The sequence below is a fragment of the Lynx rufus genome, unplaced genomic scaffold, assembly GCF_022079265.1.
Source record: "Lynx rufus isolate CCGP_SWC_20201006 ecotype Redwood Valley unplaced genomic scaffold, mLynRuf1.p SCAF_48, whole genome shotgun sequence".
Taxonomy (NCBI): domain Eukaryota; kingdom Metazoa; phylum Chordata; class Mammalia; order Carnivora; family Felidae; genus Lynx; species Lynx rufus.
Genome location: NW_025814865.1, coordinates 925305 through 1069483, shown reverse-complemented (window position 1 = coordinate 1069483; position 144179 = coordinate 925305). Strand labels below are relative to the sequence as shown.

General features: G+C 46.0%; 2 protein-coding genes, 1 non-coding gene and 1 pseudogene across 3 annotated transcripts; 2 read left to right on the top strand and 2 right to left on the bottom strand.

Annotated features, from left to right (window-relative positions):
* Nucleotides 1-2177: 2177 nt before the first annotated feature.
* Nucleotides 2178-3218, bottom strand: LOC124525766 (myosin-1-like). Its single transcript, XM_047098348.1, has 2 exons — nucleotides 3111-3218; nucleotides 2178-2900 (listed from the first exon to the last, which is right to left on the bottom strand). The coding sequence occupies exons 1-2, from the start codon at nucleotides 3216-3218 to the stop codon at nucleotides 2274-2276; spliced, it is 735 nt and encodes a 244-aa protein (XP_046954304.1). The 3' UTR covers nucleotides 2178-2273.
* A 73874-nt stretch (nucleotides 3219-77092) lies between these two features.
* On the bottom strand, nucleotides 77093-130866 carry LOC124525803 (G-protein coupled receptor 143-like). The gene is made up of 9 exons (XM_047098384.1): nucleotides 130599-130866; nucleotides 125345-125454; nucleotides 123961-124055; nucleotides 117442-117534; nucleotides 114253-114362; nucleotides 111673-111781; nucleotides 109750-109867; nucleotides 107602-107845; nucleotides 77093-77187 (listed from the first exon to the last, which is right to left on the bottom strand). Exons 1-9 carry the CDS (start codon nucleotides 130864-130866, stop codon nucleotides 77093-77095), a joined length of 1242 nt encoding a protein of 413 aa, XP_046954340.1.
* On the top strand, nucleotides 109374-109582 carry LOC124525813 (uncharacterized; annotated as a pseudogene).
* Nucleotides 130867-143867: 13001 nt separating the features above from the next.
* On the top strand, nucleotides 143868-143952 carry TRNAQ-UUG (transfer RNA glutamine (anticodon UUG)). The gene has a single exon. It is a non-coding gene; the product is annotated as a tRNA-Gln (tRNA).
* Nucleotides 143953-144179: the final 227 nt, after the last annotated feature.

The window sequence follows — 144179 nt, the reverse complement described above, 5'->3', positions numbered from 1 at the left end:
TGGCATTGTGCGTTTGTCAAGACTCACCAAACTGCACACCACAGTGAATGCTAAGGTAAACTTCGGACTTTAGTTAATATAGTTTTCATATGGGCTCATCCGTTGTAACAAATGCACTACACTGATACAAGACGTTTACCATAGGGAAAACTATGTTTTGGGGGGTAGGGGGGAGAACAGAGGAACTCTGCACTTTCCAGTCTTTTTCTGTAAACAGCTTCTTAAAAGCTGTTTTAGAAAATAAACTCCCTTAATGAAAGGGAGGCAGAGAGACAGAAGAGGAGGGAAGGAAAAAGGGAGAAAGGGAGCTACTTAAAAGTCATGGAGGAAAGTTAAGTGTGGATTACTAAGTGAAGGGATCCAATACGAAAAAGCCATTTGCTTTACATTTCCAACTATGATAACGTTCTGGAAAAACAAAACAAAAGAAAACAAAACAACGACACCTCAACAACAACAACAACGACAACCAAACACCTTCGGAGACAGTAAAAAGACCAGTGGCTATTAGGGTTTAGGGGGAGAGAGGAAGTGGTAATAGGCGGAGCACAGGGCACTTTAGGGTGGTGTAACTATTCTGTATGATACTGCAATAGTAGATACATATCATTATACATTTCTCAAAACTTATGAATCTATATAACACAAAATAAACCCTAACTGTTAGTTAATGATAATGTGTCTAATGATAATGTGTCAACAAGAATGGCTCATCCACCACTTAGAATTAATGTATCCACATTAGTGCAAGGTACTATAGAAACTACAGGGGGTGAGGAACCTGTATTTTCTGTGCAATTTGTCTCTAAATCTAAAATTGTCCTTAAAAAATGGTCTGTTTAAAAAAACCCTGATTTAAAAAAAAAGAAAAAAGAAACCAAAAGAAAGTGTTGCCTCTGGGGAAGAGGTGTTCATGGGGGAAACAAAGCTTTTGATTTTTTATTGCAAGTCCTGATCTGCAATTCGCATGTTGTGGGTTTTTTTTTTAACTATTTGTATTCAATACTTGGATTGATATTTCTCAAAAAAAAAAATCTGTACACCTGCCTGAATAGATAACATGAAAAAGACCATATTAGCAAGTGTTGGCAAGGCTATCAAGTATTCAGAGCTCACAGGCACTACACAGGCACTGCTATAGAAAGAAGTTTGTGTAAATCGGTATAACCATTTTGGAAACAGTTTGGAGGAATCTTGCCAAAGCTGATAAGTTGGATGACATGTGACCCAGCAAATTCTCTCCTAGATAAATAAATACTATTGTAAAAAATGTTCACCAAATGACGTGTCCTATAATGTTCACTGAAGCTTTATTCAAAATTACCCTAAGCCAGAACCTACCTAAATGTCCACCAAGAGTTGCAGAAATATTGTAAACTATTCATGGAATGAAATTCTATACACCAATGAGCAGAAAGGATCTATACATACAATAACATGAATATCACTAATATAAGTTTGAGTGAAGGAAGCTAGGTGTAGGACACATAATTCCATTTCTATATAGTCCCAAAACAAGCAAAAGTTGTATATTCTGTAAGAAGTCAGAATAATTGCCGTCCCAAGGAGTGATAGACCGTGACTGAAAGAGGCACAGGTGGTCCCTTGGGGTCCTGGTACCTTTTTTTAATGAGCGCTGTTTCCACAAGTATATTGAACTTAATTGCATCAAGCTGTGCTCAGAATACTTCTAATAATATATGTTCTTTTTTGCGTGCCTAGGTGGCTAGCCACTTAAGTGTCCAACTTTGGCTCAGGTCAAGATCTCATGGTTTGTGAGTTGGAGCCCCGCATCAGGTTCTGTGCTGACAGCTCAGAGCCTGGAGCCTGCTTCGATCCTGTGGCTCCCTATCTGGCCCTCCCCTGCTCCCACGGTGTCTCTCTCTCAAAAATAAACAAACATGAAAACAATAATATATGTCCTTTTGAATGTGTACTACACTTCAGTAATCTTATTTTAATCTGAGTGCAGACCCCTAAGTCACACTCTTTTTTCTCTACTGTCTCTTCTAAACATTTAAAGAATATGTACTTTAAAACATCCTAGAAGATATATACATATACACACACACAAAGAAAGAAAGAAATTGGCGGGAGGAGCCGGGAGGTGGGTGAACAGCAAAGAAACTCCAGCTTTATTACACAGGCATGGAACCAAATTCCTTTGGAGAGGGTGGGGGTGGAATGGCTTCTTCTGACGACTTCAGACCAATGAGGGAACAAGAGAGAACACGGATCTGCCCCTACAGTCCTGGAGACCTCTCAATCTGGGCTTAGGAAGCAAGGGGACCTCCCTTGCGGTCCAGGGGTCTCCTCCCTCCGCAGACCCGGTGCTGGGAGGCAGCAGAGGGCACAGCTGCCCCGGAGTCCCAGAAGGCGGCGCCGCATCCCGGGGGCGCGGGCCGGGACCGTCTGGTGCTTCTTCGCCCGTAAAGTGCACTAGGGGACGCGGGCCCGGCTCTCACTGGTTCATCCCTCCAGGCACAACCCGTCCCGGGGCTGAGAGGTCGCGCGGCGGTGGCCCGCATCTCAAGCCCAGGCACTGGGAAGCGGCAGAGTCTCACCACGGGTGCCAGGTTCACTCCCAGGACTTGGCGCGCTTGGCGCCGCGCTTCTGCCAGGCTGCTCTCGACCCACACGTCGCCGACTACGCGGATGGTGGGCAAGGTGGTCAGCGTCGGGGTGGCCGCCCTCCCACTCTCCTCCAGGGTGCGGCCCCCGGAGCAGGGCCCGGGGGCCGCGGGCTTGCGGGGGCTGCTGTGCTCGCGGGACGGCGGCGGCGGGGGCGGCACCTTCCTCTGGCCGACCGCGACCGTCCGGGCTCGGTGGCGCCTCCTCCTGGCAGCTGGCCGGCGCGTCTGGAGGCGGGCCTCGGGGGGCTGGTGCCGGGGGTCCGGGACCTGGGCCAGGAGGGAGGAGTAGCCGTAGACGTCCTTGCTGCGCAGGATGTGGGGGGAGAACTGGTGCTTGAGGCTGCAGAGGTAGCTCCAGAGCTCCGCGTCTGAGCTCATGAACTCCGTGCTGCGGGGCACGAATAGCTTGAAAGCGTCGATCAGCGCCTTGCTGCTGTTGGCCAGCGACAGTTGCGACGGTTGCCACCGCGTGTACACCACCTTCTCCTCAGGCGCCTCCAGCGCGGCCCCTCCTGCAGCGCTAGAGGCTCCTCCCCGGGCGGCCGGGGCCAGGGCCTCCCGGGGCCTGCGCCGCCGCCTCTTCATGCGGCTCAGGATGTGAGGCCGCTAGGGGCCGCCCGCGCTTGCCAGGTCTCGCCGCCGCCGCCGCCGGGCCCTGATGAATTTCCTACCGCGAAGCCAAACCGGGCGGCAGGCTGTGAGAGTTACACCGCGGTTGCTAGGAGACCAGGCGCTTTGTGAGGTCACAACGTCTGCCTATCTTATCACTGCCGGCTGCCCCAAGCTGCCTTAGGTTGGGCTGTGTTTAAGATTGTGCCCTCCAGAAAGACCTGCACGTAATCTTTCCTGAGAAGGCCCATAGTCCTTGACGAGTTCAAGAGGGTTGTCCTCGACGTGAATGCACTGGTGCCTCAGCCTCCATTAATTCCATCTAACATGAGATGACACTTAGCGGTGGAGGGTACACACAACTTGCAATCAAACATGACGCTAAGAGGGTTTTAGCTAATTAAATGCCTTGTCATGCAACGCACCGAAAGCCAAATTGAAGTAACTACTCTACTCTTTCAAAGAATACAGATATACTGTGCCTTGCTTAGGGTCCCGTATGTGTGTTGCTATAGCTCACAGTTCAGGAAGCTGTTCTTCACAGCAGCAGCAAACCGTTTGCCTAGTTAGTATCCATGCTCACGTTCACGCAGCTTAGGGAAGACCGAGTCATTGTGTGCTTGAGAGCAAAGCGTCAACGAATTCTGCGTGAGTGGCCATTAGGGCATCCAGTGCCACTAAAACCTATTCGGTACCTACCAATTCGTGATATCTCAGGGAAGTCATACACAAGGTAGTAAAAGACCGTATGGGATTCCAAGGGTAGAACACGTGTTACACCGTCCGTGTAAGTGCTTTTGAAAGCAACCAGCATGGTCCAGCCATCATCACCACATACACAAATGATTCACAAAATATTACAAGGACCACCTACCGTGATCAATTGAAATCCACTTCCTCATGAAAGGATGACACCAAACTATGTGAATCAATAAAAGTGATAAGTCATGGTAACAATCAGAAGAGACACGTGCCAAGGTCAACGTGATACATGTGAGAGGCCTCTGTCTTTACTCAACTCCTTTTCTTAAACACACAAACCAAACTTTCATCTACGCAGCTTAGGCCAGTACGACCTCACGTTCATAAAGTGCTGAAAATGGAACGCTATCCTCATATTCAGTAAGAGCAGCCCCTGGATTTCCTTTTTCATTAAATGTACTTTATTTTCAAATTGGTTTCCACACAACACCCAGTGTTCATCCCAACAGGTGCCCTCCTCAATGCCCGTCACCCACTTTCCCCTCTCCCCAACCCCACGTCAACCCTCAGTCTGTTATCAGTACTTAAGAGTCTCTTACGGTTTGCCTCCCTCCCTGTCTATAACTTTTTCCCCCCATCACCTCCCCCCGTGGTCTTCTGCTAAGTTTCTCAGGATCCACACATGGATGAAAACATATGGTATCTGTCTTTCTCCGCCTGACGTCTTTCACGTAGCATAATACCCCCCAGTGCCATCCACGTTGCTACAAATGGCCAGATTTCATTCTTTCTCATTGCCAAGTAGTATTCCATGGTATACATAAACCACAACTTCTTTATCCACTTGTCAGTTGATGGACAGCTAGGCTCTTTCCATAGTTTGGCAGTTGTTGAAAGTAGTGCTATAAACATTGGGGTATATGCGCCCCTATGTCTCAGCACTCCTGTACCCCTTGGGTAAATTCCTAGCAGTGCTATTGCTGGGTCTTCGGGTAGATCTATTTTGAATGATTTGAGGAGCCTCCACACTGTTTTCCAGGGCGGCTGCACCAGGTTGCATGCCCACCAACAGTGCAAGAGGGTTCCTGTGTCTCCACATCCTCACCAGCATCTATAGTCTTCTAATTTGCTCAGTGTAGCCACTCTGACTGGCATGAGGTGGTATCTCAGTGCGGTTTTGATTTGGATTTCCCTGATGAGGAGTGCTGTTGAGCATCTTTTCATGTGTCTCTTGACAACCTGGATGTCTTTTATAGAACAGTGTCTGTTCAAGTCTTCTGCCCGTTTCTTCACTGGTTTATTTGATTTCCGGGTGTGGAGTTGGTGAGTCCTTTTTACGGGTTTTGGATACTAGCCAATTATCCAGTATGACTTTTGCACACATCTTTTCCCATTCGGTCAGTTGCCTTTTAGTGTTGTTGATTGTTTCCTTCATTGTGGAGAAGATTCTTATTTTGATGAGATGCCAATAGTTCATTTTGCTTTTAATTCCCTTGCCTTTGGAGATGTGTCAGCTAAGAACTTGCTGACGCTGAGGACAAAGAGGGTTTTTCCTGCTTTCTCCTCCAGGGTTTGATGGTTTCCTGTCTCACATTCACGTCCTTCATCCATTGTGAGTTTATCTTTGTGAGTGGTGTAGAAACTGTTCTAGTGTCATTCTTCTGCATGTTGATGTCCACTTCTCTTAGCACCATTTGTTAAAGAGACTGTCTTTTTTTCCATTGGATATTCTTTCCTGCTTTGTCAAAGATTAGTTGGCCATACGTATGTGGGTCCAATTCTGGGGTCTCTATTCTATGCCATTAAGCCTATGTATTTGTTTCTGTGCCAATACCATGCTGTCTTGATGGTTATAGCTTTGTGGTAGAGGCGAAAGTCTGGCATTGTGGTGCCTCTCACTTTGGTTTTCTTCTTCAGTATTACTTTGGCTATTCAGGGTCTTTTGTGTTTCCATACACATTTTATGATTGCTTGTTCCAGCTTGGAGAAGAGTGCTGGTGCAATGTGATTGGTGCTGCATATCATGTGAGGACTGCGTTGGGTCGTATTGACATTTCGCCAATATTTATTCTTCCAATCCACGAGCATGGAATGTGTTTTGCTTTCTCTGTATCTTCTTCAATTTCCTTCACAAGCCTTCTATAGTGTTCAGCATACAGATCTTTTACCTCTTCGGTTAGGTTTATTCCTACGTAGTTTATGACTCTTGGTGCATTGTAAATGGGATCCGTTTCTTTATTTCTCTTTCTGTTGCTTCATTATTGGTGTATAAAACGCAACCAATTTCTTCTGTACATTGATTTTGTACCCTGCAACATTGCTAAATTCATGTATCAGTGCTAGCGGACTTTTGATGGAGTCTGTCGGAAATTCCATGTATAGTGTCATGCCATCTGCAAAAAGTGGAAGTTTGACTTCACCGTTGCAAATGATGATACCTTTAATTTCATTTACTGTCTGATTACTGATGCTAAGACTTCCAACACTGTGTTCAACAACCCGGGTGAGAGTGGACATCTCTGTCCTGTTCCTGATCTCAGTTTTTCCCCATTGAGGACGATATTTACTGTGGGCTTCTGATAAATGGCTTTTATGATGTTTAAAGTAGTTTCCTTCTATCCCAACTTTCTTGAGGGTTTGTATTAGGTAAGGATCCGGTATTTTCTCAAATACATTTTTCTGCATCTATTGACAGTGTACTAGGGTTCTTATCTTTTCTTTTATTAATGTGATGTAGCACAATGATTGATTTGTGAATATGGCACTAGCCCTGCAGGCCAGGAATGAATCCCACTTGATCATGTTGAATAATACTTTCTATATGCTATTGAATGTGATTTGCTAGTATCTTGTTGAGATATCATCAGGGATATTGGCCTGTAATTCTCCTTTTTTTCTGTGTCTCTGTCTGGTTTGGGAATCACCGTAATGCTGGCTTCATAAAATGAGTCTGGAAGTTTTCCTTTCATTTCCACTTTTTGGAACAGCTTGGGAAGGATAGCTGTTATCTCTGCTTTAAATGTCTGCTAGAAATCGCCAGGGAAGCCACCTGGACCAGGACTCTTATTTATTGGGAGATTTTTGATAACTGATTCAATTTCCTCACTAGTTATGGGTCCGTTCACATTTTCTATTTCTTCCCGTTTGAGCTTTGGAAGTGTGTGGGTATGGAGGCATTTGTCCATTTCTTCCAGGTTGTCCAATTTGTTGGCATAGAAGATTTTATAGTGTTTCCTGATGAATGCTTGAATTGCTGAGGGATTCTTTGTAATAATTCCATTTTCATTCGTGATTTGACCTATTTGGGTCCCCTCTCTTTTCTTTTTGAGAAGCCAGGCTAGACGTTTATCCATTTTGTGTATTTTCTCAAAAACACCACTCTTGGTTTCATTGATGTGCTCTACTGTTTTCCTTTAGACTCCATATTGTTTATTTCTGCTCTGATCTTTATTATTTTTCTTCTTCTGCTCGCTTTGGGGTGTCTTTCCTGTCCTGCTTCTAGTTCCTTTAGGTGTGCTGTTAGTTTTTGTATTGGGGATTTTACTTGTTTCTTGAGATATGCCTGGATAGCAATGTTTGTTGTTGTTGTTGTTGTTGTTGTTGTTGTTGTGGATGTTGTTGTTGTTGTTGTTCTTGTTGTTGTGTTGTGTTTTTGTTGTTTTTGTTGTTCCCTGTCAGGACTGCCCTTGCTGCATCCCGAAGGGTTTGCATTGTTGTATTTCATTTTCATTTGTTTCCTTATATCTTTTAATTTCTTCTCAAATTGCCTGGTTGACCCATGTATTCGTCAGTGGGATGTTTTTTAACCTCCATGCTTTTGGAGATGTTCCATCTTTTTTTCTGTGTTTAATTTAATGTCCCCTGCAATTACCACATTCGTATCAACAAGGTTCTGTATGTTTTTAATTAATTGTTTTATATATTTGTGTGTCTCCGAATTTGGTGTGTAGACATTTAAAATTTTTAGCTCTTCCTGATGGAGAGACCCTGAAATTAATATAGAAAGCCCTTCGTCATCTCTTGTTACAGCCTTTCATTTCAACTCTACTTTGTATGATATGAGTTGGCTACTCCAGGTTTCTTTTGACCTCCAGTAGCATGATAGATAGTTCTCCATCCCCTCACTTTCAATCTGAAGGTGTCCTCATGTCTAAAATCAGTCTCTTGTAGACAGCAAATAGATGGGTCTTGTTCTGTTTTTTGTTTTTGTTTTTTCTATCCATTCTGATACGCTATGTTTTTAGGTTGGAGCATTTAGTCCATTGAAATTCCGTGGTATGATGGAAAGATATGCGATTAGAGTCATTGTGATGTCTGTAGGTTTCATGCTTGCAGTGGTGCAGCAGTTTCCTTTCCCACCAACAGTGAGAGAGGGTTCCTCTTTCTCCATATCCTCACCAGCATCTGTGGTTCCCTAAGTTGCTCAGTTTAGCCACACTGACTAGTGTCAGGTGGTATCTCAGTGTGGCTTTGATTTGTATTTTCCTGATGATGAGTGATGTTGAGCATCCTTTCATGTGTCTGTGGGCCATCTGGATGTCTCCTTTGGAAAAGTGTCTATTGATGTCTTCTGCCCATTGTTTCACTGTAGTACATTTTCCAGGTGTGACTTGGGTAAGTTCTTTATACATTTTGTATAGTAACCCTTTGTCCAATATGTCATTCGCAAATATCTTCACTCCTTCCATCGGTTGCCTTTTAATTTTGCTGATTGTTTCCTTTGCAGTGCCGAAGATTTTTACCCTGACCAGGTCCTGATCATTCATTTTTGCTTTTCATTCCCCTGTCTTTTGAGACATGCCAAGGAAGAAATTGCTGCAGTTGAGGTCACAGGGTTTTTTTCCTCTTTTCTCCTCTAGTGTTTTGATGGTTTCCTGTGTCACATTTAAGTCTTTCATCCATTTGGCATTTATTTTTGTGCACGTTGTAAGAGAGTCATCTAGTTTATTCCTCATCACGTTGCTGTTCAGTTCTCCCAGCACCCTTTGTAAAGAGACTGTCTTCTGGGGCGCCTGGGTGGCGCAGTCGGTTAAGCGTCCGACTTCAGCCAGGTCACGATCTCGCGGTCCGTGAGTTCGAGCCCCGCGTCGGGCTCTGGGCTGATGGCTCAGAGCCTGGAGCCTGTTTCCGATTCTGTGTCTCCCTCTCTCTCTGCCCCTCCCCCGTTCATGCTCTGTCTCTCTCTGTCCCAAAAATAAATAAACGTTGAAAAAAAAAAAATTTAAAAAAAAAAAAAAAGAGACTGTCTTCTATCCATTGGATTGTCTTTCCAGTTTTGTCAAAGATTAGTTCACCATACATTTGTGGGGCCCCTTCTGGGTTCGCTATGCTGTTTCATTTGTTCATGGGCCTGTTTTTGTGCCAATGTCATACTATCTTGATGATTACAGCTTCGTAGGAGAGGCGAAAGTCTGGGCTGCCTCCCACTTTGGCTTTCTTTTTTCCACATAACTTTGACTACTCAGGTTCTTTGGTTGTTCCGTGCAAATTTTCAGATTGCTTGCTCTAGTCTGGAGAAGAATGTTGGTACAATTTTGATTGGTATGGCATTAAATGTGTAGATTGCTTTCGGTAGTATTGACATTTTAACAGTATTCATTCTTCCACTCTATAGGCATGGATTGTTTTGTTTTGTTTTTGTTTTCTGATTTTGTTGTGTCTTCATCATTTTCTTTGATACATTTTCTATACTTTTCACTGTACAGATCTTTTACATCTTTGGTTAGGTTGCTTGCTAGGGATTTTACGGTTCTTGGTGAAATTGTAACTGGTATTGATTTCTTGACTTCTCTTTCTGTTGCTTCCTTATTGGTGTATAGAAATGCAACCAGTTTCTTTACACTGATTTTGTATCCTGTGAGTTTGGTCAATGCATGTATCAGATCTAGTAGCGTTTTCATGGAGTCTTTTGGGTTCTCCGCGTTCAGTCCATGTCATCTTTGAAAGGCCAAAGTTTGACTTTCAATGATATATGTTCAGTTAAGTGTAGTTAAAAAAGAATTTACCCTTTGGGCTCTATGTTAACTTCATAATTGCACAATAAGTGACAAATAAGCAAGAACTGTGCATGTTATCCCACATTAGAATTGGTAACTGGAATCTAACTCTTTAAAACATATTGAATCCCTCATGATATGGATAGAAGTATGAAACATCTAACTTCACCCGGTGCACACGTGTGTACTTGTAAACACATATGCTAAACAGCAAAATTGTAATACTAGTGAGGTGTGCCAAATTTTACATGTTCACAGTACAGATACTATTGTTTTACCGTCTTTATGGTAGCAGCCCAAATAAGACATTTGGAATCAAGGAGAGACTCCAGAACCTACAGGGTACATTCTCCATGCTCTATTCTGGCTTTCAAATAAAGGAACAAATGGAATTAAAAAAATAGATTGCACTGGTAATCATGTTTATTGCAATTGTGCAATAACTTTTTATGGACTCTAGCCATAATAAGAGTGCACGTGAATAGGTGTTGGAAATAACACACTTTATTTGACATGACCAAACTCACTAGAAACATATACTTTCAAAAACTTTTTAATATTCATTTTTTCAGACATTCTATAAGGCCTAATAACTTATTACTCCACATTTAGAAGAGCAAAGGTCGACATGGTGAACTTTGCACGTGTTACAATGGCTATCACATAATATTATTTGATATCCTAGAATTTTAAACAACTATACAGCTGCACGGCTCATGCTAGGTATTTAAACCTTGACATATTTTAGCTCTCTGTTTTTCATTATTTAATCGGGGTTTTTTTAGAATAAGCTTTTGCTACAATCGCATAACTACTAACTTGGGTAATGGACATCCAAGGTTCCAGCTTATCTGTTTTAGTATCAGTGATGAAAATCAATCTCTATGTCATTGCCTTTTCAATGAACCATGGCTATGTTTTAGTTCTTTTATCACTGCAATAATAAATTCTCTGTTGTCTTCTATGCCTTTTTTGAAGCCCAGTGATTCATCTTATGACTATGATGCTACATTCTTGTTGCATCTTTTATGTATTCTTTTATCTATTTTGATCAATTCTTTAACAGTCACTTCTTCCTGGAATTTCGTCTGAGGGGAATTCTTCCGTTTCATCATTTTGGATAGTTTTCTATCCCTTGTGTGTTGTAACGTTGTTGTTGTTGTTTTGTTTTGTTTTGTTTTGTTTTGTTTTGTTTTATGTGCTCTGCACCTGAGAGCACTGCTACATTAAAGTGGGCTCATACCCTCTCCATGGCCTGGCCCTTCAGGAGGTGTGTTTTGGAAAGTGTTACTTGCTTCGTGTTGCTATGACTTTTGTTGTTTGATTTCTCATCTCAGCGTGATTTTTGAAAATCCCACGAGGTGTGCTTTGATGTGTTCCTTGAAGTACCAAATGAAGTAATTGGAGGTTTGCACTATCTTGACAGGGGTTAAAACACCTTAAGTGGCCATGGATGGGTGTTCTTGCCCTTCCCAACAATGGGGGTTACTCCTGGTAGTGAGATCCTGGAGATGTGATGGCGCCAAAGCCCCGGCACCACACAGACAGCTCCTCTGAAAAGCTCTAGGCAGCTGCACTTATGAAAGCCGCTCATTTTCTGATTTCCCAGAGGTTACCTTGGGCAAAATTGTGGATTTTTTAAATTCCCTGGCCCCATCTCTTTCTTCTACCAGCCAGATCTTAGATTGTAGGCAAATGATACCTCCGAGGTTGCTTTTCCAATTTGTAAAGGGGAAGTATAACGCCTATATCCAGTATAGTGGTGAGATTATAGGTAATGCCTGTAAAACGTGTGGAAAAACTCCTGGCACATTACACTCCATTAACACTGTATTTTGTTGTGATTTCCTCATAGTTGTCACTGCATCCATACAAACTGTATCTCCAGGGTGGGGTCTTTTGTAGGTCAAAATGTAAGCTACACCATAGAAGCTATCAACGAGGCAAAATGTTTCTCTTATGCTTGAGGACGTGACCCTTCCCTTTTTTGTATATGTATACTAAATTTGGTGGTAGAGATTATTGAAGACTTGAATGTATATTGCAGTCTAGCACACCGGGAGATAGTTAAAAATCCCCTATTTCAGGCATCGTGGATACACATATTGAACACCTTAGATGTCAGCTGCTATTAGGTTCAAGTACACAGTGATAATCCAACATGCACGCTCCATATATTCAGGATGTTTCAAACCTTAGCTACAAAAGGTACACGTGTAATTACAACTTGTGGCAAATGCTGTTAAATAAAAGACTAAATGTTATGAGAAGGAATGGCACAGGGCACAAAGTGTAGATTAGAGCATTGGCCAACAAAGGTTTGTTGGAGAGAAAAGTCCTTTATTCAAACTTGGACCCGTACCAAGAATTGGTAAGGAAACTAGCGAACACAAAATGCATTCTAAGCGGAACCTACGTGGGTCTAATTGGAGCAACCAGGAGAAGAGACCGTCCCGGTCACCTAATGAAAGGAGAATGAGGAAAGATGGCATTAGAGCAGTGACAAGGCAGGACTGCCAACGTCGGGTGTCACGTTACAGATTCTATGTGTCATTTTGAGTACAGTGGAGATTAGAGGGTTGTCTTAAGCAGAGGAATGAACTGCTCAGATTCAGGATTTTTGGATTGCATTCCGGATGCAGTGAAAAGAATGAACTGGGGTTTTGGTGGGAAGGGAAAGGCAGCATAGGGCCAAGAACGAAAATGGAGAGTAGGCAGAAGGTGGTGAGGAACTAGCTGGCTTGGCATACGTTGGAGGTGGAGTTGAGAGCCCCTGCTGCTGAGTGGATCACAGGAAAGACGTTGAGGAGGGGAGGACTGACAATGCTTCTCTTTCCCTCTTGAGCAAATGAAGACAATGCCCCATTAACAGAGAAACACAAGAGGGGTCTTAGGTTGGTCATACATTTCAATTGATTGTTGATTGGGTGTTAATTCATATGCTTAGAGAATTTTGCTTAGAATTTTATCTTTTCATTGTTTTGTTTCTACAAATTGCTTCGTTATTACCATCTTGAGGTTCTAACTGATGGTCTCCAATTCTTCGCTATCACCAAGACCTTCTTACATAAGAGTATGGACACGATGGGTTATGTAGGTACATCATCTTCTACCCAGTCTTTGTCATCGTCACAAATGCTTAATGGCCCCTGTTGTAGACGAACCTCAAGCTCCAACAGGGTTGTTCTCACTGTTCTCGGAATGCCTGCCCCTCCTTTATTCCCGCACATTTGCTTTTGTCTCCTTTGTCCTCCGCCTTTCTGCCTGCCAACTAGAAATGTGGTCATCCTTTAAGATTCTTTGTGCTATGCCTCTGAGACGCCTTTCCTGATCAACTCGGCTCAGTGGACTTCTCCTGATACATGAAACTTGACCTTGAAGTCTCACTGTGCTTTGTATGGTGTTTGGGTTTTTTCTACCCTCAAATATTGAAAGTTTCTTGAAGGCAAGGATGAGGTCTTGCATGCTTTCAGAAACTTTTATAAACACTCAAACATGGTCAAAGTTTAGAAATCTTTCTTGGTGAAGTGGTTGGGTCAACGTCAAATCCGGTGGGAGGGGAGTCTGCTGAAGGAATCACACTGGACTGTTTGAAACTATCCTTGATATGTTGAATGGACCTAATAAATTTATGAATTGACACATTTTATTTATTTATCTGTTACTAGACTAAATCATTTATTTGAAATGTTACTTTATGATTATGGCGGTCTTAAAGTTTATTGCAGAAAATTTAGAAAATAAACAAGAAAGAAAGAAAAATGGTCATAAGTCAAACACCTGGAGATAAGCATATCTAAACACCTTTTTTATGTTTATGTATTTTTGGCAGAGAGTGAGAACAAGAGAGAGATGAGCAAGAGTGGGGGATGGGAGGAGAGAGAGAGATAGAGAGAATCATAAGCAGGCTCCACGCTGTCAGTGCAGAGCTCAATGTGGAGCTTGATCCCACACTCTGTGGAATCATAACTGAGCTGGAATCAAGAGCCAGATGCTTAACCGAGTGAGCCATTCAGGTGCCCCTGGTGGTAAGCACCTCTACCACTGTGGTATAATCGTCAGGGAAGAGGTATATGTACATGCATTAACCAAAATTAGCTATGTAGCTGTGAATCCCATTTTTGGTCCTCTAGTGATAGGAGTGTTTCACTAGGACATAAACGTTCTGCAGGGCTATGAATTGTAAAGGCCACATAGCATGCCATAACTTATTTAAAAAAATTTTTTTTAATGTTTATTTATTTTTGAGACAGAGAGAAGCAGAACATGAACGGGGGAGGGTCAGAGAGAGAGGGAGACACAGAATCCGAAGCAGGCTCCAGGCTCTGAGCTGTCAGCACAGAGCCCGACATGGGCTCAAAGTCACGGACCATGAGATCATGACCCAAGCCAAAGTCGGACGCCCAACCGACTGAGCCACCCAGGCGCCCCATGCCATAACTTATTTAAATACGGCTATTCATCATTTAGGATGTTCCATTTTCTTGCTTCAATTAGTTGCTACAAGTAGAATTAGCTTTTCATGGTGTAGACATAGTTTAGTAAATGTCAATTAAAAAATAAAAAGAACTGCAGCCGGTAATGTGAAGCGGAGGAACAGGTATGGCCAGATTTCGCTTCACCTTGTCTATTGCTGGCAGTCTTTACACCCTTCTCTCCCTCATCCTCTTTTTCTCCTCCTTGACCCAAAACCTCCACCTCTTTATTCCTCCTGCTTCTCATCCTCGTTTCTCTGTCTATGCTGGCCTCCTTGCTTCCCATCAGTACACACGTTCACACTCCTGCCTTGGGGAATTTGTGGGCCCTTCTGCCTCGATCACCTTCCTGTCAGCAGGTAGTTCTCTCATTTCCGTGAGGTATTTATTCAACTGACACCTTTTTCAGTAGGGCCCTCTGTGTCAAGTATTTCACCCTGTCTAGTATTTCACACACCCTCTCCCAATGCTTATATCCTCTCCAAGATGTATTTACTTTTTTTCCCCCATTCATTATTCTCTACCATAGTTTCTAGTTCCATTATCTTTGTCAATCTCCCCCATTGGACTATTAAGCACCAAGAGCACAGTGATCCTTGCTCCTTTGGTTCACTAGTGGATTCTCAGGGCATAGACTGTGTGGTCTCATTCTAAATGCTCCAAAAGTATTTATTGAATGATTCAATGAATCAACATCACTCCTTCTTTCTTAAGAATGTTTTATAATTTTGTACTTTACACTTACATCTATGATCCACTTGAGTGAATGTTTGCATAAGTGATGAATTTAGGTCAAGGCTTCTATTAATTAATTAAATAAATAATTAATTAATTAATTAATCAATGAACCGATTGATTAAACAATTAATTACTTAGTTAATTGATTACTATTGCATACGAACACTTTATTGTTCCAGTAACACTCGTGAAAGACTATATCCCTTTTTCTGTTGGGTTGGCTATATGTCATTATCAGAAGCTTGGTGAGGATGCTTGTGTATGGGGTCAGTTTCTGGATTCTCTGTTCTATCTCTTGATCTGTGTGCCCATCTTTCTTCAATATCACACTGCCTTGATTACTGGATGTTGGTATTAAGTCTTAAAATTGTGCAACATGAGTTCTCCAACTTGGTTATTTTTCAGAGCTGTTTGGCTGTTCTCGTTCCTTTGTCTTTTCACACACATAGTTTAGAATCAGCTTGCTGATATCCACAAAAAAAATCCTGGGATTTCGACTGGGATTATGTTGAATCTCTAGATAAAGTTGATAATTGGCATCTTACTAGCGTGGCTTCCATGGATAGATATGGCATATCTCTCCATTTATTTATATCATCCTTGATTTACCCAATCAGCCTTCTGTGGCTTTTCGCGTACAGATCCTGTGCATGGTTGTTAGATTTAAATGTAAGTATTTCAATGTTTGGTGTGATTTTAAATGGTTCTTTAAAAAAAAGTTCATATTCTAATGGTTCATTGCTTATGTATGAAAATGAAACTGAGTTTTATATATTGACCGTGTATTCTGGGGCTTATTTAATTATGTTTGAGTTCTAGAAAACTGATGTATGCTCCTTAGAATTTGTTTCATGTTGATAATCACATGATTTAAGAGTTGAGGCAGTTTTCAGGGCACCTTGATGGCTCCGTCAGTTGACTACCAGACTGCTCTGTTCAGCAGCTCAGGTAATGGTCCTATGGTCAGGGGATTGAGCCCCGTTTGGGGCTCTGTGCTAAGCATGGAGCCTGCTTAAGCTTCTCTCTCTGTCTTTCTCTGTCTCTTTCTCTCCCCGTCTCTGCTCATTCTCTCTTTCCAAAATATGAATTGAAAAATAAATAAATAAAAGAATCGAGATACTTTTTATTTTTACTTTTTCCAATCCGAAGGCCTTTTCAATGCCTTTTGCTGTACATGCCACGCTTGTAATCAGGGGAGGTACTGGTGTTTATGTCGATTTGTACACAGAACTGGCAGATTCCCTGCTTTTATTGTCTCCTTCCTTGGATTTCTCCCAAACTTCCCCCAACCAGAATAGGATTCAGAGGGACCCTATTCTCGTTTCAGTTCAAGATGGCTGTGTAGGAAGGCCTTGAACTCAACTCCTCCAAGGTGAAAGAAGGTTTCAACTACCTCCACATTGACCTTAAACGTTCTAATTGATTCACTTGTTCTTTCCAGCTTCTCTCTTTATGTTTATTTATTTTTGAGACAGAGGGAGACTGAGCGTAAGTGGGGGACGGGCAGAGAGAGAGGAAGACATAGAATCTGAAACAGACTCGAGGCTCTGAGCTGTCAGCACAGAGCCCAATGTGGGGCACGAACCCAGGAGCCCTGAGATCATGACCTGAATTGAAGTCGGATGCTTAATCAGCTGAGCCACCCAGGCGCCCCCTCCCCACTCTCAGCTTATCTCTTAATTCAGGATCCTGAAAACAAAGTATCACCTCATGGGAACTGAAACTACCCCTCTAGCAATAAGGACTCCCTGAGCCAATAAGTCTCCACCCTCAAGCCCAAGACGATGACCAACCTGACCTTAGTGACCTACCTTTTTTGGTCCCACATTTTCCTTACATAAACCTGGAGGTCTTCTCAGCACTTTACAGAGAGTCTTTGATGTGAGTCTGCTGTATGTCTGGTGTTGGCCTCTGGATAAGTTCCCCCATTTGTTTCACCTCCACTAGTTCCTTTGAATTGAGATTTTGTCAGTAATGAGTAGCCAAACCTCACCTTTTTTGGGTCCCTGGAGCGAGGTGCTCTTGTGCCTGAACTCCCTGACTACATTTTCTGGTGAACCAGCCAGAAGGTGTACTTCCAATTTGTCCAGCTCCCTGGGGATTGCACCTATTGATATAACAATTTTTCCTGAGGAGCTGAGGACTGACTGCACAGATGGTGCCTAACAAAACATAGAAAATCAAAAGACAACAGCAAGACAGTGAGACAGTAACAAAGGAAACACTCACCCCTAACGTTGCCAAGGGCAGTTGGGGAAGGACCAGAAACAGACTCCTCTGTCCTTGGGCAGAAAACAGAAAGACAAAAAAAAAAATGCACTGCAGTTTGAAAAGAACAACTGTCATATAAAAGAGAGCAGTAGAACTCTGTCAACGTCAGAAGAGCCACAGGAGTTCTCTCTGGGTCATAGAGACGGGAGAGTGGCAGGGTGACAATTTACATCCACATTTTTTCTTGTTTACTTATTTTTGAGAAGCAGAGAATACAAGCAGAGCAGGGGCAGAAAGAGGGGGACAGAAGATTCAGGGAAGGCTCTACACTGACAGCATCCAGCCCAATGTGGTTCTCAAATTCATGAGCTGTGAAATCATGACCTGAGCTGATGTCAGATACTCGATCCACTGAGCCACCCAGCTGCCCCACATTGTCCATCCACCTTAAATGCATAGACCAGAGCAGGGTCCAGTTGCTGTAGCTGGCCTGCTGCCTCAGTAAGTTCCAGGCCCACAATACACACGAGCCCCAATTGCACTGGACACACACACACACACACACACACACACACACACACACACACACACACACGACATGCTTTTTCCCCCCTTCATCAATGCAGTTTAAAGAGCAACTAGCATATAGAAAGAGCCATTCCTGGACTGTAACCCACCTCAGCTCCCACGGCCCCTTCAGGGCACCCTCTCCGTGGAAAGTCCTGGTACACACTAGTTTATATCCACTTCAGCTTCAACTATATTGGCAAGGTATCCTCTGCATGTACAGCCCCAGGTGCGTTCAGCTTGTACGCACTTTAGCTTCACCTATCTTGCCCAGGAATCGTCTGCATAGAGAGATCAAGGACATCCTAACCCCCAGACTGCTTATGTTCTAGCCACCCTGTACAGGGTACCTGTACACAGCACCCCAGCATGCCTCAACTTGCATTCATTTCAGCTTCAGCCATCCTGCCAGGGTACCCTCAACACACAGAATCCTGGGACACCCCAGTCTGCGTTCACTTCAGCTTTAACTATCCTGAGAGGGCGCCTGCTATGTAGAAAGCCCCAGGATCCCCTGTCCATGCAAGCCACGGCCTCAGCCAGTCAGCAAATGTCACCAACTTGCACACAGAGTCTACCCAGGGGGACAATCATGGATAAGACAATTCCTTCAAGTGTAGGAGAAGTAGCTGCTCTGCCTGATCTATAGAAACAAATGCAGAAAGAGAAGCAAAATGGAGAGACAGGGAAATATGCTCCAAAAGAAAGAACAATAAAAAACCCAGAAAAGAGCTGAAATGGAGGTAAGCATTTTGCCTCGATTAAATAAAGAATATGAACTAATGATGGTCAAGATGCTCGCCGGGCTGCAGAGAAAAGACAAGAACGAAGTGAGACCCTTAATTAAGAGATAGCAAACACACACAAAATCAGAGTTCAAGAAGATAATAGCAGGGAAAAAAAAGAACACTAGAGGGAATCAACAGTAGAAGACGGCATGAGGAAGGACATATCAGTGGATATGGAAGACAGATTAAGGGAAAGCACCCAAAACAAACAGCAGAAAGATTTTTTTTTCTAATGAGGATAAGTTAAGGGATACTTTGGAAATATCAAGTGAGCAAAAATCCACATAATAGGGATTCCACAAGAAGGAAAAGGGGTACAAAAAGTATCTGAAGAAAAGATAACTGAAGACTTTCCAAAACTAGGGAAGAAAACAGACATCTAGGACAAGAAGCACAGAGTTCCAAACATGATGAAACCAAGGAGCCCCACACTATGACACATAATAATTAAAATGTCAAAGTGTAAAGATTAATAAAGAATTTCAAAAGTTGTAAGAGAGAAGCAAAAGTTACCTATGATTTGAGAAACAGATCTCAAAATCTGAGCTCGAAATTGCACACTTAACTGACCGAGCCACCCAGTTGCCCCAAAGGTTAGTCTTCTTAAATTTCTCGAATGTGTTTATATTCAAGTGACCACCAAATTAACATAGACTGTTGTTTCCTTGGGATGTTATATGTAAGCCTTGTGATAACAAACTCAAAACAAAAACACATGAAAAATAAGGAAAAAGAAAGCCAAGAAAAGCACAACACAAATTCATCTATGAGAAAGAAATAGAGTACGGGGGAAAAAAAAGAAACAGAGAACTACAAAAGCAACCGGAAAACAAAGAACAAAATTACAATTAGTACATAACGGTCAACAATTACTTTAAATATAAACGGCTGAAGTACTCCAGTCAAAATACATAGGGTAACAGCATGGATAAAAAACAACACTCATCCATATGCTGCCTAGCCCAGACTCACTTCAGACCTAGACACATACAGACTGAAAGTGAAGGGATGGAGATACATTTCCCATGCAAATGAAAGCAAACAACAACAAGGACAACAAAAATAACATCAAACAACAACAACACCTCAGAACCAGGTAGCAACACCTATATCAAACCAAATAGACTTTAAAATCCTCAGTAAAATATTATCAAACTCCACTCAACAACACACTAAAATGAGTCCGTGGCTCTTATTCCAGGAAAACAAAGATGGCTCATCAAGTCAATCAACATAATATCCCACCTCAAGAAAACGGAGGGTAAACATCATATGATTATACCAATAAATGCGGAAAAAGCATATGACAAAATTTAACATGTATTCATGGTAAAAGTTCTCAACAAAGTCGGGGGGGGCGGACATGCCTCAACACATGAAAATATTATTTTGTATATTGTTTATATTAAAAAGTTCACACCTAACATCTTAATGGTGAAAACCTGAGAGCTTTCCCTCTAAGATCAAGAACAAGATAAATATGTCTACTTTTGCCACTCTTGTTTCATATAACACTAGAAGTCCTAGCCACAGGAATCAGATAAGAAAAAAGAAATTAAAGTCCTCTACGTTTGTAAACAAGCTAAACTCTCACTATCCGCAGATGACATAAGAATACGCATAGAAAACCCTGACACTTTCCCCCCAAAACTACTAGAAGTAATAAACGAATTCAGGAAAGTTGCAGATATGGAACTGATACACAGAAATTGGTAGCGTTTCTATATAATAATAATGAAGTCAGAGAAAGAGAAATTAAGAAAACAACACCGTTCATAATTGCACCAAAAAAAGAGAGAGAGTAAAATAGCTCCGACTCAACTTATCCAAAGAAGTGAAAGTCCTGCAGTGTGAAAACCATAAGTCAATGATGAAATTGAAGATGACACAAACAAATGGAAAGATATCCCATGATCATGGACTGGAAGAATTAATATCATTACAATGTCCATATTACTCATAACTCTCTACAGTTTCAATGCAATCCCTATCAAGATACCAAAGGCACTTTTCACAGAACTGAAACAACTAATACTAAAATTTGTATGCGACCGCAAAAGACCCTGAATAGTGAAACTAATCTTGAGAGACAAAAACAGACCTGGAGGTATCAAAATCCCAGATTTCAAGATGTACTACAAAGCTTCAAGTAAACCAATTAGTATGGGTAGTGACACAAAAACAGACACATAGGTCGATGGGACAGAATAGAAAGCCCAGAAATAAGCCCATGCTTATGTGGTAAATTAACCTATAACAAAGGAGGCAAGAGTAAACAATGGGGGAAAGACAGTCTCTTCAACAAATGGTATTGGGAAACCAGGAAATCTACATGCAGGTAGCTAGGACCTAACCCTAACGATGGCCTGGGCTCTGGCCCTAAAGGCACCTAGCATGGACGTCTAAAAGAAATAACGGATTGGGGCCAATTACCATTGGGGAAAATCCTGTGTGGAAGTCACACTCTCTCCATGACATTTCCACGGCCGTGATGGAGATGGAGGAGGAGATCCTGAGACAGTTTCAGTCTGGCCCACCCATATGTTTGGCTCCGCCCTTCCAACGCTAGCCCTGACCCATAATTGCACATGGGCCCTCATTTCAGTCCTGCAGGGAAATCACATCACTGTGGGTGGTTGGACCAAAGGCACTTCCAGGGAACCAACCCTACCCCTACCCAGTGCTCTGCCTCTAAGCACGATCACCTTCTAAGGCTGAGAAAAGAAGCGGTGGGACATGGATTCTTCCTTTTTCTACCCTGTGTTCTCATCGGGACCTCAGGAGATTGAATGCTGCCCACACTCACTGGGGACGATAGTGCTTTACTGAGTCCACCAAATCAAACGCTAATCTCACCCAGAAACATCCTACAAATATCCCGAGAAAAAATGTTTAGTCTTGGGCACCCCACGGCCAACTCAAGTAGACACGTAATAATAACCATCACAGGGTCATTCTTGTTTTGCTTCCCTTCCCTCATTCACCTCCTATTGCTAACTTTCAAGTTCTGAAGTCGTTGCTTTTTATATTCTCACCAGTGTATAGCGTTAAGAGAAATTCGAGGAAAGTTGTCTTGTGCAGGGACTAGTGTTTCAGTTAATATGAAAATGTTTTCGGTAAGGTAAGAGAAAAAGATCTTAGCTAGGGCACCAACATGATCCATGTTACTTTATCGGGGGTGGCCCTTAGCTTTCCAAACCCTTAACATGCTCATTGGAAGGCAGTGTAACATGGGCGAGAGCATGCATGTTGGCATAGGAGCAGAGTTGGTGCCCATCCCAGCCACACCACTCGTGTTTGTGTTATCTTGGACCAATTACTTAACGCATCTGAAACTCAGTTGCCTAATTCATAAAATGGAAACATAAGAAAGGGTCAAAAAGATTAAATGACAGTATTGGCAAGGTGCTTAATCCAACACCTGACAACACGGAACAAGTGCTCCACAGATGATAGCCATCATTATCCTCATTTGAACAGCTAAGACAGGCTAATATTCTGTCTGGGGTCAGATACCTACGGGGGAATCTCAGGTCTTCTGACACTGATTCTTCAATTTGGAGGGAGCCCAGGGCCAGGATGGCTGAAAGAGTAAAAGGAGGTAGACCAGTAAGCCAGTCCTCTATCCACCTCTTATTTGATAGTCCAGTTGTATATTCATCTCTTTCCTTCCACTGAAAAAAAATGCAAATCCCTATTCTATGACTCAGCCAAATCTACTCTCAAATATTTTCCCTAGGGGGATCAAAGTATACGATCAAAAAAAAAAAAAAAGACAGAAAGAAAGAAAAGAGAAGAAAAGAAATGAAAAGAAAAGAAACGAAAAGAAAAGAAAAGAAAAAAATGAATGTTTATAATAGCTTTGTTTTCAATAGCCTAAGGAGCACCTGGGGCCACAGTTGGTCGATTTCTTGATTTCTGCTTGGGTCATTATCCCAGGGTCATGATATTGAGACTCACATTGAGCTCCACACTAAGCATGGAGGCTGCTTAAGATTCTTTTTCTCTTTCCCTCTGCTCTGTCTTTCTCTTTCTCTCTCCCTCCCCCTCTGCCTCTCCCTCTCTATCTCCCTCTCCCTCTCCATCTCCCTTTCCCTATCTCTCCCCCAACTCTCCTTCCACCCTCCCCTCTCCTTCTCACTCCCTCTCTCTCACTCTCTCTCTCTCATAAAAAGAAATAAATACGCCAAATGTGGAAATAATACAAATGTCCACTGACATGTGAACGGATAAACAAAGTAGTAACAGACTATTGATACACACAACACTATGGATAATATTCCAAATACTAAGTGAAAGAAGTAAACTCCCCACTCCTAAATACTAAGGAGTATGTCTTATATGATTTTATTTGTATAGTATTCTAGAAAATGCAAGGTAATATGTAGGGACAGAAAACAGACCAGAGATTGCCTAGGAATGGGAACCGGGAAGACGTGGGGGACGGAGGGATATCTAAGGGATACAAGGACATTTTTAGTGGTGACAGACATATTCTTTTCCTTGTTATGTATGCATTGGTGGATATGTGACCAAAATTTACCAAATTATGTAATTGTATTTATTAGTATTAATTATTAATTATTAATTAAGTAATTTATTTATTAGGGCTTTTTTTTTCAGAGACAGAGATGAAGCGTTCATAACTGGGGGAGAGAGGCAAGGGAGAAAGAATCTTAAGCAGACTCCATGCTTAGCATGGAGCCCAATAAAGGGCTTAATTGAACCTGGGATCATGACCTGAGCCAAAATCAAGAGTCTGATGCTCAAGTGACAGCCATCCAGGTGCTCCACCAATTACGTACTTTAAATATGTACAGTTTGTGTATATCAGTTAAACATTAATGAAGTTGTTTAAAAAAAACACATGATTGGATATTGTGTCTTTTGACCTCTGGGGCTGCTATTTCAAACCTGGTCCACCAGCATCTATTGATTCTCGGAATCCCCAGGATCTTTCATTAACTCACATAAGTTCTTCAAAATAAATGTAACTTGGGAAAAGGGGAAATACCCTGGCAGTTATCACGTGTATCAATTATAAATGTCACAACACTTAGAACTATGATCCATACATGAGATGGGTGATATAGCATATGTTTGCTGTCGACAACTTGGAGCTGGTTGAGTCCCAGCACCTCATTACCCTTGTACACTTGTTAATTACTTGTTTACCAGTTAATGGTCCTCTGCCTCCTTATACTGTATAGGAAGGGACTTGGTCTGTCTTGCTCACTTCTGTGTTTATAATGTTACAGAACCAGGCTGGAACGCTGGCGGAAAAACCAAGTGGCGCTTGGAGATCTTCTTTGGATTGCAGATCTTGGTGGAACGGCGGGCTCAGAGGACCCTGTTTCTCCAAACGTCTGAGCGCTGAATGCAAGTGGGGCAGGAAATTTACAGTCATCCGCTGCCATATCGGTGGGGGTTTTCCTGCACACAGAAAACAAAGGAAGAAGAACCAGGAGGTGGGGTCTCTAAGATAGAGACCAGAGTTCGTTTTAGTCCCACCGGCCATCTTTGGTGCAGTATTTTATTCACTTCTCCAACATTATCCCATTTTATGCCTTTTAAGAAACCTTTTTAGTAGGTATCACCTTTCAGTTTTTTAGGTTGGTACCCTCAGAAGGCTAAGATGCCTGCAGTAGTTTGGCGAGCAACAGTGTTTTCAATAAAATGTATTATGGTATTCAGTATACAGGGGCCAATGGGTACAAGTAAAATTATGGAGAAGAGGGGCCCTGCCAGGGCAGGAAGCCAGGATCCCAATCCATGAGATCTCATTTGTTCCATTGATTGGTACTTTCCTGTTGTCTATGTGGAATTATTATTATTATTATTATTATTATTATTATTATTATTATTATTATTATTACTATTATTATTGTTATTATTGTTATTATTGTTATTTTTCTTTTTTAGTTCCTTAACCTTAGTTGTAAGTATTTCTGACTGGTTTAAAAAATAGCAACATTCCTCCACCGAAAAGATGCAAGTCCCTCCATTTTCTGAAGTGAGGAGGTCGGGGGCCTGTCTATTTTGGGGGGTTCCTGCCACCAGAGAGTTCATTTGGTTTTGTAAGGTTACCCAAGAATCGGCCACCCGTTCCATGTCTTCATTTAGCTCTTGAGATAGTCTATGGTACAGTCCTATGCATAAACCTATGCCCCCTTATCCAGTTCCTATTCCTGTCACAATTTCTGAGCCTATCAGAACAGGTAGCAGGACTGCCCGTTTAGCCTGAGACTTGGGGCTAAAGGTTGTTAGGAACTGATCTTCAGTGTATACAAATATCTCTGGGGTCCGGTAGATGGAATAATATTTCTGAGTCCAGTTGGCCTCTAAGCATCGATAGGCCGAATTACAACACAGATAGAACACCCCAAGGGTGCAACATAGGGTTGTAGTCCTCATTAAGGTTATATCTCTTCCTCACAGACAGGGAATTCAGGGACTGTACGGATGAGATTGTCGGCATTGGGAGATGGACCCTAGTGCCAGGGGTCCAATTAAGACAGAGGTGTTGGTTTTGAGGTTTTCAGGAGCTTCCCAGGTCAAACGGATCGGAGTAGCTAAGTAAGTCCTCTGGCTGAGGGGCAAGCACATCCAGCAGGTTTGCATGTGATTATCTATCTTATGGAGGACTAGTAGAGCAGTGTCGGCCCAATGCTGGAGTGGGGAATTGGTAGGCATCTGATTGACGGCTGAAGTTTCAAACGTTGGTAGGCTGCTGGCAGAGTGGTCGCCTTTATGGCTTGTATTACCCTATCCTGGGTATGCTTTATAACTTTTTGAAGGGCCCTGTAGTGCAGCCCTTCCCTGTTCGAGATTCCCCCTTGAGGAAGGTAAGTGTAGCAAGCTCGCTTCCCTCTCTGGAGGCCCTTGTTGTGACATGGGTTCCTGATAGTTTTGGTTATATCCTCGGTCCAATACTTAGCACTTGGGGCACCAGGTGACCGACAGAGAGTGGGTGTTTTTCCCATGTAGCAATCTTTGTGGAGGGAGGGAAAGATGCTGAACCCCCTGGACCCCCTTATTGTCCTATGACAATGGTGGGGGCAAAGTGGATAAGCGGCAGTTGTGAGGGTGAGAGTGGTTATCATAATATACAGGCAATACTTGGTAACCCTCCCATCCAGAGGAGGTATGTGAGGCCCAGGATGCATCTTTTGCACCATGTCCAGCTTGTTGGCGCAGTCTCTATCAGCCCAACAGTAAGAAGTAAGACCAGGCTTATGACACCAGGAAGGGGCAAGGGTTGGCAGAGTTGCATTCAAACCTCTGGGCGTGGTTCACGCATTGATTCCTCAAGCTTCTGCTGTGTGCAGGCCATCCATCTCCCTTGGTGTGGCTGGAGCAGGGCTGGACACCTCAGGGGTCAGTTCCCTTTTGAGGGTAGGTTTAAGCGGGATGACTGGATCTGGATCACTTCGCCAGGTTGTGGGTCCTTCTGAGTTGGACTTCTTAACTGTGGAGTGATGGACCCACGGGGTGATACCTGAAGTTTTGGGGGCTGTGGGAGTTGTTAGAATAACAGTGTGAGGCCCAGTCCACCATGGTATAAGAGGTTCCTTCTTCCAATCTTTGACCCACACAGAGTCTCCTGGTGCCCAATCTCCCATAGAAGAGCTTTGGCCACCTCCTGACCTCATTCCATTCTGGTCAGGAATGCTTGGACGCATCGCAAATTGGTGCAGATTATGACAAGGAGGTACCTAAACCCTTTATTTGGTTGTACGTTGGTAAAGTCCACCCCTAAGTTCATCCTTTGTGAGCCAGGCAGGGGCCGTGGGGCCGAGCAAGCATTGTTTTTGGCACACGTTACACATTATTCACTGACAGCCTGGCATAATGCCAGCAGCTGGCTGATATCGTGGTTCTTTTTGAAGAGGACCTCTAGAGCAGTTTTCCCTAAGAGGGTGAGTTAGTTATCTTCCTTCACTAGGTGCTTTCACATAGATGATGGGACAAGACTCACCATCCATCTTTGCTTAGTGTGCCCACTTCTGTCGAGGCCCAACTTCTTTCTTCACTTGTGTACATGGGTGGGGAGGCTTCCTTCTGGGGCGCAAGAGTCAGAGTGTAGGTAGGAGCTTCACCTGGGTCACCTCAGGCAGCCACTCTGGCTGTTTAGTCGGCCAGGTGATTTCCTTGAGTTATGGGGTCATCTCATTTCTGAGGTCCCTTACCATGTAGGATAGCTACTTTGTCTGGTAGCCATATGGTCTCAAGAAGCTTTAGTATTTCTTCCTCGTTTTTGATAGTTTTCTCTGAAGTGGTAAGGAGGCCTTTTTCTTTATAGATGGCCCCATGTACATGCACAGTAGTGAAGCCATACGGGGAATCGATGTAGATGTTAACTCATTTACCTTTGCTAAGAATGATGGCTCAGGTTAAGGCATACTGAGTCCAGCCCATTGTGCCGACCATCCTTCCGACAAGGCCTTGGCTTCCCGAACTTCCGTGGCTGTGATGACCGCATACCCTGCTCTTTGGCTGCACTCCTCTAAATAGCTGCTCCCATCGCCGAACAGGGTGATCCCTGAGCTTGTTATACCCTGGTATTGGATGTCTGGGAAGCTGGCGTAGACTTCATCCACTACTCCAGAACAGTCATGGTCGGGTTCTCCCTCCTCTGTGGGAAGGAAAGTATCCAGGTTTAGTGTTCTTTTTTTTTTTTATATGAATTTTATTGACGAATTGGTTTCCATACAACACCCAGTGCTCATCCCAAAAGGTGCCCTCCTCAATACCCATCACCCACTCTCCCCTCCCTCCCACCCCCCATCAACCCTCAGTTTGTTCTCAGTTTTCAACAGTCTCTTATGCTTTGGCTCTCTCCCACTCTAACGTCCTTTTTTTTTTTTCCTTCCCCTCCCCCATGGGTTCCTGTTAAGTTTCTCAGGATCCACATAAGAGTGAAACCATATGGTATCTGTCTTTCTCTGTATGGCTTATTTCACTTAGCATCACACTCTCCAGTTCCATCCACTTTGCTACAAAAGGCCATATTTCATTTTTTCTCATTGCCACGTAGTATTCCATTGTGTATATATACCACAATTTCTTTATCCATTCATCAGTTGATGGACATTTAGGCTCTTTCCATAATTTGGCTATTGTTGAGAGTGCTGCTATGAACATTGGGGTACAAGTGCCCCTATGCATCAGTACTCCTGTATCCCTTGGGTAGATTCCTAGCAGTGCTATTGCTGGGTCATAGGGTAGGTCTATTTTTAATTTTCTGAGGAACCTCCACACTGCTTTCCAGAGCGGCTGCACCAATTTGCATTCCCACCAACAGTGCAGGAGGGTTCCCGTTTCTCCACATCCTCTCCAGCATCTATAGTCTCCTGATTTGTTCATTTTGGCCACTCTGACTGGCGTGAGGTGATACCTGAGTGTGGTTTTGATTTGTATTTCCCTGATAAGGAGCGACGCTGAACATCTTTTCATGTGCCTGGGTTGGCCATCTGGATGTCTTCTTTAGAGAAGTGTCTATTCATGTTTTCTGGGCATTTCTTCACTGGGTTATTTGTTTTTCGGGTGTGGAGTTTGGTGAGCTCTTTATAGATTTTAGATACTAGCCCTTTGTCCGATATGTCATTTGCAAATATCTTTTCCCATTCCGTTGGTTGCCTTTTAGTTTTGTTGGTTGTTTCCTTGGCTGTGCAGAAGCTTTTTATCTTCATAAGGTCCCAGTAATTCACTTTTGCTTTTAATTCCCTTGCCTTTGGGGATGTGTCGAGTAAGAGATTGCTACGGCTGAGGTCAGAGAGGTCTTTTCCTGCTTTCTCCTCTAAGGTTTTGATGGTTTCCTGTCTCACATTTAGGTCCTTTATCCATTTTGAGTTTATTTTTGTAAATGGTGTGAGAAAGTGGTCTAGTTTCAACCTTCTGCATGTTGCTGTCCAGTTCTCCCAGCACCATTTGTTAAAGAGGCTGTCTTTTTTCCATTGGATGTTCTTCCCTGCTTTGTCAAAGATGAGTTGGCCATACGTTTGTGGGTCTAGTTCTGGGGTTTCTATTCTATTCCATTGGTCTGTGTGTGTGTTTTTGTGCCAATACCATGCTGTCTTGATGATGACAGCTTTGTAGTAGAGGCTAAAGTCTGGGATTGTGATGCCTCCTGCTTTGGTCTTCTTCTTCAAAATTCCTTTGGCTATTCGGGGCCTTTTGTGGTTCCATATGAATTTTAGGATTGCTTGTTCTAGTTTCAAGAAGAATGCTGGTGCAATTTTGATTGGGATTGCATTGAATGTGTAGATAGCTTTGGGTAGTATTGACATTTTGACAATATTTATTTTTCCAATCCATGAGCAGGGAATGTCTTTCCATTTCTTTAAATCTTCTTCAATTACCTTCATAAGCTTTCTATAGTTTTCAGCATACAGATCCTTTACATCTTTGGTTAGATTTATTCCTAGGTATTTTATGCTTCTTGGTGCAATTGTGAATGGGATCAGTTTCTTTATTTGTCTTTCTGTTGCTTCGTTGTTAGTGTATAAGAATGCAACTGATTTCTGTACATTGATTTTGTATCCTGCAACTTTGCTGAATTCATGTATCAGTTCTAGCAGACTTTTGGTGGAGTCTATCGGATTTTCCATGTATAATATCATGTCATCTGCAAAAAGCGAAAGCTTGACTTCATCTTTGCCAATTTGGATGCCTTTGATTTCCTTTTGTTGTCTGATTGCTGATGCTAGCACTTCCAGCACTATGTTAAACAACAACGGTGAGAGTGGGCATCCCTGTCGTGTTCCTGATCTCAGGGAAAAAGCTCTCAGTTTTTCCCCGTTGAGGCTGATGTTAGCTGTGGGCTTTTCAACGTTTATTTATTTTTGGGACAGAGAGAGACAGAGCATGAACAGGGGAGGGGCAGAGAGAGAGGGAGACACAGAATTGGAAACAGGCTCCAGGCTCTGAGCCATCAGCCCAGAGCCTGATGCGGGGCTCGAACTCACGGACCGCGAGATCGTGACCTGGCTGAAGTCGGACGCTTAACCGACTGCGCCACCCAGGCGCCCCAACTGTGGGCTTTTCATAAATGGCTTTGATGATCTTTAAGTATGTTCCTTCTATCCCGACTTTCTCAAGGGTTTTTATTAAGAAAGGGTGCTGGATTTTGTCAAAGGCCTTTTCTGCATCGATTGACAGGATCATATGGTTCTTCTCTTTTTTTTGTTAATGTGATGTATCACGTTGATTGATTTGCGAATGTTGAACCAGCCCTGCATCCCAGGAATGAATCCCACTTGATCATGGTGAATAATTCTTTTTATATGCTGTTGAATTCGATTTGCTAGTATCTTATTGAGAATTTTGGCATCCATATTCATCAGGGATATTGGCCTGTAGTTCTCTTTTTTTACTGGGTCTCTGTCTGGTTTAGGAATCAAAGTAATACTGGCTTCATAGAATGAGTCTGGAAGTTTTCCTTCCCTTTCTATTTCTTGGAATAGCTTGAGAAGGATAGGTATTATCTCTGCTTTAAACGTCTGGTAGAACTCCCCTGGGAAGCCATCTGGTCCTGGACTCTTATTTGTTGGGAGATTTTTGATAACCGATTCAATTTCTTCGCTGGTTATGGGTCTGTTCAGGCTTTCTATTTCCTCCTGATTGAGTTTTGGAAGAGTGTGGGTGTTCAGGAATTTGTCCATTTCTTCCAGGTTCTCCAATTTGTTGGCATATAATTTTTCATAGTATTCCCTGATAATTGTTTGTATCTCTGAGGGATTGGTTGTAATAATTCCATTTTCATTCATGATTTTATCTATTTGGGTCATCTCCCTTTTCTTTTTGAGAAGCCTGGCTAGAGGCTTGTCAATTTTGTTTATTTTTTCAAAAAACCAACTCTTGGTTTCGTTGATCTGCTCTGCAGTTTTTTTTAGATTCTATATTGTTTATTTCTGCTCTGATCTTTATTATTTCTCTTCTTCTGCTGGGTTTAGGCTGCCTTTGCTGTTCTGCTTCTATTTCCTTTAGGTGTGCTGTTAGATTTTGTATTTGGGATTTTTCTTGTTTCTTGAGATAGGCCTGGATTGCAATGTATTTTCCTCTCAGGACTGCCTTCGCTGCGTCCCAAAGCGTTTGGATTGTTGTATTTTCATTTTCGTTTGTTTCCATATATTTTTTGATTTCTTCTCTAATTGCCTGGTTGACCCACTCATTCGTTAGTAGGGTGTTCTTTAACCTCCATGCTTTTGGAGGTCTTCCAGACTTTTTCCTGTGGTTGATTTCAAGCTTCATAGCATTGTGGTCTGAAAGTATGCATGGTATAATTTCAATTCTTGTAAACTTATGAAGGGCTGTTTTGTGACCCAGTATATAATCTATCTTGGAGAATGTTCCATGTGCACTCGAGAAGAAAGTATATTCTGTTGCTTTGGGATGCAGAGTTCTAAGTATATCTGTCAAGTCCATCTGATCCAGTGTCTCATTCAGGGCCCTTGTTTCTTTATTGACCGTGTGTCTAGATGATCTATCCATTTCTGTAAGTGGGGTGTTAAAGTCCCCAGCAATTACCACATTCTTATCAATAAGGTTGCTTCTGTTTATGAGTAATTGTTTTATATATTTGGGGGCTCCGGTATTCGGTGCATAGACATTTATAATTGTTAGCTCTTCCTGATGGATAGACCCTGTAACTATTATATAATGTCCTTCTTCATCTCTTGTTACAGCCTTTAATTTAAAGTCTAGTTTGTCTGATATAAGTATGGCTACTCCAGCTTTCTTCTGGCTTCCAGTAGCATGATAAATAGTTCTCCATCCCCTCACTCTGAATCTAAAGGTGTCCTCAGGTCTAAAATGAGTCTCTTGTAGACAGCAAATAGATGGGTCTTGTTTTTTTATCCATTCTGATACCCTATGGCTTTTGGTTAGCGCATTTAATCCATTTACATTCAGTGTTATTATAGAAAGATACGGGTTTAGAGTCATTGTGATGTCTGTATGTTTTATGCTTGTAGTGATGTCTCTGGTACTTTGTCTCACAGGGTCCCCCTTAGGATCTCTCGTAGGGCTGGTTTAGTGGTGACAAATTCCTTCAGTTTTTGTTTGTTTGGGAAGACCTTTATCTCTCCTTCTATTCTAAATGACAGACTTGCTGGATAAAGGATTCTCGGCTGCATATTTTTTCTGTCTAGCACCCTGAAAATCTCGTGCCAATTCTTTCTGGCCTGCCAAGTTTCAAAAGAGAGATCAGTCACGAGTCTTATAGGTCTCCCTTTATATGTGAGGGCATGTTTACCCCTTGCTGCTTTCAGAATTTTCTCTTTATCCTTGTATTTTGCCAGTTTCACTATGATATGTCGTGCAGAAGATCGATTCAAGTTACGTCTGAAGGGAGTTCTCTGTGCCTCTTGGATTTCAATGCCTTTTTCCTTCCCCAGTTCAGGGAAGTTCTCAGCTATTATTTCTTCAAGTACCCCTTCAGCACCTTTCCCTCTCTCTTCCTCCTCTGGGATACCAATTATGCGTATATTATTTCTTTTTAGTGTATCACTTAGTTCTCTAATTTTCCCCTCATACTCCTGGATTTTTTTATCTCTCTTTTTCTCAGCTTCCTCTTTTTCCATAACTTTATCTTCCAGTTCACCTATTCTCTCCTCTGCCTCTTCCATCCGAGCCGTGGTGGTTTGCATTTTGTTTTGCATTTCCTTTAAAGCGTTTTTCAGCTCCTCGTGACTGTTCCTTAGTCCCCTGATGTCTGTAGCAAGAGATTCTCTGCTGTCCTGTATGCTGTTTTCCAGCCCAGCGATTAATTTTATGACTATTATTCTAAATTCACTTTCTGTTATATTATTTAAATCCTTTTTGATCAGCTCATTAGCTGTTGTTATTTCCTGGAGATTCTTCTGAGGGGAATTCTTCCGCTTGGTCATTTTGGATAGTCCCTGGTGTGGTGAGGGCCTGCAGGGCACTTCCCCTGTGCTATGGTGTATAACTGGAGTTGGTGGGCGGGGCCGCAGTCCGACCTGATTTCTGCCCCCAGCCCACCACTGGGGCCACAGTCCGACTGGTGTGTGCCTTCTCTTCCCCTCTCCTAGGGGCGGGATTCACTGTGGGGTGGCGTGGCCCGTCTGGGCTACTTGCACACTGCCAGGCTTGTGATGCTGGGGATCTGGCGTATTAGCTGGGGTGGGAAGGCAAGGTGCACGGCGGCAGGGGGGGCAGGCTTAGCTCGCTTCTCCTTAGGTGATCCACTTCAGGAGGGGCCCTGTGGCAGCCGGAGGGAGTCAGATCGCTGCCGGAGGTTTGGCTCCGCAGAAGCACAGAGTTGGGTGTTCGCGCGGAACGAGCAATTTCCCTGGCCGGAACCGGTTCCCTTTGGGATTTTGGCTGGGGGATGGGCGGGGGAGATGGCGCTGGCGAGCGCCTTTGTTCCCCGCCAAACTGAGCTCTGTCGTCCGGGGGCTCCGCAGCTCACCCTCCCTTTGTCCTCCAGCCTTCCCGATTTCTGAGCAGAGCTGTTAACTTATGACCTCCCAGATGCTAAGTTGCGCTTGCTGTCGGAACACAGTCCGTCAGGCCCCTCCGCTTTTGCAAGCCGGACTCGGGGGCTCTGCTTAGCCGGCGAGCTGCCCCTCCGCCCCGGCTCCCTCCCACCAGTCCGTGGAGCGCGCACCGCCTCGCCTCCCTTCCTACCCTCTTCCGTGGGCCTCTCGTCTGCACTTGGGTCTGGTGACTCTGTTCTGCTAATCCTCTGGCGGTTTTCTGGGTTATTTAGGCAGGTGTAGGTGGAATCTAAGTGATCAGCAGGACGCGCGGTGAGCCCAGCGTCCTCCTACGCCGCCATCTTCCCAGAATCAGGTTTAGTGTTCTTACACTGTTTCGAGAGTGAGCCTTGGGTTCTCATAGAGAAGGCCTTGGGATTGTGTCAGCTGAGAAATGGAGAGGAAATGATATCCTTGGGTGCTTGTGAGCCACACGACCGTGTGTGGGACCTTAACATTAAATGTTTGGCCCAGTGTGAGCTTGTCTGCAACCTTGATGAGCAGGACTGTGGCTCTGAGCTCTGAGGCACAGGGGCCATCCTGCAGCCACAGGATCAAGTTTTTTTTTTTTTTTTAAAGAACACTGGCATTGCCGAGGCACCATGCTCTGAGTGACACTCCTTTCATGTGTGTAGAAGTTAAAGGGTCTGTCTATGTCATGCAAACCAAGGGCTGGGGCTTGTCCCAGAGCCAACTTTATCTCTGTGAAAGCGGCCCTCACCTCCTCAGTCTATGCGAGGGGCTCCCAGTTTGGTCCTCCCAACAGGTCATAGAGGGACCTCACGATGGCTGAGCATCTGAGGATTCCCAATGCGACAGAACCCTCTGGCCTCTAACATTCACACAAGCCTCGTTTTGTTTGGGGCTGTGGCAGTGTGGTGCCACACTTTCTTCCTTTCCGGTCCTCATTCTCTTTTTCCTTTTGTGAGGAGGGAGCCTAAGTATTGGACCCACTGATGATGAATCTGTGCCTTTTTCCAAGAGGCCTGGTACCCCAAGTAGGATCAGAGCTGTAGGAGGGCCTGTGTACCTTTCATACAGTCTTCCTGGGTGTCACTGGAAAGGAGGAGGTCTTCTACATATTGGAGAAGGACATACCCTGCGGTTTCCTTCGGAAAGTCAGCGAGATCTGAACCTAGGGTTTCCCCCAGAAGAATGGGCGAGTTGTTGAAACCTTGGGAAAGTCGTGTCCAGGTCAGCTGCATCTGGCGCTCTGTAATGGGCTCAGTCCATTCAAAGGCAAACAATGATTGCCTTTGCGGAGCCAGGCAGAGGCAGAAGAAAGCATCCTTCAGGTCGAAGCACGCAACCCTTCTGGCTGACCACGGAATTTGGCTGAGGAGAGTATACTGAGGGTTTGGAATGACTGGGTGTAAGGAAACAGTCACTTTGCTAATGGCCCTCAAATCCTGTACTGGTTGGTGTCCTCCTCCTGGCTTCTTGCCTGGCAAGAGGGAGGTATTCCAAACTGATTGGCACTCAGTTAGAATACCTCTTTCTCTGAGCTTGGTCAGGTGCTCTTGTATGCCCATTTTAGCCTCTAGTGGAAGGGGGTACAGCCTTGGTGTCTGAGGTTGAGCTGCAGGGATCAGGTCGACAATGATTGGGACCTGATTGCAAGCTATTTCAGGTGGGTTATCATCAGCCCATTGGGAGGGGAATGTAAGCCTGAATTCTTAGTGGTGACAAGGTAAGTCCTGGGCACAGAACAGTCTCCATTCTTCTTTCCTTGGCAGGGGTATCGCCAAGACCAGTGTTTCCTTCTGCCTTGGGATTAATTGGAGGCTAGTGTGTCCAGTGAATTCAAAAGGTATCTGGTCCCCAAGTTTGGAGAGTAGATCGCAGCCCAGGAGAGGAATCGGGCAATCAAGTAAGTAGAGAAACTCATGCTGGACCTTGTGACCCCCAAGTGCACCTTGTTGAGCTTGACAGAAGGGCTGTTGCATTGCCTGTGTCCCAGCAGCCCCAAGGATGGTTGCTGTCTTTTGGCCTAAAGGCGCTACCAGGGAAGTAACCAAGGAGTATTCAGCCCCAGTTGAAAAGTATTTCAACCATGAAAGCTATTGTTCAGCCCTCCACCTCATTTCAGCCATGGGTTCATGGGGGCCAGGAATGAGAGTCTGGTCCCCCTCAGTCCAATTCTACCCCGGCCAGATCAAGAAGGTTCTCACCTCGAGGTTCATCCAGATATTGGCTGGGTTTTGAGGTCCCCATCCAATTCGGACATTCTTACAGTTTCCCTTGCCTTTGCAGTATGCACACTGGTCCCTTGCTAAGGGGGCTATGGGCTTCCCCCCTTTTTGTGGTTGGGGTTTTTAGATGCTGCTAAAAAACAGCAGCATCTGTTCTTTAGTTCTGCTGTGAGAAACGTGGCCTTCTTTTTTAGTCTTCACTTCTCTTTCCGCTGCAAATTTCTGTTCGTGAAAACTGTATTGACGACCTCTAACAGCTGAGTGATATTCATCTGGCAAAGCCCTCCAACTTCTGGAGTTTTCGTCGGATATCAGGGGCAGCCTGTGCCACAAAAGAGGTATTTACCATCTGTTGACTTTCTGGTGCCACGGGGTCATACAGGACGTATACATGGTACGCTTCACAGAATCTTTCATAGTAGTCTCCGGGAGACTCCCCAGGGTGCTGTGTGACTGATGATATTTTAGTCATGTTCATGGGATTGTTGACTCCAGTCAGACTCCCTGAACGAGGGCTTCCTGGTATCATCAGACGTGGCCCTGTCCTCCTTCGGTGGTGAAATCCCATGTTGGGTGTTCTTCAGGCATGCAGCTTGAGCCCAGACAGTAGGGTCATTGATTCCTGGAGATGTGTGATCTTCTAGGTACTGTCATGTTTCTGTCATCCTTATTTTTAATTAGACAAAGTATGGAGTAACTGTTGACCATCTTCCCAAGTCTGTCAGTAGGTCTGGAAGAGGGACTCCATCAAGTCAACCATTGCTTGTGGCTTTTCAGAGTATGGTGGAGTGTTGTGTTTCCAATTGAGGAGGTCGGTTGTAGAACAAGGTAGATAACACATCATGGAATGGCCGGTCTGGACTGCTCCATCCTCATTCTGTCTTTCATGCTCTCTCGTCTCCTTTACATGCATTTGGAGAGTTTTAGGTCTGGGTCTGAGGCGCAGTCTGGCTGCTGGCCCATGTTGGGGTGGGTTATCTGGGTCTGAGAGCGGCGGCGAGATGGGCGGCACTGACTGTAGTGGCAACTGCACTGCCTCTGGCTGTGGCTGGAGAGACAGATGCAGGGGGAGTCTCAAGCTCCGGGGGAGGGGGGATGGAGCTTGAAGAGTCATGAGGAGGTGGAAAGACAATATCTTCCTCCATATCTCCTTCAAATATTAGAGGAGCAATGGGTCCCTTCTTTGGCTCCCTGGGTGAGCCTCCAGATAAAGTGGCTAAAACCTTTGCCTGGCTCTGTTTGCTAATGATGAATCACCTTCAAGGCAGTAGATTTGGGGCAATTTCATGCCAGGAGTCGATGTACGGAAATTGATCAGGGTGGCCTGGGTTCCCAGTGACTATTAGCCAAACCTGTTGCACTATTTGAGCATCTAAAGTCCCTTCTGGAGGCCATCCTACATTGAATGTGGGCCATTCTCGTTCACAAAATTTCCTTAACTTCTTGGGTGTCGTTGTCACCCCATGGTAACCTGAAAACCCCTTTTAACATTTTTTGATCACGACCTCTAAAATCGTAGGCTTACTCTGTTTTCATCCCATTATTAATTTTTTTCTCATATTTGGTGACACAAAGACGGACAAAGTTAGGGTATACCGCCAGATGGAAGGACTATTCAGATACTCCTCTGGTCGCATTCCTGAGGGAACGTTTAGGGGAGGTTTGGCTATAGTGGATTCGGCTTTGTGACCTGTGATGGGAATCTGATCCGATACCGCCCTAGACCTTATAATCTCACAATGACACAGGGGAGCCCATTCAGACTCCATAGACTTTTGGGGACCTTAAGGGTGCCCGTCCATAAAGCCACAAACTCTAACTCGACTGGCAATCCTGGCTTAGCTGTACATCCTCTCTCTCTCTCTCTCTCTCTCTCTCTCTCTCTCTCTCTCTCTCTCTCACACACACACACACACACACACACACACACACACACACACACACATACACAGAGACACCCACACACACGGACACCAGAGTCTATTACATTTCCCTCCACAAATTTTCTACCTGGGACACCTATTAAGTCCTCTCGGATTGATCATGTCCCCCTTCTGCTCTTTTGGGTATGCTTGACTTCTTCGGGGCCCCGGCCTTACCAGTTCCATGGAGCAGGACCTGCCCAAGAAAACGGAGAAGGAGGCTGCTGAAATTCAGGCAGAGCATGCACTTTCTCCCTTGTGAGCCTTTGCTTTGCCACCACCTCGCCGTTCTCCCAAACCGGTGGCAACAATGGGCCAGTGCGGTTGGGTTTCCTGTTCAGCAATCTAGTATGTTATGGAACCAGGCTAGAACACTGGAGGAAAAACCAAGTGGCACTCAGAGAGTTTGGTCAGAGAGTTTGGCTCACCAAAGGTCTGAACATGGAGTCAAGTGGGGAGGGTAATTTATAGTCGTCAGATTCCATATCTGTGGGGGTTTTCGCACATGCACCAAACAAAGGAAGAAGAACACAGAAGCGAGGTCTCTAAGCTAGAGGCCAGAGTCTGTTTGAGCCCCGTTGACCACCCCATACTCCAATAAAGTTGGAGTACTTTATTCACTTCTCCAACAAGAGTAGAGCTCTAAATACCACATAGTATATGCTCATTAAATCTATATTAAGTGAGGGGCGCCTGGGTGGCGCAGTCGGTTAATCGTCCGACTTCAGCCAGGTCACGATCTCGCAGTCTGTGAGTTCGAGCCCCACGTCGGGCTCTGGGCTGATGGCTCAGAGCCTAGAGCCTGTTTCCGATTCTGTGTCTCCCTCTCTCTCTGCCCCTCCCCCGTTCATGCTCTGTCTCTCTCTGTCCCAAAAATAAATAAACGTTGAAAACAAAAAATTAAATCTATATTAAGTGAATGAGTTCTATTGCTTCTGTATCGGACATATAACAAGATTTTTGACAATCTATATGGTAAGAGTCCCCAGAACATCACATTATAGGGATTTCAAGGTTGTCTAGTCTCCACACAATATTAAGGTTTTGTTACAACCACCATAAGCTAACCCTACAACCTCACATCCTGGATCATATAATGCCCCTGTCTCCTCCTCATTCACAATCTTTTGCAACTGAGTGCAGACAATTCCATAATGTGGTCTTGGTTCAGAAAGCCAAATTCCTCAGTTTCTGTCAGTCAGACAGAATTAAATCTGACTGTGAACGTCTGCCAGTAATGTTGCAATAGAGATGAAGAAGATCAATTCAAGTGGACTCCCTGAGCTGATCCCTATAATCTCTTTAGGGCATGAGTACAGTTAAATAGAAATGCTGCACTCAGAAATATGTCTGCTGCTTATCCAAGGAACAAAAAGCAAGCATTGAAAAAAGTAAGCCGTTTCCCTGCAGAACAGCTTAATCAGGGAGAGTGAGTGGTGCAAAGTGGGTGAATTCTTCTCTAGGGCCTTAACTATTGCAGAGACACAGTTCAACCTATGGGGGTGTGTAACAGAGACATGAGACCTGAGAGCTGCCATCGTTGGGTAACAATGTTCTCTAACTGTGCCTCATGCATTGACATGATAATCCAAGGGAGACAAGCACTAATTATAAGTGGCATAGAAGTGGACAATTTCTACGTGCTTCAACACCTCTTTGTAATAATTAATCCTGTCTGCTCTTTGCACGTGAACATTCCGTTGTTGGTCACTTTCCCCAAGAAAGAAATGGCCCCCTGTGTTTCAGTGGGCTTGTAAACTTAGCCTTCCTGAATAGGGTTGGAGACATCCAAAGGGCATCTCTTGGTACCTGTTGTTTCATTTTGTTCGATAGTTATGGACCTACCCCAATAAAAGGATTCGGAATTCTCTTAGTATGTCTTAAGACTGAATTGGAAGCCCATTTTCTGTATTCGATTCAACTTAACAAAGAGAGTATTGCATGTCAGACATTGTGAAACATATAACTGAAGGAATATTACTTCCCCAAGATTGACCCTCAAAATCAGTACACCTTGCTAATGATGCCTTGTTTTTTGGAAGGTCATGAAGGTGTGGATCAAGGGAAGAATGGATGAAAATTAAATAGAACCAATAAGAAAATATAAAAGTACATTTACCCTTAGTACGGATAACCAATAATTCATGAAATGTTGTTTATTTCATTTATTTATATGTATGTGTATGTGTATGTGTATGCTTATACTGGGCTGTGGCAAAATATGTGTTCCTTACAGTAGATTGGGGATAAAATATTTGAAAGACGCTGTGCTAATGCACCTTATCAAGCTGCCTGGTGCCTCTGTAGCTTGGGTTCTTGATAGGGCTTAGGTTCATCCGCTTCATGGGCTTGCATGAAATTTGGAAGATATGATGGCTAATTTATGTGTCAACTTTACTGGGCCACAGAGGTCCAGATGCTTGGTTAAACGTTTTTCTGGTGTTTTGTGATGGGAAATACTTGAGTCTGTACAGTGAGTAAAACAGATTATTTTCCTAATGTAAGTGGGCCTTATCTAATCACTTGAAGGCCTGAATAGAATAAGGATGATTCTCCCAGGGATACTAGGGAATTACTCTTGCCTGCCTGAATGTCTTTAAACTGGGACATTGGCCTGTTCGCCAGATTCAGACTGAAACAGCAGCTCTACCTGAGATTCAAGCCTGCCAGCCATTGGACAAGAACTATGCCATCAGATCTCGTGGGTTTCCACCTAGCCAACACATCCTGAAGATCTTGGGACTTGTCAGCGTCCACATTTATGGGAGCCTATTTCGTATAAGAAATAAATAAATAAATAAATAAATAAATAAATAAATAAATAACATTCATAAGTATATAAATATATTTATATTAATACATTCATAGTTTATATGAATGCATAAATATAAATAAATATAAATATAAATATAAATATAAATATAAATATAAATATAAATATAAATATAAATATAAATATAAATATAAATATATATTATACACTATATTATATATTATATATATCTGAGAAACAGAATTTTTCTCTGTTGAATCTTACTAATTCAGAAGGTGAAAAATATTATCTATTGGTTCTACAGCTGTTTTTTTGTTTAAAAACAGAATGTGGTAGACATTATTCTAAAAGAAAAAAAAAATCGCCCCCAACGTTCCATACCTTAAAGCTGACAACCCATGAACCCATATGAAGAGAGACCATTTCTATAGTCGTGTTGTATTATACAGAGAGATTTTCTGGATCAACCTAGTATCATCATGAACCCATGCATCATAAACCCATGCAAAGCAGAGAGTTTTCTTTGGCTGGCCATCCCACAATCTGAAAATAAAGAACTCAGTAGTATAACTGCAAGGAACTTAATTGTCCGAAACCCAAATAATCTCAGAAGTAGATTTCTCCAGATAAGAACCCAACCTACTGACACTTGACTCTTACCTAGTGATACCCTAGGCCCAGAACACCAGTGAGTCTGCCTGGACAGACCAGTGAGTCTGCTGGGGTTATTCTGGCAAGACAATTCTGCAGGGTTGTCTTTGGATTCTGGGAGTGCAGTGTACACCCCACTTAACTAACACTTCTCCTGATGGTTTGAACACACCATTCCTCATATTAAGTCACTGCTTGGATATAAGGTAATTTCTGCCATATGCTACTGAAATTTGACTATTTTATTTCCACATATCTCCTACTTGTGAAATGCAATGATACCTGTAGCTTATTTCAAACTCAAGGAAAACAAAACACAAAACTCTAAAGAACGGACCACTCCTTACCTCTTGAAAATACCTCTTCTTTTGTTTTTCATAACATTTGACTCTCCTGGTTTCTCTTATACATTCCCTCTACTTATTTTCATTCTATTCTCCTGCCTCATGTCCATTCATCAAGCATGCATTGAGCACGTACTAGGTTGTAGGCACTGTATACAGGGAACAGAGGTCTTATCTAGAACTAATAATGGACCTTGTTATCCAGGGATTTGCCACTGTGTAAACAAATTAACGATACTGAGTTGATAACATCTGTAATAGAGGTGGATAAATGTACCCTGGAATTGCAAAGAAGAAAACACATGATTCTCTAGGGCACCCAGGGAGTGCTTTACAAAAATGAGAGTCACTTGAAGTGAGTCTTCTAGAGAGCACATATTTCAAATCAACAGAGTAAGGAAGGGCATTGCAGGCAGGAAAAAAAAGGAGAGAGAGAGAGAGAGAGAGAGAGAGAGAGCAAGACATGGAAGTTTGAAAATGACACATTAAAGGAGTAGCAAAGTTTCCTTTGCATGGATTTCATGTGGGAATGGGAGATTGGTAAAGAGTGAGGATTAATGTAGAAGGTGACATATGAATTGGATCCTAGAAACAGTTAACAGGAGATAGTGATTGTGCCCGAATGACTTTGATGACTACCCACTGTATTCAAATAAACCTGAAGACACTTCTTGGCTTAGTTAGAACGTTGCTCATCATCTGATTAATTCTATAAGGTTAATCTAATCTTATGTTCCTCTTCTCTACCAACCATTCACTCATTTACTCATTTATTTATTTATTCAGAGAGGGTATGTGTGGGGTGCATATCGTGAAGAATGTGAAAGTCATTATCAGGACTTTGACTTTTATGTTCGATGAGATGGAAAGTCAGTTGAGTAGTCTGACCAAATTCACATTTTAGTTTGTTTTATGTATCTATCTGTCTGTCTGTCTATCTATCTATCTATCTATCTATCTATCTATCTATCTATCTATCTATCTATCTATCATCTATCTATCTATCTATCATCTATCTATTGAATTTAATGAGAGTGCCCGCAGGGGTTAGAGGGAGAGAGAGACTGAGACAGAGAGAGAGAGACAGAGAGAGAGAGAGAGAATTTCAAACAGGCCCCATGCCTAATTCATGCCTAGCACAGATCCTAATGCAGGTTCTGACCCCATGACCTCATGATTTCTGGATCATGACCTGAGCCAAAATCAAGAGTCAGATGGCTAACCACCTGAGCCACCCACGTGACCCTAATTTGTATGTTAAACAAATCACTCTCACTACTATCTGGGGAGCAGGATGGAGTGGGAAGCAAGCATGCAAGCAACAACAGCAACAAAATAAGGAGGCTACTATAGTAATCCTGAAATAACTTCCATCCAGAATAAGGATGGAAGAAGGGGACATAGTGAGAAAATTATGATCATGTGTATATTATAAATGTGGATATAGTAGGATTGCTTGTGGTTTGAATATAAGGTATGAGAAAAACAGATATAAAAGATGACACCAAAGTTGTTTTTTTTGTTTTTTTTTGTTTTTGTTTGTTTTTGTTTTTGTTTTTGTTTGCGCTGGACCACAGGTTGGTGGTAGTTGTAAGTTGTCTGTTAGAGATCATGGGTTTTAGGGGAAACATCAGGACTTGCTCTTTTAACATGGTGATTTTGAGATGCTTATCAGACATCCAAGCTGCCTTTTTGTGAATGTAGTTAGTTATAGGCATCTGGAGTTTAAACTAAGAAGTTTAGTGTGGACTCTAGGCTGGATAACTTAGTATGCGATCGCATGAGATCAGCTAGGGAATGAGAATGGATGAGAGAGAAGACATGCAAGGACTGGGCTCTGGGGTCTCTAACTCTTAAAGTACTGCAAGATGTGGAAAAACTAGCGAAGGAAACTAGACACAGTGGCCACTGAAGGAGTAGGCGAGACATGAGGAGGAAGCCTGGTAAGGAATGTGTTTCAAGGAAGGAGGTATCAAATTGGTCAAGTGCTGATGGCAAGTCAAACAGGATGAGGCCAAATAAATGATCATCAGGGTCACATGGGGGGCGTCACTTGGTTAAGTGTCTGACTCTTGGTTTCACCTCATGTCATGAACTCATGGTTTGTGGGTTCAAGCCCCAGGTCGGGCTCCATGCTGACAGTGTGGAGTCTGCTTAGGATTCTCTCTATGCCTCCATCTGTCTCATATCCTCCCCTGCTCACTCTCCCTTTCTTTCAAAATGAATACACACACTTTAAAAATTAGTAAAATATAAAGAATCACTGTGTTTTGCAAAGTGGATGTCATTGACATGTGATGAGAACCATTTCAGTAGCACCGGGGAAAAGCCGAATGGGAGTGGATTGAACAGAGAATTGGAGGAGAATGACTGTAGACAGGGAGTAAGGCAATTCTTTCAAGGAGCGTTGTGACAAAATGAGGGCGAAAAAGGAGGCAGCAGTGGGAAGGGAAGGGAGCAGGGTCAAGAGAGGGCTTTGCTTTTTCTTTCTAAAGTTTGAGAAATAAAAGCATTTTTGTAATTTCCATATTGCTGATGGAAATGATGATATGGCAGAGTGCGGGGAATTGCTGACAGAAATGTTCTTAACAGGGCAAGAGTGACTTTGGCCTAGTGTCCAAAAGATAATTGGCTCAGAGAGGAATGAACAGATCCTTCATATTAATGTTGGTGAAAGCAGAGCACAAGGAAATAGATGTAGATGGAATGGTAGATGCGATGGGTGATTTTGCAAATTCTCTTTTCACTGACCTGGTTTTCTCAGTGCGGCAATAGGCAAAGTTATAAGACCAGAGTGAAGAAGGGTTGGGAACAGTTGGAAGTTTGCGGAGAAGGACGTTGTGAACTAGATAGAGGTCTAGGGGTGTGAGGAAGTAGACTTCTGACCTCACTTTAGTCAGTAGCCATCAAGTAACTTTTGTGCCGCTTTCCTCCAATTACATAGGATGTTGCTATGTGCAGGAAGTAGATTGAACTTCCTGCGGTTGCCCACTTCTTTATCTTTGCATAGGTAAGTTTGCATCTGCCTGAGAAACCCTCTCTACCCTAATCACTCATATTTTAAATTTGCCTCAACCATTACTTACTTAATCCCACCAGGCAGAGTTAATTAGTCCCTTCTTGGAACTCTTGTGGTACCATGTGCAGTGCCCTGTCTGTAATTTTTGCCATAGTGTAATAATTTGCGTCCCTGTCTCCCTAGATAATTTGGCCACTCCTTGACGGTGTCAATTTGGTCATTGCAGTTCCTAGTATCCAGTTTGACTTATGGTTAGCCTTTGTTAATTGCCAATTGAATTGAGTTGAATTGAGTTGAATTGAATGGAGTTGAATTGAATCGAATGTACTGAATTGAATTGAATTGAATTGAATTGAATTGAATTGAATGGAGAGAATTAGTAGAAAGAATTGGCAGGTCAGAGAGGCAGAGCCTAGAAAGAGTGGCGACATTTAGAACAAGACTTGTCTGATCTACAAGGAGGGGAACTCCTGCTCATGAGAGTGGGAAAGGTAACTGTTTACTCACCTGTAGTGGTGGAGTGAATGGAGCCAAAACCCCAAATGAACTTCTGTAAATTGTGTCAACCATCCTTACTTCTATAGTGTTTGCTTTGAGGACCAAAATAGTTCATATATGCAGAAAGCTTTTATACATAAAAATGTGCTGCATAATGTAAGTTACTCTTTCTCACAACACTCTGTGCCAAGATAAAAGAAATGTGTTGATTTTATATATTTTACTAAATGGTAGCATCTATAACAGAGGAAGAGAAGGACGGGTTAAAAAAAACAATGAGGATAGTTATACTCATCTTGTTGACCTTTCTACTCTTCAAAGTCTCTTTAGAAGATATCATCATGGTCTCTTTCAGTTACAGATGCCTCTTATTGTCTCTGAGACAATAGCCCTAATATGATCTAATTTGCTAAGCCAGGTGGTGTGGAAGACAGATAAAACTGCCAGCTCATTCTGTAGGAAGCAGCATATAAGGAGCCCACTGCTCTGACAGGCTTGTGTCACAATGCACAAGTTTGGGAATTGCCCAGGCTCAGAAAAGGCCACTTTTTCGCAACATTATAAAACTCAAGAGAACTCTCTAACACAGAGGCGATGTTCACAGTTCCACAGAAATAACATGTCTGATTCTTGATGCTGACTAGAAGTCAAGCAGGTATTTTAACACAGGTTTTAACTCTTATTGGTTTCACTTCACTTTCCCGTAAGTTTCAGGTTTCTTAAGGGCAGGGACCATGTTCTGGGCTTCATAACCGCTGCCCACACATATCTACCATGGTATTTCCTAGGGGCTCCATTATCATCTGTTATTAATTGGGTTTTTTAGTAGGTGTCAGGCAGGTTTCATGGTGACCACGTTATTGGCAGAGCATAAAGAGAGTGGCAATAGTGGAGCTCTCTCTACCATATGAACCACATGTTACTATCTTAAAATTCCTGGAATATATGTATGATGTCTGTATGAATGATTGTGAGTTTATGACACTCATATTCTACTCCTTTTTCCCAACAGTTTAAAGTACCGTTATGGCAGTTTACCTTCCTTTCATTCCCTAACTTAAAATAATTTACTTCTTTGGCTTTGGACTACCTGCCCACATGCTGAAAGATGCAGCACTAGAAAACATGTTTGCATTTTGATGTGTTCTTAGCAGGCTGCCTTACTTGCCAACTCTGCTGGGTGGGTTGGGTAACACTGTTATTTCTGGGAGGATCTTCTAAGATACAAGTATATTTCTTGGGCAAAGTAGCATGTTGAGTCCATCATCATTTGGAGTGAAACTCATTCTACGTCCAGTAGACTTGGTCCCATTGGTTACATGAAAGAATGAAAAACAGGCCATATTCATTTTGATGTCATAACATTCTGGGACATGTAGTGATGCCCATGGAAAAAAAAAAGAATCAGACTGGGGACTCCATTTAAGAGATGTCTCAGCAAACAGAATCAAGATGGCAGAATGAGGAACAAAGATAAATGCTGTGTAGGTTCTAGAGGTTGGAGACATTGATCCAGCAGAGAGAAACTCCTTCAGGGTTAAGGGAGAGGCTGGATGGTGATCTACAGGCCCCTTGTTACCACCTCCAGGCCATGATCTTTCTACTCCCCTGAAACTCCTGCCTTCACCTCCTTAGTCCATCTATTCAATCCCAGAGTGCCACCCTTTTCTTCATGGAAATTTCTGGAGTCCCTTCCTACTCTTCTTTCTTCTCATGTTGCTCCTACCTCTGTTGTGGGCAATTTCAGAATCCTGGTAAAATTGCTCCAGCAATGTAGCTTCAGTGTTCTTTAAATATTCTGGCTCCCACCACCTTAAGAGTCAGTTTCCTCCAGTAGCTAACTTCCGTGATGGTGCTCTGAGCTCTATGATCATCCACATGTCTCCTGCTAGAATGTCAAACTTAACGTGCCAATATCTCAGAAGATAGCCTCCCCTAACCAGGTGTCTCACTACTTGACTTCACAACTTGTCTTCTTCAGCCCGATAGAGACTTGTGGTCCCTCCTTCCTCCCTCTCATTTCCCTGCATATCATCCCTTGTGGTTCCACTTCCCTTCCTAATGCAGTGTAGACACCTCAGTACGTCACTTTGTGCTGGAACGTCCTAGTCCTCTGCTGCATCTGCTTTGGTGGCCTTGAAGCTTGGATGAGTCCTCCACTCTGTCAGCCCATCCTCTGTCTCACTCAGCCCAGTGAACTGTTACAGGGACTCACAGTCACTAGGGTCACTCACTATAATTTTATGGTTGCTGATGTCAACATACCCCCAGAGCTTCTTGCCAATCTTAAGCGGTCTTCTCCCCACAGCACCTATTCCATACCTCCATCATTTCCCTCAACCTATCTTTTCCACCTTTCCCTGGGAAATGGCTCTTATTTCATAGATAGAACGTAGATTGTAGACACCTTCAAACTCTCACTCAGACCTCATAATGACACCTTTCAACACAACTTTCAACCCCAACCCCAGTATGAGAGACAAAAATGTTCCTATTCCCACTCGAGATTCATTAATTCATTCGGCAATCACTGAGAGCCAACTGAGTCCTACGAAGCACTGTGCTATATGCTTGGGACATTAGAGATGAGGGGTAGACCCTACTCACAAGGCACTTACAATCACAAGGAGCTTACAATCATGTAGGGGAGACAGATCTTATGGTGTAATGGTCCAAAGATGCACGGAGCATTAGGAGAGTGTGAAGGGAAAATCCACGTAACTCAGCCTCCAGGCGAAGGAGATGAAGTGTTGTAAGGGACTTTTCAGATGGGGTGGTATCTTGAACTAATCCTTAAAGAGTGAGTAGGTATTAATTAGGCAAGGTTGGAGTAGGAAGGAGACAAGAGGTTCAGGCATTACACAGTAGAGAAAAATCACACTGGATATAGGGAGAGGGTATAAGTAAAAATTGGAAATTGAATCATTCCCATTCTTGACTGTGTCCTACGCTTTGTTAAGAGGTCATCTCACAAAGAACCTCAAACGAGCACATTTTCCCAAAATTTCCTTCTCCATTTTTTATTCTTTATCCTAGTGTAATTCCTCTCATTCCCTCACCAGTATGATTCAATTAGTAACTCACTTCTGTGGATACTATGGCAACCACATTTCCTCTATGCCGCACCCTTCTGTATCTTTGCTTGGCATCAGTGGAGCCTCATGATGGAGCTCATATCTCTACTCCCCTTAGAGTGGACTTTGTAACATGCAAAAGGTATTACATCACTGCCTTCCAAGCTGTGCTTCCCCCACACTCCAGCATGAGAGAAAACACCTTTCCCATCCACACCCTGCCCCCACCTTTGCATCCTTACTGGTCCTGGGCCAATTGTTCATGCCCTTAGACTCCCTCATGATCAACTATCAGCAAATTCCTTAATATGCCCTATTGTTTTATACCTAGATGTCTTCCCCATCACCATGGGTATGTTTTGATGCAGCGTCTTAATTTGTACATATTTTAAGGCAGGCTAAAATAACTATCAAATATCTAACCTATTCTCTCTTTTTTTTTATTTCCCAGATAACAACTGTAATAGATGATCTTTTTTTTTTTCATTTTTAATTTTCTATTATTGAAGTATAGATTACATACAGGGTTATTTTAGTTTCAGGTGTATAAAAATAGCGATTTGATAATTCTATACATTATTCAGTGCTCTCCGTGGTAAGTGTAATCACCATTTTTCACCATATCGTGTTGTTATAATATCAACTATATTTCCTGTGCTGTACTTTTCATCTCTGTAGGTTATGTATTTTATGACAGGAAGTTTGTAACTCTTAGTCACGTTTCCCTATCTTACACACCCCATCCACTTCTCTTCTTGTGACCACAAGTTTGTTCTCTGTATTGAAGAATCTGTCTGTTTCTTTTTCTGTTTTGTTTTTTAGCTTCTACATAAAAGTGAAATTATATGGTATTTCCTTTTATCGGAATAATCCCTCGTAGCATAATACCCTCTGGGTTCACACATGTTGTTGCAAACGGCAAGGTTTTATTCCCTTTTTTTTTTTTTTACAATTAAATCATATTCCATTATATGGACGCTACATTTCTTTATGTATTCATCTGTGGACAGACACTTGGGCTGCTTCCATAGCTGGGGTACCATAAAGAATGCTTTAATAAACACAGAGGTGCATGCCTCTTTTCAAATTGGGGTTTACCTTTTCTTTGGGTAAATACCCAGTAGTGGAATTATTGGATGATATAGTATTTCTGAGTTAATTTCTTGAGGAACCTGCATTCTGTTTCCTAGAGTGGCTGCACCTATTTACATTCCCAGCAAGAGTGCATTGGTGTTACTTTTTCTCTTACCTTCCCACCAATACTTGTTATTTCTTGTCTTGCTGATACTAGGCATTCTGTCAGCTGTGAATTGATGTGTCATTGTGGTTTTGATTCAGGTTTCTCTGATTAGTGATGTTGAGCATCTTTAATGTGTCTGGTGATGTAGTAGACACTCTTAATTCATCCCGTTCCCCTTTCCTTTTGATTCTTTCCAGGGTGGTGATGACACTGATGATGTCATCTGACAGCTTAACTCACCATTTTAATCTTCCATCAAAGGTCATACATTACTTCAAGTGTCCTGCTTTCCTGCTTCAAGTTACATTGTTTCCAATGCGTTACATGACGTCCCTTTCATGAGTCTTCCTAGGGCACCCCTACTCACCTTTTATTACTACCCACCGTCACTCATACTCTTAGACAGTTGTTCTAGTTACTTATCCTGATCCAACACTCTCTTTCTATGCCCCGACTCTAATCTCTATACACACTTCAATTGACACCTCTTACACTTAATTTTTTCCCTAATGTTTGTTTGTTTGTTTGTTTATTTATTTATTTATTTATTTATTTTTATTTTTGTTGGAGAGAGAGACAGAGCATCAGTGGGTGAGAGGCAGAGAGACAAGGAGGTGTAGAATCCGAAGCAGCCTCCAGCTCACAGCTGTCAGCACAGAGTCCAACATGGATCTTGAACTCACAAGCTGTGAGATAATGGCCCAGGCTGAAGTCGGCCCCTTAACCAACTGAGCCACCCAGGTGCCCAACACCTCTTACACTTTGTGTCTTACACTTTCGTGTCTCCAACATAGGACTTAATATTTCTGTGGACCGGACTATCCATTCATTAATTTCTAGCACCTCCTACAGTTTGGAAATAAAGTAGACACTGAATAAATTGATGCTCAATTGACAAATAAAGGAAGGAATGGGTCTGAAGACAAAGGGCTCAATAAAGACTTTTGTTCCTATGAATTCAACGCAGAGGAACACTAGAGCATTTGAATTCAACTGGAGGGTCCTTTAGCCAATCGTGGGAGAATTTACCATATTCTAAGAGTTGTACGCTGAGAGAGTAAGATTATTTTGAAGAAATATGAAAGGTAATTTAATTTCGTAAGAGGCCAAGCCTTGAAAGCTTAGCTATAAGAACTATATGATGTAAGATGATTCTGGATCATGATGAAACTCAAGTGCAGTGAGAGCCGTGACAACATGGGGAACACACAGTAAGGACCACAGTAGTCCCAGAAGTGCCTTCCTGTATGAGAAAAGAGGGCTTAGTGACCCTGTATGGAGGGAGAGGATTAAGGGTTGGCAGAGTAAGGAGGGAGGAAGTTGGGATCCAAACTGCAATATTGAAATATAAGAGGAGTGTTATTGTCATATTCATAAACTTCCCTATATGTATCCTAAGGAAAACTTTATTTCCTTTAACGAGCTTTTTAAAGGTAATATACACATGGTAAAAATTCATATAGCAGCAAAAAAAGTTATTCAATGAAAGTAAATCTATGTCTTCGCTAGGCCTCCATTATTCTTCCCCAGAATAAGACCACTTTTAACAGTCTGTAGGGGTTTTTTTCCAGAATCTCAAAGTATATAATATGCATATCTCACATGAAAAAAATATATATATAGCTGGTACCAAGATATTATCTAGAGCTCTCCATTTTATAGAGACATGATTTTTGTGATTGTGAAAAGGTATGACATGAGATTTGCCCTCTTAAAAATTAAAGTGTCTGGTCCAATGGGACATTATTTTTTAAATATACTTCATGGTATTTCCTACCCTGGCTGCATTAGAGGCATTTAATCTGTCCCCTGTTTATGTGTATTCAATTTGTTTGTAGTCTACGACTATAGAAAACAATGCTGCAGTGAATGTCCTTGTACATATGTCTGCCTGCCAGAGTCCAGCAGAGTGTGGGTGGTGCCTCGAACATCTTACGTGGAAAGAGTTTAATGGAGGATCTATGAACACAGGTGCTGGTGAGATAAACGGGCTCCAAACTAAGTGGTTGAGTCCTTGGGGACTAGCAAGAGAAGACTTCACCTCTCCCACGCAACAAGGGACAAGGAAAGGACAAGTGTTACTAGAAGCCAATGAGCCCACAGCTGGGAGAGAAGCCACCTAACAGGAGATGTGGCCATAGACTGAGGAATAAGCCACTGCTAAAATTCCAGAGTTCAGAGTACGTATAATGACTGCTTTTCTTTTGCTCTCTGGCTACCTATAGTATACCTGCCAACTATGGATGGAAGCCAGAGGACAAGAAAGCCTAAACGATGCAGTCCATGGAGGTGAGCTTACTGGCAGGCATAGGATGATCAAAAATATATCTGCAAGGATGAATGGAGGACAGGCAGTCCCTGGCTTAATATCGTTTGACTTCTAGTTATTGGACCTTACAATGGTGTGAAAATGATAGCATTGTTTACAAGTTGCGCTTGGAAGAGCACCTGGCTGGCTCAGTGGTGTAAGCATCTGACTTTAGTTCATGTCAAGATCTCACGGTTCGTGAGTTCAAGCCTGCCTCAGGCTATGCTGACAACTCGCATCCTGGGGCTGACTTGAGATTCTGTGTGTGTGTGTCTCTCTCTCTGGCCCTCCCCTGCTCGCACTCTTTCTGTCTCTCTTTCTCTCCAAAACTTGAATAAACGTTAAACGTTTTAAAAGATAATTTGTACTTCAAATTTAAGTTTTTGACCTCTCCCAGTGCTAATGAGAGGCGACACGACCCTCTCCTGTGATGCCTGGCAGAGCAGCCAGCCACAGCTCCCAGTCCACCACACGATCATGGTGGCGAACAATCTATATGCTTACAGCCATTCTGTACTCACACAACCGTTGTGTTTATGCTTTCGACACAGTATTCACTGAAATACATGAGACAGTTAAACTTTAATGTAACATAGGCTGTGTGTTAGATGATGGCTCATAACTTCAGCTAATGCAACTCTTCTGAACACACATAATAGAGGCTAGACGAAACTAGGATATTCAGCCCATTGTGTGTGTTTAATGCATTTTTGGCTTAGAATAATTTCAACTCACACTGGTTTTATCTAGAGGTGACTCCATCCTAAATCAAGGAAGGTGTGTAATGTAAAAATCTTGGGAAATTTCCTAGAACTGGAATTGTGGTATCAGGAGGACAGAAAGAACCTCTTCCACATCCCTTCCTCCACCTCCTTCCCTTGCAGGTTATTACCAGCGCTTAGCTGTGCCTACGGGCACTCAGAATGAGGACTACATACCCCAGCTTCCCTTGCAGCCAAAGCAATATAAGAGGAAGTGTCATGTGGCAGCTTCTGAGAAAGTTGAGACAGCTGTGTGCCTTGTGTCCTTTATTTTGTCTTTGATGTCATTCACATGCTGCCTTGGATCCTGAACTCCAGGGCCAAACCATTTGGATGGAAAGTGAACTGAGACTCTTCCAGCAAGAGCTGGTAGGAACTAGATTTCTAGGCACTTCATCGAATACAGCTGCCCAATCAGGCTTGAGCTGTATACCTCCAAAGTTCATTTATTTGGGAGAGAAATCCACTTTTACCCTGTTAAAACCATAGTTCTTCCTTGTTCTGTGTCGTAGGGAAAAACCTAACCCTCATGAAGGTATACAGATAACAGGCATAAATACGTTGAGTTTTTATGGATATTGTCAAGTTTGGTATTTTAAAGTGAATTTTAACTACTGCGTTTGAATTCAGCTACTCCATTCACAGCACATGTCTTAACCTTCTTGTGCCTCTGATGTCTCAGAGGGGTAGTAATACAAAGCACTTCATTTGGTTGTTATGAGGAATAATTAAATTAAAATATGTGAAATAGATCAGTGTCTGTCCAACATGCCAAATACTCAATAAATGTTATTACTGTTATTTTTACCATTATCTTGTTTAACTGTCTTCCAAAGAAGAGGTACCAGTTCGCCAATTACATTTCTGAAATGCCTCTTTCCTCTTCCCTTATCTATAGTGTGCATTACCAATGTTTTTGTCCAATAGAAGAGTAGTAGTATTTCATTTTTATTTGCAATTGCTTTCTAAAACTGTGGTTGTACGTCCTTACAGTTTTGAAAAGTCATTTATGCTTGTTTTCTGGTAAACTTCCTTTTTCTTTCCTCTATTCCTTCTATTGGATTCTTGTTTTTTTTACAGTGTGGCTTAAAAAAAAAGCAATACAAGCATTATGGGAATTTGTCTTCTGTGTTTCTATTGGTGGTGCAAATATTTCCACTAATTTTCATTTGCCTTTATTTTATTTTTTTTATTTTTTTAATTTAATGTTTTTTTATTTTGTAATAGGGAGAGAAAGAGTGCGAGCAGGGAAGGAGAAGAGAGAGAGGGAGACACAGAATCTGAAACAGACTCCAGACTCTGAGCTGTCAGCAAAGAGCTAGATGCAGGGCTCAAACCCACAAACCATGAGATCGTGACCTCAGTCGAATTTGGACGCTTAACCTACCAAGCCACCCAGGCACCTCACTTTATTTTTTCTTTTCCTTTTTTTTTTTTGTGGCTTTATTTTTTCTTTACAAAATTAAAAAATATATGTTCAATATAATAAAAATGATCCTTCTCTACTATCGTTACATCTGAGCTTCATGTCCACCCCTATTTTAGAATGATCATTGTCATTCTGGATTATAAGAATAATTCCCCCATGTTTTCTCCTAGGACTTCATAGATTGACTTACATTAAAAAATATCTTCTCCATTTGTAATAAAACTGGGGGAGGCAGTGAGATAAGATTTAAAGTGATTCTGCAGATGACTGTGTTGGAGCGTTGGCAAAAATGAATGCTTTGACACATAAATCTTACCTAAGAAAGTTATAGTTTCCTTTGATCCACATAAAAGATACTTCTTAAACAATGCATGTGGGAAATGATGCTCCTTGCAGGTATGGGGTAAGCTTGCCTCCTGGGCTTTTTTCTTTTTCTTTTTTTTTTTTTTTTTACTCTTAGGGGGAAACGCATAGGTTGTTTATAATGGAATTTTGTATTTCCAGATTAAGGTGCTGCCAGGTACAGCATAACTAATTTACCAGTGTATAAGACTGCCTCTCACACATCGCTTCCTGGTGGTAGGCAAAATGTCTTTCTCTGCAACCAGGGCCATACTGCCACTTGTTCACAGGTTAAGTAATGATGCGAAGACATTTTTATGCCTATGCTAACAATGACCCACCTGTGGACAAGTGCAGGCAGATACTACCTACCTTTTAAGGCCAAGGAGGGATTGAGCCCACGGCCTTCCACTGGGCTCCACCATTGTTTCTGCTCTCTCTGGTGTTTGTCAGTTGTTATCATCACGTTTGAGAACACGCGCTCTAGAGTAAAACTATCTGACTACGTACTTCCATCTTGAGCTATAGGGAAACAAATAAAGTCCCCTTACCTTTTTTGTTCTTTGCTTTCTCTTTTGTGAAACGGGCATTATCACAGTGTGGAAATTCAATAATTAAATAAGTAAATACGTAAGTGCTTAAACTTTCTTAGCAACAAACGCTCAGTAAATATTAAGAAGGCTTTTCCCAATAGAGAATAGAAAAATAACTTTCTTGTTTTCTCCTAGGATTTTATAGATGCATTTTTATAAGGAAACATATAACATTGGTAACAATATGATAGCATATAATAATATGACATAATGCAAATTAAGACATTTATAAGAAAAGTATTGAAACTTCATGAATAGTATCATTGTTACTATTATTCGAACAATGCATTTGCTTTGAAAGGTTCACTTAGTTATATACTAAATTTGCATATGCTTTGAACCTACTTCTGGATTCTCTGTGACGATTCATTCATTCAGCTTAACCACATTTGCTTTATAACATAATTTATTATCTGGTAGAACTCGCCTAATTCATATGCTACCTTTTCAGAAATTTTTTTCTGGATCAGCTTGAATTTCGATATTTATACAAAAATCTTCGAACCAGCTGATCTGATTTAAAAAATCCAAAATTTATTGGGCTTGCAACAAATTTACATAGTAATTTAGAGATAGTTGGCATTCTTACAATAATAACTTTTCCTATTCCAACACAAGGAATGTCTATATTTAAGCTTTTTTTTTTTTAAATATCTCTCAGATGAGTTTAAAGTATTCTGATAGGCTTATTTATATACTTCTTTCATGTTTCTTGTTAAGTTCCCTCCTTCCTTCTTTCCTTCCTTCCTTCCTCCCTCCCTCCCTCCCTCCCTCCCTCCCTCCCTCCCTCCCTCCCTCCCTTCCTTCCTTTCTTCCTTTCCTCCACCGTCTTCTACTTTTACTTCTGTTATGGCAAATGGCGCCAGTTCTCTGACTATATTTCTAATTATTTCTTGTTTGTATGGGAGAATGCTAAATTGTTACCTTGTGAGCCTGGATCATGTAATTTCATCAGGAAGACTCATGAAAAATCTGATCTCCCTTCCTTCATCGCAGTTATGTATAATTGACATTTGTTGGAAGGAGATAAACAGAGTCAAGAGAATTTCAGTCTTAGAAGAGAAGCCCCTGAGGTGAGAGTAGCCTGAGAGAGCAATTGGAGAGGGAACAAATGTGAGCCAGAAAGGAGCTCACTGAACAATGCGATTGGGATAACACCCAAAAAGTCGGTTGATTAGGAAGAGCACCAAAAAGTAATTGTCAGATATGATCAAAGCTGTACAAGGGCAACTTGAAAGTGTTAGATGTTTTCCTTAAATACAAAAACTTTTGTATTTAACCAAGAAATTAAAAAGTTAACCAAGATAAAGTCAGTAACACTAAAACTTTTTTTCTTGTAAACAGAAAATTCAAGGAAACCAAATTATGAAAGTAAAACATGGGAACATTATAGAGCTTTTGCTTATTAAAAAATCCTATGTACATATGCCAATAAAACAGACAATGAATGTTTTGGAGACAATGTAAATGACTACAACTGGTTTAAGAAAAAGCAGCAAGAGAATGAAAGCGATGCAAGTCATTTCTTTGAAAAACTAGCATAACCCCGTAACTCTAACACTGGAGCAAATGAGTAAGACCTGGGGACCAGCTAGCCTGGCTGAGATGTTTCTTGCCAACACTTACTTAGTTCTTACTCATACCAGGTGAGCTTCTGAACATTTCACAAGTAATTCATGTCATTCTCCTTAGGGCCCTATGAGGGAGGGGTTACTATTCACCTCCTTTTACACAGCAGCAAATTGAAGAAGTTCAGAGGTGAAGGAACTTGTCTGCTCCCAGGGTCAACACAGGTGGCATGAGATGGAACTGAGAGGTGGCATGAAATAGTGTCCTCTAGTGGCAACTCACCCAAGTTTACATCCTGTCTCACCAGTACTAGGGGTATGATCATCGGCACAGATCTTTTTAATGCTTTTGTGCTTTAGTTCTCATATATGTAAGACCAAGAGATGAATATAATGATCATATAAAGAGTTTAGAACAATATCTGAAACATAGCAAACACCCCTTATATAGAATCCTATTATTACTGCTATTATTATTATTAGTAAAACAGGACAGGACAGAGAATACCTAAAAAGATATAATAACACATATGCAAACAAATGCATTTCCTGATACCTAAAATATCAGAAAATCCAGTAATTTAATTAGGTGCTCTAAAGTGTTTTTTTTTCTTTTTCTTATAAATTGAATTTAGTTTTAAATATTTTATGGTTTTTAAACAATATCTTATTTATTTCTGAGAGAATGCAAGCAGGGTCAGAGAGAGAGGAATAGCATATCTGAAGTGGGCGTGATGCCTACAGCACTGAGCCCAATGTAGGGCTTGAACCCACGAATTGCGAGATCATGACCTGAGCCAAAGTTGGATGGCCAACCAACTGAGCCACCAGGATGCCCCTATTTTTTTTCACATATAGTGTTATATTAGTTTCAGATGTACAATATACTGATTCAGCAATTCCTTACAATACCCAGTACTCATGGCAACAAGTGCACTCCTTAATCCCCATCACATATTTCACCCACTACATCTGCACCACCACCCCCCCCCCACTGGTAACCAGCATGTTGTTATCTATAATTAAGTGTATGTTTCTTGATTTGTCTATTACTCTTTTTTCCCAACATTTGATCATTTGTTTAGTTTCTTAAATTTCACATATGAATGAAGTCATATGGTATCTGTCTGTCTCTGACTGACTTATTTTGCCTAGCATTATATTCTCTAGCTCCATTCATGTTGTTGCAGATGGCAAGATTTCATTATTTTACGTGGCTGAGTACTATTCCCCTGTGTGTGGGTATTATACATAATATACCACATCATATAATTATGTGTGTATAATACATTATAATACCACATCATATATACAGACTAAATCTTTATCCATTCATCATTTGATGGACACGTGGCTGTTCCATAATGCTGCCAAAATTATCAGGGTTCTTGTATCTCTTTGAATGATCGTTTCTGTATTCTTTGGGTAAATACACAGTAGTGTGATTGCTGCAGTTGTAGTTTTCACGTTCTGTGGAACCCACTATGTTTTCCACAGTGACTGCACCAGTTTGCATTCCTATCAACAGTGCAAAAGTTCTTTTTCCATATCCTCATCAACACCTCTTGTCCATTGTGTTGCTGATTTTAGCTATTCCAAAGAGTGTGTGGTGGTATCTCATTGTCCTTTTGACTTGCAATTTCCTGATGGTAATGATGATAAACATCTTTTCACGTGTCTGTTGGCCCTCTGGATGTCTTCATGGAGGAGTGTCTGTTAAGGTCTTCCGCCCATTTTTTGATTGGATAATTTCGTTTTTCAGTATTGAGTTTTGTAAGTTCTTTATATAGTGGATACTAATCCATTACTGGATATGTCATTTGCAAATATCTTCTCCCATTCTGTAGGTTGCCCTTCATTTTTGTGGAGTTTTTCCTTAGCTGTGCAGAAGCTTTTTATTTGGATGCAATCCCTATAGTTTATTTCTGCTTTTGTTTCCCTTGTCTCAGGAGATATACCTAGAAAACGTTTCTTTGGCTAATGTCAAAACATTACTGCCTGTGTTCTCTTCTAGGATTTTTATGGTTTCAGGTTCAGCATTTATATCTCGAATCCATTTTGGATTTATTTTCATGTGTTTTGTAAGAAAGTGGTCCAGTTTCATTCTTTTCCATATTTCTCTCCAGTTTTCCAACACCGTTTGCTGAAGACAATACCTTTTTCCCATTTTATATGCTTTCTTGCTCTGTCAAAGATTAATAGACCAGATACTTGTGGGTTGATTTCTAGGTATTCTATTCTGTTCCATTGGTCTACGTTCCAATTTGTGCCAGTACCATGCAGTTTTGATAACTACAGCTTTGTAGTATAACTTGATATCTGGAGTTTGTGATGCCTCCAGTGTTTCTTTGTTTGTCTGTCTGTCTGTCTGTCTGTTTGTTTGTTTGTTTGTTTGTTTGTTTAAGATTGCTTGGCTCTTCAGCTTCTTTGGTGGTCCCATATAAAGTTTAGGGCTGTTTGTTCTAGTTCTGTGAGAAATGCCGTTGGTGTTTTCATCGGGGTACATTAAATATGTAGATCGCTTTGGTAACATAGACATTTTAACATTATTTGCCCTTTCAATCCATGAGCATGGAATTATCCATTTCTTTGTGTTGACTTCAGTTTCTTTCAACCTTATTTAATAGGTTTCAGAGTATAGGTTATTCACCTCTTTGTATAAGTTTCCCCCTAGATATCTTTTTTTTTTTGGTCCAATTATAAATGGGATTGTTTCCTTAATCTGTCTTTCTGTGTCTTCATTATTAGTGTATACAAATGCAACAGATTGCTGTATGTTGATTGTGCCCTATGACTTTACTGAATTCGTTCTTCAGTTCTCACAGTTTTGTCCGTGGGATCTTTCAGGTTTTCTACAGTAGAGTATCATGTCCTCTATAAATCGGAACATTTTTCTTCTTCTTTATTGATTCCATTGCCTTTTACTTCTTTTTAATGTCTAATTGCTGTGGCTAGGAGTTCTAGTACTGTGCTGAATAAAAAAGTGGTGGGAGTGGACATCCTTGTCTTGTTCCTAAGCTTATGGGAAAAGCTTTCAGGTTTTCCCCATTAAAAAAGATTTTAGCTATGAGTTTTTCTTTTTTTTTTTTTTTAAGTAAGGTTTTTTTTTTTTTTTTTCGTTTATTTATTTTTGTGACAGAGAGAGACAGAGCATGAACGGGGGAGGGGCAGAGAGAGAGGGAGACACAGAATCGGAAACAGGCTCCAGGCTCTGAGCCATCAGCCCAGAGCCTGATGGGGGCTCGAACTCACGGACCGCGAGATCGTGACCTGGCTGAAGTCGGACGCTTAACCGACTGCACCACCCAGGCGCCCCAGCTATGAGTTTTTCATAGATGGCCTTTATTATGTTGAGGTATTTTTCCTTTAAACCTAATTTGCGGAGGGTGTTTATCATGAATGGATGTTGTACTTCTTCAAATGCTTTTCCTGCATCTGTTGAAATGATAATGTGGCTCTTCTCCTTTATCTCATTGGTGTACTGTACCATGTTAATTGATTTGTGAATATTGGACTATACTTGCAAACTAGGAATAAATCTACCTCAATTGTGGTGAATACTTTTTTTTTATAATGTATTATTAGAGTCAGTATGCAAGTATTTTCTTGAGGATATTTGCATCTATGTTCATTAAACATATGGGCTTGTACTTCTTTTTCTTAGTGGATTAGTTTTCTGAGTTTGATATCAAGTTAATGCTGGCCTCATAGAATGAAGTTGAAGTTTATAGTAGATTTAATCTGGTCCTGGACTTTTGTTTCTTCAGAGCTTTTGGATTACTAATTCACGATTGAGATTCTATCTCACCGTCTCTGTGCCCCTCCTCTGTACTCTACCTCTCTCTCTCTCTCTCTCTCTCTCTCTCTCTCTCTCTCTCTCTCTCTCTCTCTCTCGCTGTCTCTTTCTCTCTCTCTCTTTCAAAATAAATAAATTTTAAAAAGAAAAGTTGAGACATTTTAAAATCAAATAAAATATCAGCAATTTGGGCAATATTGTCGGATGGAATGAATTTGAGAAGCTTTTAAATATTGACTTCAAACTTGTCATCCCAATTTTCAATAAATAAAAACTTAAGAGGTGTAGCAAGATTGAAAATCAAATCATATTTTGAAGGAGCTTTTCAAAAATCATACATTAAAGCATAAAAAATTTGAGAATGAATGTTGAAAATAAAATCGTGAACAAAACAAAATACCTAATTTTTTGATCAACCAATTTGATCACACACTCACACCCACAAGACTCCTGAAGGAGTCCTAGTACTGATGCCCTTGTGTGACCTTTGTTGTTTCTGAAATGACCTCAGGTTACAAATGGGTGGCCCAGATTGCAAGCCAACAGAGGGGAGGGTCGCGGGGAGGTGGGGCTCTTAAAGGCCACGGACACGCCATCCTCTCCCGTGTGCCCTCTGCCCTCTCATCGTCAGCCGTGATGAGTCGGGTGCTGCTCTTCCTCTGGGTCCACAGGCTTAAGCCGTGTGTCCAACACGCCATGTGAGACTTGTGAGAAGACTCCCAAGGGCAAACACCAGCAGGCGCTCAGAGAGGTCGCCTCGTCCCAGGCAGCCTGCGTTCCTTGGCCCGAGTGCCTGGACAAAGGCTGCCTCGGCCACACAGGGAACGATGGACTTGTGCAGCCTTAGCATTCTGTGCAGAGGTCCCGGGCAGGCCTGGAGCTTAGAAAGGACTGGGACGAGCCTCACCTGGGAAGAGGTGAGTGCTGCGGTACTCCTTACAGAGCAGATGGCTGCTTGCCAGAGATGTCTGTGCTAGGGATGGGGCAAAAGCTCCACCGTGCTAGCAGGGCAATAGACAGAGTTCAGCCCTGTCCATCGCAGGCTCTTCTCTATCCCCAAGTTACATGGCCCCCAGCACAGCGTGCCTGAGACTGACATCCCCACACTAATCTTCCCGTCTCCCAAGCTGCCCAAGCCCCCCAGGATCCCCACTGCACAGCTCTGCAGTACAAGAGCCTTCTCTGCAGTGGCTCTATTCCGGAGAAGGCGTTGGCAGTCCCAATGCATGGAGGCTTCTTGCCCCTACCAGTATGCAGACAACATGGTCAGCGGGGTGTCAGCACGCTGTGGAGTTGGGGATCTGTACGCCCAAGCCTTACCTCTTCCAGGGCGGAGGCTGTCGCACTCTCTAGAAGGGGAGGCAGGTCTTTCTCTTGCTGCTGTCTGCACACTGGCTGGAGAAGCACGTCTTCTCAGCTGCTTGATGTGTAAACGTCGGGGTACCCTGGAAAAGCTCCCTGTGCTGGCCCGTGTCTTTGGGTGTGAACATCCAAAGAAAGTATGGCCCATGATTCTGCAGTGGGAACACGGCCTCAGTGGTCACGGGGCCGGGCCCTTTGGGGCATCCTTCTGCACAAGCAGGCCGTTACTTGATAGGTCTTGCCCAGCAGGAACACTTTACGGGACAGGGGAACACAGGGTCCCCCACATGTTCATATCTGCCGCCAATACCTGCTGAGGGGCCAGGGTGACTTTTCCGCCCAGCCTGTCCCAAAGAGAAGGTACGGGCAAGGTGTGGGTGTGGAATGCACTCACGGCCCCCAGAGCCGAACCCTCAAGTGTGGACACTTGTGTCCAGGGACCGGGGTCAGAGGCCTGGGTGCTCTGTGTCCGACGGATTACAGCCCTCATGCCGCACACCCTGCAGCCCCGGGTGTCCTCCCGTCGCCGCAGCACTCCCTGGGGAGCCCCAGGGTCCAGGAGCTGCTAAACCCCCTGCACAACTCTATGTGCTGCCTAGCGGCCTCTTCCACCACAACACCAGCGTGTGTGGGCTCCAGAGTGCTGTCCCTCGACAGGGGACACCCTCGGCAATTCAGGAGCCTTCTGACTTCCATGTCTCTGAACCACACGTGTCTCTCATTGGCCTGTCGGGATCGTCCTGTTGTTCTCTGTGTCCAGGAAATGTCTTGCCTTGCCTGTGCTCCTCTGTCTCCCTGAGTGAGCCCTGGCGTGTCTGTGTCCTTCCCTGGCTTTGCCTGTGCCAATGCCTCTCTGGTGATGCCTCCTTTCCTGGCCCAAGTGGGCACAGCTGTACCCGTGTAACCGCCTTCGTCTCTGCACACCTGCGTGTTGTGTCAGCTGCGGCTCTGCTGGCCTGTCTTGTCTTTGGTGTATGCTTCTGCGCTTGAGTGGGTTTCCCTCTGAATTCAACCCCTTTCTTCCACTGACAGATCCAATTGCTGTCCTGCTGTCAGGGGGAGGGGCTTCTGCGTGGTCTCTGATATGTTCCCGGAGCCAGAAATCCTTCCGTGCCCGTAGGACCTTCGTCAGAGGATTGGCCATGCACTCACTGCCAGCCAGGTAATGTCCCCAAATGCAGCTGCCTTGCTGTGAGCATTAAGTCGCGCCTCTATTTTCCGTCCTTCTGTTTTCAAACCCTTTGGACCCTAGGGGCTCAAACGTCACTGGCTTGCACGTGGCAGGTGCAGGCGTGAAGTGTGAAAAGCGGTCTAGCAACGTTTTCCCACTTACTCTTTTGCCATGTGGCATGTTCCTGGCTGGGAGAGACTTCCCCCTGCCAGCGTGTGTCTCGTTTCCGTGTGCCTCCTGTGTGTTCTGGTCCCTCATTGGTCCCTTACTTCCTACCTGGGAGTCTGATTCATGTTTGCAGGAACCGTGCAGACACCTTTGACTGCAGGGTACTGAGCTCAGCTTAGTCCACCAGGACTAGTGCGTGACTGAGGTGCAAGCGCTCCGTCCAGCCACCTTCACCGGGACATTTCTCAGCAAATGGGGCTCTAGTCATCCTGCTGGGAAGGCTTGCTCCCCAGCTCGCCAGGCCCAGCGCCCCCTCCCCAGCCCAGGGTCAGCTGTCCCTCCAGGCTGCGCTGCGTCTGCCTGCATCCTCCAGGATTCCGCCTCGGGGTTGGGCCTCAGGGTCATCCCGCCTCCCGGCCCATCCAGAAGGCCGTCTGCAGCCACACTCCTTTCTGCCCCCACGGCACACTGCGGCCACCTGCTACAACTTTGCACCTGTGCTGTGTTGCGGCATTTTGTCTCCGGGCTGTTTGCTCTGGATTTTGAGCTCTGCCCTCCTCCAGGATTTTGTCTGTGGGTGTATCTCTAACAGTTACCACTTGTACGGCCGCGTTTGTCTGCTGGTGCGTTTAGGTCACGTGGCCTTCCACCTGCGTTAAAGCCCTGTCTTAAATCTCCTCCCACCCCTCCCGCCCCCGCCCCCACCCCCACCCCAAGAAGAGAATTTTCTGGTACGGATCTAGATGGAAAGCAGCCGTAGTGAAAGGACTTAGGAAAACGATTTTCAGAGTCAGTTTGTAAACAACCGTGGTCTTCCTGGTTTTATGTGCTGCCCTGAATCATGAGTAAATTCACTTGGCTCCCTTCCTAGTTGAGACTGTGTTTTTCCTTAGACAAATGCAGATGAGGCGGCTGGTTCCCTGTGGCACATGGTTGTGCTTTTATGCAAATGTGAAAGGCGGAGTAAGGAAAAGAGGGAAATGAGAGGAAATGCCACCGCTTCTCCATCTTTGCCATCCGGGAGAGAGGCAAATAGGCTCCTGGTGGAGACGACAGAGCGCTGCTGCCACCTGGTGGCGGGTTGTGGTATCTGCTCGCAAGCCGTTCTTTCTGAAACCCTTTGCTCTTTCAGAACGAGGTGAACGCCATCAAATGGGATCCTTCTGGAATGCTGCTAGCGTCCTGCTCTGATGACATGACATTAAAGGTATGGCTGTTGGGGCGCCTGGGTGGCGCAGTCGGTTAAGCGTCCGACTTCAGCCAGGTCACGATCACGCGGTCCGTGAGTTCGAGCCCCGCGTCGGGTTCTGGACTGATGGCTCAGAGCCTGGAGCCTGTTTCCGATTCTGTGTCTCCCTCTCTCTCTGCCCCTCCCCCATTCATGCTCTGTCTCTCTCTGTCCCAAAAATAAATAAACGTTGAAAAAAAAAAAAGGTACGGCTGTCTGCAAGGACGTGCTGCCTCCTCCCAGCCACAACCCGCGTACTCTGTGCGGAGCTTCCACTCACTGTTCCTCACACTTTTCCTGCCTCTGCACTTTGTCCCCATCGCTAACTAGATGTCACTGTCACCCACTTAACTCCCGTGTGTCCGTGTGTCCGTCACAGATCCTGCTGAGAGTCCTTCCCTTCCCCGTGGCGCCCTAGCCCTCTGTCTGCCCCTGTTCTGGGCACTGCGTGGCCGGCCACCTGCCGACCGGGCAGCGAGCTTCCCAGGAGCCAGACACGTGACTTAGGTTCACGGAATAGGTCATGTTGAACCATTCCTGGCTGCAGAGACGGCGGCTGCTCACATTGTTCCCGCTGTGTTCTCTAGATCAGGAGTATGAAGCAGGATACGTGTGTCCATGACCTTCAGGCCCACAGCAAAGAGATCTACACCATAAAGTGGAGTCCCACCGGGCCTGCCACCAGCAACCCAAATTCCAACATCATGCTAGCCAGGTAAAGGGCACACGGTCCACAGCCCAGGCACGGTTCCTGAAAGCAGCCTTGCTCGCTGTCTCAGCTCGCCACATGGCCAGTAAGAGTTTTTTGTATCCAAACAGAACAGGAAGTTTTGCTGAGGGGTGTTGCGAGTTTGCTCATGCCCTTCCAAAGGAAACGAGGTGGCTAGCCCACTTTGAATGCACCTCGAGACTCTCCGGTGACTTGTAACTGGAGGGTGAGGGTCATTTGAACCATGAGGTTGGTGGGAGGGGCTGGTCGTGGGGCCGGGCTTTGAGCCCTTGCTTTGGTGAAGGTTTTTGTGAAGACACAAAAAGGAAACGGAATTCAGTTGGGACACCGGAACCGACCCGACCATTTCTGTTGTGACACCAGCATCGGGTGGCGAGGAATGACCAGTCAGGCCACAGTTGGCCAGAGTGGTTATAAGTGATGCAGAGGTGGCCTCCCCAGAGCCACGTCACTTTAGGCCGCTGTCTGCGGAACTGGTTGGTCGCAATGCTCGTTGGACCCCTTTCAGGATGTAATGTTCTACTCTGGGTATTGTGTTTTAAAAAGAACATTCAGAAAACAAACCAAAAAGACTCTGAGACTGAGCCAGGAGACCTAGGGATCTGGGAGCCACAGTCCAAAGCCGCGTGGGTGTGTTTGCTTCACTGGGAAGGGATGAGACTTGGGCGGGATGTTTCGTTACCAAGAACAACCAGGGGCTGGCTCTCACACTTGCACAGATCGGATATGCGGGCACAGGTGACAGGTGTCGATCAGGAAGAACGCTCCATCTTTGCAACGGAGCGGGATGGGGTGTGGCGGCCTCGCTGAGCAGCAAGGACTCTTGTTGCCGTGAGTGCTCGACCACAGGCTGTCTCTTAGAAAGTACTGGAAGGCATTCCTACACCTGCTGAGAGACTGAAACCAGAAGAACGTGGAGACCATAATTGTCTTATTTCAAGCAATTCTCCTAAAATCCACTTAAATTACTATGAGAACACACTGAGAATCGGTTTTTGATAGCCCGAAAGGTACTCTTGTGTCACGAGCATAAATTATCCTTTCGGCGAACGGGTATAAAGGGAACATAGCAGTGCCTGAGTCCCTGGTGAGAGCACAGCAGATAACTGCTCTGTGATACGTGCTGTTCTTTTCAACTTGAAAATAAGTGCAATTCGAGCTCGAGACAGTGTGGTTGAATATTTGGATGTGATTGTATTTTAATTCCTGTTGGATTAAGAGTCTTAATCACTCAGGTTGCTCTTTTTCCAGACTGTTGGTATCATCTTAGTTGCTAACAATAGATGTTGGTTTTTGTTTTTTTTTTTAATGTTTTTATTTTTGAGACCAAGACAGAGCATGAACAGGGGAGGGGCAAGAGAGAGGGAGACACAGAATCCGAAGCAGGCTCCAGGCTCTGAGCTGTCAGCGCAGAGCCCGACGCGGGGCTCGAACTCACAGACTGTGAGATCATGACCTGAGCCAAAGTCAGAAGCTCAACTGATGAGCCACCCAGGCACCCCAATAGATGTTTTAAATTGCAGGAGTATTTATTTTTTAGCTTTTTTTTTTTTTAATTTTTTTTTCAACGTTTATTTATTTTTGGGACAGAGAGAGACAGAGCATGAACGGGGGAGGGGCAGAGAGAGAGGGAGACACAGAATCGGAAACAGGCTTCAGGCTCTGAGCCATCAGCTCAGAGCCCGACGTGGGGCTCAAACTCACGGACCGCGAGATCGTGACCTGGCTGAAGTCGGATGCTTAACCGACTGCACCACCCAGGCGCCCCATAATGTTTATTTTTTGAGAGAGAGACAGCGTGAGTGGGAGAGGGGCAGAGAGAGAGACACAGAATCCGAAGCAGGCCCCAGGCTCTGAGCTGTCAGCACAAAGCCTAACGTGGGACTCGAACTCACGAACCCAAGATCACGACCTGAGCCGAAGTTGGGGGCTTAACCGACTGAGCCACCCAGGCACCCCAAACTGTAGGGAGCATTTTAGAAATCGAGTAAATGTTATACAAGAGCATATATCATTCATCTCCGTAGAACATGCAGAAAGCAATGAATGTGGATGTCACCTTGTTTCCTTAATGACAGCCCCGGAAGAAAAGATTCGTTTTCTAACTATGGGCTTTTTTTCAATACGCCCAAGTCACATTTTAGAAAAGGCATATGCCCAGTTACTGTCTCTCGAAACCTCAGGGCCAGGAAGGACAAACAGCACGTGAGATCCGTTGAACGTCTTAGGGAAGTAGAGAGAAACCAGCGTGTTTCTCTGATGATGTTTTCTCTCCCGTCTTTCTAGCGCTTCGTTCGATTCTACGGTCCGACTGTGGGATGTGGAGCGAGGCGTCTGCGTCCACACGCTAACTAAGCATCAGGAGCCTGTCTACAGCGTAGCTTTTAGCCCTGACGGGAAATATTTGGCCAGTGGCTCCTTCGATAAGTGCGTGCATATCTGGAATACTCAGGTAATCCCCCGATTGCCGTAACCGAATCCTTTCCAGAAGTAATGCCCAAACAGCGTTTGTGGGGACCCAGGCCAGGAGCGGCGACTGGGAAGTCTGTGCTTAGGAACGAGCGGCCTCACACAGAGCCTGGAAGCAAACCCTGCCTTGCCCAGGCGGACCTCGGGCTCAGCACTGCGGGGCTGTGGGCCTTCCCCCCCCTGCCCCCTCATCAAGGGATCTCCCCATCTTCGACTTTCTCTAAGCCCCTGGCATGAAACCTTCCACCTGAAGATGACCTGCGGTCATCTCAGCAAAGTGTCGCCCAGCCCTTTCCAGAGATGCCACTGTCGGTCACAAGGGTTCGAGGGGGAGAGGCGTCCTTCCGTCCGAGCTTACCGGGCAGGGGTGCCAGGCCGGCCCTGACCTTCTGCGCTCCCCGCCAACACCAGTACCTTCTCCGTGCAGCAAACCAAGGGGCACAAAGGAGTGCGTTTGCTGTGCTCATGCCATTTAATGGTTTTTGACTGAAACGGTGTTTGGGTAGCAAAGGATAGGTCAATGATGGGTCGTCGTGTTATCAGAACTAAAAGAGAATGTTTGGCTCAGTGTAGCCACTGTAAGTACGTGCAGCCATAACTGAGGGTAAATAGCATTCTGAATATAGAGAGTAGAAAGACAGGAACTGGTATAGTACAGAAGATTTTTTAAGTGATTTTTGAAAGAGGCGGAGAGAGAGGGAAACCGAGAATCCGAAGCGGGCTTCGCGTTGTCAGCACAGAGCCCAAGGTGAGGCTCGAACTCCCGAGCCCTGCGATCGTGACCTGAGCCACAATCGGGAGTCAGACACTTACCTGAGCCACCAGGCACCCCCAGTACAGAGTATTGTATCGGGCAGTCAGCTCTCGGCTCTCCTGACGGAAGACAAATGCTGTTACGGTAGGTGTTGAAAACAGCCCGTGACCCGTTTTGTTGGATCTCAGGGTGGATTATGTGCCCCGCTTCTGTGCTTTTAATCTGACCCACCTTCTTGATCCCCTTTGGCTGGGTTGATCCCCTTTGGCTGGATTTGCATTCTCCAGCCCATGGCCTCTTGTGGCAGGGAAAGGGGGTAGTGAGCCAAGTTCACTGGCATGGGGGTGTGGGTGTCCGCGGAGACTTCAGGCTCCCCGGGGAGTGCCATACGTAAACCAGTTCTCTCACAGAAGGAGAGGCGATGGTGGGCCCTGCGTGCAGGCAGCCTGACACCAAGGCGAGTTGCGCGGCCCCAGACAGGCCTCCCAGAAACCCCCCAGCCCCACGCCAGGAACAACGTGACAGAGGCTTTCGGTGAAACACTAGAAATCGTGATGGGCGGGTCTGCAACATGACCTCATTCATTAAGTGCTGCCTGCTGTCAAAAAGTCGTCAAACCCTGACACCCCCGTTTTAGAAATCACAAAACTCAGAGACATTTTATTTGCTTTTTTTTTTTAACATTTTTATGTATTTTTGAGAGATAGCGAGCGGGGGAGGGGCAGAGAGGGAGACACAGAATCGGAAGCACGGTCCAGGCTCCAAGCTGTCGGCACAGAGCCCGACGCGGGGCTCGAACTCACTACCGTGAGATCATGACCTGAGCCGAAGTCAGATACTTAACCAATGAGCCATCCAGGCACCCCTTATTTATGTTTTTAAAGACTTTAAGTAAACTCTCCACCCAATGTGGGGCTCGAACTTACAACCCCATCCACGATCAAGAGTCGCAAGCTCAACCAGGCCAGCCAGGTGCCCCCTCTTTGAGACGTTTTATTTGTTGTGTTATTATTTTGTTAACGTTTGTTTATTTGTGAGACAGAGAAGGGGAGAGAGAATCCCAAGCAGGCTCTGCACCGTCCATGTGGAACCTGACCCGGGGCTCAAAGCCATGAACCATGAGATCATGACCTGAGCCAAAGCCAAGAGTCTGACACTTGACAGACAGAGCCACCCTGGCACCCCTCTTTGAGACATTTTAAAGCTCACTTTAATCCTCAGAGAGGGTACTGTGTGAATGTAAAAAAAAAACGTACGTGACGTTGTTGGCTTGCTCCTTCCCCTGTTCCCATCTCGTAGGAAGTCTGAGAGGCCTGTGTCTACAGCCGCTGGAGACCTTATTGCAAGTCGTTTTCATTTCTAGGTGTCAAAAATACCTGAGATAATGTATCTGTGATGACATTTCAGGATAACGTCCACAGGAGTGCCCATTGCACCACATCCATGTTTTGTTTCGTGTGTAATGCTTTGAGAGCATGAGATTGAGGTGGGTGCGTGAGTTAGGGAGAGGCAAAGGGTGAGAGAGAGAGAACATCTCAAGCAGGCTCCCTGCCTAGCACAGAGCCGCATCTCACGACCTCGAGATCATGACTTGAGCCAAAACCAGGAGTCGGACGCTTAACCGACAGCCACCCAGGCGCCCCGGCTACCGCGTCCGTGTTTCGAGTGTCCTTTTGCGTCGTAAGTGATGACTGCTTTGCTTTGCAGAGTGGAAGTCTTGTCCACAGCTACCGAGGCACTGGCGGCATCTTCGAGGTGTGCTGGAATGCCCGAGGGGACAAAGTGGGTGCCAGCGTGTCCGATGGCTCTGTAAGCAGCACCTGTGGTTTGCCGGGGAGGGGCGGGGAGGGGCGGGGCGGGGCACAAAGACGAAATGTCGGGCAGCGGATACCCGAGTGCAGCTGCAGGGGGTGTGACGGGCCCTGGTCTCTGACTGCTTTGCACGCAGGCGCTGAACAGACGTGCTTCTGGTGAAGGAAACTTCTGGGCTGACCCCCTGGGTTGGCACCATCTGTGAATGGCCACCTCTTCCTCCCTTCCAGGTTGTCATTCTAGCCAGCATTTTCTTAGGGATATTCTGCCCCGTGAGGATGCCACAGGGGTGATCCTGCCCTGTCACAATGTCAGGAGGCACTCTGGGCTGTCACTACTTTGACAGGGGCGCTACTGGCATCTGGTGCGTGGAGGGCAGGGAGGCCGCCAGTCCTCCCACAATGCGCAGAATGGCCCCCGGAGCGGGGAAGGATCTGGCTATGGGTGTCACTGGTGCCGAGGCTGAGAAACTTGCTCCTAGCTTAGTTCCATGTTTGTGACCCTGACCTCTTGTGATAAAGGCATGACCTCCTGGTCTTATTCTGCTCCCGTGAGATGTCTAGCCTCTTGGTTCGTTCCCGCACTTGGGTTTGCCATGAGCCCCAAGGCGGGGGGCAGCAGTGGGGCTGGCTCGGTGACTGTCAGCGAGGGCCGCAAATGTTCCTATCGTCTGCGTGCTCGGGCTGGAGTCGTCCTCTCCATCACGTAGCCCGCCCCTCCCCCACTGGTTCCTGGCATTGTCCTTGACCTGGAGCTTCCACGTAGTGCTGTTTGCTTGGTGTTGCTGGGTCCATGCTCACACACTAGCCTTTTATTAAAGCTGCCAATAAAACTTTATTTACAGAACATGGGTGGCGGGCTGGAGTTGGTCCAGGGGCTCAAAAGGCATCTTGCTGTCATCTGTGAAGATAAGAGGCACCTTCTGTTTCCTTCCAGGTGTGTGTTTTAGATCTCCGAAAGTAAACAGAAACTATTCTAGAAGAGAATTCTAACGGACCAGCAGTGAATGTGTGAAGCAGCAATGCTCAGACACCGTTCTTTCCGCTCCAAAACTGTACGAACTTGACTTGCATTAGCGTGTACTTGGAAATCAGTTCATCCTGGCCACAGGAGTCTCTACTTTCTCGTAATCTTCATCAAGAAGTTTAAACCAGAAACATACACAGTCATATCAAAGGGGGAAGGAATGGTTTCCACCCAGAACATTCAGCCTGGGAAGCATGGAGCCACCGGCTAGGCGGGGCACGGTTTGCTTTCCATCCAGAACAGGCTCTGATAGTTGAGAGGAGAAAAGACGAAGAGGAGAAAAAAGAAAAAAAGCTGTGCCAAAAAAAAAAAAAAAAGAAAAGAAAAAAGAAAAATGCTGTGATAAAACCAAAAGTGGGGGAGGGGACTCTCCTCCATGTGGTGGGTTCGTTTTTTCCCCCTAACAATTTGGACACTGCACTTGCTCTCACAAAGGATGTTCAAAGACCAGTTTGTACTGATGAAATGCACAACTTTGTAATCCCAACACTTTCTATTTTCTAGAATCTTCTTTGTCCGGTGGTTTTTCTATTGGCTGGAATCCTGTTGTCCGGGGGCCTTTGGTCTGAGATGGAAACTGGTTTTGGTTTGTTGCTTCCTTCCCACTGTGTGCCCCCTCCACCTCTCCTTCGTGCGTGTGGTGTTGGTTTGACTACACCTTCCGTAGACGCAGCCTCGTGGACACCATGCCGGAATCTCTGACGGTCGGCTTTCCCGTCCCTTCGTCTTCCCCTCCGCCCTTCCTCCCTCTCCCTCACCGCCCCTCGCTCACTCGCTGTCCCTTTCTCATAGTTGCTTTGGATCTTCGGTCTCAAGGGCACTTTCTTTTTTTTTTTTAATTTTTTTTTCAACGTTTATTTTATTTTTTGGGGGACAGAGAGAGACAGAGCATGAACGGGGGAGGGGCAGAGAGAGAGGGAGACACAGAATCGGAAACAGGCTCCAGGCTCCGAGCCATCAGCCCAGAGCCTGATGTGGGGCTCGAACTCACGGACCGCGAGATCGTGACCTGGCTGAAGTCGGACGCTTAACCGACTGCGCCACCCAGGCGCCCCTCAAGGGCACTTTCGATGCATAATAAGTGCTTTATGTAAGAAGGCAGGGCACGGGGACTTTTTACAGGAGAAAAAAAAGTACTTATAAGAGAAAGAGCCCGGAGTATTTTTGGAAAAAAAAATATTTTTATGTTAAAACAATTTTAAAATCCTAAAATGGCCATCAGACACAGAGAGCTTTGTGTGATTCATATTTTAAGCAAATCTTAGGAGGACACAGGCAGGGTCTGAGGTGACCTTTCCGTTCCCTGCAGCATCATGAAAGGCAGTTAGGAATCTGGGTGGAAAAGTCTGGGTGGGTCCTGGGGGTCGGCGGGGGGATGCTTCTGCAGGGAGAGACGCAAATCCCGGCACTTTTTGGTTCAAAGAAGAGTGTCGCATCGTTTCGGGGGTGTTCACCCTCGTAGCCGGCACGAGAGGAGTCAAGAACAGAGCCCTCTGACCCCAGGAAGCATTTCCCAAACCAAATGGAATTGAAGAAGCCATCCACACTGACAGCCGGGCTCCCTGTCACCTGTTAGCGACCTCTCGTTCACGGCGCTCTGAGTACCCACGGTCGCTTCACCGAGAGTGTTTGACCGGTCCTTGCACAGCTCACCTAAAAGCCTCCGGGATCTCACCCGGTGTGATAGTGACAGAAACGAACGGGAAAGGGAGACTCTCAGTCCTGAAGGTGAATTACGTAGGTAGAACATCACTAATAATTTCTGCCGTCTTCATCATTTCTTTCTCTCACAAGAGACCAGGAGAAAGATTTTTTTTTTTAAATAATGAATCTTTTTACTGTTTTTAAAAAATTAAACATGGCTTTGTGTTCCTAGAGGAGTTTCCTTTCATTGGATCAGGTGCCCTTTGTACTCTCGTCCTAAGCCGACACTGACCTGTTTTTTACATTAGCATCAGGGAAGGAGAGAAAGATTGGGACTCTTCTCTCCTCTGTTTCCCAGTGGGCATACGAAGGGGCGAGGAAGCTGGTCAGGCCCGGGGGCAGGGGTGCCGGTCGGGGGCAGGCTTTGGCTGGGTGCGCATCCCAGCAGTGAGACAGGGTGTCGTTTGGAGGGTGGCGTCCGTCCGTGAAGCCAAAATCCAGCCGGCAGGACAGCGGCCTCCCGCCGAACGTGGAATGTGCGGGGACCGGCGGCAACAGCCAGGGTGTGTTCTTCCTTCTAGAGCGTTCATTGCCCTCCGCTTGGATACCCGAGTTATGCAAGCCCCGTCTGTAGAAGACCAAAAAGGGCTCTGTGTACAAGCTGGGTATTTGATTCAGGCTGCGTTCCCTAAGTGTTTAGCCCGGAAGGTCCGAGTTCTGTGGCGTCACATTCCCGTTTTTGAAGGTCGCAGACGACCACCGCCTGCCCTAAGAAGTCATTAGGTTTGGGACGCTGTTTGCTGGGGATCCAGACCAACACCGTCTTGACCCCTACCCCAAGTAAAAATGTCACCTCTGCAGAGAAGTTGTTGAGGGCTGGGCCACGGTCAGCATGTGGCTCGTGTCTTACAAGCCAGTCGACGTCGGGCGGTCATGGTGGGATGTCCTGTCGGGTTCACTGGATAAGCTTCCCGTGGACGTCAGTGGCCGGGGTCCTGTGGAGCTGTGGGCTTTAGCCTCGTGATTCATAAGTCTGAATCACGTGGGAATGATCAGCTGGGAGCCACGGGCTGCAAGGCACAGAATGGAGCTGGGGTGACAGAGGCAGATGGTCCCCAACCCTGCCTGCCCCCCCCACCCCCAGCAGCCGCAGGAGAGGAGCACCCAGGCCTGAAGAGGGACGGAGCCTGAGCACGCAGGGCAGGCCTCCGGGCCACCCCCCCCCCTTGGCACAACAGCTGTCCACTGAGCCTCTCAGGTCGGCAACTTCCAGCAAGCCGGGAGGTTCCCCTTCACCGAGGGGTGGCCCTCGTGGGAAGTTCCTGTTTGCCATTGTTTACGGCTCCTAAACAATGGTGGGTAAACGCTGAAATCTTAGTGACCAAATTGAACCTTGATTCTGAAAGCAGAGTAACACAGTCATCCTTCCTGGAATCTTCGCTCGGGCTTGAAATGACCAAGAGCGTGTCCTGGGGTCTGAAGTGACCAAGAGCATGTCCTGCACCACAGGGTCTAAACGCTCTGACCCCACACGACACCCGGGACTTGACCTCCGTCTTGTCTTTCTAAAACTAGATCACGGAGCCCAGTGAAGTGCACTTTGTCAAATGTAAGGGTCTGCTTTATTCCTTGTTACTTTACTCTATTTTTTAACCTTCTGTTCCATCTTGTTTTTTCTTTCTTTTATCCTGTTTCTTGTCAAATGCAGAAATGTTCCTTCCGCCACTCACTGAACTTTTGAATTTTGGCTTCTGCAGTTTTTATTGTCTGTGTCAGACGTACAGCCAGATGTGGTCCTCTGTCTGCATTTTCTAGATTCGGTTCCGTTCACATCACCCCTCATTTCATCGTCCTCCACCCCCACTCACCTTCACGCTCTCTGAGAAGAAGAATCACTTTGTGTGTCATAGCTCATTTGTTTCAAGAGAAAATCAACAAATCATACTCAGTGTCTTGAATAAATTGCTCTATTTTGATATTAGAGAACTTGGTGGCTGTGCTTTCTTGGGTCTTGCTCGGTTAACTCTTGGTTGGGCCCGTGGGGACATGGATGAATGAAGAGCAAACTGCATTTTCTCAGGAAGACCGTAACTTGAGGGCCTCTTGGCAGGATTGCTGGGCTGAAGTAGGGCCAAGGGAACGGAACAGCACGATGTGGGAGGAGCGGCGGCCCCCAGTTACCGTAACGTGTTGTATAAATGAAGCATGTGTTCATGTGTTTCTTCATTACTTTCTTCCAGGCTGGTTGTGGTCAAAACTCAAAGCAAGTGAGTGTTCTCCTATCAGCAGCTTGCTTTGCTGGGGCTTTGCGTTCAAGGATTAGCTTTAACTTGGAGAACCTGAGTCCTAGGACACGGGTGAGTTTAGGACACAGGCTACCCTTCAGACATCTACCAGTGTCTCGAATGTAACACATCTGGCAGGTGCTTCCTGTCCCTTTAACCAATTGGTGGGGGGTGGGGGGGCTACATAATGACTGGGCACTGCCGTCCCAGGATTAGGGAGGGGGCAGTTGACGAGGAGAGGCAGGGAGTGCTGTACAGGTACTTTTGCCGTAGGAGTCACAGACAAGGTCATGGTATCGTTCCCTCCAAGTCCAGCCCGACCCTGCACTACAAGAAAGCAGAGGGCTGCGGTCCCCGTGTTGTCTGGGGGCTCAGCCTGATGCCTTTTCTAACACCTGCCAAGTTGACCAAGCATGTTCCCATGTTTCAGGAAATGGGGTGAAGCACACTCAAGCCGTAGGAAGGTCCTGGAAAGATGGGAGTCCCCAGGATAAAGGTACATGTGATGTGTGGCTTTGGTGGCTTCAGCAACAATGCTGGGTCACCTATAGCTCTCAGGGGGATTCTTCCTACTATAAAGGAAACTTACGTAATTTGGGGCCTCTCAAGCTTCCAGTCACTCAGCAGAGAACTTTTCATCATCCACATCTTGTCTCCTCCATGACAAGGTAAGCCGTGCAAGGGGATGGACAGGGTGTGGGGCACCATGGGGGGAGCGTGAGGACCCATGCACGGCGTCCACGCTCTGAGGACAGGGGCTCTGACTGGGAGCAGTGTTCCTTGAGCACACGTCACCGGGAGAAACCACAGGAAAGCAGCCGGGTGGGGTACGTCCTCAAACTGCACGGTGGGAAAGGAGCACGAGGGCATTTTGGGAGCGGGGAGCGAGTGGAGTCCTCACGAGAGTTTTTGTGCTGTGATAAGCCGACCGGCTGATAAACTGAAATCCTATGAAAGCTACCTGATGGGCACAGCCTCCTCTTTTCCACCCAAACTACACTCCCGGCCACCCGTCTGTCGTGTCCCAGCCCAGACTGCTGGGGCCCGGTCTCCTCACCTTTTTGAAAACTTCTCTCCCATCAGTGTTGCTTTCTCTCCACTGGATCATTGCTTTCACACCCACCATCTACAAAACGGTAATCAGATGCCCCCGCAGCAACCAGCCTGACAGGGAGACTGCTTACAACTGAGCGGCCCGTCATTTTCTGGCTTATCCCCGGGTTTGCTCCGTTGTCCCTTCTCTTCACTAGATGGACTCGGTGCCCGTCGGTGATGTTCATTTGCAAGTTCTCCACCACACGGGCCCACTCGCTGCCCGGCAAGTAGGTGTGAGGGGATATTCATGCATCTTCTGGCTTTCAGTCCCCCCCCCAACTCCCTCGGGCATAACCGCTGCACCAGCTGGGGACTTGGCCACCCCATCTCGGAGGAGCTGTCATTGGATCATCAGATCAGAAAGGGTTCTTCCTTGCAAGTCTCTGAACCTGACTCACTGGTGTAAGGCAAAAAGAACAAACGAGGATACCGGGCCCTCTGAGGGATCCTGGAGGACCAGGCCCATGCAAGGGAGGTGCACACAGACACAGCCCCGGGCACTGCCCACGTGTGGACATGACACCGGAGTGGCCCCTCGGCCCCTCTCCAGACCTGCTTCTCTGCGGCCCTTTCCCTCGGGCGCTAGCTGCTAACTAGACTGGCTCAGCCAGGGAGGTGTGAAAGCTAGTACCCATGCCTACAGGTGGAGGTGGGGGGGAGGGCTGGCCTCATGCTGTTGAGGGGGTTCCTCAAGCAGAAGAGGGGCTTCTGGTGCTGCTGGGGACTGAGGAGTCCACGCGGAGGCAGATAAAGAAGGCACATACCGCTCCGAAAAGCTAAGCTTCCTTCGCACGCCCCTGACACTTTGGATCAAGGGCGGGAGTGATGTAGCTTGGGCCCATCCTCAGGAATGGGCATGCCCAGGGCACCGTGGCCACAGTGCAGGTGTGCCCCGAATGCTGCTGCAGCCAGGCGACTCTCTAAGAGTACAAGTCCAGAAGCTTCCTGGACGGCTTTTCTAGAGCAAAAGGGCATCCTTGACCAGAAGGGAGGTGTCCCGTGGCCGGGCGGTCTGTGGTGTCCCGGGAAAACACCGCCTTGCTTTTTCTATGGATCTTCCCATGTGGCCTGTAACTCCAATGCATGCGACAATATTTTGCCCATAAATACATTTAAAAACTTCAAATATATACCTATAGATCCACCTGGATAGACCTATATTTCAACTGATGCAAAGATTCTAACCTGGGAAATGGTGTCAGTCAGGGCCAAGGAGTCCTTAGACCAGGTCACTGCTCAGCACAGCATGGGGACCAGGGGCTACGTCATCAAGACCTTGCTCAAGAGCATTTGCTAGAGATGTTGTTCAGACAGCATGCGAGCCAGGCCTGGAGCTCAGTTACAACGACTTTATTCACTTTTCTAAGGACCTGGGTCTGGCATTTACATTATAGGCAACCTCAGAAGAGGGGAGAGCAGCTGCTATGTCTGGTCTGGAAGGAATTCTCTCTGTTCCCAAGCTCGTGCTCACGGATCGCGTCTCTTACCACGGCTACTCCTCGGGAAGGAACCGTTACAACACGGTGAGGACAGGAAGGTTTGTGGGGAGAATGCAGTTCTAAAGAGTGAGAAACGCAGAACCTGAGGATGTGGGGACCGGACCCCTGTCACGTCCCTCTCAGAGGTCTCCCTGGGGTTCGGGAACAGATTCCACCTCATTTTTGTTGCGGGACCCGCTTGTGACATGGATTTCAACCGTGCTGGCGTCAGAACCTGGGGAGGAGAAGAGGGTCTCTTGTCAGCAACTGATGCAGGACCTCGCGGCCATTTTCTGCCCCTTTTCCCAAGCGTCTGCCCTGGGCAGCCACGTGTGCGTCTCAGCAGAACCGCATGGATGCCACAGACCAAACGGAAACCAACTGTGGGCCGACACGGGGGCTTCGGGGCCCTGTGCTGTCGGACTGGGGAGCACGGGATCACGGCACGCTTGGGTGACCATCGGGACAGCTGCCACGGGGGTGGGGGGTGGGGTGCAAAGGTCACCAGGGCCCCACGGGGCCCACACGGAGGAGACCGCCAGCCTCTGTCACACGAAAACACCTCCAAGTCGTCTTTTCATGCTTGCTGCCACGTGGTTCCAGGAAGAAAAGGCGGGTGAAGGACAGCAGAATTATTCCTCCCAGAAGAGGAATATTAACACACCTTCCTTCAGAACCTGGGGGCGTCCTTTGCAACAGACCTCAGAACTCTTTTTTCATTCTGCAAGTAGCCAGGCGTGCCTCCTACATGCCAGGTTCCAGGTTGGATGTGGGCAGTTGAGATGAAGACAGAAAGAAGGGTGGCCTTCTCAACTGCGCATGGGGCAAGTGAGTAACCTTCACAAAAACCTCCAAATCCCAAACTGCCTCCACCAGTGGGCCTTGCCGGTCAGTGTAGTCTCCACTCACGTCCCTCTCTGTTCCCTCCCAACGCTCAGGCACACTGGCCTCTCTCACGCTCCCAACTCAGTCCTGCCACAGGGCCTTTGCACAATGTCTTCTGCCTGTAAAGCTCTTTTTCAGATTTTCTCATGGCTCCCTTCTACACTTCACTCAGATCTTAATTCAAATGGCCCTGGGAGAACCTCATCCTCGGGGAGAAATCCAGGACACCCGACCTGAAATCACTCCGCTGCCCCGTATGGCTCTGTTTTTCTCCAAGGTATTTCACTACCCGAAAGATGATATAATCGTTTGTATTTTTCATTCTGTCTCTGCTGCTACAGTGGAAAGTCCCGTTAGATGAGGGATCTGTCGTACTCACCGTGGTAGTGCCTGAAACAGCACCTGGCACATGGAATGTGCTCAATACACAAGTACTGAACGGATAAGCATAGGGCAGCAAGTGCCGTGCCATCAGCAGGGTGCAGCACCAGTGTCCCGCGGAATTGGGACTGATGAGTAAGAAGAACGGCGGGAACCAGCACAACTTAAAAAAGAGACACGTGGGGCGCCTGGGTGGCGCAGTCGGTTAAGCGTCCGACTTCAGCCAGGTCACGATCTCGCGGTCTGGGAGTTCGAGCCCCGCGTCAGGCTCTGGGCTGATGGCTCAGAGCCTGGAGCCTGTTTCCGATTCTGTGTCTCCCTCTCTCTCTGCCCCTCCCCTGTTCATGCTCTGTCTCTCTCTGTCCCAAAAATAAATAAACGTTGAAAAAAAAAAAAAAAGAGACACGTGTACAGCTGTGGGGAACGCGTAAGGAAGAAAAGAACATTAGCGTTCTCTGGAAAAGACAAGGCAACAGGAGAGCTGTCTGCGGAAACGCCTCGGAAGGCCTGGGTTACAGGAGGACATGCCGACGTGACCGAGAAAAACCCAGCAAGGTGCTGCAGTGCCCTCCCCCCACTGCACTCCAACCCTCCTCCCGGTGTCGGGCGAACAGGAAATCTGGGAGAACATGGGTCTGGGTAAGTCAGACCAAGTTCGATGAGCCCCATGAAGAGAGGTGAATTTAGCGGGCAGTGGGAGGACCCACGCCGGCCATGGAGGCCGCAGACGGACCCTGAGGAGAGTCTGGGGTGCCGGCAAGGATGGTGGGAGACCTGCTGCTTGCAGCAGTGAGCCTGCGGTTCCAGGAAACCAGGCACAGCTGGGAAGAGACACTTCCAGCACCGCATTCCTGCCGGAGAAGCTGGTGGCACTTCAAAAAGACCACATTTTCACAGGGTCACCCGCTGTTTATGAGGACACCCTGAGCTCATGGGAACTCGTCCGTGTGACTTCTGCGGTCCTTACAGAGACTGCAGGGGAATATCGCACGGTGGCTTGTGATCAAGGTCCGGGCTTTAGACGTTTCCCCATGACCTCACACTTTGGGGCTTGCTCTGGATCCTGGGGCTTCTTCAGAGTTCCGGGTTCTTTCATCCTCCCCCAGAGGCCCCGCAGAGGAAATCCATTTGTACCACGACAACTTTCTCAGATGCCAGTGCTGCTGAAGCCACGGCCCCCGAGTCCAGCCCTGCCTGCGCGGACTTCAGTGGGTCCAGCAGGCCTAGACCTCCATGGATCCTCTCTTCTGCTCATGAAGGTCTCCAGAGAGAACACGCTGGCCGAGTGAGCAAGACTCTGAGAAGATAATCCAATGAGGCTATTGGGGGATTGGGACGAATTCCATTGGTGCAAAGGGCAAGTACCTGACGAGTGTCCCTGCAGGAAAGGCAGATGCCCACAAGCTCGTGGCGCCCAAGGGCCAGCCCCCTTCCTAGTGACTCTTGAATGACCCTTGCAAGCCCCAGACAGGTGCTTGGGAACGTCGGGGCCCCATGGAGACCTGAGACTCGGGAAGGCACCTCACCTGTTGCTCCCGGATACCCTGAAAGCCCGCAGCCCTCGATCAGAAAGCCCCATCAGTGGGCACCCATGAGCCATAGAGAACACAGGGCACCAGGCCCTGGATCTCCTTGAAGTGTTGAATTGGATCCAGGGAGCACAAGAGTCAGAGCCCCGGACACACTCTCTTCCACACTTCCCTAACAAGAGCCGTCCACAGGGCCACCTGGTGTTACATTCAGGAGAAGAGCAAGTGACAACAGGGAACCAAGGGTAAGACAAGGAACTGTGGGAGCGAGAACTGTGGATGACACAAGGGAATACAGGAGGGAACAGAACTATGGGAAAGAACGGGAATTCTGGAGAGAATGAGGAACTATGGGGGAGAGGTGAGACCTGGGGAGAGACGGAGTTGTCAGGGACGATAAGAAATTAAGGGAGAGAGAGGGATTCTGGGAAGATGGCGGCGTAGGAGGACGCTGGGCTCACCGCGCATCCTGCTGATCACTTAGATTCCACCTACACCTGCCTAAATAACCCAGAAAACCGCCAGAGGATTAGCAGAACGGAGTCACCGGAACCAAGTGCAGACAAGAGGCCCACGGAAGAGGGTAGGAAGGGCGGCGAGGCGGTGCGCGCTCCACGGACTGGCGGGAGGGAGCCGGGGCGGAGGGGCGGCTCGCCAGCCAAGCAGAGCCCCCGAGTCCGGCTTGCAAAAGCGGAGGGGCCTGACGGACTGTGTTCCGACAGCAAGCGCGACTTAGCGTCTGGGAGGTCATAAGTTAACGGCTCTGCTCGGAAAGCGGGAAGGCTGGAGGACAAAGGGAGGGTGAGCTGCGGAGCCCCCGGACGACAGAGCTCAGTTTGGCGGGGAACAAAGGCGCTCGCCAGCGCCATCTCCCCCGCCCATCCCCCAGCCAAAATCCCAAAGGGAACCGGTTCTGGCCAGGGAAATTGCTCGCTCCGCGCAAACACCCAACTCTGTGCTTCTGCGGAGCCAAACCTCCGGCAGCGGATCTGACTCCCTCCGGCTGCCACAGGGCCCCTCCTGAAGTGGATCACCTAAGGAGAAGCGAGCTAAGCCTGCCCCCCCCCCCGCTGCCGTGCACCTTGCCTTCCCACCCCAGCTAATATGCCAGATCCCCAGCATCACAAGCCTGGCAGTGTGCAAGTAGCCCAGACGGGCCACGCCACCCCACAGTGAATCCCGCCCCTAGGAGAGGGGAAGAGAAGGCACACACCAGTCTGACTGTGGCCCCAGCGGTGGGCTGGGGGCAGACATCAGGTCGGATTGTGGCCCCGCCCACCAACTCCAGTTATACACCACAGCACAGGGGAAGTGCCCTGCAGGTCCTCACCACACCAGGGACTATCCAAAATGACCAAGCGGAAGAATTCCCCTCAGAAGAATCTCCAGGAAATAACAACAGCTAATGAGCTGATCAAAAAGGATTTAAATAATATAACAGAAAGTGAATTTAGAATAATAGTCATAAAATTAATCTCTGGGCTGGAAAACAGCATACAGGACAGCAGAGAATCTCTTGCTACAGACATCAGGGGACTAAGGAACAGTCACGAGGATCTGAAAAACGCTTTAAAGGAAATGCAAAACAAAATGCAAACCACCACGGCTCGGATAGAAGAGGCAGAGGAGAGAATAGGTGAACTAGAAGATAAAGTTATGGAAAAAGAGGAAGCTGAGAAAAAGAGAGATAAAAAAATCCAGGAGTATGAGGGGAAAATTAGAGAACTAAGTGATACACTAAAAAGAAATAATATACGCATAATTGGTATCCCAGAGGAGGAAGAGAGAGGGAAAGGTGCTGAAGGGGTACTTGAAGAAATAATAGCTGAGAACTTCCCTGAACTGGGGAAGGAAAAAGGCATTGAAATCCAAGAGGCACAGAGAACTCCCTTCAGACGTAACTTGAATCGATCTTCTGCACGACATATCATAGTGAAACTGGCAAAATACAAGGATAAAGAGAAAATTCTGAAAGCAGCAAGGGGTAAACGTGCCCTCACATATAAAGGGAGACCTATAAGACTCGTGACTGATCTCTCTTTTGAAACTTGGCAGGCCAGAAAGAATTGGCACGAGATTTTCAGGGTGCTAGACAGAAAAAATATGCAGCCGAGAATCCTTTATCCAGCAAGTCTGTCATTTAGAATAGAAGGAGAGATAAAGGTCTTCCCAAACAAACAAAAACTGAAGGAATTTGTCACCACTAAACCAGCCCTACAAGAGATCCTAAGGGGGACCCTGTGAGACAAAGTACCAGAGACATCACTACAAGCATAAAACATACAGACATCACAATGACTCTAAACCCGTATCTTTCTATAATAACACTGAATGTAAATGGATTAAATGCGCCAACCAAAAGCCATAGGGTATCAGAATGGATAAAAAAACAAGACCCATCTATTTGCTGTCTACAAGAGACTCATTTTAGACCTGAGGACACCTTTAGATTCAGAGTGAGGGGATGGAGAACTATTTATCATGCTACTGGAAGCCAGAAGAAAGCTGGAGTAGCCATACTTATATCAGACAAACTAGACTTTAAATTAAAGGCTGTAACAAGAGATGAAGAAGGACATTATATAATAGTTACAGGGTCTATCCATCAGGAAGAGCTAACAATTATAAATGTCTATGCACCGAATACCGGAGCCCCCAAATATATAAAACAATTACTCATAAACAGAAGCAACCTTATTGATAAGAATGTGGTAATTGCTGGGGACTTTAACACCCCACTTACAGAAATGGATAGATCATCTAGACACACGGTCAATAAAGAAACAAGGGCCCTGAATGAGACACTGGATCAGATGGACTTGACAGATATATTTAGAACTCTGCATCCCAAAGCAACAGAATATACTTTCTTCTCGAGTGCACATGGAACATTCTCCAAGATAGATCATATACTGGGTCACAAAACAGCCCTTCATAAGTTTACAAGAATTGAAATTATACCATGCATACTTTCAGACCACAATGCTATGAAGCTTGAAATCAACCACAGGAAAAAGTCTGGAAAACCTCCAAAAGCATGGAGGTTAAAGAACACCCTACTAACGAATGAGTGGGTCAACCAGGCAATTAGAGAAGAAATCAAAAAATATATGGAAACAAACGAAAATGAAAAGACAACAATCCAAACGCTTTGGGACGCAGCGAAGGCAGTCCTGAGAGGAAAATACATTGCAATCCAGGCCTATCTCAAGAAACAAGAAAAATCCCAAATACAAAATCTAACAGCACACCTAAAGGAACTAGAAGCAGAAGAGCAAAGGCAGCCTAAACCCAGCAGAAGAAGAGAAATAATAAAGATCAGAGCAGAAATAAACAATATAGAATCTAAAAAAACTGTAGAGCAGATCAACAAAACCAAGAGTTGGTTTTTTGAAAAAATAAACAAAATTGACAAACCTCTAGCCAGGCTTCTCAAAAAGAAAAGGGAGATGACCCAAATAGATAAAATCATGAATGAAAATGGAATTATTACAACCAATCCCTCAGAGATACAAACAATTATCAGGGAATACTATGAAAAATTATATGCCAACAAATTGGAGAACCTGGAAGAAATGGACAAATTCCTGAACACCCACACTCTTCCAAAACTCAATCAGGAGGAAATAGAAAGCTTGAACAGACCCATAACCAGCGAAGAAATTGAATCAGTTATCAAAAATCTCCCAACAAATAAGAGTCCAGGACCAGATGGCTTCCCAGGGGAGTTCTACCAGACGTTTAAAGCAGAGATAATACCTATCCTTCTCAAGCTATTCCAAGAAATAGAAAGGGAAGAAAAACTTCCAGACTCATTCTATGAAGGCAGTATTACTTTGATTCCTAAACCAGACAGAGACCCAGTAAAAAAACAGAACTACAGGCCAATATCCCTGATGAATATGGATGCCAAAATTCTCAATAAGATACTAGCAAATCGAATTCAACAGCATATAAAAAGAATTATTCACCATGGTCAAGTGGGATTCATTCCTGGGATGCAGGGCTGGTTCAACATTCGCAAATCAATCAACGTGATACATCACATTAACAAAAAAAAGAGAAGAACCATATGATCCTGTCAATCGATGCAGAAAAGGCCTTTGACAAAATCCAGCACCCTTTCTTAATAAAAACCCTTGAGAAAGTCGGGATAGAAGGAACATACTTAAAGATCATAAAAGCCATTTATGAAAAGCCCACAGCTAACATCATCCTCAACGGGGAAAAACTGAGAGCTTTTTCCCTGAGATCAGGAACACGACAGGGATGCCCACTCTCACCGTTGTTGTTTAACATAGTGCTGGAAGTGCTAGCATCAGCAATCAGACAACAAAAGGAAATCAAAGGCATCAAAATTGGCAAAGATGAAGTCAAGCTTTCGCTTTTTGCAGATGACATGATATTATACATGGAAAATCCGATAGACTCCACCAAAAGTCTGCTAGAACTGATACATGAATTCAGCAAAGTTGCAGGATACAAAATCAATGTACAGAAATCAGTTGCATTCTTATACACTAACAATGAAGCAACAGAAAGACAAATAAAGAAACTGATCCCATTCACAATTGCACCAAGAAGCATAAAATACCTAGGAATAAATCTAACCAAAGATGTAAAGGATCTGTATGCTGAAAACTATAGAAAGCTTATGAAGGTAATTGAAGAAGATTTAAAGAAATGGAAAGACATTCCCTGCTCATGGATTGGAAAAATAAATATTGTCAAAATGTCAATACTACCCAAAGCTATCTACACATTCAATGCAATCCCAATCAAAATTGCACCAGCATTCTTCTCGAAACTAGAACAAGCAATCCTAAAATTCATATGGAACCACAAAAGGCCCCGAATAGCCAAAGGAATTTTGAAGAAGAAGACCAAAGCAGGAGGCATCACAATCCCAGACTTCAGCCTCTACTACAAAGCTGTCATCATCAAGACAGCATGGTATTGGCACAAAAACAGACACACAGACCAATGGAATAGAATAGAAACCCCAGAACTAGACCCACAAACGTATGGCCAACTCATCTTTGACAAAGCAGGGAAGAACATCCAATGGAAAAAAGACAGCCTCTTTAACAAATGGTGCTGGGAGAACTGGACAGCAACATGCAGAAGGTTGAAACTAGACCACTTTCTCACACCATTTACAAAAATAAACTCAAAATGGATAAAGGACCTAAATGTGAGACAGGAAACCATCAAAACCTTAGAGGAGAAAGCAGGAAAAGACCTCTCTGACCTCAGCCGTAGCAATCTCTTACTCGACACATCCCCAAAGGCAAGGGAATTAAAAGCAAAAGTGAATTACTGGGACCTTATGAAGATAAAAAGCTTCTGCACAGCCAAGGAAACAACCAACAAAACTAAAAGGCAACCAACGGAATGGGAAAAGATATTTGCAAATGACATATCGGACAAAGGGCTAGTATCTAAAATCTATAAAGAGCTCACCAAACTCCACACCCGAAAAACAAATAACCCAGTGAAGAAATGCCCAGAAAACATGAATAGACACTTCTCTAAAGAAGACATCCAGATGGCCAACCCAGGCACATGAAAAGATGTTCAGCGTCGCTCCTTATCAGGGAAATACAAATCAAAACCACACTCAGGTATCACCTCACGCCAGTCAGAGTGGCCAAAATGAACAAATCAGGAGACTATAGATGCTGGAGAGGATGTGGAGAAACGGGAACCCTCCTGCACTGTTGGTGGGAATGCAAATTGGTGCAGCCGCTCTGGAAAGCAGTGTGGAGGTTCCTCAGAAAATTAAAAATAGACCTACCCTATGACCCAGCAATAGCACTGCTAGGAATCTACCCAAGGGATACAGGAGTACTGATGCATAGGGGCACTTGTACCCCAATGTTCATAGCAGCACTCTCAACAATAGCCAAATTATGGAAAGAGCCTAAATGTCCATCAACTGATGAATGGATAAAGAAATTGTGGTTTATATACACAATGGAATACTACGTGGCAATGAGAAAAAATGAAATATGGCCTTTTGTAGCAAAGTGGATGGAACTGGAGAGTGTGATGCTAAGTGAAATAAGCCATACAGAGAAAGACAGATACCATATGGTTTCACTCTTATGTGGATCCTGAGAAACTTAACAGGAACCCATGGGGGAGGGGAAGGAAAAAAAAAAAAAAGGACGTTAGAGTGGGAGAGAGCCAAAGCATAAGAGACTGTTGAAAACTGAGAACAAACTGAGGGTTGATGGGGGGTGGGATGGAGGGGGGGGTGGGTGATGGGTATTGAGGAGGGCACATTTTGGGATGAGCACTGGGTGTTGTATGGAAACCAATTTGTCAATAAACTTCATATATAAAAAAAAAGAAATTAAGGGAGAGAGAATTGGGGGAGAAACAGAATTGTGGGAAACAGGCAATTGTGAGAAGGAATTATGGGGAAGAACAGAGTATTTAGCAGAAACAAAATTTTACAAGAGACAGGATGTGGAAGAAAACAGCACTGTAGAAGAAAACAGACTTGTGAGAGACCAGGAAGAACCCAGAACTGTGGAAGAAAGTGGGGACACTGTGGGAAAGAGAACTGGGAGAGAACTAGGCTATGGAGAATACGGAGAACTGTGGGACAGACAAGGCATTGTAGGACAAAAGGGATTATGGAAAAGAATCGCGGGAGAGAAGGAATTGCAGGAGGTCAGGGAATGTGAGTGAGACAAGGAATTATGGGAAAGGAAGTCGAATTGTGGGACAGAAATAGAATTACGAGAGGGGCGCCTAGGTGGCTCAGTCGGTTGAGCGTCTGACTCTTGGTTTTGGTTCAGGTCACGATCCCAGCCAGGGTCGTGGGATCGACTCCTGCATTAGCCTCCTTGCTGAGTGTGGAGCCTGCTTAGGATTCTCTCTCCTCCCTCTGCCCCTCCCCCCATTCGCACTCTCTCTCTCTCTCTCTCTCTCTCTCTCTTAAAAAAACAATTATGTGAACAAAGGGATTATAGAGAAAGGGGAATTGTGGGAAAGACAGGCATTGTGGGAAAAAGGGAATGGTGAGAAAAATAGGGCACCGTGCGAAAGACGAGAGCAGGGCAGTGAAAGGGGAACTGTGGGAACAACAAATGGTTATGAGAGAAAGGGTATTGGGAAGAACAAGGGAAACTGTAGAAGAAATGTATTATGGCAGAGACAGGAAATAGTGGGAAAGAACAATCTTGGGGGATGATGAATTGTAAGGTAGACGGGCAGTATGTTTTTTGGTTGTTGTTGTTTTTTTTTTTTTTGGTTGTCCACTGATATTTTTTAAAGTTTTTATTTAAATTCCAGTTAGTTAACATAACTATAATACTAGTTTCGGGTGTACGATATCGTGATTCAACACATCCATACAACACTCCGTACTCCTCACAACAGGTGCACTCTTTAATCCCCATCACGTATTTTACCCACCCACCCACCCATCACCTCCCCTCTGGTGACCGTCCGTTTGTGCTCTATGGTTAAGACCCTGTTTCCTGGTTGGCGCCCCACCCCCTGCTTTTTTTGGAATTGGTCTTTCTCTGACTCATTTCTTTCGCTCAGCATAATACTTCTCTAGCTCATCAAACGTGTTTGATGTTGCAAATGGCAAAGTTTCAGTGGACACTTGGGCTGTTCCCATAACGTGGCTATTGTAGACAATACTGCAATAAACATCAGGGTGCGTATATCCCTTTAAGTTAGTATTTTTGTATTCTTTGAGTAAATACCTAGTAGTGTGATTGATGGATCATAAGGTAGTTCTTTTTATAACTTTTGAGGAAACTCCATACCGAAAAACACAAAGTTAAACACCACGAATTTTCAAAGATGCACTCGATGTTTATTGCAGCATTATTTGCAATGACTAAATTAGGGAAGCGACTCAAGTATCCATCAACAGATGAATAAAGGGATGGTATATACATAAGGTAAAATATTTAGTTTCATTAAAAGATTGAAATCTTGCCATTTGTAACAAAGTGGATGGAGCTAGACGGTATAACGTTAAGTGGAAAAAGTCAGAAAAAATACCATATGATTTCACTCATCATAGAATTTAAAAAACCAAACAAACAGGGAGAAAAAACAAAAACATCAGACTCTTAAATATAGAGAACTGACGGAACCAGAGGGGAGGTGGGTTGGGGGAGGGGTGACAGGTGAAGGAGATTAAGAGGACACTTCTGGTGATGAGCACTGAGGTACAGAATTGCTGGATTGCTATGCTGTACACCTTAAACTGACACTGTAACTATATTGGAATTTAAAAATACTACAAGTATTAAATCAACAACCAAAAACAAAACAGCAAACTCTGGGTGAGAACAATAAAGTATGAAAAGACAAAGGGTTATGGGAGAGCAAGACCCGTGTGAGAAAAGGGGAGTCGCGCGAATCAGCGAAGAACCGTGGGAGGCCAAGCAGTGCAAGAATGACAAGAAATGGAGCGAGAAGAGAGCTGTGGGACAGAAGAGGATTACAGGGGAGACAGGGCACTGTGCGTAAGACAAGGGATTACTGGAAAGAAACGATTTTCATTAAGAAATGGCATTGCGGGGGGGAGGGGGAGGCTGGGTGCCTGGGTGGCTCAGTTGGTTAAGCCTCTGACTATAAAAAAAGAAAACTTCTTTTACTTATTTTGAGAGAGCGAGAGAACGTGCGCTCCCGAGGGCGTGCAACTGGGGAAGGGACAGAGAGAATCCCAAGGAGGCTCTGCACAGTCAGTGCAGAGCCTGACGTGGGGCTTGAGCCCCCAGACGGTGAGATCATGGCCCAAGCCCAAATCAAGAGTTGCATATGTACCTACTGAGGCACCCAGGCACCCCAACTCTTAATTTTGGCTCAGGTCGTGATGTCATGGTTGTGAGATCAAGCCCCATGTTGGGCTCCAAGCTGAGCATGGAGTCTGCTTGGGATTCTCTCTCTTCCTCTCCCTCTGCCCCACCCCCACATACTCTCAAAAAAAGAAAAGGAATTGCTGGAATATGGGGTTAAAGCAGAGAATCTTGGGAGAGGGCATCATGGGAAAGACCAGGGATCACGGGCATCAAAGGGGAGTTTTCGGGAAAAGGGAATTCTGGGACAGAGAACTCCTGGTGAACATGGAATTGCAGTAATAATGCAGAGTTTTAGAAGAAAGGGGAACTGTAGGAACAAGAGGGCTTATGTGAGACAAAGAACTGGGGGACAAAATACGGAACTGTGGGAAAAACAGTATGACGAGACATATGGGAATAGTGGGAAAATGAGATTATGGGGGAGAATTATGGGAGACACAGTTAATGTGAGAAAAGAGGAACAGAATGCGGGAAAAACAGGATTGCAAGAAAGATGAAAAGTGGTCAAAATCACAAGTATTGAGAAAAATACAGACTTCTGAGTGCCAACAGATTCCCGAATTGTGGGAGAAAATTGTGGGCAACGGAAGAAGGACTTGTGAGAGCAATAAAGTATTGTGGGAATGACAGCCCTTCTCATGGAAGAGAAAGGGCAACTGTGGGAGACTGTAAAACAAACTCTAGGAAAACTGTTTTGTGGGACAGATTAGGAATGTGGGAGGGACAACGGATTATAGGAGAAAAATAATTAGATTGTGGGAGAGGTAAGCAATTGTGAGACCAAATAAATTAACAAGGAAACAAAAGGCAACACGATATAAAACAATCACCAAGGAAAATGGAGATTTGTGCCAAACAAAAAAGACACCAGGATTGTGAAAGAAAAGAAGGAATTTTGAGGGAAAAAAAAGGGTATTGTGGGAGAGACAGGGAATTGTGAGAAAAACATAGGCTCATGGGGGAGAGAAGGAAATTTGGGGAGACAGTTATGAGAACAAGGAATTATAGGAGAAACACGAAATTGTGTGACAAAATATCGTAGGGAAAGCAATTAGGAAAATAAAGCATTGTGCGAGAGAATGGAAAAATGTGGAATACACAACTTTGCTACCAATGAAACTATGAAGAATAGAGAACTGTTGAGCCAATCGAGAAGAGGCAGAATGTGATTTGTGTGGGAATGACAAGGGATCACAGGAATTGTTAGAGAAAAAAAGAAACTGGGAAAAGTTGTGGGAGGATAGAGAGCTGTGGGAAAAGGACTGGATTGCAGGGGAGCTAGGGAATGGTGGGAGAAGGAACTGGCTGTACTAGAAGTGGGGAACCGTTGCAGAAATTATAAGGATTATAACTGGATTATAAGGAAAGCAATGGGTTCTCAGGGAGGTGAGGACTAGAGGTCAGAAGGAAAAGGGCAGAGAGTGGGGGAGAAGCAACGGATTATGAGACAGGCCGAGAATGGGAGAGGAGCAATGGATTGTGGGAGAAGCCAAGAAGGGAAAGGATTGTGTAGAGTTCGTTAACGGTGGTTAAGCAAGGCACTGTGCGAAAAGCAATGTATTCTGGGAAGGTCCAAGATGGCGGAGAAGCAAAGGATTGTAGGAGGGGCCAATATGGCAGAGAAGCAAAAGATTCTGGTACAGTCTGTTAACGGTGGCTAGGCAATGAATACTGGGAAAAGCAATGGGTTGTGGCAGAGACCAAGATGGCGGAGAAACAAAGGATTGTGAGAGAAGCCAAGATGTTGGAGAAGCAAAGGATTCTGGTAGAGTCCGTTAGCAGCTAGGCAATGAACTGTGGGAAAAGCAATGGATTGTACGAAGGGCCAAGATGGCGGAGAAGCAATGAACTGTGGGAGAAGGAATGGATTGTGGGAAGGGCCAAGATGACAGAGAAGCAAAGGATTGTGGGAGAAACCAAGATGGCGGAGAAGCAATGAACTGTGGGAGAAGCAATGGATTGAGGGAGGGGCCAAGATGGTGGAAGAGCAAAGGACTGTGGGAGAGTCCGTTAACGGTGCAGCAAAGCACTGTGGGAACAGCAATGTATTCTGGGAACGGCCAACATGGCAGCGAAGCAAAGGACTGTGGGAGAGTCCGTTGATGGCGGCTCAGCAAAGCACTGTGGGAAAAGCAATGTATTCTGGGAAGGGCCAAGATGGCAGAGAAGCAATGGACTGTGGAGAAGCAATGGCTTGTGGGAGAAGCCATGATGGCGGAGAAACAAAGGATTGTGGGAAAGTCTGTTAACGGCAGTTAAGCAAAGCACTGTGGGACAAGCAATGTATTCTGGGAAGGGCCAAGGTGGTGGAGAAGCAAAGGATTCTGGTTGAGTCCGTTAATGGCAGCTAGGCAATGAACTGTGGGAAAAGCAATGGATTGTGGGAGAAGTCAAGATGGTGGAGAAGCAATGAACTATGGGAGAAGCAATGGATTGTGGGAAGGCCAATGGTGAAGAAGCAAAGGACTGTGGGAAAGTCTGTTAACGGCATTCAGCAAAGCACTGTGGGAAAGGCAATGTATTGTGGGAAGGGCCAAGATGGCGGAAAAGCAATGGATTGTGGGACGGCCAATGGCGGAGAAGTAATGAACTGTGGGAGAAGCAATGGGTTGTGGGAGAAGTCAAGATGGCGAAGCAATGAACTGTAGGAGAAGCAATGGGTTGTGGGAGAAGTCAAGATGGTGGAGAAGCAATGAACTATGGGAGAAGCAATGGATTGTGGGAACGGCCAATGGCAGAGAAGCAAAGGACTGTGGGAAAAGCAATGTATTGTGGGAAGGGCCAAGATGGCGTAAAAGCAATGGATTGTGGGAACGGCCAATGGCCGAGAAGCAAAGGACTGTGGGACACTCCGTTAATGGCGGTTCAGCAAAGCACTGTGGGAAAAGCAATGTATTGTGGGAAGGGCCAAGATGGCGGAGAAGCAATGGACTGTGGGAGAAGCCAAGATGGTGAAGCTATGAACTGTGGGAGAAGCAATGGTTTGTGGGAGAAGTCACGATGGTGGAGAAGTAATGAACTGTGGGAGAAGCAATGGATTGTGGGAAGGGCCAATGGCGGAGAAGCAAAGGATTGTGGGACACTCCATTAATGGTTAAGCAAAGCACTGTGGGAAAAGCAATGTATTGTGGGAAGGGCCAAGATGGCGGAGAAGCAATGGACTGTGGGAGAAGCCTAGACGGTGGAGAAGCAAAGGATTCTGATAGAGTCCGTTAACGGCAGCTAGGCAATGAACTGTGGGAAAAGCAGTGGATTGTGGGAGAAGTCTAGATGGCGGAGAAGCAATGAACTGTGGGAGAAGCAATGGGTTGTGGGAGAAGTCAAGATGGTGGAGAAGTAATGAACTGTGGGAGAAGCAATGGATTTTGGGAAGGGCCAATGGCGGAGAAGCAAAGGATTGTGGGAGAGTGTTAATGGCTGTTCAGCAAAGCACTGTGGGAAAAACAATGTATTCTGGGAAGGGCCAACATGGCAGAAAAGCCATGAACTGTGGGAGAAGCAATGGGTTGTGGGAGAAGTCAAGATGGTGGAGAAGTAATGAACTGTAGGAGAAGCAATGGATTGTGGGAGAAGTCAAGATGGCAGAGAAGCAAAGCACTGTGGGAAAAGCAATGTTTGTGGGAAGGGCCAAGATATCGGAAAAGCAATGGATTGTGGGAAGGCCAATGGTGAAGAAGCAAAGGACTGTGGGACACTCCGTTAACAGCAGTTCAGCAAAGCACTGTGGGAAAAGCAATGTATTGTGGGAAGGGCCAACATGGCAGAAAAGCAATGAACTGTGGGAGAAGCAATGGGTTGTGGGAGAAGATGGCAGAGAAGCAAAGCACTGTGGGAAAGGCAATGTATTGTGGGAAGGGCCAAGATGGCGGAAAAGCAATATATTGTGGGAAGGGCCAAGATGGCGGAGAAGCAATGAACTGTGGGAGAAGCAATGGATTGAGGGAAGGGCCAAGATGGCAGAGAAACAAAGGATTGTGGGGGAAGTCAAGCTAGCAGAGAAGCAAAGGATTTGGTAAAGTCTTAACTGCAGTTAAGCAAAGCACTCTGGGACAAGCAATGTATTCTAGGAAGGCCCAAGATGGCGGAGAGGTAATGGACTGTGGGAGAAGCGATGGGTTGTGGGAGAAGCCAAGATGGTGGAGAAGCAAAGGATCATGGGAGAAGCCAAGGGTTCTGGTAGAGTCCGTTAACGGCAGCTAGGCAATGAACTGTGGGAGAAGCAATGGATTGTGGGAAGGGCCAAGATGGCAGAGAAGCAATGAGCGGGTGGGAGAAACAATGGGCTGTGGGAGAAGTTGAGATGGCACAGAAGCAATGGATTGTGGGAATGGCCAAGATGGCAGAGAAGCAAAGGATTCTGGTAAAGTCCCTTAAAGGCGGCTAGGCAATGAACTGTGGAAAAAGCAACGGATTACGGGAAGGGTCAGTAATGGCGGAGAAGCAAGGGACTTGGGGAGAATCAAAGGATTGTGGGAGAAGTTGGTAATGGTGGTGAAGCAGTAGACTCAGAGAAGCAAGGGACTGTGGGAAAGGCCATGATGGCAAGAAGCAATGAACTGTGGGAGAAGCAAGGGGTTGTGGGAGAAGTAATGGATGGCTTAATGCATATGGAAAGAACGAAGAACCGCATTTAAATTTTTTCTGGGGTTCCTAAGACAGAAACCAACCAAGTTTAGGTTTGTGAGAAGTCCCATTTTTAACTTTTAGTCCCGAGGCAAATTTCAATTCCTTGTGAAGATATTTTACATGACACTGTCGTAAGAAATTACACACAGATCCCCTCAATGGAAACTTGCTACAGTCACAAAACATGATCATCCAATCAATTCTCCCACACCAGGTAGTCCTCTAAGCAAACCTACAGTCTGTACTTAAAAGCCTTATGTAGGCCTTTGGGGACACAGATAAAATGCAAGCTCTTTAGCAGAATCTACAAAAGTCCTTCATCATCTGTTCCCAGGCTGCCTCTCCGGATCCGGAAAACCCATGACACCATGTCGTGCTGAGGCCACCCCAAACCACATGTAAACATTCTGCTCTGTGTCTCTGGCCTTTCTCCTCTCCCATTCAGGTCTCCTGTGCAACACCACGTCTGAACATCTCCAGAAACTCTCACCCATGCGCCCCAAACCAGCATACATAGCTGCATTTTCTGCGTTTAACACCTCACATTTTTCACAACAAAAAATAGCACTGTGGGGGCACCTGGCTGGCTCAGTCAGTAGATCATGCAACTTTTGATCTCGGGGTGTTAAGTTGAAGCCCCATGTTGGGGGAAGAGATTACTTAAAATCTAAACAAATAATAAATAATAAAATAATAGCACTGTCTTACTTCTAAGTTTCATACATGATACTTCTCAAGAACACTCACCCTCCTTGACCAAAACGGTGTTGACCATACAGCAGATGCTCAAAACCCCTTTGTTGAAGATCAAATTAACTTACATTAAGTGCCTAGTAAGCACCTGACACCACGTCAGATAGGTACTAATGGAGGTTCAAGGTGAGCCTATTGGCCTTAGAGCGAACTTCAAAGTTGTAGATGCTTCAGAGCAGGACAAATAAGTCCATTCATCACAACAGTACAAATGGAGAGACCTGTGTTTACTGCTTTGAATTACATATCTGGGCCTTTTCTCACACATGTAACAGTATTTTCTGCATTACACATAGTTCCCTGTTACTGAAGAAACCTTTATTAAAGCAGTTGGGGGAAAAGGAGGAAGGAGATGCCCAAGACTAAGCCGGATCTCAACCCCAAGATGGCCTCTTTAGAAGACATGGCTGCCGCCTACAGCAAGCAGCACGTGGCCTAGGGTAGAATACCCAGAGTCGGTTGTGGGGGAACCACTCTGCCTGGGCTGTTACCCTACATGTGCCAACACCTCTTTAGCCCAGACTGAACTGCCTTGGTAGTTTAGATGCAGCCTAGAAATTTGCACTCTGTTTTGCTTCTGAATTCCACTCCTTACCAACATTTGCCCCATTTTCCCCTCAAACTATGAGTACGTAAGATTATTTATCACTAGAGTTAGAGTTACTGAATGTCAGCACCACTGAACACAGCATACGATCTATTTGATCTTATGAAAAATTACCATTGTCAGCACCCTGTTAGAGGTAAACAAATCCTAAGTGAGGTTTGCCAGCAGGGCTTCTTGTCAGCTCACCTGGATGGGGCCGAGTGAATAGTCCTGTGCCCAGAAGCCACTAACCCTTCCTTGAAGCTACCATGACAGGTCTTTCCTGGCAAGTCCATTCCTTATACTTCCCTCATATGTCACCTAGCTTCTGATAAGCTTAATAAACGTTGCTATTATTCAAGGACAGAGAACTTAACTCCTTACGCATTCTTAGCACCCAAAATGTTCAAGATCTCAACTCTTTTTCCCCAGCTCTACTGAGATGTCATTGACATAGTACCCCAACACTTACATTATTAAGAATTCTTTCAATCTTTTACCTAATGACTCTTATTTTTCAGTTAGGCCTTCAGTTAGCCATGACCTGCATGACCTACATATTTTGCATCAAAAATCTGTAATTTAACATCATCATTACAAGCAACCACTGAGCACTTATCATATGGAAGGGTCAAGCTTTGGGTATGAATGCAAGAAGGAGAATGAATGCATCACGATACTGGTAGTGAACATGCATTAGTTCAACGTGCTTTCCAACAATCTCAAAGTAACACAGTGGGAAGTGGAAGGAGCTTCAGGGTCTCAGTGGAAAGAGGAGAAGTGAGGTGGCCTCCTCCCCGAAGAGCATTTGTGAGAATCAACCCACTGATCCGAAGAAGAAAGTGCTCCAAACATGTGGTCTCTCCTTGTAAGAATTTTCTATCTTGTTACTCAATGCTAACAGCAACATATTTAGTCAAGAAGAATCTTCTGAGGGGTTAAAATCTAAGTATAGGAGGGAGGATAAAATCAATGTTACCGTAACAATAGTAACGGACATTACTCATGACTCATCTTGATTAGAATATAAGTGAGCTTATTGTAATAGTAAATTCAGAATATAGAACAAATGATAAATTATCAGGTTGTAATAGTTTAATGAAAAACATATGATGTACTTATTAATAGATATATGTGAATATATATAATTATAAAATTTATGTGATAGGTTTCGTAAATGGCAATCTTTAGAGAAACAATTATTTGAGCCTTAATTGGTACTTTCTACCTCCTTATCAGTTGGGTTAGTGGACATAACCCCAAATAAGAATAGGAGTTTAAAAAAGGGAAACATAAGGAAAGAAGATGTATACATTGATAAGATAGGTTGATGGTACGAGGAGAAAACTTCATAAGAACAGAGCGCTAAACAGCCAAAACACTGTGATAAAAAGTCAACTTTTACAAAGCGAAGACTCACAGATAACCCAAACAGAAAAATCAATAAAGAAACAGTGGTTTTGAATGACACACTGGATTAGATGATCTAACAGATACATTCAGAACATTCCATCCTAACACAGCAGAATACTCTTTTCAAGCGCACATGGGACATTCTCCAGAAGAGATCACGTCAGACCACAAAACAAGTCTCGACAAATTTAAAAACAATGAGGTCATACCATGCATCTTTTGCAACCACAACACAAGGAAACTAGAAATAAACCACAAGAAAAAACCTGGAAAGAGCACAGATACATGGAGGTTGGATAATCTGCTGGTAAATAACGAATGGGTCAAATAAGAAATCATAGAGGAAATCACAAATACATGGAAACATGTGAAAATGAAAACACAGTCCCAAATCTTTGGGATGCAGCAAAAGTTATCCTAAGAGGCAAGTTTATAGCAATACATACCTACCTCAAGAAGAAAACTCCCTGACAAAAAAAAAAAAAAAAACAAAAAACAAAAAACTAACCTTATAGCTAGAGAAGCTAAAAAAAAGAACAATCAAAGCCCAAGGTCAGTAGAAGGAAGGAAATAATAAAGATTAGGGCAGAAACAACGACCAAAAAAAAAAAAAAATACATCAATGAAACCAGGGGATGATCCTTAGAAAAGATCAACAAATTGATAAACCTTTAGCCTGACTCATTCAAAAAGGAAGAAAGAAAGAAAGAAAGAAAGAAAGAAAGAAAGAAAGAAAGAAAGAAAGAAAGAAAGAAAGAAAGAAAGAAAGAAAGAAAGAAAGAAAGAAAGAAAGAAAGAAAGAAAAGGACTCAAACAAAATCAGAAATGAAAGAGGTGAAATAACAACACTGAGTACAAAACAGAAGAGAATATTATAAAAAACTACATGCCAACAAACTGGACAAACTAGAAGCAATGGACAAATTCTTAGAAACATTACCTCCCATGGGCGACCAGGTGGCTTAGTATGTTAAGTGTCCAACTCTTTATTTTGGCTCAGGTCATGATCTCATGCTTCATTAGTTCGAGCTCCACATTGGGCTCTGTACTGACAGCACAGAATCTGCTTGGATTTCTCTCTCCCTCTCTCTGACCCTACCCCTCTCATGCTCTCTCTCAAAATAAGTAAATAAACTTAAAAAAAATCTTAAATAAAATTTTTAAAAAGCAATGCTTTAAAAAAAATCATTAAAACTCCCAATAAGCAAAAATCCAACATGAGATAGCTTCACAAGTAAATTCTATGAAACCTTTAAAGAAGAGTTAATACCTATTCTCAAAGACAACGTAGAAGAGAAAGGATAGCTTCCAGATTCATTCTGAGGCCAGCATTACCCTGGTACCAAAAACAGATAAAGATACTACAAAAAAAAAAAGAGAATGAGAAACCAGTATCTCTGGTTAACATAGATTCAAAAATCCTCAAAAAATACTGGCAAACAGAATCCAACAATATATTAGAAAAATCATTTACTCCGAGTGGGATTTATTCTCAGACACAAGAGTTGTCCAGGATCTGCAAATCAATGTGATACATCACACATCAACACATATGATCATCTCAATATATACAGAAAAACCATCTGACAAAGTACAACATCCATTTTTTTTAATGTTAATTTTTGAGAGAGAGACAGAGTGTGAGCAGGGAGGAACAGGGAGAGAGGGAGACACAGAATCCGAAGCAGGCTCCAGGCTCCGAGCTATCAGCACAGAGCCTGATGTGGGGCTCGAACTGCCGAACTGTGAGCTCATGACCTGAGTCCAAGTCAGCCAGTTAACTGACTGAGCCAACCAGGTTGCCCCTATAACATTCATTCATGATAAAAGCTCTCAACAAAGTAAGTTTAGAGGGAATATACCTCAACATAATAAAAAAAAGCCCATAGCTAACATCGTATTCCATGGTGACAAATTGAGAGCTTTTTCCCTAAGACCAAGAACAAGACAAGATTTCCACTCTCACCGATTTTATTCAACATAGTACTGGAAATCTTAGCTATAGCAATCAGATAAGAAATGAAAGGCATCCACATCGGCAAAGAAAAAGTAAAACTACCACGATTTGCAGATGACATACTATATACAGAAAACCCTAAAGACTCCACCATAAAACTACTTGAACTGATCAATGAATGCGGCTACAATATCAATATACAGAAATCCACTGCATTTCTATACACTAATAATGAAGCAGCAGAAAGAAATTAAGAAAATGATCCCATTTGGGGCTCCTGAGTGACTCAGTCAGTTGAGCATCCGACTTCACCTGAGGTCATGATCTTGCAGTTCATGGGTTGAAGCCCCATATCAGGCTCTGTGCTGACAGCTAGGAGCCTTGAGCCTGCTTCGGATTCTGTGTGTGTGTCTCTCTCTCTCTCTCTGCCCCTCCCCCACTCGTGCTCTCTTCTCTCAAAAATAAACACTTAAAAAAATTAAAAAGAAAATTATCCCATTTACAATTGCACCCAAAATAATAAAATACCAAAGAGGTAAAAGACCTGTATCGTGAAAACTATAAAACAATGATGAAAGAAATTAAAGTGACATAAACAAATGGAAAGATATTCCATTTTCATGGATTGGGAGAATATTAAGACGTCCACTCTACCCAAAACAATCTATAGATTAAATGCAATCCCCATCAAAATACCAACAGCTTTTTTCACAGAACTAGACTAATTCTAAAATTTGTGTGGACCCACAAAAGACCCCAAATAGTCAAGCAATCTTGAAAAAGAGGAACACAACTGGAGGTATCACAATCCCAGATGCCAAGATATATTACAAAGCTGTAACAATCAAAACAGTGTGGTACTGACGAAAATAGACACATAGAGCAATAGAACAGCATTGAGAGCCCAGAAAGAAACCCATGACTATATGGTCAATTAATCTCCAGCAAAGGAGGCAAGAATATACAATGAGGAAGAGACAGTCTCTTCAACAAGTGGTGCTGGGAAATTTGGACGGCTACATGCAGAAGAATGAAACTTGATCACTTTTTTACAGCATACACAAAAATAAACTCAAAATGGATTAAAGACCTAAATGTGAGACCTGAAACCATAAAAATCCTCAAAGAGAGCACAGGAATTAATTTCTCTGACATAGTCAATAGCAACATTTTCCTAGATAGGTCTCCAGAAGAAAGAGAAACAAATGCAAAAATAAACTATTGGGACCTCATCAAAATAGAAGGCTTCTTCTGCACTGCAAAGGAAATAATTAACACATCTGAAAGACAACCTACTGAATGAGAGAAGATATTTGCAAATGACATATCCAGTAAGCGGTTAGTTTCCAAAATATATAAAGAACTTATACAACAACACCAAAAACGCAAATAACCCAGTTAAAAAAATGGGCAGACGATGGGCGCCTGGGTGGCCCAGTTGGTTGAGCGTCTGACTTCAGCTCAGGTCATGATCTCACAATTTGTGGGTTCGAGCCCCGTGTCAGGCTCCGTGCTGACAGCTCAGAGCCTAGAGCCTGCTTCGAACTCTGTGTCCCCCTCTCTGTCTGCGCCTGCCCCGCTCATGCTCTGTCTCATCACTCTGTCAAGAATAAACATTTTTAAAAAATAGGCAGGAGACATAAACAGACATTTCTCCAAAGAAGACGTGCAGATGGCCAACCAACACGTGAAAAGACGCTCGTTGATACTACCTGAAGCAATCTACACAGTCAATGCAATCCCTATCAAAATACCACCAGCATTCTTCACAGAGCTAGAACAAACAATCCTAAAATGTGTATGGAACCACAAAAGACCCCGAAGAGACAAAGCGATCTTGAAAAAGAAACCCAAAGCAGGAGGCATCACAATTCCAGACTTCAGGCTATACTACAAAGCTGTAATCATCAAGACAGTATGGTACTGGCACAAGAACAGACACTCAGATCAGTGGAACAGAATAGAGAACCCAGAAAAGGACCCACAAATGTATGGCCAACTCATCTTTGACAAAGCAGGAAAGAATATCCAATGGAATAAAGACAGTCTCTTCAGCAAACGGTGCTGGGAAAACTGGACAGCGACATGTAGAAAAATGAACCTGGACCACTTTCTTACCCCATACACAAAAATAAACTCAAAATGGATGAAAGACCTAAAGGTAAGACAGAAAGCCATCAAAACCCTTGAGGAGAAAGCAGGCAAAAACCTCACTGACCTCAGCCACAGCAACTTCTTACTCAACCCGTCTCTGGAGGCAAGGGAAACAAAAGCAAAGATGAACTCTGGGACCTCATCAAGACAAAAAGCTTCTTTCCAGCTAAGGAAACAATCAGCAAAACTACAAGGCAACCGACAGAATGGGAGAAGATATTTGCAAACGACATAGCAGATAAAGGGTTAGTATCCAAAATCTATAAAGAACTTCTCAACTTAATACCCAAAAAAACAAATAATCCCATGAGGAAACGGGCAAAAGACCTACATAGACTTTTCCAAAGAAGACATCCAGATGGCCGACACATGAAAAAATGCTGAACATCACTCATCATCAGGGAAATCAAAACCATGATAAGATACCACCTCACACCTGTCAGAAGGGCTAAAATGAACAACTCAGGCAACAGCCAATGTTGGCAAGGCTGCGGAGAAAGAGGATCTCTTTTGCACTGTTGGTGGGAATGCAAACTGGTGCAGCCACTCTGGAAAACAGGATGGAGGTTCCTCAAAAAACTAAAAACAGAACTACCCTATGACCTAGCAATTGTACTACTAGGTGTTTTTTTTTAATTTTTTTTTCAACGTTTTTTTTTATTTTTGGGACAGAGAGAGACAGAGCATGAACAGGGGAGGGTCAGAGAGAGGGAGACACAGAATCCGAAACAGGCTCCAGGCTCTGAGCCATCAGCCCAGAGCCCGACGCGGGGCTCAAACTCACGGACCGCGAGATCGTGGCCTGGCTGAAGTCAGAAGCTTAACCGACTGCACCACCCAGGCGCCCCTGTACTACTAGGTATTTATCCAAAGGATACAAAAATGCTGATTTGAAGGGGCACATGCACCGCAATGTTTACAGCAGCACTATTGACAACAACCAAAGTATGGAAAGAGCCCAAATGTCCATTGATGGATGAATGGATAAAAAGAAGATGTGGCACTTATGTATGTATATGTGTATGTGTGTGTGTATGTATATATATACGTATGTATATATGTATATATGTATATATATATATACATACACACACATACATACATATATGTATGTATATACATATATACATATATGTGTGTATATACATTGCATATACATATATGTATGTATATACATATACATATATACATATTTGTATATATACACATATACATACATATATACATATATACATACGTATATACATACATACACACACACAATGGAGTATTACTCAGCAATCAAAAAGAATGAAATCTTGCCATTTGCAAGTACCTGGATGGAACTGGAGGGTCTTATGCTAAACAAAATTAGTCAGAGAAAGACAAATATATGAATTCACTCATGTGAGGAGTTTAAGATACAGAACAGATGAGCATAACGGAAGGGAAGCAAAAGTAAAATAAAAACAGGGAGAGGGGACAAAACAGAAGAGAATCTTAAATACAGAGAACAGAGGGGTTGCTAGAGGGGCTGTGGAAGGGGGCATGGGCTAAATGGGTAAGGGGAGCATTAAGGAATCAAGTCCTGATATCATTGTTGCACTATATGCTAACTTGGATGTAGATTAAAAAATTAAAAAAGAAAAAAAGAGTCACCGTTCCTGTTCTTGTATGTGTACCGAGTTTTCTCTACACCTGCTCAGGTCCCAATGCTCAAGCTCTATCAATACAAAAACAGTTCTTGCAAAGGCTTTTCCCTGACTTTATGCACAGAGCTGGTATCATGTGCACATGTAACTTACTCAAACACAGCCGTGTTTAGTGAGGGGTGGGGTGGGTAGGAGAGGGGACAACAGGTGAGGAGGACATCATCCCTGGGATCCTGCCGGCCAGCTTTCCACCTGCTAGCCTGTGCCCACATACTGCACGTTGGAGAAGCCTCTAGAGAGAATACGTGAATGGCCTTTGAGGTTCCTCTACCACTGATGGAGAAGTGAAGTGACTTCTCTGGTGGCAGCCAAGCGGCCCAAGAGGTACACTGACCAGGGAAGAGTTAGAGGGGATCGTGAACTTGTCCCCAGGGGTCAATGGTAAGGACAGCCAACAGTCTGACGTAGACCTCTTCATGAATGTGCTGAAGCAACCTAGGCAGCAAGACCTTTAAATGATTTAATTTCTGAATGACACTGCTGTTGTTTTCACTGTAACCTATGCAAAGTCCTGCACAGGATGACCATACAAAATACGAGGCTGGATCTCAGGAGCAATGTTAAAAGATCCAAGGGTGACCAGATACGAACCAAAAACCCTCACTGCCACTTCCGTTACATCTCTACCATACACTTTTGCAAATGTCAGTGGTTAACTTTACAAACTTAACTCTGTGCTTCAGAAATTCCTCGAAAAGCCTGACTCAACAGACGTTAATTAACAACATGTCACTATAGTTCTGAACTCATAGCCGCTCTTTTTGTATGTTCTTTCCATAATCAAAAACACCGACGACAGGGGCGCCTGGATGGTTCTGTTGGTTGACTATCCAACTCCTGATTTTGGGTCAGGTCACAATCTCATAAGACTGAGCCCTGCTTCAAGTGTGGAGCCGGCTTGGGATTCTCTCTCTCTCTGTCCCTCAGCCCCTCCCCTGGTCATTCTTTCTCTCAAAAACAAAACAAAACAAAAACACCACTGATGCGTTCCTTGCTTTTCTCAAAAGGCATTCCTTATAGGCTTTCTTTCCCCTCCAAATTTTTCTCAAACTGGCATTTCCATTGCTTATTCTATTCCCAGCTTTTCTATTGTGTACCATAGACTGTGAGATCCTTGAGGGCCAGGATTGCAGTCTCTGTTCCCCGCACCCCACAAAGCTCCCAGGACAGGGCTTGGTGGCAACGTGGGCAGTCATGGGTCACCACTACCAGAAGCAAGTGCCTCTCCATCCACACAGTGGAGTATTTATTATTTAGCCATAAAAACAACGAAGTTCAGACTCCAGCTACAATGTGGGTAAACCCTGAAAACATGATGCTAAGTGAAAGAAGCCACACAGAAAAGGACAAGCAGGTGTCCATTTAGAAGAAATGCCCAGAAGAGATAAATCCATACAGAGAGAAAGTAGATAAGCAGTTGCGGGGGGGGGGGGGCAGGCGGAGAATGGGAAGGGGTTGAAAATGGGTACAGGGTTTCTTCTTGGAGTGAGGAAAATGTTCTGGAATTAGATAGTTGCACAACTTTGTGACTATACTAAGACCGACTGAAGTTTGATGTTAAAAAGATGAATTCATGGTATGTGAATTAGACCTCAAATTCTTTTAAGTTTATACATCTTGAGAGACACAGAGCAAGCACACACATAAGCGGGAAAGGGGCAGTGAGAGAGAGGGAGAGAGAATCCCAAGCAGGTTCTGTGCTCTCAGCGCTGAACCCGACTCGGGGCTTGAACTCATGAACCATGAGGTCATGACCTGAGCCGAAATCAAGAGTTGGATGTTTAACTGACTGATCTGCCCAGGCGCCCCTTTATCTCAATTAAAAAAAAAAAAAGCAGAGGACAGAGGCAAAAGCTACATGTGACTGAGACCAGTCTTCTCCGCAGCTACAAGTTTGAGGCAACCCCACCAGGGAACAGCAACTTTGGTGCTTGTATAACTCTCCAAATTCAAAGTGCTTTTTAATGTTTATTTTTTTTGAACGAGCACAAGCGGGGTCGGGGGGGGGTGGACAGAGGATCCAAAGAGGGCTGTGTGCCAACAGGGTGACAGCAGAGAGCCCGATGCCGGGCTGGAACCCACAAACCGCAAGATCACGAACTGAGTCGACGTCTCAACCGACGGAGCCACCCAGGTGCCCCCAAATGCAAAGACTTTTAAGACATTTCCTTATCCTACTATTTTCCCAAAAATAAACTGATCGCCCAAACGGAGTTCAAATTTCAAAGACAAACTCTTCTTCCTTCCTGGCTGTGAGTCACCCCATGACGTCAGCCTCGCTGAGGGCTTTGGCTAGGGAGGGGGGAAGGGAAGGAAGGAAGGAAGCCTTAAGAGTGTCTGCAAGGAATCGATGCCCCATTTGCTCACCTCTCTACTGGATCTGTCTGCTTCCTCTAAAAGCTCTGTGTGCATATTCCCGACCTCAGAGGGGCAGGCCCGCTCGACAGCTCGCTGACAGAACGAGAGCAACATTACTGACTGGCCCTGTTCCTTGCTGGTGACTGGGCTTGGGCAGACTGGGACTATTTTTATTATTATTTCTAATGTTTGACTTGACTTCCAGAGATGGGCTCAACCACTTTAAAACATCAGGCGGGGGGGGGGGGGGGGCGGGTGCCTGCGTGGCTCAGTCAGTTAAACGTCTGACTCTTGATTTCGACTCGGGTTGTGAGATCAAGCCCCCATGTCGGGCTCTGCACTGAATGTGGAGCCTGCTTGGGATTCTCTCTCTCTCTCTCTCTCTCCCTCCCTCCCTCCCTCCCTCCCTCCCTCTCTCTCTCTGCCCCTCCTCTTGCTCTTTTGCTCACTCTCTCTCCCTCAAAATAGATAAACTTAAAACACCAGGACGGAAATCAAACAAAACTGAATGTATCAAGATAAAAATTTCTGGCTCATTCCCCAGGTGGGACTATGCTAACAGCAATTTCCCCTCCCTTCTCCCGCCCCCCACCCCCCGACCCCGGTGGTTCTTTAAGCCTTGATGAATCATTCGCACTAAATAAAAGTCGATGAACACACAGCCTCTATCTTGCAGCTTGAGCCAGAACTACCATTTTCCTTCGAGGTTTGTAATTACAACCAGACGATACCCGTCTCCGGGAAGCCATCTATCAATTTAGCACTACGTTTTTTGGCCCTGAAAATAAACCAAGCTTGCCACCTGAAAACAAACCCTCCTTCAATGTATCTGAATTGCAGGAATGCAAAACAAAACAAAACAAACCCTCTAAAGTCACTTCCAAACAACCTTCTGCGTATTTGCGTATTTTCTTCACTCTCAAATGTCAACATTATTTCTGTACAAAGCCGTCTGGTTGGTGTGTTTGCCTTTGCTTTCACACACGCGTGTGCATGCATATGCGTGTGTGTGTGCGTGCGCAGTTCACTCAGGCAACACATTGGGGAAAGCAAATGTACGGATCTAAGCTTTCTGAAAGCCTGATTACTCTAAGACGTTGGTTCTGAACTGGGGTCACTGTGCCCCCAAGGGGTAGTTGTTGAGGTCTCGGTTGCCACAATCAGGAGGGCGCGACGGGCATGGAGTGGGCACAGACGTGCCACATCCCACGGTGTCCGAGTCGGCCCTCGGAACAAGGCATCCCCCAGCCCCAAATGCCAACAGTGCTGAGGAGGCTGCTCTGGAGACAGACACACAGACGGGACGTGGGCTGAACAGAGGCGGCGGCCCACCCCGCCGGCCCCGGTGCCCGCTGACGGAACGCAAAGCAGTCCCCATGTCCCAGAGCATGCTCAGTTGCCCTTAATTTCTTTTTCTTTTTTATTCTTTTTGGAGGGAGGGAGAGCACACATGCGCATGCGTGGGGGACACACTGAAAGCATACTCAGCATGGAGCCCGACTCCCAAGTCAGGCTCTGTGTCACAACCTTGAGATCATGACCTGAGCAAAACCAAGAGTCACATGCTCAACCGACTGAGCCACCCAGGCACCCTTCAGCCAATATTCTTAAACATTCTCTCTTAGCTTCTCTCTTGCTATGTTTTTATAATACATATGTGTGTCTTGGGGGCACCTGGGTTGCTCAATCGGTTGGGCATCCGATTTTGGCTTAGGCCACGATCTCAGTTTGTGGGTTCGGGCCCCGCATCAGGCTCTGTGCGGACAGTGCGGACCCTACTTGGGATTCTCTGCCTCTCCCCCACTTGTGTGCACGCTCGCTCGCTCTCTCTCTCAAAATAAACTTTAAAAAACATAAAATGAAATAAAATATGTATTTGTTATTTTAAAGAGAGAGAGAGCATGATCCAGGGAGAGAGGCTGAGGGACAGAGAGAAAATCTTAGGTAGGCTCTACGCTCAGTGCCTCTACACTCATGGGGCTCGGTCCTATGACCCTGGATCATGACCTGAGTTGCAATCAACAATCAGACACTCAACCAACTGAGCCACCCCAGGCATCTCTCTCGCGCTGCTTTTTAGACAACCCATGGGCAACCATAAAATTATAGCTACCAAAAACCTAAAGGATCAATCGGCTTGTCCATTACAAACCATCAGGCGAGTTACAACTTTGGGGACATCAGAGTGGGGATTTTCAAACCTCTCCTCACCAACATTTTGGCTAAAACAAAACTTTATTAGGAACCTCAACAGGGAGGAGAGTAGTCTATTAGCAAGAAGTTATTTCATAAGATACAGTCTGGATTGTAAAAAAAAAAAAAAAAAACCCAGATATAATCAATTAGATCCATGAGGCCCGCTTTAGTCAACACAAAAACTCTGAGACGAAAAACTGACATCTCCAAGACATTCTCCATCACACTCGAACATCTAACTTTTTCTGTTTTTGATCTGATAAATAAATAGCACCGTAACCTGGAAATTCAGTTCCACACAGCGACGGAGCTGAAAACGTGATGGTTTCAGGTAGCACTTCTTCCCATGTGAGGCCAGTTTTCACTGAAACCAAGAGGGCGGGCAAATGTTTCTCTGAGCTAACCCGGGAGGACAGATTAATGGGCTGTGGGCCTGGATGGGTTAGTATTTGGTTACCAACGCATTTCAGTATGCGCAGTTCTCCCCACAGGATTTCATGCCAATTCTGGAAGTGAATCATTTCCTAGATGCCTAAACGTCCACACTAGGATTCCACAGAACGCAGTCTGATGACCACAGAGAGGTCTGCAGACCCCAGCACTCAAGTCTTTCAGTGAAAAGGACAGATGGGAAGAGCCAGCGCTGGCAGACTGGGCCTTCATCTGAAACGTCCCACGTGAGCTGGGCGCACCGAAGCGTACCTGGAGCCACAGAGGTCCGGTCACACCATTCACGGCCTTACAGCACAGCAGGCGTATGTGATGGGTCTGGAGTGACTATCTCACACTGATAAAGCCATCCAGCCAAGCGGGGGGAACCGCTTATAATTACATAAGTCTTGGGGCGCCTGGGCGGCTCAGTCAGTTAAGCGTCCGACTCAGGCTCAGGTCATGATCTCGCAGTTTGTGGGTTCAAGCCCCACGTCAGGCTCTGTGCTGACAGCTCAGAGCCTGGAGCCTGCCTCCGATTCTTTGTCTCCCTTTCTCTCTCTCTGCCCCTCCCCTGCTCACGCTCTGTCTCTCTCTCTCAAAAATAAACATTTTAAAAAATTACACAGGTCTGCAGTGCTTAATAAGTGCCATTAAAATATTAAAAAGACAAGTGGGTAACAGAATACAAGAGGAGCATCATTGCTGCTATTGTAACTTTCCCCTCACACCCTCGAGGGTATTACAGGTGTCGCGGACACCTCTCCCACAACACATCACTTCCTGGTTTGATAAAGGACTTCTGGGTGGCCCCGGGGCTCCGCAATTTACCTGCATTGGCAGACAAGGCTCACCTTCAGACAACAGGCTCAGGGCCTCGTCGGACACGTGCCCGCCGAGTCGCAGCACCTTCCTGGGAGTGAGGCTCTCACCGGGTGCGCTGGAGCCATCTGGGGACAGGCAGGGCTGCTCCGCGGCAGAGGTTGCCATGGATTCCCACTGAATCTCCTTCCTGGGAGACTGAAACTCCAGGCTGCATCCTGTCCAGCCGTAGAAGGCCAAAGACAAGAGAAATCCCTGGGCTGGGTTCAGTATCGCCTAGGAGGAAGGACAAAAAGACACGAGTCGGCCAGTCTGTGTACTGGGAATTTGAGCATTAACTCCACTCGGATGCTCGCTCACTGGGCTGCCTCACTTGGAAGTGACCCGGCTGGCTGCTTCAGGGCAAGACCAAGATTGGCTTTAGGTGCTGTACCTTCACGAGGAGGCGGGGAGGGGAGAGCTGGAGGGGGTGGGGGGAGGGGATGCATGCGACACAGGGCAATCGAAACGATCCTATTTTCACCCCTGCCAGGCAGCTAGGCTCTCCTACACAGAGATGCTCTCCATCTTGTGCTTCTGAGTCAGAATGTGATTTAACAAAGGTACCTGAGGCTAAAAACGAGTCTAGGGGACGTTCCTCTATTTCCGTGTGCTAAGGACCCATGAAGTGAACCAAAGGAACCAAGAGAAACTCCAAACCAAAGCAAAGAGGTGGAGGCAGTGAATGCTCGTCTTATTATAAAGTTCTCATGGGTCAGATTCTCCCCAGCTCGGAAGCAGCAGAAACACCAATTCCGTACAAGACAACGTCTACCTCTCCGCTAACAGTTTTGTTTTTTCATTACAAATGCAACACAGCGAAAACACTGGGAGGAATCTACTCATGGTGTTTCCACCTTATTTCCATTTTGTGTATTTTTTTTAATGTTTTTACTTATGTTTGAGACAGAGACAGAGCATGAACAGGGGAGGAGCAGAGAGAGAGGGAGACACGGAATCCGAAGCAGGCTCCAGGCTCTGAGCTGTCAGCACAGAGTCTGACGCAGAGCCCGAACCCACGGACCGCGAGATCATGACCTGAGCCGAAGTCGGACGCCCAACCGACTGAGCCACCCAGGCGCCCCGATTTTATGTATTTTTTTAATGTTTATTTTTGAGAGAAACAGAGAAAGTTGGGGAGGGGCAGAGAGAGAGGTGGACAGAGGATCTGAAGCGGGCCCCACGCTGACAGCAGACAGCCGGATGTGGGACTCGAACCCATGAACCATTGAGACCATGACCTGAGCCAAAGTCGGACGCTCAACTGACTGAGCCACCCAGCTCCTTCACCGTTCTGTGTATTTCTATACGATATTTTTTTCACACGTGTTATTATGTAGTTGTAACTAGTGTAATTTTTATACCCTGCGTTTTTCACTTAAAACTACAGATTTCAGGGGCACCCAGGTGGCTCAGTCCGTTGAGCGTCCAAACTCAGCTCAGGTGATGATCTCGAAGTTTGTTGAGTTCAAGTCCTGAGTCGGATTATGCAGACAGCTCAGAGCCTGGAGCCTGCTTCAGATTCTGTATCTCCCTCTCCCTCTGCCCCTCCCCTGCTAGCACTCTTATCTCTACCTGTCTTAAAAATAAACATTTAAAGAATTTTTTTAAAAATATATTTTCAAAATACTAGAGATTTCATAATTGTCACGTTTAACATCTACATAACACTCCACCAGGATGAAAAATTGTAATTTACTTAGCCATTTCCTTGTATTTGTTTCATTTGGGTTGCCTATAACACTTTATAGTCACGGATGATGGGATCGCTTCTTGGCCTTTTGGCTAAGATCAAGTGTGGTATCTGTTCGTATCAGTTTAATAATCGTGGATGTTACAAGGAACACCTTCATCCCTATGGCTTTTTCATAGTTTCAAATATTTCTTCAAGTGAAATTCTCTGATATTTTGGGTCTGCTTGAAAGGTCTGAAAAACTGGGCCAAACTGATTTACCAGAGTTGTCCCCATTTAATAACGGCCCCAACAATGAATGAGACTAGCTAGCTGGTACATCAAAGCCAGATACAGGTACGTACCGTTACATATTTAACCAACGACACATCATACTTTGGAGTGTTTTTTTTTTTTCTCTATGAACTTTACTTTTCAAGAAAAAAATTTTAAATCAAGGTTGACCTACCATTATAAACCACGTGGTCTTGGCCGCATTTCTCACAGGTCTCAAAAAGCTCCCGTTGATATTTGGTTGCATTTCAAGATAGAATAAAAGGATTTCGTTGATGATGTTTGTCAACCAGCTGTCAGAAAGAAAAGAACCCTGGGTAAAGAGAACATGTAACCCAACTCATCTTTAAATGTCGGCGGCGGTCAGGAAACCTGTCCTCCGAGACCACCATGTCCTGGAGGGGAATCCACTTGGGCACATGGAGGAACCAGCACATCACATCCAGGATTTAATTTAGGAGACCTAACTCTTTCTGTAAAGCGGAGATCAGCGGCTTCTTCCAAGGGTAACACGCAACACCACATCGGGTGTAAGGCTCTAACGTTATAGCTAATAACTCAAAATTCAATTTTCACTTGAAGAGTAATGTAACGTTTTGAGGGAGAGCTGCACCAATCTTGCTCTTTCACGTGTGAACCGTTTGATGTTATTGTTGGTAGGCCAACGACATTTAAAATGAGGAGTTGTTGGGGCGCCTGGGTGGCTCAGTCGGTTGAGCACCGGCTTCAGCTCAGGTCACGATCTCGCGGTCCGTGAGTTCGAGCCCCGTGTCGGGCTCTGTGCTGACAGCTCAGAGCCTGGAGCCTGTTTCAGATTCTGTGTCTCCCTCTCTCTGACCCTCCCCCATTCATGCTCTGTCTCTCTCTGTCTCAATAAATAAATGTTAAAAACAATTAAAAATAAAATAAAATGAGGAGCTGAGTGTATTTTGAGAGGGAGATCATTTCCATCTCGCCTAGGACCACGTCCAAACAAACCTCCTCCTATCACATCAATTATTAACACCACGAAGGCACGCCCTGTTTTGCAAAGTATTGATTCACCCCAGCAAAACGTTTTCTGGTTCCCATCTGTTTTGCATGGGTTACAGATCTGTTTTCAAAGCATGCACCTGAAACTGGGCAGAATGCCAACTGTGGGGCCAACTGAGGTTTAGAGAAAAATGGCTCTCTCTTATGTCTTGATGGAACCATGAATCATCCCACCAAAAAATGTGCCCTTGTCCTGTATCTTCGCAGATCCAGGAATCCTGGGGTCAAGAATGATACAAACAGGTACATTTTAAATTTTTTTTTTTCAAAGTTTATTTATTTTTGGGACAGAGAGAGACAGAGCATGAACGGGGGAGGGGCAGAGAGAGAGGGAGACACAGAATCGGAAACAGGCTCCAGGCTCTGAGCCATCAGCCCAGAGCCCGACGCGGGGCTCGAACTCACGGACCGCGAGATCATGACCTGGCTGAAGTCGGACGCTTAACCGACTGCGCCACCCAGGCGCCCCTAAACAGGTACATTTTAAAAGTGTGCTCCAGGGGCGCCTGGGTGGCGCAGTCGGTTAAGCGTCCGACTTCAGCCAGGTCACGATCTTGCGTCCGTGAGTTCGAGCCCCGCGTCAGGCTCTGGGCAGATGGCTCAGAGCCTGGAGCCTGTTTCCGATTCTGTGTCTCTCTCTCTCTCTGCCCCTCCCCCATTCATGCTCTGTCTCTCTCTGTCCCAAAAAATAAATAAACGTTGAAAAAAAAAAATTTAAAAGTGTGCTCCAGCCGTTTTATTTCAGAGTTAGCCCTGGCAGTGGGCCAAAACACCAGATGCACGTTCACGGTCTCTGGAAACTAAACTCAGGAGTTGTTTGTTCTGAGGGCTTTATATATAATCTGAGGAGATGTGAGTATCTTTCCAGGAGTTCACAGATCGTGGGCCTGCCTTCCTGTCTCGCGTGTATTTCCTCAAAGGGCACCTAGTGCAGTTTCAAAGATCTCCTTTCCAAAGACTCTCTGCTTTGCAACTTTCGGGTCACACTTAGAAAAGCAAAATGGCAAGTTGTTTACGTATCCCTTCCCAGCGGCAATTAAAAAATAAAAAATAGAAGAAAGGTTACCAAATAATTAGAACCAGCATTATTTTGAAAAATCGGATCTTGATCACGGCTCCCATCCGTCTCTCGTTCTCTGTGTAAATGCCTTTTCTTCCTTTTAGTAAAGAGGCCACTGTGAAAAACAGAGGGGAACTGCATGTCACAGTCATTATTTGCATCTCCTGAGCGACAGGGAAGAGAGTCAACATGGACGTAAGCCCGAAAGCAAAGGCAGAAGAGCAGGAGACAGCCCAAGATACGGCCGTTCCTTCCCCCACACTCCAAGCTGGGGTCCTCGCAGACTCGAAGGGACACGGGGTCTTCAAAACGTTCAACCTCCCAAGAACTGTAGACTTCCAGAAGAGTTGCAAAGACAGTACGGAGACTTTCTGCATACCTATACCCAGACTCGTTCAACATTAACATCTTACACACCGAGGGTCACATTCGTCACCGGGGAGAAATTAGCAATGGTCCGTTACTATTAATTAAGCTCCAAATTTTATTTGGATTTTACCGATTCGAAAACTGTATTTTTAGGGGTACCTGGGTGGCTCAGGTCACGATCTCACAGTTTGTGAGTTTGAGCACCATGTCAGGGTCTCTGCTGTCAGCATGGAGGCTGCTTCAAATTCTCTCTCTTGCCTCTCTCTCTCAAAAATAAACGTTAAAAAAAATCTATATATTTAGGGGCATCTGGGTGTCTCAGTCGGTTAAGCGTCCAACTTTGGCTCAGTTCATGATCTCACAGATCATGAGTTCGAGTCCCCTATGGGGTTCTGTCAGCTTCAAATCCTCTTTCTCCCTCTCTCTCTGCCCTTCCCCTGCCTTCTCTCTCTCAAACATTAAAAAACGAAACTATATTTTTAAAGGTTTGTATTTTCTATTACAAAAATAATGCACACTGTTTTGAAACATTGAAAGATTAAAAATTTCTCATTATAGACAAGTTGGAAAATACTTTACTTTTTAATGTTTATTTATTTTTGAGAGAGTCAGAGTGAGAGCAGGGGAGGGGTAGAAAGAGGGAGACACAGGATCCGAAGCAGACTCCCAGCTGTCAGGCAGAGCCCGACGTGGGGCTCAAACTCACAAACCGCGAGATCATGACCTGAGCCGAAGTCAGATGCGTAACCAACTGAGCCACCCAGGCGGTGCCTCAACAAGTTGGAAAACATTAAAAAAGGTTAGAGGAAAATCAACAAGCTATTGTCTATCCTGAGACAAGCACTGTTAGCATCTTACTGTCGTTCTTATCAGTCCTTTACCTAGACATGATTTTTGTTTGATATAATTGACTCGGTACTTTTCTGCAAATCTGTATAAAAAGTTGCTGTACTTAACATACTGTTTTTATTTTAATTTTATTTTTTTATTTTAGAGAGAGGGAGAGAGTGCACACGCAGGGGAGGGGGCAGAAGAAGAGAGAGAATCCTAAGCAGGCTCCACACTCAGCAGAGAGCACTCAATCCCATGACCCTGGCATCATGACTGGAACCAAAATCAAGAGTTAGATACTCAACCAACTGAACCACCCAGACGCCCCAATACACTGTTTTTAAACGCAACGTGGAGGAAAAAAACTGATCCAAAGAGCCACATGATTTCCTACTCTTAGTGGCAGAGCACTTGAAATGTTTTGAAGTTCTACAATCAACCGACCTTTCCATTAAGGGGCACTTCTTTTTATTTATTTTTTCTTTTAATTTTTTTAAATGTTTATTTTTGAGAGAAAAAGAGACAGAGCATGAGCAGGGCAGAGGCAGAGAGGGAGGGGGACACAGAATCGGAAGCAGGCTCCAGGCTCTGAGCTGTCAGCACAGAGCCCGACACGGGGCTCGAACCCATGAACCGTGAGATCATGAGCTGAGCCGAAATCGGATGCTTCACCGACTGAGCCGCCCAGGTGCCCCAAGGTGCATTTGTTCATTCTCATTCTGCACAGGAGAGATCCATGCAGCTTGAGCAGGTTGGAGGTTTGCCCCAGGTCACGCCTCCGTGAGGATGGGGTGGAACCAGAATGCCAAGTCCCCAGCCTCAGCTCAGAGTTCTTTCCAGGGCATCCTGCTGGCTCATAACATCCTTCTTACTCAGTTCTTACCATTTGCACCCGACTCCTTTCCTGCACTCTACTTCCTGTTTCCTGCCCAACTGAGTAAAGACACAAGGCCAAGCACCTCACGGGAGTAACCAGGCTCACTCTTCAGGCCACACCCCATCCCTTCCCCCCCGGCTCCCCACTCCTCCCCTTCCGCTCCTATCTGACCTCCACAGTTTTCCACGGGCACTCCTGGGGCCTCCAAGGCACCCCGAGGGCAGACCCAGGATGAGCCTAGACGGAAGTGAAAAGTCCACTGGCCCTGGCCTTGAGCTATTAAACATTGGCAAAGAACTTGTGTAGCCCATGACCAGATAGGCTTGTTCGCTTTCACTTATTAAACCTGCTCACTTTCTCCAAGTGTATTGTCCTTATGTCTCTAGAGGATGACAAATGAGGTCTAGCGTCCTAGATGATTCGAGGAGCACAACGCATGCCATTATCTGAGCCCAAGGCACGGGGCCATAGCCCTGGTCACGCACCCAGACAGCTTCCCTGCTGCTCACCTGCGGTCACGGTCTTCCAGAATAGGATGGGGTTGGCCCCCAGGACGATCAGCAGCGGCAAGTACGTGGTGACATAGTGCGGGATGGCGAGCTCCGGATCCCGTTCACACCTGAGGGAGGAGGACCAAGCCATTCTTGAAAACAAGGCTTTGCCTAAAATATACACACTTACCTGGAAGGTGAGATCAGAGGGTGAGAGAGAAAAGGCAAATGCGTAAATCTACTTCTGACTCTGCCAGAAGGAAATGTGACTCACATCTTATGTCTGCAAAGGAGCAATCAGTCAATCACTGAAGAACAGGAGAGACCAATCATGTTTCTATTTGTCCTGTAAATGTGAGGCCCTCTAGGGCACTCCAAGGGGGAGAGATTTTAAAGGTCACTGCTAACAAAAGGAAAGATAGGAAAGGACACTCGAAAAGGGGAGTCCCCCCACTGGGTCTCTTCAAGGAGAAAAAGACACAAATGGGAATGCAAACTGGTGCAGCCACTGTGGAAAACACTATGGAGGTTCCTCAAAAAATTAAAAACCGAGCTACCCTACGACCCAGAAATTGCACTACTAGGAATTTATCCAAAGGATACATAAGTGCTGATTCGAAGGGGCACGTGCACCCCAATGTTTATAGTGCTGCTATCCACAATACCCAAATTATGTAAAGAGCCCAAATGTCCATCAACTGTCGCATGGGTAAAGAAGATGTATGTGATATACATACAATGGAATACTACTCGGCAATGAAAAAGAATGAAATCTCGCCTTTTGCAACAAAGTGCGTGGAACTAGAGTGTATTATGCTAAGCAAAATAAGTCAGAAAAAGATATCACATGTTTTCACTCGTATGTGGAATCCGAGAAACTCAACAGATGAACATTGAGATCGGAAGGAAAAATAAGATAGCAGAGAGGGAGGCAAACCGTAAGACTCTTAAATACAGAGAACAAACGGAGGGTTGATGGGGGTGGGGAAAATGGGTGATGGGCATTAAGGAGGGCACTTGTTAGGATGAGCACTGGGTGTGATGTGTAAGTGATAAGTCAACAAAAAAAAAAGGCCAGTCCTGTGAATAAGATCCAGTCTCTCCCCTTTAGCGCCTCAAAATACCCAGCCCTCATATTCCAAGGGCAATGTGTTGCCATGGTTGTGTAGAACAATCAGAGCAGAGGTGCTTTTCAGGGGAAGGACCAGAACTTCTACTGAAGGATCATGGGAATTGTCAGTCAGCAGGTGGGGTAGCAGAGTGCCACACAGGCACGGCTTACCCACGTGGGAGCCAGGAGCGAAGAAACGCATAACGTCAGAGAGCAACGAGGAAGAGAGAATCAAAGGCAAAGGGGAGAGAGGACTGCTCAGGCCCAACCCAGGTAGGAGGTGCAAAAGCAGATGAGGGAGCAGCCTCTGTGGCCACAGAAGGCAGAACGATAAAAATGCACACACGCACTCTTGTTCTCACAGGCCTGGAGCGGTCCAGCCCAGAAGGGGAAAATGACTGAATGCAAAACAACTTGGGTGGGAAAAACGCACGGCCACCTTTTCTCGCCATGAGAAGGAACACAACACCATCTCACAAGGCTACCTTCCTTTTAATGGAAGTTTTCGTTTTCAGCTGTGCAGGTTCAGATGTGGTCTGGAAAGGCTTGAGGGGACAAAGAGGATCAAGCAGCAGAAAAGCCATGACTCGGGGCGCCTGGGTGGCTCACTCGGTTGAGCATCTGACTTCAGCTCAGGTTATGATCTCACTGTTGTGGGTTCCAGCCCCGCGTCAGGCTCTGTGCTGGCAGCTCGGAGCCTGGAGCGTGCTTTGGATTCTGTGTCTCCCTCTCTCTGCCCTGGTCATGCTCTGTCTCTCAAAAAATAAAATAAACTGCTAAAGAAAAAAAAAAAAAGGAAAAAAAGAAAAGCCATGACTCTGACCAAAAGACAAAAGTAAGCGATGATTGAGTGAGTGGGGACAGCAGTTTGCACAGGCCCGGGAGCAGCCTCCTAAGGACCAAGGGGGCACCTGGGAGTGAGCCCCGCAGCGATGGCTCCCTCATGCTCAGGTGCAACCTTCCCAGGAGGCTCCAGGAGCCCACGGGTGAAGCGGAGTGATGAAAGCTCCCTTTCCACTATTAACCATTAAGCGCACCCCACTACAACAGCCACGGACACCGTACTTGTCCTCGTAAAGTTCCTCAGAGCAGCTGTATGGATGCGTCTACACAGACTTTGGGAGTATCCGCCACCGAGAAGGCAACACCAATTTGGAGACATCCGAGTAGCTACAAGAAGTCAAAAAAGGGGGAGAAATTGTCCAACCACGAGTCAGCAAACGTTTTCTGTAAGGGAACTTTTACCGTAAGTATTTCATGCTCCACGGGCCACCCATTCTCTGTCAAAACTCCTCTGGCACTGCAGTGGGAAAGCAGCCATAGACCGTGCGTAAACAAAGGGCATGACTGTGTTCCAATAAAACTTTATTTATAAAAACCAGCAGAGGACCAGATTTGTCCTCGGGCTGGGCTGTGATCCTTGTCTACACTGCCCTAAGATCCCAGACAGAGACCATGTCCCCACCTGTTGCAGTTTTCCATTGGAAGCTAGAGCACACATCCTGGGAGGGACCGTGAGCCCTTGCAGAGGACTGACTGCACTGAGGAGATTCTTGAGGACGTAGAAGAAACACCTAAGACAATTTCAGATTATCTGTTTCCCCGGATCTGTGTGTTCAGGATAGCGGGAATACAGCTGGAAGAGAAGCGGCAAAGTGAAGCAAGCTGACGCTTAGATCCAGCTCTTCTAAGAGCAATCTTTGGGTTTCTCCAAGCCATTTCGAATTCATCCTTAGGATGTTAAACTGCCCTGCTCATCCAGATGAAGCTGGCCTGAAGCGTAACAACTAAAGGGTGTGCATGAGGAAGCCCCATCGATATGGAGAGGAACACACCTAACGCTGGGTGCACACCCTGACACGAGGACGCACCTCAAGCTGGGTGCACATACTTGCATCCACAGGCACCTACAGAAACGTGAGGGGCTGAGGCGGGGAAACGAACTCCAGGGTACAAGTACCGTAGCGAGCGCCCCAGCGCGGGTCTGGGCAGGTCCGTGAACAATGGCCTGACCTGCAAGGTGCCCACTCCGCGTCAGGGCCTGTGTATTTGTCGCCAGAGAACAATGAGTCAGGGAGCAGGGAGTCCCCGCTTACCTGGACACGGACGGGTAGTAGAGCATGACCACTCCCTCCACACACAGCAGGACGGCCAGGCCCCAGGCCATGATGTGGTAAAGCAGGATGGTGCTAGGAGAGAAGCAGAACCAGGGGGGCGGGGCCTGGCCTGAGACGAGCTACGGAGACGCCCAGCCACACAAAGTACCGGACCAACTCCCGGGGGGGCCCCCCAGCCATCAGGAAAAGTTACACTGAGCAAACCCTTGGTAAAGACCTGCCCCATTCTACCTCTGAGTTTTCCTTTTGTAATTGAGATGAAATTCACGGAACATAAAAGTAACCACCGCTCTGTCGCCTTGGGCAACTTCACATTATGCAACGGCCTCCTCTCCCCAGTTCTGAAACAGCTATGGCCCCAGAGGGACGTGCCCGCAGGCAGTCCCCATTCCTCCCGCCCCCAGCCCCAGCAACTGTCCCCGTTCCTCCCGCCCCCAGCCCCAGCAACCACCCGCCTCCTGTGTGTGTCTTTGGCTTCTCCCACTCTGCACAATCCGTGTAAATGGTGGCACACAACACGTGGCCCTCTGTGTCTGGCTTCTTTCACTTAACAGGAGTCTTTCAAGCCTGACAAGAACAAGGCACCTCATCAGTCCTCCTAAGGACCCAGCTCACCCAACAAGCAAGGAGTTCCTATCCCCACACATCCCCAAAGGTGCATCTGTACCTAGAATTCACGGGTCTTAGTGCTAAGTGCAAACCAAGGTCTCTGAAGAAATGTGGGTTCGTTCCATGTTCCGGGACAGCGGGGAGCTCTCCTTTCTCGCCTCCCACCCCACACCCCACCATTCCCTGCATGCTTAACATTCCTGGACCATCTCTACCCTCTGTCTTTGTCCTCCCACACGGCCCTCCCTTTCCCCCAGGGACTCAGTCAGCCCTGCAGATGGGGTCTGGGAGAGGGGTGCACAGCCATCTGTTAAAGAGCATTTAACCGGCCTCTTCTGTGCCACGGGACGGGGGCCCACGGCTCCGTCGAATGCGCTCACCGTCACCCGTGACTGTACCAGGCTCCCGGCAAACAGTGCCACCCCCAACCCACTGGGATTTTAACTCTGAAAACCAGCTGTGTAGGCAAGGGAACGGTCAGGGATCCGAGTGCAAGGGTGCCCTTCCACAAGCAGACAAGGGACGGCACACAGCAATGAGCTGCAGGAAGAAGCAACTTTTCGCAGCCAGTTCTCCGGAAGGCCACAAGGAAAGGACCCCAGCATGCTGTGCCTCTCGCAGCGTTAGAACCGGTTCTGGAGCAGCCCTGCCCCTACCTCTCTGGGTTTGGGAGCTGATGGGGTGTGTCCCGTCCAGAGGTCAGAGGCTCTGCATCAAAGAAAGAAATGAAAGGAGCAGCTTTCTGCAAAGGCCTGGGTTGTTGCATAGAGCAGGAGCTCCGCATTCCAGAACCTAACCTTGGGCCGAGGGAGCCAGGGGTGTTGTCCAGGGGTGTTGTCCGCAGAGGTGGGAGGGAGCAGGCCAGGCGAGTGCAGGCCTGGGGGGGGGGGCGGCCGGCACAGACTACTCAGCGGCGCTCTGGCCCCAGATGGCCAAGCAGGGAGGGAGCCAGACTGGGCCCGGCTTCTCGGGCAGCAGCCACTTTAATAACCGCTGTGACCCCGAACCCACACCAGGTGATGAGTCTCAAGTGCAACGCATCCACAATCAAGAGCAGCCGGTGGCTGAACACGCTCGTCTCTTTATCTGACCGCTAGACCGTTTTTATGTGCAGGCACGCGAGGGCCCTCCCCGGACCCCCTTTCCCCCACACTCCTATTCACAGAGCAAGTCGGGACTTCGATTTAGGGCTTTCCCCACGATCTCAAGCAACTTCTGCTGTTGTTTAAAACCTGTACATCCCACAGCTGGAGCCGCAGGAGGTTACATTTTAACTCTAAATCTGTCTTCATGACATTTCTTAGGATGAGGATTAAAAAAAAAAAAGATTCTCCTGTGCCAAAGAAAATAGCTAAGGACTGGAAGGACCTAGAAGGGAATACAGACTTTAATCCAGCCATACCTGCAAAGCCTGGCCCCCTGCCCTGGAATTCCTCGGGACCCTCCTGGGAGGCTGCAGTGTCTTAACCGCGGTATCGACCGCACCCTGGGCTCTGGAAGCAAGCTGGCTCTTAACGGAGGAGCCACACTCGCAGCTCTGGCCCCTTGGAGCCCTCACACCAGGAAGCAGGGCTTCTGCCATGACGAGGCAGGGGCTGGGTCTCCGTGCCTACAGAGCGCCTGTCTTACTGCTCTGCTGTGATCCCTGCTCCTCTTTGATGGCAGAGCCGCTTCACTCTCAACAGTCTTCCTAGTCCCGGGCCCCTGCGCTTGCCCCTGTCCTTGCATCCGAATGTTTCACATCTTTGGCTGTTTGCCTCCCGCACGACCGGCCGGTCCTCGGACGCTAGGCCCTGCCAGCATCCTCTGAAGTGTGGAACCCCCCCCACCACCCGCATCCTGCCTGTTCTCACGCTGTGCTCCAAAATGAGTTGCAAACACTGCTGGCTATGAGGAGGGCTTCCTGACGGCCTGTCCTGGTTTCTCAGGGCTCTGCCTGTCTTCTCGCTCCAGAGAGCTCTCAGGCTGCCCTGTCGGACCGCAGTCATCCGTGGGTGGGGGTGGGGGTGAAGCAATGCCTCCTCCTGCGACAGAACCAGCTTCCTGGAGGTGCTCCAAGGCTCCTCTTATCTCCACAGCTGGCTGGCTGTGACACCTCTTGTTGTGCCCTAACTCCAATCCTTCCAAAACTGAGTGAGAAAGGTGTCACACAGGAACACACACTTATTTGCACTGGCCTCCGGGTCAAACACTTCTCATTGCTGCTAGTTGCCTACCCAAAGCCATTTCCCCTTTTTCCTTGGTAAAATAACCTTGATGGCATGCCAAATAGCAGCATGCTTGCCTAACAGACTATGTTTCCAATCCAACCTCCTCTTGCAGCTGTGACCATGAAACTAAATTCTGTCCATTCCAAAAATGGAATAGTTGTGTAAAATCCCCAGGGAGGCTGCTTAAAGGGAAATGGCTCAGGAGAAAACAGGCCCCTTATGCATTGCCCCTTCCTCTTTCCTGTGGCCTGGAATGCAGATGTGATGGCTGGAGCTCCAGGAGCTATATTGGGCCATGACGCCTTGAAGATGAAAGTCACACAACAGGACGATGCAGCAAAAGATAGAAGACCCTGAGGTCCGTTATAAGGGCCCGGGATTGCCTACCTCTGGCCTCCTTTGGCATGAAAGAAAACTTACTTTAAAGTTATTTTATGTGTTCTATGTAGCCAAAACTAATCCTCATTGATATACCTGGTTGGCTGCCCTTGACCTTAACTCTCTTCCCTAGAGAATTTTCAAAACCAAGAATATCTAGGTTCTGTACACATGTATAAAAGCCTAGGACTGAAGGTAAAAAGGTAGAAGGAACAAGCACACAAATAAACACTAAACTTCAGGCCAGAGATACCAAAGTTACTGATGATGATACATAAGGAATATCAACAATTTTAGAGCAAGAATCTACTTAAGTTTCCCAGTGTGTTCTACAGCCTGAATGTGATTTCTGTTTACTAATTTTGGCTTCTAAAGTGAATTTATTCAGGGGCCCCTGGCTGGCTCAGTCAGTGCAGCAAGCAACTGTTGACCTTGGGGTTGTGAGTTTAAGCCCCACGTTGGGTGTAGAGATTAAATCTCGAATCTTGAAAATGGATCAGAGACCTGGGCACCTGGGTGGCTCAGTCAGGTAAGTGTCTCTTGATTTCAGCTCAGGTCACGATTGCACAATTTGAGAGTCGGAGCCCCATGTTGGGCTCCTGTGCTGACAGCATGGAGCCTGCTTTGCATTCTCTGCCCCGCCCCCCTCTCAAAATAAATAAACCTTAAAAAAATAAAATAAAATGGATGAGACCTAAACTGAAGTGTTCGAACCATAAAACTCTTTTTTGGTTCCCAAGTTTGATGCACGAACTCATACAAAATATTCCAGATAAAGGATCCTCCTCCTTCTGGTTAATCTAGTTAATTCGTAACTCTCTTTGCGGTTAACAACTGTGTGCAACCAATCACAGAGATCACTCTTTAGATATTTTGGGGGGACAGGTTTCAAATACCTTTTGGAAAAGGGCACCTCAGAAATTACAGTAATCTTGGGGCGCCTGGGCGGCTCGGTCGGTTGAGTACCCAACTTCGGCTCAGGTCATGATCTCACGGTTCGTGGGTTCGAGCCCCGCATAGGGCTCTGTGCTGACAGCTCAGAGCCTGCAGCCTGTTTTGGATTCTGTGTCTCCCTCTTTCTCTGCCTCTCCCCTGCTCACACTGTCTCTCTCACTCTCTCTCAAAAATAAACAAACATTTTTTAAAAATTTAAAAAAATGCCATCAAGTAAAAGACAACCCAATGAACAGAAGATATTTGTAAATCCTGTACCTAATAAGGTACTTGTATCTAGAATCTATATGAAGAACTCTTACAACTCAATAACAAAGACCAATTAAATGGGTGAAGGAACTGAACAGATATTTCTCCAAAAAAAGCATACAAATGGCAACTAAACATGTGACAAGATGCTCAGCATCACCAGCCACCAGGGAAGATACCATTCACACACACACTAACATGGCTAAATTTTAAAACCAAAGTAATACGTGGAAAAGAACAAGTATTAGCAAGGATGTGAGAAACTGGAACCATTATACGTTGCTGCCGACAATATAAAATGGTGCAACCAGCCAGGCTGGAAAGCATTTTAGCAGTTTCTTAACAAGGTTAGAGAATTACGATGTGACCCAGGGTATAAAGCCCCTGAGTACATGATGAAATAGCACGTCCACACAAACATCTGCATACCAGCGGTCGCTGGAGTATTCCTTATAGCCAAAATGATGCAAACAACCCACACGTCCATCAACCGATAAATGGATAAAATGTAGCACATCCGCTAAGCCGAATACTATTCAGCAAGGAACAGGAATAAAATGCTAACACCACTGCGCCATGGGTAAAGCTTGACAACGTCTCGCTAAGTTTAAGAAGCCAGACACAAGGGGCACCCTGGGTGGCTCAGTCGGTTGAGCTTCCGACTTCGGCTCACATCATGATCTCACGGGTTGTGGGTTCAAGTCCCATGTCAGGCTTTGCCCTGATAACATGGAGTCTGCTTCAGATTCTCTGTCTCCCTCTCAAAAATAAACATATATTAAAAAACACAAAGAAGCCAGACACAAAATGTCACATATGGAATGAATGTGCTTTCAAGCAATACCCAGAACAGGCAAACCTAGAGACAGGGGCCTGGTGGGGGCAGGAAGGGGGGTGGGGATTAATCACTGGTAAAGAGATTGGGGGGAGGTGAGGATTAAAATGTCCTAAAACTAGTTGGTACGATGGTTGCATGATTCTGTGAATATACTAAAAAAACAATGGATTTTGGATTTTATACACTTAATTGGGTGAACTTTATAAAACTGTTTAAAACAAAACGAAACAAAAAAAGAGCATGGGGCACCTGGCTGGCTCAGTCAGAAGAGCATGTGGCTCTTGATCTCAGGGTTGTGAGTTCAAGCCTCACCTTAGGTGCAGAGATTACTTCAATAAAGTTCAAAAAAAAAACAAACAAAAGTAGGGGGGCACATGCTTCCTGGATGAAGCGTCAGAAGACCCAGGCACTCGTCCCATGCTGCCATCCAGCTTCCCCTTGTCACTCAGGTGCTCTGTTCCCCCAACACACATGCTCACCCCAGCTGCCGTCACAGGGCACAGCGCCCGACAGCCTACTATGTGCCAGGCACTTTCCTCAACCATTCACAGAGCATCGATGGACTCTCCTGTGACCTGATGCGGTTGCTACTATCCTACATCTGGGAAAACAGAAGTCAGACACGTTAAGAAACTTGCCAACGGTGCCACGGTGAGTGACCCCTATACAGATGGGACCCACCGTGGACGCTCACCGGGTAGCCACCGGGAGCTCCAATGTTCGGCTTCCGTATGTGGCCTCAAGTGTGAACACACACTTCCCAGAATCTTCTCCAATCTCTAGACACAGTCAAAAACTGTTTATATTCATGCCAATTCTGTTAGTATGTGTCCAGTTGCAAATATTTAATTTATAGATTACCTGCTGTCATGGTTTAAACTCCTCATTTGGAATCTGCCTTCAGCTTTTTATAAAAACAGCTGCCAGAGGGGCGCCTGGGGGGCTCAGTCGGTTAAGCTTGATTTTGGCTCCGATCGTGATCTCACGGCTCGGGAGATCAAGCCCTGTGTGGGGCTCTGCACCGACAGCACAGGGCCTGCTCGGGATGCTCTCTCCCCCCTCTCTGTGCCCCTCCCCTGCTCGCTCTTGCGCTCTCTAAAGAAACTTAAGAAATAGCTGCCAGACACAATCCTCAAGGGGCCGGCTGACATTCTGATTGGGTCCGCCATACCGAAAACTACTCTGCAGCCCTCAAAGGTACCCCCGACCCCTCTTCGTACAACAGAAATTGGGCAGAAAGCTCTAGTTCCTCGTGCATACCTCTGTCCTGCTGATCTCCGGATCACCAGAAAGGCGTCGACCGCGTAGCAAAACAGCCACCAGAAGCAGGCACCGTACAACAGCTGGATCCACATCTGTAATCAGGAAGAGCCTGGCATCAAAGCTCCTGGAAACAGGCCCCGGACTGTCCCCACCCGTGAAAGGAGCGGGCAGATGCCGGTTTCCTCTGACGTCAGGAAGCAGCACATGAAAGCCCTCCGGAGACACGTGGACAGTCTGGGAAACCAAGGCTGGGGCGTGGCCCAGGGCGGCGTGTGCCTCCGTGCTCTGTCCGCCCAGCGGCGCCGGACTAGCAAGCCCGCTGGCCGGGTACGCTTGTCGGCACGGGACGTAAAGGCCTCAGATGCGCAGCCTTCCCCGGCGTGAGGGCTGACAGTGCCTCTGAACGACAATGAAGGAGTGTGGGCAGGAAAGGTCTTCTGAGCAGAGGGGAAGGAAGGGGCCGGTCTGCTAGAGGCAGCGGGACACTGACCAGCCTCTGGCGCGGGCGGACACTGCGCTCCCCTCTGCAGCCGGGAAGCACCGACGGGCACAAGGAGAGAGGCTGACGATTCTGCTACAGCTCGGTGCACAGAGCAACAGAGATACACAGATTGAAATAATATATTCCGGGGCGCCTGGTGGCTCAGTGGGTTAAGCGGCCGACTCTTGATTCCTCATGGTTCCGGAGTTCAAGTCCCGTGTTGGGCTCTGCGCTGACAGTGCGGAGCCTCCTTGGGTTCTCTGTCTGCCTCTCTCTGCTCCTCCCCCGCTCTCTCAATAAATAAACTTAAAAAGCGAAGGCACAAATATGTATTTCATTAAGCACAATATATATCCCATAAATCAACAACTTTCATTGTCCTTTCTTTTCCCTTTTTGGCCAGCTGGTTTTAACTGCAGCTCCACCCTAGGTAAGGACTGTATATGTGGGCTCACATACGGTGGGGGGCAGGGGGGAGCCATACTAGCGCAGTGGTCCTCAAATTTAACTGTCAGTCAGAAGTCCCTGCAGGGGGTGTAACATCACAACAGACCCCACACCAAGGTTCTGAGAATTTGCATTTCTTTTTTTTTTTTTAATGTTTATTTATTTGAGAGAGAGACAAAGCACGAGCAGGAGAGGGAGGGCCAGAGAGAGGAAGACATAATCCAAAGCAGGCTCCAGGCTCCGAGCTGTCAGCACAGAGCCCTATGCAGGGCTCGAACCCACGAACCGCGAGATCACGCCCTGAGCCCAAGTTGGATGCTTAAATGACCCAGGCGCCCTTGAGAACTTGCATTTCGAACAAACTCCAGTGGGCTCAGACCACACTTGGAGGAACAGAGTGTCACAGGAGCACAGTGGGAAGAAAGGGTTATCAACACAAGCAGGTGGACTTACTGCAGTCCCCACGCAGTACGCAGCAGGCCAAAGGTCCGTCCCATTCACGTCTGAGATGCCCTTGACGAAATCGGGGAATCCCAACCACACCGCAGGCCGGAAGACGATCCCTAAAACCGAGTAAGAGGACACAGTCATCCCACGGGAGATGCATTCCAGGCCCCGCATTTGATGCCGAAACTGCACATTGTACCGAATCCTAGGTGGACCACGTTTTGTCCTTTACGTACATTCCTACGATACGGCCTGCTTTATAAATTAGGCACAGTTAGAGACTAACAACTAGTAAACAACGATAATACGCTGTAATGGAAGTCATGTGAACGTGGTCTCTAAACACCTTACTGTACTCACTCTTCTTCTCGTGAGGACGTGAGATGTAGCAAGGTGAAGCATGCAGGCACCGTGATGTGGTGTTGGGCTATACGGACCTTCTGACAGGGCAGATGACCAACCGCTTCCGGACCAGAACGGACCGCGGGGAACCAGAACCGCGGAAAGGAAAACTGTGGCTAAGGGTGAGCTACTGTCCTTTGTAATGGTCCTAATTCGGATCTAAAGCCAACTTGCTGCTCTGTTAAGAGTAAGTAGATGGTGGATGGAAAAATAGAGAGAGAGAGAGAGAGAGAGAGAGAGAGGGAGAGAGAAACGAGGGAGGAAAGAAACACACACATCGGTGTGTGTACAGAGACAGAGAATAAGATCTAGGAATAATTATTTCGGTCACAGAGCAATCCCAGGAATTTTGATTTCAACTTGAACCACCATTAGCCACAATCATATGCCTAACGTAGTTGTTTGCTTACTTGGTATGAAGAAGCAATTGTGTGAACAACAACCGGTATTTCTTGGCTATATTTTTAATACCCACGTATGAACCATTCCTGACATTTAAAGAAATGACCGAAACAGCACGATTCTGAAATGTAAAAAGATCATTCTTTCATTCTTTAAAAAATGTATTTAGGGCGTGGGTGGCTCAGTCAGTCAAGCCTCTGACTTCAGCTCAGGTCATGATCTTGAGGTTTGTGAGTTTGAGCCCCGCATTGGGCTCTCTGCTGTCAGTGCCCAGCCTGCTGCAGACCCTCTGTCCCCCTCTCTCTCTGCTCCTCCTCCACGAGCACTTCTCTCAAAAATAAACATTTAAAAAATAAAAATAAAAAACAGGGGCGCCTGGGTGACACAGCTGGTTGAGCATCTGACTCTTGGTATTGGCCTGGGTCATGATCTCATGGTTTGGGGGACGGAGCCCTGCATCGGGCTCTGTGCTGATGCACGGAGCCCGCTTGGGATTCTGTCTTTCCATCAAAAGAAATAAACATTTAAAAAATTATATAAGTAAATAATGCAATTAAGATTCTCACAAATTAGCTCTCCTCAATAATTTGCTCTTGACGTTTATTATTTGTAAGTTTTCCTTGCTATTAAACCCAAATACCTCATTCTCCTCAAAATAGTATACACGCTTTAAGGTATACATTAAGGTTTTTTGTTAAGAAACGTGATATGCTCTAATAACATACTCCGTAGGGGTGCCTGGGTGGCTTAGCTGGTTAAGGGTCCGACTCTTGATTTCGGCTCAGGTCATGATCTCACAGGTCATGGGTTTGATCCCTGCGTCAGGCTCTGCACTCCCAGTGCAGACCCTGTTTGGGATTCTTTCCCTCTCCCTCTCTCTCTCTGCCCTCCCCTGTTCCATCTCTCGCTCAAAATAAATAAACTTAAAAAATAATAATATACTATGGAATACAATGCTAAAAAGTAATTGTAAACAGTACGAAGTTTTGTGCTATGTGCTCATGTACACTAATATAGTATGTAATAGACGACTAAGTATACAATACGTAACATACTAAATCTATTCTACGTAATACACTGCCAGACTTACGTTGCATACTATACTACCAACTATATGCTGAATACGTCACCAAATACAATCTGTGTATTTAAATCGTATACAATCTAAATATAGTGATACCCTACCAAACGTACATTATATACGATATGAAATTTGTGTTACATAACACACTACTACACGAACACCATGTAATACATCACTAAAGAGGAACTATGCACACTGAGACATTTAAGATATACCTTCTCGTTATCAAGCACTGCTCACAAAAATAATGCTTTTCTTCCATAGAATGCTTACCATTTACGGCACATAGCATTCCTTCGAGCTCAAGAAATGCCCAATGTATTTTTGTAGCGATATGAGCTGATGAATGTCAACTTATTGTGATAAACATTTCACAATATGAGTATGTCAAGTCATTCTGCTATCTTAAACTCTTACAGTGCTCTATGTCAACTGTATCTCAATAAAACCGGAAAAAAAAAAAACTCTGCCCTATGAGATAGGCATCATAAGTATTTTTCAGTGATGTGTCAGTCACCAAGCCTTGCCCTGAATTCTGCTTCTGCTCATTTGTCAATATCACGCAACTCCCTTCCAAAAACAAGCATATATGCAAATATTATTTCACGGATCCTCAAAAGATATCTGGGTGCATCTTTATTTTTAGATATCCAAGTTATAGAAACTAAATTGCTGTTAAGATGCTTTTCCAGAGGCACCAGGCTGGCTCAGTCAGGAGAGTGTGTGACTCTATCTCAGGGTCATGGGTACAAGTCCATATGGGGTATAGAAATTATTTTTTTAGTATTTATTTATTTATTGAGAGAGAGAGAGAGAGAGAGAGACGGAGAATATGCAAGTGTGCACTCATGCATGGTTTTGAGGGGCAGAGGGAAGAAGGGAGAGAATCCCAAGCAGGATCCACGTTTTCAGTGCAGACCCCAATGAGGGGCTCGGCTTGAATTCACAAACTGTGAGATCATAACCTGAGCTGAAATCAAGAGTCAGGCATTTAATCGACTGAGCCATGCAGGTGCCCCAGTAAATAAACTTAAAAAATAAAAATAAAAAAGATGCTTTTCCAAAATGTTTCAGCAGAATCAGGAAGAAAACCAATGTCTGATTTATTTTGCCTGCACCAAGATGGTTTTATCCCTAAGAGAAAGGAAGTACTGCTTCCTGTCTGACTCCTGGAGTCTGAGAAAGTGACTGAAGGTTATACAGTATGTACTGGAAGTCAAGTTCCTTGAGGGTCTCTGACCACAAGGGCACAGAACTGGAGAACCGCACGCTGAGACAGCCACCTGCGTTGATATCAGCTCAAGGCGGGGTGAAAGCTGCTGCCACCCCCTCAGGGATGTTTCAATACCATCGACAGCCTTCAGCTTCACGAGTAAAATTATGCAAAAGTACATGTCCAAAACGGTCAGCGCCTGTCAGCCAGTTGCCAAATGTGGGCAGCATCTGGATCCTGATTCGAACGAACCAACTATAAAACAGCATTTATGAGACAACTGGACATACACCAGGGATGTTAAAGAACTGGCTTTCGGGGCGCCTGGGTGGCGCAGTCGGTTACGCGGCCGACTTCCGCTCAGGTCACGATCTCACGGTCCGTGAGTTCGAGCCCCGCGTCGGGCTCTGGGCTGACGGCTCGGAGCCTGGAGCCTGTTTCCGATTCTGCGTCTCCCTCTCTCTCTGCCCCTCCCCCGTTCATGCTCTGTCTCTCTCTGTCTCCAAAATAAATAAACGTTAAAAAAATTTTTTTTTAAAAAGAATTGACTTTCATTATTATTCTCCGGCGACAATACTAGCGTAGTGTGTATATTTAATTTTTAATTTACTTACTTAAATTCAAGTTACCTAACACGTAGCATAGTATCGGTTTCAGGAGAACCCAGTGATTCACCTCTCACATACGACACCCAGTGCTCATCCCAGCAAGCACCCTCCTTTTTTTTTTTTTAATTTTTTTTTTCAACGTTTATTTATTTTTGGGACAGAGAGAGATAGAGCATGAACGGGGGAGGGGCAGAGAGAGAGGGAGACACAGAATCGGAAACAGGCTCCAGGCTCTGAGCCATCAGCCCAGAGCCTGACGCGGGGCTCGAACTCACGGACCTCAAGATCGTGACCTGGCTGAAGTCGGACGCTTAACCGCCTGCGCCACCCAGGCGCCCCAACAAGCGCCCTCCTTAATGCCCATCACCCGTCTAGCCCATCCCCCCACCCACCTCCCCTCCAGCAACCCTCGCTTTTCTGTATTTAAGAGTCTCTTACAGTTTGCCTCCATTTTTATTTTTCCTTCCCATCCCCTACGTTCATCTCTTGTGTTTCTTTCATTCCACATATGAGTGAGTTCATGTGGTTCTTGTCTGTCTCCACCTTAGTTCAATCAGCACAATACACTCTAGTTCCACCCCGCGTCGTTGTGAATTAATCCAGTGGTGGGTGATACCAGGACGGGGTATAGATGAAGTGTGAGCATAGGTCCGAAGGCGGTTCCTTATACAGTCTGTGTGATTTATGTTAGAAATTTTCCCCAAGTAAAAATGCAAACAAATGGCTTTGGAAAAGAGTTTAGGCTTTACGGGCCACAATTTCTCTGCCATCATCCACCTCTGTCCTTGCAGGGCAAAGATAGCACTAGACAATGCACAAGGGCAGGGCACGGCTGTGTTCCCACAAAACTACTGAAGGACACGGACATTTAAATTTCATGGAATATTTATCAAAAACATTTCACGAAGTATTTTTCTTTTGATTGTTAAAAACCTTTCGGGCCACAGAAAAGAGGCAACAGGTGGGATTTAGTGTGGGGTCTGCGGTTTGGCCGCCTGTGGTAGAAAACCCAAACCTGAAAAAAATTATGTACTTATACGCGTTAGAGGTAGACACATCAAGTTTTCTTCCCGATTCTGCCAAACCGTTCGGGAAACGGTTGTGGATGCACAGAACATTGTCAGTCTCTCACTCGCAGAAGTTATTAGGGAACCGTTGTATTTTCTGGGGTTTTTGTTTAATGGCAACCGTCTGAAGTTTCCCCCAGTAAGCTTGCAATAACGAACATTGTAAACTGTTTCTTCTCTTTAAACAAATGTCCCCTGGGCATAATTTTTACTGCCTGTCTTGTTTCGCTGAGTCCCTCGGTCGTCCTGTCCGGTCCCTAGGGAGCCGCCTCTGTGCTCCGAGGACACACCCTGCCCAACCTCGCGGGCCGCGCACGCTCACCCGGGCACCGAGCAGCTCCGGACCCGCGGGCGGCGCACCTTACTGAAGCAGCCCAGAAGGTCCCAACCCGCGGGCCGCGCGCCTCACCCAGGCACCGAGCAGGCCCCAACCCGCGGGCCGGGCTCCCCCACCCCGGGCGTCGAGCAGGTCCGCGCCCCTTACCCAGGCAGCCGAGCAGGTCGCAGGCGGCGGCGGCGCGCAGGATGCGGACGGAGGCCGGGGCGCGCGCCGAGGCCGGCGGGGACGTGGACGTCGGCCCCGGGCCCGCGGGCCGTCGCCCCGGCAGCAGTTGCAGGAGGCCCAGCGCCGGGCGGCACGCGCCGCCGCCCAGACACAGCGCGTGGAAGGCCCGGGGCTGGAAGCCCAGCACCAGCTGCGTGGCGGCGTCCCGCGTGGGGCAGCAGAAGGTCCCCAGGCGTGGGGAGGCCATGGGCCTCATTTTTGAGAGAGACACAGAGAAAGAGGGGTAGAACCCCAAGCAGACTCCGCACTCCGCGCAGAGCCCGATGTGCGGCTTAAACAGAGATCATGACCTTGGGTGAAGTCAAGGGTAGGACGCTTACCTGACTGAGCCACCCGGGTGCCCCGGGAACCCAGTTTTATATGCTTTATCTTATTCCTTATATCTCTCTAAGGAACTGCTCATTACTTTTTACGTGTGATAGCTATTGGAACAGATGTTTGGGGATAGACGTCCAGAGTTGCAAAGTTGGTGGATGGCAGAGCTGTGAACTGGGCTCGGCTCAGTGCCCTACGGCCCTGGAGGTGGGGCTCTGGGACTTGGGGCTGCTCCTTTGAAAGCCCCTGAATCCAAGTTCACTTTCATGCATGTACTTCCAGCGTTGACAAGATGAAATGAAATATGAGGTATGTAAGTGTATGATCAGCAGTCAGTGATGCACACCGATGTTTAGCTTTTTATTTTTAAAATTTTTTTTCAACGTTTTTATTTATTTTTGGGACAGACAGAGACAGAGCATGAACGGGGGAGGCGCAGAGAGAGAGGGAGACACAGAATCGGAAACAGGCTCCAGGCTCCGAGCCATCAGCCCAGAGCCTGACGCGGGGCTCGAACTCACGGACCGTGAGATCGTGACCTGGCTGAAGTCGGAAGCTTAACCGACTGCGCCACCCAGGCGCCCCTAGCTTTTTAAAGAGTGCTTATCTGGACCTTGTGGAGGGTTGCTTTCCACCTTATGAGTGACTGTCGTGGCTTGGGTTTTTCTTAAAATCCTGTGTGTGTGTATACTTAAACACAGACACATCTTTACAGACGGCAAAGCAATACTTACTTCCATTTGAACAGGCAAGCAAAAAAACCTCAGCAAGGTGTCAAGCCTGTAGAATCATGTGGGAGTTAGGAAACCGGATGCTAACCCCTATTTGTGCACTGACCTGGGAGAGTCACTGAAAGTCTCTGAGCAGTTTTCCCGTGTGAAAGTTGGGGACATACCAGGGAGGTTTGAGTAGTGGGCTAGAGGGTTTTATGCACGTTTTGGGCACACGTGTATGCTGCTGATGGTATTACAGGCAACACTAGTCAGATCCCCGCCTCAGCATGTCCTTCCAGCAGGCGCCCTTGGTTTGTCGGGCCGAGGGCTGATGCTGCAGGTTGATGGCGGCAATGGCCAGGGCCACGCGTTGGCTGTGGAATCCCAGGGATGCCCTGTCTCCGCGACGGGTTAACCGAGCCACCGTTTGTCCGGACAGCAGGTAGCCACACACTCTTTGCTTCCCTTCAGTCCTCAGGGGGACAACAAGAGCACATGGAGGGTTCTAGAACTAGAAGACTGGGAGCCAGTCCTAGTTCCAGAAACTTTTTTCATACATGGAAACCAGGACCCAGAGTCTCAGGGTTGAGAATTTGCTGTTGGCTGCAGATGAATCATAAAGGTATTTTCTGAAGTTAGCACTTAAGATGGAAAGTATGATTCAGGTTGGAAAGAGTACGCACCTATCTGCTCCAGCAGTTACCTGAATATGCGTATGACGACATTCTGATCGGGGTGGGTTAGTTACGGCGAGTGCTCTCGTGATGAGAAAACCAAAGCCTGAGACCTAATGCAGCATGATTCTGGTGTCACGTTCAGCTGGGAGAACACTGCAGCCCAGTGTTCTTGAAGGTCAGTAGTTGATGTCTTCAGAAAATAAGCAGGTGTTTTTCCAGCAGCATGTCAGGGTGCTTCTGAGGGTTTGGATGTACAAGAGGCAACGTACACACTATTTACACTATGTCAAGTGAGTGTGATTGGGTTGGTGGAAAACGGAAAGAGACCCTCACATCCTGGGATGAGGAATGCCGTGCCAGGGCGCCTGGGTGGCTCCGTCGTTAAGCATCCGACTCGGCTCAGGTCATGAACTCCTGGCTTGTGAGTTCGAGTCCCACATCGGGTGAGCCTCAGCCCTGCTTCGGGTCAGCCCCAGTTCCCTCTCTCTGTCGCTCTCCCTCCCTCTCACTGCCCTTGCTCACTTGTACTCTCTCTCTCTCTCTCTCTCTGCTAAAAAATAAAAAAGGAGTAGTGTGCCAGCATACATGTCTTTGAGGAGTCTTTTGGGACTCTGCTGTTCACCTTTAACCAGAGTGTGAGATTCCGTGTGCCAGCCATCAGAGCTGGTGACGGAGGCAGGCTCTGCAGTTAGGGAGCCGTGTATTCAGCACGGGGAGCTCCCTAGTGAGCTGGAAGAACCAGCAGGAGCACGCCTGTGGAGCAGATGGGAGGCCATAAACCGTGGGGATTAGTGTGTGGCGGGGCCATGAATCACCGGCCCCACTGCCTGTCCAACACTAAAGGGCGTGTAGCGCTGTGGGGCGGAGGCACCCGCTACGAGCCCCAGCTTCACCCTGGCTGGCTGATTTATCAGGTGTTCCCCTGGCCAAGGTCAAGACATCAAATACTTGATGTCTCCCGTTTCGTGTCTAGGCCTTAGCAAAAGGCCACCTCGTAAGGGGTCAGAGGGAGGGTGAGGACTTATTTGTTCTGGTTTCCGGGCAGCAGGTGGCCAGATGCAAGGGCTTTCACGGACCGAGCATTTGCAGAGGAGAGGAGAAGAGAGGAGGGCGCTGTCAGTATCACCCAGACCCGACCGTTTTCTTTCTCCTGATAACAAATGTTTTCTGGTATTGTTCTGGCAGAGGAAACCTTCGGGCACTGCTCAGCCTCCGTGTGCTAGGGCAGGGCACGTCTGACAGCTGCAGCCTTAGAGGAGGGCTGAGCTGACCGTCGCAGGGGCAGCCAGTTCCCCGGCTGGGGCAGAGACCGGCCTCTCCGGGGAGTGTGGGTGCTCCCGCCGGCCGCTTCCCGTCGCCCCTGGGGAACTAAATCCTTTCTCGCTGGCTCTCTAAGATCTCTCTGAGATCTCTCTAAGATCATGAGTTGGCTTCTCCTCTGCAAGCCTGCCAATTCCATTCCCCGTTTTCCCAACCTTCCCGAAATTCCCCTCTCCTAGGTGATGACTGAGAACATGGTTCAGAATATTCAGTGATATTTGATCTGCAGATTTTTGCTTCAGACTTTGCTGTGAACCTCTGTTTCTTTTTAGTCATGTCCCCCCCACCCCTCTCCCGGGACCTCATTAGGAACCTCCCAAGTGAGTGCTTGGTTATCGAGACCTTGAATACCAAGGGTTCCTTGCATTGCAGAGCCCCTCGTGCTCATCTGTGTGTGGTTATCGGAGCCGAGAACTGGAGAGAGCCAGGGCTGTTCTGATTGAATGGACAGCAGCCTCTGTGGAAAAAGGGACCGTGTGGGCTCACCCACCTGGGGGGTCCCAGGTGTGTCTGCCATAATAGGAGACGTGGGGCTCGTAAGACATGCCGGGAGGCCTGTCCATATGACCGTGTCATTCCTGCTGGCTTCATTCTCTACCAGATTCTGGGGCACCTGGGTGGCTCAATTGGTTAAGCATCCAACTTTGGCTCAGGTCATGATCTTGTGGCTCGTGAGTTCGAGCCCCGCATCGGGATGCAAATGCTGGAGGCATTTTGGTTGCGCTAGCTTGAGGGGAAGGTGGCTGTTGGCATCTCGGGTGAAGACCGGGGGCACTGCTCAGCCCCCTACAGTAAACAGGATGCCACCCCCTCCCCACCGAGAACCATCTGTCCCAACGTGTCAGTGCTGCTGCATGGAGAACTGTGGCCTGGAACCCTCCCTTTCTCCAGGGACTGTGGTCCCTAGCCCAGGGTAGGGTGGTATGACCCGGTTGTTGGGAGTAGGGCAGAAGAAAAGGGAAAGCCAGTAGTGGAGAGATGGTTTCCTCAGGACAATGGAACACTGGCCAACAAGGAGCCGTTGCGAGTTAGACACTAGGTGTGGGCCCTGGGGGTGCCGTGTGTCTGTTCTCCAGAGTAGTTCCGGTGGGTGTTCATCAATGCCTGCTAACGTGTTTGTCAGTCATCAATCCATCTGGGTTTCATTTTTTAATATTTGTTTATTTATTGTGAGAGAGCAAGTGAGGTGGAGTGTGAGTTGGGGAGACAGAGAGAACCCCAAGCAGGCGCCTCGCTGTCAGCAGAGAGCCCGACGAGGGGCTCGAACTCACGAACCGTGATTTCGTCACCTGAGCCAAAGTCGGATGTTTAACCGACTGTGCCACCAGGCACTTCAAAATTGCCCCTTGTCTTAGAGGACAACGGTCAGCTCTGTTGTGCGGAACCTTGTCCTCCACCCCCTCTCTGTGATCTTCCGCTGTTGTTCTCTGTCTTTACGTTCTGTCCCCTGGAACCTTCTCTTCTGTGCATTCAGCCCTGTCTGGTTTCTAGGCAGCTGCCAGGCACTCCTGCCCTCCAGCTCCACCTATTCTGCAGCTTCCTTTTGCTTCCTACCCACACACCATGCCGTGGCGTGGGGGCGGTGGGTGGACCTAGCTGTGGTTAAATGCTTTGCATTCGTACATCTGGTAGACCACACCGCCTGTGAAATCTGTTTCTGTTTTCTTTGTGGAAGGTGTTCGGGGCTTAGCTGGAAATGCCCGCTCGGGAGGTGTTGGGCTGGGGGGGAGGGCACAGGCTGGAGGTCCACGGTGGTGGTAAATTGTGCTTCAAGGCTCTGGATTGGGGAAGGTGGCCCAAGGACAGCAGAGAGAGGGAAGGGACGTGGCGAGGGAGGAAGACAACAGCTAGGGAGGGGGAAGCCCACACCAAGGGTGGACTGTGGTCTAACCTGTGTGTGGACATGTCCCAAAGGAGCATCTACTCTGTGTGCTGGTGGGACGCTTCCTATCTCGCCTTCCCTGTGATTTCCCCGCCCCTGCAAATATCCAGGTTTGCCTGGAACTGCCTCCCGGAGCCACCATGGGAGGGGTTAGGATAGGCATCTTCTGGGAAGAAAAGGGGTCCCGAAGGGGGCAGAGACGGTATGCTGGGGTTTTCTCACTGCGCGTGAGCACAAATCCCAGACACCTGCATCCCATGAGCAGACACACAGCAAACCCGTCCGTGGGTTTCTGCCCCGCAGCCTGGTGCCGGCATGAAGAACCAGGCGGCTGTATTAAGCTTGCTGCTCGTGTGTCCTCGTTGGCCAGTCAAGGTCGTCTCTGCTCTGGAAAGTAGATTTTAGCCTGCTTACCCTGGAAACGGCTTGCTGATGGGGAGAAACACAATAGCAATATTTACTGTAAATAGGGTGACCTAATATTTTTGTTTTAGAGATGGGAGTCAGGAAATTTGACTTGAACTGCCACTTTTTTTTTGCTTGACCTGTACCTTGTGCTTTGTGGTTGGTCGCATGGAGGAGAGGGACCAGAAGTCCATAGGAACAAGGGGCGGGTTGGTATATATGTGCACGTGTGTGTGTGTGTGTGTGTGTGTGTGTGTGTGTGTGTGTGTAGCCTGTGGTTTCTGGGAGTCCTGTGTCCCCTTCTCCTCCCCTCCCCCTTTCCTTCCTTCTCGGGTCCCGCTTCTTCTGCCCCCATGTCTCTATTTCTTGGCTGGTGAGTTCAGGTAAAATCCAACCCTTGCCTGCCTGTTTCCTCGTCTGTAAAAGGATTTGGAAAACCCTACCTTACAGCACTTATTCCAGAATGTGGAGGGTCTTGTGTGTTGCCTGAAAGTCAGATGGTGCCCAGGAGAGCAGGGCTAGAGCTGACTAAGAACATCGGATGCTCGCGTCGCCTGGGTGGCTCAGTTGGTTGAATGTCTGACTTCAGCTCACGTCGTGATCTCATGGTTCGTGAGTTCAAGCCCTGCGTTGAGTTCACTGCCTTCAGTGCAGGGCCCACTCTGGATCCTCTGTCCCCGTCTCTCTCTGTCCCTCCCCTGCTCATGCTCGCTCTCAAAAATGAGTAAGTGTTAAAAAACAAAAAACACATCTGATACTCACGTGTGCCTGCCACCCCTCGCTGTTCTCCCTCTGTGTGCCGGTTCCTTTGTTCCTCCCTGGTCCCACGCCCTGCCTCCTGCTTTCTTAGACACCTTTATGCAGGCATAGCATTTCCTAATTCACCCACATTGGGGCGCCTGGGTGGCTCAGTCGGTGAAGCGTCTGACTTCCGCTCCGCTCGTGATCTTGCGGTTTGTGGGTTCAAGCCCCGCGTCGGGCTCTGTGCTGGCAGCTCAGAGCCTGGCACCTGTGTCAGATTCTCTGTCTCCCTTTCTCTCTGCCCCTCCCCCAGTCACACTCTCTCTTTCTCTCTCAAAAATAAACATTTAAAAATAATTGAAAGGGGCGCCTGGGTGGCGCAGTCGGTTAAGCGTCCGACTTCAACCAGGTCACGATCTCGCGGTCCGTGAGTTCGAGCCCCGCGTCGGGCTCTGGGCTGATGGCTCAGAGCCTGGAGCCTGTTTCCGATTCTGTGTCTCCCTCTCTCTCTGCCCCTCCCCCGTTCATGCTCTGTCTCTCTCTGTCCCAAAAATAAATAAATGTTAAAAAAAAAAAATTTAAAAAAAAAAAAAAAAAATAATTGAAAATAGAATAAAATTCACCCGTGTTAAGTGTGCACGTCAGGGACCCAGTCCCCTCAGAGCTGTGCGCCCATCACCGCTGCCCAGTGTTTGGGGCCATTTCCATCACCCCGGAAGATCCTTGGCAGCCTTTGTACCTCCGTGTTCCCGCCTCAGCCCCAGGCAACCTCGAATCTTCTGTCTCGAACAGGTTGGCCTATTCTGGACATTTCCCACAGACGGGAGTCCTGCACTCCTCTGGCCTCTGCGTCTGGCTTCATTCGCTCGATGGGACCTTTCCAGGTTCATCCACACTGGAGCGCGTACCGGCATTTCTTCCCTTTTCCTCGCCGAGCGCTGTTTCCCTGGGCGTCACATCACATTTGTCCGTTCACCTGCTGATGGACACGCTGAGCTCTCCACGCGGGCGGTCCTCCACGTCTTACAGGTGCTCTCGGGAGGTGGCCGGGCTCTGTGGTCACTTAAGTCCTCGCGATATCCATTCCATCACTCGTGAGCAGGGATGGGGGGTTTCCTCTTAATATATCATAGGACTGTTAGAAAATCTAATAAGCCAACTATTTGAACAATGTGTCTCGTGGCGTTTCTCTCTGACCTCAGGAAGTAACTCTGAATTCTTGTAATGTGGAGAAAAATCCCCAGCTTTGTCACACTGACAGCTAAATGGAGAGCGGTTCGGGAGGCATACTGTCTAGGGAGCTTTCTCTGAAAATGTGTGGTGCGGTGTGCACATGTCTCGTCTTGCCCTCCTGAGAGGGTGGGATGCGGAAGGAACCTGGGAAGGGAGGCTCAGTCTGGGCAGAGGCGAGCCTCAGCTGTCTGTGATAGTGGCCTGCACCCCGTTGCTCTGCTTTCTCCGTGGCGTGGCGCTGGCACGAGGCGCTCGGACGCTTGCTGCCCTGGGCCTCCGGGGACCCCAGCTCCTTCCCGGATGTGGCAGGGCCCCCGAGTCGTCCTCGGCCGGGGAGATGTCTTCCACTGGGCTCAGCGGTCCCAAGGACGGTGGGGAGGTGCTCCTTGGGGGGTGGGGTGTCGAGCAGGGGCAGGGTTTCAGTACGGGATTTGGCTGCACTTGGCCTCCTGCGGACCCCCGTGAGGCAGGTGTGGATCTTGTTGCCGCCTCCACGGGAGCCTCCCGCCCCACAGCACAGATCGAGTCTTGACTGTTGAGGCAGGTGGAGTAGTTTGCACCAAAGCATCTAGGATAGTAAGCTGTGCATCATGGTAGAGCCTTTGTTTGTTCTCACACTTGCAGTGTGACCCTAAGCCCTCCAGAGCTAAATGAGACAGAAGGAAACAAAACACCAAAACACCTCAAGAGAAGTTGGAGCTAACCTCTTCTTGATGGCCCAGCTTCTTTTGGAAAACATTTGCATACACTGATCAAAGAGGGCAGGCATGGGGCGCCTGGGTGGCACAGTCGGTTAAGCGTCCGACTTCGGCCGGGTCACGATCTTGCGGTCCGTGAGTTCGAGCCCCGCGTCGGGCTCTGGGCTGATGGCTCAGAGCCTGGAGCCTGTTTCCGATTCTGTGTCTCCCTCTCTCTCTGCCCCTCCCCCGTTCATGCTCTGTCTCTCTCTGTCCCAAAAATAAATAAACGTTGAAAAAAAAAAAAAAGAGGGCAGGCACTTTGTCCACAGCCAGCTTTTCTCCCTTGTCACTCAGGGGCCACAGCAATGCTCCGCTAAGGGGCTCACGATTAGGCTTCTATGGAAGCCATCAGAAACCAAGCAACAGGGCGGGATCCACTGAAACAGTGGCATCCCTTTCTTGACTGAAATTTCACCAGGTGGCTCTTGGTGTTGATAGCCATCATTGAGCCGTGTCTGCTTACATCGAATATTATTTGTCACTTCCTGACTGCTCTACTGGGTCCCACCGACCTGTGTGTGTGCTGCGTGTCGTCTGTGCCCACGGGTGCCGGGTTTCTGTATCGACAGGGTGGCACGGGGAGGGAGGAGGCTTTCCGTTGGTCACCTGTGCTTTCGATGGGGCATGTTTGAGTGATTGGTGGCCTTCTCTTATCTCCCACGTAGCCTTACCCAGTCTGGAGGGAAACCTTGCTTGTTAATCTGGCTGGTCCTGAAGTTCAAGAGCTTCTCCACACCCCCAGCCCTCCAGAAAACAAGCGACTTCAGAGTTTTTGGAAACTACAGTTGAAACTCTTGGTGGCCTAATGTGATTCTTAATTGCTTAGAACCCAGCCATGAGGCCTTGCAAAGTCTTTCGAGAGGAATTTTTTTTTAAGCCTTTAAAGAATAGAGTTTAGTCAGATGGTCCAGTGGAGGTTTTCACGTACGTATACATCTGTTTCACGTATACGTATACATTTCACGTACGTATATGTAGATTGACGCTTCTGGGGATCGTCTGTGTTGTTGAATTCGCCCGTTCCCTCTGTTGCGCTGACCGGTGTCACATTGGCAGATTGCACATTAGATGCGTGAGTTTCTTTTTTTTAACATCAGAGGCTAATTTTCAGAACATAACTAGGGGTGCCTGGGTGGCTCGGTGGGTTAAGTGTCCAGCTCTTGGCTTCGGCTCACGTCATGATCTCACAGTTCGTGAGTTCTGCATTGGCAATGTGGAGCCTAGCTGGGATTCTCTCTTCCCCTGTGTCTCTCTCTGACCTTCCCCTACTTGCACTGCCTCTGTCTCTGTCAAAATAAATTTTAAAAAAGATTAAATTTCAGGACATAACTGTAAGGAGAGCCAACAGGAGAACAATGTCTGTGAAGATACCTCTCCTTGTTGATGGAGGCAGGCAGCTCTGTGCCTTTTCTGACTTCTGCATGTTTGTCATCTGCCACGGAGCTCTCACTTCAACCTTGACTTGACTTGCCCACTTGAGATAAGACCTGTTTTCTACCAGATTTGAGGTCCTTGGAGACCCTGGTTTTATCAGGAGCAGGAGGAGAAGGTGACAGATGACTACAGGGCATGATACCAATTTGGAAAGAAAACTCCACTCTCCGAAAGCTTTGTACGTCTTCCCGTCCATGTACATTTATTTCTAAGCCCTCTTGCTGTGCTAACCTTTTAAAAATTAAAAGAATGTATATCACTTAGAGGCGGTCTTTTATACAGAAGATACTGTGAATGGTACTCCTGTGTATCTTTGGTTTCTATCCCAAATTCTTGTGAATAGATTAGATTACAAAAATTTTAATTTAACCTCAGGATTAAAATCCATCCCTGCTATTTTAACAGTTGCCTGCTTGGGATTGTCTCTCTCTCCCGCTCTGTCTCCCTCTGAAATAAATAAATAAACATTAAAAAGAAAAAGAAGTTGTATACGTATATGCAACAGAGAAAGAAAAATTGAGTATATCAAGATTGGTAAATGTTTTTTAGTTAGGGAATACAGGTGAGTGCCCTCTCCCCCCACCACAGACACACTTTTTATGCTTTTGTGTAATTTAAAACTGTGTTGCACTGAATACTTTTTTTTTTCTAATTTCTAAAAAATTTTTTAAATTGTAGGGGCGCCTGGGTGGCTCAGTCGGTTAAGCGTCCGACTTCGGCTCGGGTCATGATCTCGTGATCCGTGAGTTCGAGCCCCGCATCGGGCTCTGTGCCGACAGCTCAGAGCCTGGAGCCTGTTTCAGATTCTGTGTCTTCCTCTCTCTCTGACCCTCCCCCGTTCATGCTCTGTCTCTCTCTGTCTCAAAAATAAATAAACGTTAAAAAAATTAAAAAAAAATTTTTTTTAATTTTAAAAATTTTATTTGGTGGGGAGAGGGGCAGAGAGAAAATGAGTGAGAGAATTCCAAGCAGGCTCTGTGCTGTCAGCGCGGAGCCTGACGTGGAGTTCAGACTCTCGAACTGTGAGATCGTGGCCTGAGCTGAAATCGAGAGTTGGCCGCTCCATCGTCTCAGCCACTCAGGTGCCCCCTAAATGCTTATTTTTAAGAAAGCAAATGAATGTTGTATACAGCTTTGCAGAACTTGGCTTTTCCAACTAGGGTCATTTGGAGATGGAAAGATTTATTTCCTTTTTAAAAATTCATGACATCCTCCGTTGCAGCGCATCTGGTAAAACAGTGTGTGCGCAAGGATTTTTATGATGCATAAAATAGGCTGTTAGGTGTCACATATGCCTTCTGACACGTTTCATGCCTTTTCCCTCTGGCTTCCGTGATGCCTGGTGAAAAAGCCCTGTGGAGTTTTCGATTTGGACCTTCTGAAATCCCGAGGAAGAGGAAGAGGAGGGGACAGGAGAGAATATCCTGGAGGGGGTGGCAGGATGCCAGCTGCGTGGTTCCTTACCCTGAGGACTCCTGGGCCACAGTCCCTGCACCTTATCCTGGGTGGCCGGAACAGCTGAGTCTGTGTTGTCTGACTCTTCCTTTCCGGCATCGCTGGACCCCCTCCAGCAATTATTCAGAATGCGTTCTGTGCAAAAATTACCGGTTTTCTCTAACGGGGCACAGAAGTGGATACTTACGTTCAAATATTCTGATTGATGCTGTGTGGGGTGTGTGTGTCCATGTGCTCGAATTGTCCAGCAACTTCTTTAATGAGCATTCTGTGTTGGAAATTTCTCTTATTTATGACTTCCTGGGATTTCTTGCTTTCAGTTCTTGTTAAAGTCATGTCACGTTTTAGGGAGTTTGGACCCCTTTCCCTTTTAACCTGGTGTTCTACTTTGCGATACATTTTTTATTTAAACAAATTTCTGAAGGTCCTTGTGAGACTTGGAGGGATTTCACTGAAATATTGCTTTTTAAAATTTTTTTATTTATTTGTTTGTTTGTTTGTTTGTTTGTTTATTTTTGAGAGAGAGCACAGAGAGAGAGAAAGAGAGGGCACGAGTGAGTGAGAGCTAGAGAGAGAGAGGGAGCGAGGGAGAGAATCCCACACAGTCGCCGCACTGGGAGTGCAGAGCCCCAGGCAGGGCTCTAGTTCTCCTGATGTGGGGCTCGAACTCACGAGCTGTGAGATCATATCTTGAGCTGAAGTCAGACACTTAACCGACTGAGCCACCCTGAAATATTCTTAATTTTTCCTTTGAACTACGGTAGGCAGGTTCCTGTCCTAGGGTCCTTGTGAGAGAATTCACACTGCGTGGTGCATAGTGCTGGATGGCTTTCAGCCCTGAATCACAGACATGGTGAGCTCGTAAGAGTGAATCACAGGGTCCCCTCCTTGAGTCTAAAGTGCGTGCCTAGGGTCGCCTGGGTGGTTCAGTCGGTTAAGTGCTCGACTTCAGCTCAGGTCACGATCTCACGGTTCGTGAGCCCGAGCCCCGCGTCGGGTTCTGTGCTGTCAGTGTGGAGCCTGGAGCCTGCTTTGGATTCTGTGTCTCCTTCTCTCTCTGCTCCTGCCCTGCTCATGCTCTGTCTGTCTCTGTCTCTCTCTCTAAGATAAACATCAAAAAACATTTTCTAAACAAATAAGTAAAGTGTGTGTCTAATTTGGTGGCCCAAATGCCTGTGGTTCAGGGTTTTCAGAGGGGTCTCCCCGACGCCACCCCATGAAGACAGGAAGCTGAAGCAGGTTTCTGTCCGGTCGTTTGGTTAAATGAAACTGCCCGGCCTCAGGAATGCTGTCGTACATTCCATGTCTGGTAGTGAGGGCAGGAGCCTGGAATTTGGTGGTGTCCTCTGTCCCTCCCTCTGTCCCCTTTCCCTTCCCTGCTCCCTCTTCTGGGAGTGGAGTGGGCTTGTCTTGGGGCGTGGGGGTGGGGAGGAACAAAGCTGGACTCTGTCCCCAGGGCTCCTGTGATCTTTGCTGACCCTGTCCTGCCGCAGTCAGAAATGCAAGGTGCCATCCACCCACCTAGGAGGGGCTCGTAATCCAGCGTGCCCTGACTACTACCAGCAGCCTGCCGGCCCCACTTCTCAGGAACACAGGGGCTCCTGGGGTCCCCAGGCAGGAGCGAGTGCTGGTCACTCATGCGGCTGGTTTCCCATGTCCTGGCCACACACAGTACATTGTTGCTGTTTTTAATAAAATCTGTGTTTGGGGAAGAGTTTGTGATCTACAGAGAAGTTGCGAAAGTGGCACAGAGCACCCCCATGTGCCCCACGCACCCAGTTTTCCCCTTGGTAGAGGGAATGGCGGTAGTTTTCTCCAGTGACCCAATATTGATACGTGACCACTAAGCTCGTATTTTATTCAGCTTTCCTTAGTTTTCCTCTGATGCCTTTTCCGTTGCAGGATTTCATCCAACACGCCACAACATACTCGGTTCTCTTGCTGCCTTGGGCTCCTCTTGACCGTGACCATTTCTCAGGCTTCCCTTGTTTTGAGCCGGGCTGGTTGGCTGTTGTGTAGAGTGCCCTGCTCTACAGGGCATTGCAGTGCAGTGCATTTGTCTGATATTTCTGTCACGGTGAAACTGAGGTTCTGGTTTTTGGGGAGGAAGATCACAGAGGTCAAGCAGCATTCTCATTACCCATAATGTTTTTTACTTTGATTTTCCAATTTTCCTAATTTTAGAAGTTAAGATTTTTCACATCTGCTTTGGAAATTTTGAACTCCAGGGGAGGAAAAGCATGGAATTTCCTTCTGAAACTCTTTTTGTGGGAGCCTGGGTGGCTCAGTCGGTTGAGCGTCTGACTTTGGCTCAGGTCATGATCACACTGCTTGTGGGTTCAAGCCCCACGTCGGGCTGGGTGCTGACCGCTCAGAGCCTGGAGCCTGCTTTGGATTCTGTATCTCCCTCTCTCTTTGCCCCTCCCTTGCCTGTGTTCTGTCTCTGTCTCTGTCTCTCAAAAATGAATGAACATTTAAAAAAAAATTTTAACTCTTTTGGCAAAGCAACTTTTTTATTGGAATTGTCCAGCTGGGGTGCAGTTATGGGCTGAATTTTTGTCCCCCCTCTAAATTCATGTATTGAA

What these genes read in the sequence shown, in the direction of transcription:
- LOC124525766 (XM_047098348.1), bottom strand. Translation starts at nt 3,218, where the DNA reads ATGAAGAGGCGGCGGCGCAGGCCCCGGGAGGCCCTGGCCCCGGCCGCC. An exon ending in AGGCGCCTGAGGAGAAGGTG is followed by an intron (nt 2,901 to 3,110) that starts GTGTACACGCGG and finishes CTCCTGGCCCAG; the next exon opens with GTCCCGGACCCCCGGCACCA.
- LOC124525803 (XM_047098384.1), bottom strand. Translation starts at nt 130,866, where the DNA reads ATGGCCTCCCCACGCCTGGGGACCTTCTGCTGCCCCACGCGGGACGCC. An exon ending in CGTACTGCGTGGGGACTGCA is followed by an intron (nt 124,056 to 125,344) that starts GTAAGTCCACCT and finishes TCCTGATTACAG; the next exon opens with ATGTGGATCCAGCTGTTGTA. An exon ending in CGGAGATCAGCAGGACAGAG is followed by an intron (nt 117,535 to 123,960) that starts GTATGCACGAGG and finishes CTTCTCTCCTAG; the next exon opens with CACCATCCTGCTTTACCACA.